We start from the raw sequence: 144,179 nt of genomic DNA, 5'->3' as shown, positions 1-144,179 counted from the left end.
ACTGAAGATCTATAGTAACTTAACATTTTAGGGCATCTTGATTTATGGTCGAAGAATATGTGAACTGTATAGGTGCATGTATGTTTGTACATGAGCGTGTATATGTGTATCGTGCACACCTGTATTGAAATTAAAATGAATCTGAAAGATCTGGCTATGGTTAAATATAACTGGCTAGTTCACACAACGCCAACTAGTAAGGGGAGATGACACTTAGGAAGGGAGGTAATTCAACGATCACTTAGTTGTGCAAATAGCAAAATATTATATCGACATGTTTTTAGAGTTTTAGTTAATTGACTGAAACACCGAATCTCTCCCCCACCCCACTGACCCCTACACCCACTGCAACAAGTAATTGATTTTCATATTATATCCTAAACTAACAAAACTCGATGGACCGTTTGAGCTCCAGTGTTGAATCGATCGCTTATCGGTTGTCCGAAAATTGAAAACGGAAATTTTGAGCCAACAAGTGAGGCCTTAAATGGTTGTTGTACTTGGGGCAGTTATAACCAGAGGGGGGGGGGGGGGGAGAGGGGAGAAGGGAGGGTGATAGAGGGAGGGAGATAAGGAGAAAGAAAGATGAAAGAGGGCAAACGAGCATAGAGGGTGAAAGGGTGATAGTGAGAAGGGGAGTACAAATGCGAAGAAATAGAGGGGAAGATGTAGGAGGGAAGGAGGAAGAGGAAAGATAAGAGAGAAGTAGTGAGATGATGGAGGAGGAGAGGGGGGGGAGTGAAGGGAAGGTGATAAGTACAGAGAGAGGAGATAAGAGTAGGTTGTGGATTGTGATTCCACCAAACGATACTGGTGTTAATGACTTGAGGTCAATGCCCACTGGCCGACCCATGACCCGGTCAAAGACGAATCAGATCCAAGAATTTGTTCCAGACTAGTGATTAGAATCTAAAACCTTCTTAACGGTAATTCCCTAGCAATGAAGTATAGCTAATCTACAGTGTGTGTCTGACTCTACTCATGTACCGTCTGAACCCCATAGTCTGATTGGCTGAATCAGACTGGTGGTGTCGGCGTGGTCGTGTTGGTAAAGCTCATGGTTGCTAAACCCAATAGTACCGAACTGCCTTGTAGTTTGTGTTTAGGTGGGCAAAGGCTTTGGAATCACATTTTTTAAAAGAAAAAGAAAAGCAGCTGAAATCGGAGTCAACACATATATGATGCATAACAAGTTGACACGTAATAATTATGTTGGATAAAATACCGTCCAATATCACAATTTAAGAACGAGGAAGAAGAAGTAGACAGACAGACTTGTGTAAAACAGACTTACACCAGACTGAGACCATAAAGACAGTAGCCGTGTGGATTCAAGTGACGTCAGAAGGGATGTTTGTTTATAAGCTATTGTATTGAAGCTACCAAGACACGAGTACACACATAGATCAAGCATGACCCAACCGTTGATACTATGATACCACTTGTGTAGAACCTGTTTGCTCGAATGAATATCCGCATCACTTTTATGGACAGCGTCTTTATAGAGTTCATCGAGAGATATACGTGGGAGGGACGGGGATGGGAGGTACAGAGGACGGTAAATGGTGAGGTGTGGGGGGTGTATACATGTTTATCTTCAGATGTTTATCTCAGACAGGTTAAAAAAACCAAATGAAGAAGTGTTTTTTATTGACATTCACAAGTCTGGTTATGGGTCAAACCTACGTCTTCAGGTTAGCGAACTTCCCGTAGTGTCAAGGTCGTCACATTTTTATATGGCTGAATGAGAGGCTCACTTGATGATAGCATGCGCCTGTTAATTAGATTATGCAAATAATTAGAGGAATCAGCCACTATAGCTTTCAAATGTGTTTGATTATTTTTTTTCTTTATTTTTACTACGTAGCTTCTAATATCTGTAATTTTGTTTTCCGTGTTTAGTGTGTAGATTGTTATTGTTAATGGTATACGTTCTCTACTCATATAGGCCTACTGTGTTATCTGTACAAACCTTTATAGTGTAAGACAAATAGATCTGTTTTTCCTATCGGCGTAAAGTCAATTTGATTGAATGAGGCAATTAATGGCGCTAATTAATCACCATCCGGGTCAAGCCTAATGAATGTACCATCAACCGCTAGCATCTGATGGCGCCACCTGTACCCACTGATCATGTGATACGGCTCTAGTTCTTCCACTGCAAGCACCATCGATTCTCGTGAGAAACTCTCGCTGATGGCGGACTGTGCCGGTGTGGGGGTAGGGAGGGGGGGGGGCTGACTGTGCCCGAGGGGGAGGGGGCGCGGACTGTGCCAGTGGCTGGGTCTGCCGCGTGGACAGGCGGCAGGCCGTGAACGCCCTCTTTTGTCGTCTGCCATAAGAACGGTTGGGTATGTGGACAATTACAAACATTTCTTTACTCATGTCGGTGAGGTCAGTTGAATCATTCTTTTTGTTGTACAGTTCAATGTAACAAACAGCTATAGGTTATATCTAGCTTTGTTGTATAGTTCAATGTAACAGTTAGTTTTAGGTTATATCTATTTTTTAAATCCATGTATAAGTCAGTTTTAGGTTAATATTTCTAGCTTTCTTTTAAGATCAAGTTATAAGTCAGTTTTAGGTTATATCTATCTTTGTTGTATAGATCAATATATAAGTCAGTTTACGTTTGTTTTACAGAAGAATCTTAAACTCAATTATAAGCCTAATGTATGTTTCTATTAAAGATTAATTTCAAAGCTAAGTGTGTATCTGTGTTGTGAAATTACATCTAAAGTTGTAAGTCAGATTTTTATATTTATAATATATATATATATATTACTGTTGTTAAATAACTGTACGTAAATAGCAAGAAAGTGTTTACATGTTGATGTTGCGTGTTGTATGCTTTATCGGGTTAAACGCGGCTGTATGTGTGAATAAATGCGGGGACATTACTGTTCTAGTCAAGTATGTCTATCATGTAAACTATTCGAACCTTTCACTATAGAGACAAATTTAAAACATTTTCTAAAAATTATTATTAAAAAAAAAACCAGAAAAAAAGTACTACTAAATACTCTTCCGTGTGCTAACGAAACAGTACATTATATTAGAAAACCATAATCGATGTAATCCGGATGATTTTTTTGTGTTGACATGGGCATCTAAATTGTGTCGATTGCATTTTCTAATGAAAGAAACTAATTAAGACTTAATCATACTTAAACAAAGCAAGTAATCGACAAAGTGCTCATATGTTATTAATGAATTTCGGAAGATGAATTGTGTACTTATGTTGTTTATTTCCCAACATTAGTTCATCACTCCCATACGCTTGAGCATTAGTTCATCACTCCCATTCGCTTGAGCATTAGTTCATCACTTCCCAACGGTCGAGCATTAGTTCATCACTCCCATACGCTTGAGCATTAGTTCATCACTTTCATACGGTCGAGAATTAGTTCATCAATTTCATACGGTCGAATATTAGTTCATCACTTTCAGCCTGCAAATGTCGACATGTCAGAATCTAATTAGATTTTTCTTTACTTTAAAAATTAAGACTAAGACACTTAAGTGCTTTGATCACGAGTATATGTAGAGTTCCGTTTTAAAACAAATTAATTTTAGCACAGGATAGGTATAGGAAGAACGTTGTTTTAAAAAAAATAATAATACAGAGTTAACATCTTCTTAAATGGGTTGTTTGTTAGATAATTAAAAAAACGTATGTTGCAAATATTAAAAAAATAGGGGTCACTAAAGTGATTTTATAAATCTATATAAGAAATATTGGCCAATCAGATAGTCACCAAGGGGATTTATTCATTCGATGCTAGATTTGTGTTCATATAATTTTGATTTCTACATATTAGATTCGCGTGAATCACATTTTAAGTAAATCACATCATGTGAAAAACATATTTAACCAAAAACCACGTCTATAAACAAACACATCTGCATAGCACATCTTATTAAAACACATTAGATGTAAACCACATTTCTGTAAATAAACCACATCCCATGTATCTCCCCCCCCCCCCGTGTGTTACATCCCCCGGGGGACCTGACAAACCCACCCGCACATGAAAATCGCTGCAAGCCAAACCCATTAAACAAATGGAGTTTTCTTAATTGCATTTATTTGTGGATATCGTTTAGACATGGTTCGGGTGGCCAGATAAATCTGCATGAAGCTAGCAGTTAAAAAACGTCTTCAAGTTGTGCTTAAGACGTGGGGTGCACCGTTTTACAACACGCGGTGTGGTTTAGGTTTATACAACAATATAGTGTGTTGGTTGCTTATACAACAATATATTGTGTTGGTTGCTTATACAACAATATAGTGTGTTGGTTGCTTATACAACAATATAGTGTGTTGGTTGCTTATACAACAATATAGTGTGTTGGTTGCTTATACAACAATATAGTGTGTTGGTTGCTTATACAACAATATAGTGTGTTGGCTGCTTATATACAATATAGTGTGTTGGTTGCTTATACAACAATGTAGTGTGTGGTTGCTTATACAACAATATAGTGTGTTTGTTGCTTATACAACAATACATTGTGTTGGTTGATTATACGACAATAGATTGTGTTGGTTGCTTATACGACAATATATTGTGTTGGTTGCTTATACAACAGTACATTGTATTGGTTGCTTATACAACAATATAGTGTGTTTGTTGATTATACAACAATATAGTGTGTTGGTTGCTTATACAACAGTACATTGTATTGATTGCTTATACAACAGTATAGTGTGTTTGTTGATTATACAGCAATATAAGGTGTTGGTTGCTTATACAACAATACATTGTGTTGGTTGATTATACGACAATAGATTGTGTTGGTTGCTTATACGACAATATATTGTGTTGGTTGCTTATACAACAGTACATTGTATTGGTTGCTTATACAACAATATAGTGTGTTTGTTGATTATACAACAATATAGTGTGTTGGTTGCTTATACAACAGTACATTGTGTTGGTTGATTATACGACAATAGATTGTGTTGGTTGCTTATACGACAATATATTGTGTTGGTTGCTTATACAACAGTACATTGTATTGGTTGCTTATACAACAATATAGTGTGTTTGTTGATTATACAACAATATAGTGTGTTGGTTGCTTATACAACAGTACATTGTATTGATTGCTTATACAACAGTATAGTGTGTTTGTTGATTATACAGCAATATAAGGTGTTGGTTGCTTATACAACAATACATTGTGTTGGTTGCTTATACAACAATACATTGTGTTGGTTGCTTCTTGCTTCTATTTATTGATTTATGAAAGTATACACCATTGTTATTTGTATCCTTGATACATCAACTTATAAAAACATACTGTATGACAGCTGGTTGCATCAATATTATATGTCTCCTTAATGCATCAACGTATAAAACAATGCCGGGTGTCTACTAGTTGCGTCTACTTATACAACAGCATTGTAAGTCTCTTTGATGTAACTCCTGTTTTAATGGAGCTATTCCTGGCATTAAAAGACACTCTGGTTTAAAAAGTTTTTTTTTACCAACTAGCAGTAAAAATCAGATTAGTGACGACAGCGGTTCGTTGGTTCGGTAGTTAATAGATCACATTTACATTGTTGTTTTGTTGTGAGTGGTGTGTGGATGTGTTGGTGAAGTGAAGTGGCGTGGCGTGGTGTGGTGTGGTTTTGTGGTGCGTGGCGTGTGGTTGTGTGGTTGGTTCATCTGGCAAACACATTAAAATTTAATTTAGATTAGAAGATTTTAAAATCACTTGACATAATTAGTCCAAGTGCTTCTCATATTCAAACAGTAATGAGTAGATGTGCCTTACTGTGATTAGACGTACCACCTCTGCCCAATTTACATTTCGCTCTGTACTTTTTGATGTTCCTTTATAAAGCAGCATCGCCGTTCGTACTTAGACGATTCCTTTTTACTTTCTCGTATATACGAAGTATAGAGAAAGTCTTGTAATCGTGCAAAAAAAAAAATCGAGTTTTTTGCAAATCTCGACGTTTTACATCTCACTGATACGGAAAAACATAATTTTGCAATCTTGTCCGTATGTCTGTGTGTCCGTGTGTGTGTGTGTGTGTGTGTGTGTGTGTGTGTGTGTGTGTCCGTGTGTAAACACGATAACTTGAGTACCGTTACAGCTAGGTTGATGAAATTTCATATACAAGTATTATATCAAAATCGTAGATCCGTATCAACTTTTGAGCGATTTCGGATAACCGGAAGTGGTACTTTTTCTACTTTGAATTTTTCAAAAGCCTATAACTTGAGTACTATTTCAGATAGATAAATGAAATTTTACATGTAAGTAAAAGATCTAATTCTCTACCTTCTGTTAAATTTTGAGTAATTTCCGTTGACCGGAAGTAGTACTTTACGCTACTTCCGATTTCTCAAAAAACTAATGTAAATTTATAAAGTACTAATACTATTGCGCACTATTATACACACCTTTATTAGGCGTTCGCTTGGTGCGCAATTGTTTTTTACTGAGATTCTATTCTATTTTTAAAAGTTTCAGTATTTAAAATGGATTAAAGATCATAACTATATCCCCAGTTACCATCCCCTGTTGTTTTATATAAGAATATTCGAGAAAGTTTAGGGGAGATCACTACCGGTTTATTTAACCAGTCTCGTAAACACTAGTTTCAATTAGACCATAAAGTACTCGTCCCGGAAACCCTCAAGGTATTTGTCTCCAGTCTCCACATCTCCCCTCCCCCCCTATGAATTGTCTCCCCCACCCCATGATTTGTCTCCACTACCCCCCCCCCCCCTGACAGGTTCTCAAATTACAGCTGTAGAACCACTCACTTAACGCGCCCCCAGACAAACTGCACACAACTACTCATTATTCACTAGCATTGATTTTTTCCCCCCACACCTCAAGCATAGAGTCTAGCAGCGTTTGTAAGATACATGTGGGTATCACACAGGTTGTATGTCCAACACTGTTGTAAGATACATGTGGGTATCACACAGGTTGTAGGTCCAGCACTGTTGTAAGATACATGTGGGTATCACACAGGTTTTATGTCCAGCACTGTTGTAAGATACATGTGGGTATCACACAGGTTGTATGTCTAGCACTGTTGTAAGATACATGTGGGTATCACACAGGTTTTATGTCCAGCACTGTTGTAAGATACATGTGGGTATCACACAGGTTGTAGGTCCAGCACTGTTGTAAGATACATGTGGGTATCACACAGGTTGTATGTCCAGCACGGTTGTAAGATACATGTGGGTATCACACAGGTTTTATGTCCAGCACTGTTGTAAGATACATGTGAGTATCACACAGGTTGTAACTTGTAGGTCTAGCACTGTTGTAAGATACATGTGGGTATCACACAGGTTGTATGTCCAGCACTGTTGTAAGATACATGTGGGTATCACACAGGTTTTATGTCCAGCACTGTTGTAAGATACATGTGGGTAACACACAGGTTGTAGGTCTAGCACTGTTGTAAGATACATGTGGGTAACACACAGGTTGTAGGTCTAGCACTGTTGTAAGATACATGTGGGTATCACACAGGTTGTATGTCCAGCACTGTTGTAAGATACATGTGGGTATCACACAGGTTGTATGTCCAGCACGGTTGTAAGATACATGTGGGTATCACACAGGTTTTATGTCCAGCACTGTTGTAAGATACATGTGAGTATCACACAGGTTGTAACTTGTAGGTCTAGCACTGTTGTAAGATACATGTGGGTATCACACAGGTTGTATGTCCAGCACTGTTGTAAGATACATGTGGGTATCACACAGGTTTTATGTCCAGCACTGTTGTAAGATACATGTGGGTAACACACAGGTTGTAGGTCTAGCACTGTTGTAAGATACATGTGGGTATCACACAGGTTGTAGATCCAGCACTGTTGTAAGATACATGTGGGTATCACACAGGTTGTATGTCCAGCACTGTTGTAAGATACATGTGGGTATCACACAGGTTGTAGATCCAGCACTGTTGTAAGATACATGTGGGTATCACACAGGTTGTATGTCCAGCACGGTTGTAAGATACATGTGGGTATCACACAGGTTGTATGTCCAGCACTGTTGTAAGATACATGTGGGTATCACACAGGTTGTAGATCCAGCACTGTTGTAAGATACATGTGGGTATCACACAGGTTGTAGGTCACAGTTGTAACACAACCTGGAGGTTTCGGCTATCCTTGCTCTATCCCAATGTAGCATTATCCTATTTTATACCAATGTAATTTCATATACAACAATGTTGAAGCGTTCCAACCCCAATTTATCAGCTATCCTATCCCTATCAAAATATATCGGTTTTACCATTACTATTCCAATGTACGGCTATCATATCCATATCCAAATATACGGCTATCATATACATATCCAAGTGTACGGCTATCATATACATATCCAAGTTTACGGCTATCATATCCATATCCAAATGTACGGCTATCATATCCATATCCAAATGTACGGCTATCATATACATATCCAAATAAACGGCTTTTATATCCATATCCAAATGTACGGCTATCATATCCATATCCAAATGTAAGGCTATCATATCCATATCCAAATGTACGACTATTATATCCATATCCAAATGTACGGCTATCATATCCATATCCAAATGTACGGCTATCATATCCATATTCAAATGTAAGGCTATCATATCCATATCCAAATGTACGGCTATCATATCCATATCCAAATGTACGGCTATCATATCCATATCCAAATGTACGGCTATTATATCCATATCCAAATGTACGGCTATTATATCCATATCCAAATGTATGGCTATTATATCCTTATCCAAATGTACGGCTATCCTACCACTATCACAAAGTACTGCTATCATATCCCTTTCTGAATGTACGGCTATCATATCCCTGTCTGAATGTACGACTATCCTGCCCCTATGTGTCGGTTATTAAATCCCAATGGTTCAGCTTTCATATCCCATTCTTATCCTCACAAACTATTATTCTTAAATGGTTCAAAACTGTTCGACCACCAGCGATCCGCTCCTTTGAATGTTAGACCAAGGCGTGCTGAATTTATGTTAAATGGCTGCAATCATTTGTGTAAAATGTATTTTATTAGATGAGAGAGGGTCGGGAATGTACCAAGATTTTTGTTTTCAACGGAGACATAGCGACAAAATTTAAGAAACTGCGCTATGATATTTAAACTACAGTTTAGCATTATGCAGTACACAAAAGGGTATGTTACACTCGAATTCGGTTTCCCTTGTTTACTGGAAGCGTTCTCTGAGCCATCTTTTTAAAATGCAGTTGACGTCTTCCCCACCCCAATCCTCCCTTTAAAGCAGGGGTCTCCAAACTTTTCAGTCCGAGGGCCGCATTAACTATCAAATTTCAGTTCGGGGGCCAGTTTCTTCCAGGCATGTCTTTGATTTTTCTGGGCAAAGTTCCTCAGCCATCACCAACAAACGTTTTTTCCGTGGACAAAAATATCTCAGCGGGCCGGATGAGAGGACTTCGCGGGCCGCATCCGGCCCGCGGGCCGTAGTTTGGAGACCCTTGCTTTAAAGCAAAAACAAAGCAAAAAATAAAAAGCAATGGCACACCTATTGTGATAATTAGCGACAACAATACATAAGTCTAGATCTGTTGCCGCATTCCACCTAAAGTAGATTCGCGTAAAAAGTGGATCCGTTTAGATGTTGTACCCCTACCTCAAAAATGGATCCATCCATACTGGTACTCCTCCCACAAAAATGGATTCTCTCTCAACCTTTCGACGCCCCACCCCTTCACACCTCAATGAATAGAACATCCATCTAAACATGTAAAACAAAAAACAGTACATACGTCTAAACATAGGACTACTAGCCAGCGCTAACCTCCATTTAGGATCGACACAATACCTCCGCCAAGAGGCAAAACAAAATTCTTCCGCCTAGAACAAAAACAAAAAACCTCCGCGTAGAACCAAAACAAAAAATCTCCGCCTAGAAATAAAACAAAATTCCTCCGCCTAGAACAAAAACAAAAAACCTCCGCGTAGAACCAAAACAAAAAAAAACCCCGCCTAGAACAACAACAACAAAAAAAAAAACTCCGCGTAGAACCAAAACAAAATACCTCCGCCTCGCAGAGGCGTAGCGACCCTTCCCGGCGCCCGGGGACATACTTTCAATTTGGCGCCCCCTTGGGAGCAAATTTTCGATTTGCATCCCCCCTCGAACTTTTCATTTGCACCCCCCCCCCCCCTCAAACTTTCGATTTGCACCCCCCCCTCGAACTTTTCATTTGCACCCCCCCCCTCAAACTTTCAATTTGGCGCCCCCCCTAAGGTCGGCGCCCGGGGACATATGTCCCCCCCCCGCCCCCCCCCCCTCGCTACGCTACTGCCGCCTCGAGCAAAAAAAAAAACAACCTCCGCCTAGAACCATAACAAATGCTTTCTGTTGTCCCCCAACTATGAGGATAAATTGAACCGGTCAACCCTTCTGGTCTGGCATCTCCACTTTTCTCCTCTTTACAACACGGTCACGTGACCGCATGTTATGTTTCTATTGTTGTCATGTCACGTGCCTTTATCCCAAGTCACGTGGCGGAAGCACAAGAGAAGATGCTGCTGTCTGCCCCACCCCCTACGCCTGTAGATTAAAATCATCTAATCATCCGTGGACCAACACAAGTCATTATTTCTCCGCTAACTTTGAAAGAAATCTCGATTACACCAAGACTATTTTTCTTCGCCTCCGCCCAGCATTCTGTATAAAAACAATGTTAGCCCTCATAGAAGGTCAGGCGATTTTAAGTTTTTGAGTGTGTGTGTGTGTGGGGGGGGGAATGGTAGAGGTCAGTTAATATGACTTTTTCCAACCCACATACACTCCATCTTCCGACCACGTCAGGTTGGAAATAAAATTTAAAATACTTAATAGCTAATTTAATATATTGTTTTCTTTTCGTCTCTTATTGTGGGGCCTAGTTTTCCAGGGGTCGAGTTGTTCAGGAATTAAACCGTTCAGGAGTCGAACCATTCAGGAATTGAACCGTTCAGGGATCGAACCGTTCAAGAATTGAACCGTTCAAGGATCGCACCGTTCATGGATCGAAGCGTTCAGGAATCGAACCGTTTCAAGCCCCCCCCCCCCCTGTCCTCCTGATCGCTATAGCCGGGTGGGTCTTGTTAAAAACACGCCAGTCAACCATTGATCACGCCCACTGGGCCACGTTTACCATGCAAATCCCCTTATAAATTGTAGGCACCACTGCTGTCTATAGGGGAAACAAATTGATTGATTATTGAATGCGGCACATGAATAAATTAAATTACTTAAAATGAATGGGTCTAATAGGCTACCCGGAGATTTATGGCTTTAGATTTATTTTTGAAACACGGAAGATGCGTGGGCAAGGTGGGGGAGAGGGGAGGGGACGAGGGATGGGGATGGGGTAAGGGTAAGGGATGAGAGAAAAAGTTAAAAGCAGTGGTAGGATGTTTCATACGTCTTCTGATTTTTGAGCAAGCAAAAATAAAGGAATATTTGAGTTAACATCTAGGAATAAACTTGAGGATGCTTAATTAATTATGCTTAATTAATAATGAATGTGTGTGTGTGTAGATGTTTGTATGTGTATGTATGTGAGCATGTCTATATGTGTGTATGTTTGCGATTGTGTACAGATGTGTGTATGTGCGTCTGTTGGCGAGTCTAAATGTGTGTGTTGGGGGGGGGGGGGGTGTAGTAGATTCGGGTTTAAAAGACAACCAACAGAACGGCAGCATTGAGCGTGAGGGGTTCAATACGACGGAGAAAATGTTACAGCCGGGATTTGATAGTTTATGACATTACATTTTTGTAATCAATCTACTACGTCACACTGTCCCCCATCTCGCTAATGAGTTGCCAGACAGATATAATGTGCTGTCAAGTGAGATCACGTTTCACGTTATATGATACAGCCACCTTTCACGTACGTGACAAAGGTCGCTTTTCACGGGGCGTGATAGGTTTGTTATCTTGATATCCTTGAGACAATCAAGTAGAAATTGTCAGTGATATTCTCACATTTTATGACGGCATCAAATGGAATCTACACTGTCGAACAACGGACAGTCAGGCAAAAACTTGAAACAAAAACCTCTTTGATCTCAAGCAAAGACAAAACCATACATGCTTGTAGTTAGCCTTAATGATAAGAATCGGAGAAGTCATCTTTCTGTATGGTGAGATATGATGGCCAGGATAGAAAGATGTCTGGTAAGACATGATGGCCAGGATAGAAAGATGTCTGTTTAGACATAATGGCCAAAATTGAGAGACGTTTGTTGAAACGTGATGGCCAGGATTGAGAAATATTTGCTCAACCTTGATGACCATAGACATGATGGCCTTATTGAAAAATATTCACTTAGACATGACAAATTTCGAGACATCGCTTACATACGATGGCCAATATTAAGAGATGTTCGTTTAGGCATAATGGCCAATATTGAGAGATGTTCGCTTAGACATAATGGCCAATATTGAGAGATATTCGCATACACATGATGGCCATGTATTGATTGTGTAAACAAAAATGCCTCCCGTTGCTGAAGAAAATTTATAACTTGTGTTTGGCATTTACTTTTTTGCCCACACCGCCAACTCTTGAAGTTAGCGCTACAAAAACGGCAGGGAAGTCTGAGAAAGCCAAGCCCAACAAAAGCTAGTGCCAAAATATAAAGGTCAGGTGCTTCAATTTTCCTGCTAGAACTGGCACAACATCGTCAGAAATCTGGGAGCTGTTAGAAGAGGTGACACAGGCGGGGTCAAAGGTCGTTTTGGGTACTCGTCAGAAGGATACAGGACAATAGATAGATATTGGCCAAGTTGGACATAGGACACGATATACTGGCCACCAATGGACATTGGCCAACAGACAAAGAATTCTGTCTGTAAATCAAATGACACCCAGACAATAAACAAAAGCTTACACACAAAAATGAAATCTGACACTTCAGATAATTAATTTAGATTATTTTTCTAATATAAAAAGTGTTGAAATTTTGTAACACAAAATGGCTCTTTGATACTTTACCAACTGAACCAGGCCCAGTAGCTAAAATGGTTGGTGAAGGCCTTATACCGAAACAAGAGGAAGAACGGGTCTCTTAATGTCTCTCCGGTTAATAGAATTAATTGGGTTTTAAGGCAAGAGGGAAATTGGGTTTTTTTTTAGGAGGAGGGTTTAAAAGCTAGCAGAAAATTGAAATTGCAACAAAAGAGAATTGGCCAGTGATTGATGGCCAGTGATTGATGTGAGAAATATGGCCAGTGGATTGAACAAAGGCCAGTTTTTGTGGTGCAGCGAGGTCGCGGTGACATTCTGGGTATAAAAATAAAATTCTCGAGTTAAGGGAAGCAGGTTTTAAAATTGAGGGGAGGAAAATACACCGGGATTTCTTTTTTAAATTTCCGGCAGATTTTGTTCACTTTGTTTGCCTTCTAAAGAGCCGGTATTTCTAATACAAATGCCGGCAGTCTCAATATACTGGCCGGAAGTCTAAATACAACTGTCAGTATTCAGAATAGACTTTCCGGCAGTCTCAATTCGCTGGCCGGAAGTCTCACACTACTTTCCGACAACCCTAGTACACTCTTCGTCAGTTTTATGACAAATGACGGCAGTCAAAATATATTTGTTATATTGCTTTAGTCAAAACCTTAATACGCCTCTCCAGAATATACATAGCTCCATGACAAGTACAAACTATAGAGCCCGTCTATCGACTACATCAAATGCTAACCAAAGCCTGCATTGTGGGATGGCTTGGTCGACTAGTAGATCGTTTTATTCTAGTCCCTAGTCCACCCAGCTCTTATGGGTACCTAACTTAAGTTGGGGAAGGTAAAGACGGTTGGGCATAGTACTAACTACACCATCCCTACATGTGACGAAATCAAGAAACATATGAACTCTACTTCATCTGCCATATGGATCGCTAGGTCTCAAGAGGGATCTTTACTTTAAAAAAAAATGTAAAGCCGACATTGAATATAAAATATAATTCCCATCATCAGCCCACATCAACTGCAACCATAATTTCCATTAATGGCATACTTCAAGTACAAACCATAATTTCCATCAATGGTATACTTTAAGTACAAACCATAATTTCCATCAATGGTATACTTTAAGTACAAACCATAATTTCCATCAATGGTATACTTTAAGTACAAACCATAATTTCCATCAATGGTATACTTTAAGTAAAAACCATAATTTCTATCAATGGCATACTTTAAGTACAAACCATAATTTCTATCATTGGCATACGTTAAGTACAAACCATAATTTCTATCAATGGCAAACTTCAAGTACAAACCATAATTTCCATCAATGGCAAACTTCAAGTACAAACCATAATTTCCATCAATGGCAAACTTCAAGTACAAACCATAATTTCCATCAATGGCAAACTTCAAGTACAAACCATAATTTCCATCAATGGCAAACTTCAAGTACAAACCAAAATTTCCATCAATGGCAAACTTCAAGTACAAACCAAAATTTCCATCAATGGCATACTTTAAGTACAAACCATAATTTCCATCAATGGCATACGTTAAGTACAAACCATAATTGCAGTGTCTAATTAGACCGCATCGTTCTGCTCACCAAGACCTCATTCTCTCAAATTATTTCCAGTCACCATAAGTCTTTTACCGTGCTTACAGCCGGCAAGAACAAGCGGCAAGATTGCCGTCATCAACATGTAGCCTAAGGTGACGCGTATGGCAGATTAAAGATCGTCCAGGTCATCCACGTTACGAAATTAGGTCCCGTAATTACGGGACGAGATAAAGGACCTTTAGACCTCTTCACTGTCACAGTCAAGGGGAGAGCAGCGCCATTAGAAAGACGTGATTATCTCCCCTCGTTCCCTGTTTAGCCCCTTTGGCGATGCATGTCCAATTATAGAGTTTGTTTTTTTTACTCAGGCCATCCCCGGTACTTTTTCTTTTTAAACTTTCTCTTCAAGCTGTCATTCAATTACGTTTTTTGCGACACATATTGTGTTGTTTAATGATTTTAATTTTAAAAAATCAATGTAAAAAACGGAATTCGAGGGTCGATAGAAAATTCCGGGATGGGATCTAAGGAAATGAATACGTCAACATTTTTAACCAATTATTTCTGCACAATTTCCAAAGTCTATACGCATACACTCGCCATTTCTTTGCATATGTAGGCCTATATTTACTCATATTCGCAGTTCGTTTGAATGATAATATATATCTATAATAGCCTATATATATTTATTAATTTATTAGTAGATTGTCTCGCTAAATTTTAAATTAAACTTTTTCCTAATTTAGAAATTAAGCGATATAATTACAAAGTATATCCATCGTTAGAAAAAAACCCAAACAAAAGTAGGCTCTAACTTATTTTGGAACTGTTGTAGTCGAATTGTACAAAACCACTTGCCTATCAAGTTGCCAGAAAAAAATTCAATTTTTTTTTGGACGGAATTTGGGGCCCCCTAAAAGGTCAGCTGCCACCACGTATGGAACCTGAGAGGGCCCCACACCAGCTGTACATACACATAACCATCGTTGTAAACGTTAGGTACCAGTTTCGTAAACATATAAAACCATCGCCATTGTCCTTATTTCGTCGTTTGCATCCTTATGCTATATAATATACACATTGTTCAAATATGTGGTTTGCAGTTTTGTGAAATAAAAAATATCTCACACATCTCCTTATATCTGTGTACCAAAAATTTTTGGCACGAATTTAGAATCTACGCATTCAATCATATTTTTTTAAAAATAAATAGATTGAATTTAAATTCGATTGCTTTTAAGATTGATTGCATTCATCTTTTTGAATGAAGCTGAACTTGAGAAGACACATTTTTAAAAAATGAATAATTGGAAAAATTTCCAAACACATTGAACCTCGTAACCCTACCAAAATAACACGAGTCTATTTTTAGCCACACGTTGTGTTGGGAGGTGACGTAGTGGCCAGATAAAACTCCGAGTTGACGGTTTGTGTAGACAAAAATGTTTCAAAGTGTTTGTTTGAATTTTTTGTTGAGCCGGCGAGGAAGGGGATGGGGTGTCTGCGCGTGGCTTCTGCGCGTGGACACATGCTCACTTCCGTCTTCAGTTTACTCTCGACACCAAGAACATGCAAAACGTGTTTTCCCACACACCGTGAGTGTTAACAACGAATTTTTTAAAAAATAGTATCATTGTAATGTTGCACTGCATATAAAGAAAATACCTGTCTAGATTATTTCTGTATTCAACAGATGAAATGTTATCGATGATGCTATTTGATTATATCAATATAAATTAATTAGTTTTAATTATTAATTATTAATTTATAAGATATTTTAATATAATATAATTATTCTTTTGTTATATCAGGAGAAAGCACTGTTTTAGAAAAATATCTAGGGATAGGAAACTTCGGGGAGGGGGGATATGGCAAGTTGTTGTAGGTAATTCGGTAATGGCTGATGCTTAATGTAGGCAATTTACTATATATATATATATATATATATATATATATATATATATATATATATATATATATATATATATATATATAAATATGACTGAACTAGTTATAAAAAAGATCTTCATTATAAATTGATGAGTGAAATTAAAAAGAAATTTCAACAAAGTCAAAAGCGAAGTCATGTAACCGGAACTCGTCGTGTAAGGGGAGGCAACTTTGAAAAAAAACTCAACAGAGAAACTTGACCAGAGAGAAAAGGTTAATTCCGTCCCGGGGGAGGGGCTGGGTGATGGTAAAAAATTTGTTAACGTCAGCCCAAGTCGGAGTCAAGCGATTTTTTTTCTGTGGAGAGGCTCTCTCGCCAGAACTCTGCGATAGCATCACGTCACCGGAAGTGGTGTAAAACGCCTTTAAGACGGACGGATCAGCCGTGTTTTACATGCCCGTAAACTGGCCATAATGTCCGACTAAATGACACTCAGAGTGTGGTACAAGTCGGATTTAGGCCACACAAAGTTAGTTTCTCTGGCCACTTCCTGACTATTCACGAATTTACTTACAAATGACAATTTTCTGGCCATGCAAATTCACTTTTGTGGCTGTTTTCAGTGGCCAATTACACATTTCTTTTTAATTTTTTTTAAACCTAGCGATTCAAAACTTAAAATTAATGAACTAGTTAGCTGTTTTTTTTTTGTTTTTTTTTTTTTCAGTGGGTAGAGTACCTCAATAAAAACCTATGGGTAACGTTATAGATCTATATCAATAACTATTTTATCTATAATCTTCAATTCTTTTGTGTTAAATTCTACACAAATAGAAAATGTTTTTCAAGAAAAAATTTTAGCTTGAATCTACCAATAGTTCTATTTCTAAATATGTTGCTTAGCCTATTTTTGCAAATTACAATTTTATCCCCCCACAAATATAAAAAGTGTTATTTTCTAGCTTTCTTTGTATGCTGTATAATTATAGCACACTCAGAAAACAAGTAAATTAAAAAGTCTAGTGACATTTAAGCGCAATTTCCTTATGTTATCTAAAAATAGCTATGTCGTAGCGTAAATCAAGAGCAGGGTTAGTAAAACCATTGGTTAAAATACATGTTTTATTTACAATAGAGTTACATGACTAAAAACCATTGCACGCCTAGCTACTGAACGTGATGACGCAGCCATTGAACGTGATGGCGCAGCTATTGAACGTGATGACGCGTGTGGTGTGTTTGGATAAAAATGCCTAATAATTCGGTCCAAATTTTAATTAATTCAAAAAAATTTTTGTGACCAAACGAAAGGATATTTTTGAAAACTTTCTTCGGCAATAATGTTCTAAATTATGGCAGGAATCGATTAGTACATGTTTCAAGTCGCTAATTGGTCTGGTTGCCGAGATATGGGCCAAAAACTGCATTTTTTCGAGTTTTTTTGGTCTTACCGGGAAATCCATGAAATAAACCCGGAATTTTTATGGCCTATGTTCATCCTCGTAACTTGCTTAACATATTTGCTTTTGGAACTAGTCCTCGATATTGCTTCGTTGAGGAGGAGATACGACTTAAAGCTGCGGACACACATTCATACATTCATCCATCCATCCATTCATCCATCCAGAAATGACGGGTTAATAAACGCAATTCTCCAGAATGGAAATTGCGCTAAAAACTAGTAACCATCTTAACCCGTCGCACACTAAACACACGTCCATAAACAGCTAAACTTTATTTTCTTAACCACTGGTGCATCATGGGAATATTTATTATTTATTGTATTCATTTCCCACGGTCAACATCCCCCTCTCTCTCCCCCCCCCCCCCCCCCCCAACATCCAGTTTTATTTCATACCAGTTTTATATCGTCCGTACTTTTCTCAACCGGGTCGACACACTGGTCCTAGGTTATGGTCCGGAAACCGTTTGGTTATTTCTAGAACTGGACTGAAACGGCTGCAAGTTTGTTGCCCGGATGTATTACAAGCCGTTCTTTATGTGCGCACTAATCTAGACTTATTACTTATAAGGAATATGGGATCTAATAATAGACTCCCCGGTCGGTACGATTGGATGGAAGTTTACCGGAAGTGACGAGACTCCAAGGAAATGGAGCATGTACGAAAAATGTTTGCATATGATGAATGATGGGACCGTGAACTAGGGCCAGACTAAGATGGCGACCAATTTCTTCCCCCTTTATTTTCTCGTGATATTGACTTGGATTACTAAAAAAATGAATCTCGTTTGCTCAATCTCATCTGTCGTCTGCTGGCCTTTGAGTGACCAGAGGAGTCAACGGGGTATTGTTGACGGTTATAGAAAAAAACGGTACGCGTAAAGAAATAGAGACTTTAAAAAAATTGTCTGCGAAAAAAGTGACTCTAAGGGCGACAGTAGTGATGGATTGATAGCTAGGAGACAGATGAAAACAATGGGAAAATATTTCAGACTGACAAAACAAAGCGAAATAATGTTTTGACTGACAAAACAAAGCAAAAGATATTTTAGACTGACAAAACAAAGCGAAAGATATTTCAGAGTCTGAGAAAAGAATTGGGAAAATATTTAGACTGATAAAGAAATGAAAAGATATTTTAGACAGGCAAATAAATGGAAAGTTATTTCTATTTCAGGAAAAACAAACGGAAAAATATTTCAGACAAAACAAATGGAAAAATATTTTAGACAAAACAAACGGAAAAATATTTCAGACAAAAGAAACGGAAAAATATTTCAGACAAAAGAAACGGAAAAATATTTCAGACAAAAGAAACGGAAAAATATTTCAGACAAAACAAACGGAAAAATATTTCAGACAAAAGAAACGGAAAAATATATTAGACAAAAGAAACGGAAAAAATTGTCATATAGACAAAAGTAACGGAAAAATATTTCAAACATACAAAAGAAACGGAAAGCCATTTCAGAGATAAAAGTAACGGAAAGATTTTTCAGAGACAAAAGTAACAGACAGATATTTCAAAGACAAAAGAAACGGAAAGATATTTCATGCAAAGACGAAAGAAACGGAAAGACAAATTCAGAGACAAAAGAAACGGAAAGATATTTCAAACATACAAAAAAGAAAAGGGAAAATATTTCAAAGGGACATAAGAAACGAAAAACTATTTCAGAAAAAAGAAATGAAAAAAATAGTTCCGACAAAAGAAACAGAACGTTATTTCGGATTTAGACTAGTTTCTGTTGAGTTGTCTGTCAGAAAATCTTCAGTTAAAAGCTTTTTAACTTCAGAACTCTCTGGGGCCTTTGTCTCCTAGTGTCCATTTACAACAGCTCCCACTTCAGTTTTTCTTTAGTCCCTCTCTGCCTCCCCCCCCCCCCCCCCCACCCGGTCTCCCCTTCACAGTCCGTCTTCAGTTTTGGTTGCTATTTCGTGTCTCACACTCTTGTTAATCTTCCACTGCTTTAGATTCAGTACTTGTTTTTTTTTTAGTCTATTCTTCCTGTAATTTTCCATCTTTAACTATGTTAATTTGGTCGCTATCTCTTGCGGGTACCGTAAACACCCTCAATTTTAGACGTTCACACGACGAACTGTGGTAAATTTGCTTTTGTTTCCTCATCCAGGAGTTACAACAACAAAAATTGTATCTTTGCTCTGCTCGAGTCGCCCTAGGTCGCCTTACAAACGTCATCACTTCCTGGGTGGCGTGACATCACGACTCAAAATTCTAAACTTGGAAAAAAAGTTTATGAATCAAAGTTCTTCAACACTCAACTATTTCAAAGAGTCCCCCCTTGCCTTCTCTCCCCTAGTTATTTTATTTTTGTCTCACATCTAAATATGATGCTAGCACGCAAGTTTCACAACTCCCAGTTATCTAAGTTCAAGGTAGTGTTTATGTCTTCTTGGGTAGCTCGCATCTCGCGTTCGCATCATCTCTTCTTGCATATCTCGCGTATTCTTATGTAGCTCGTATCTCATATCTAGAACAAAAGCACTAGTATATTTTAAATCGAAGTGTCTACTCGGAAGAAGAATTTTCTCCCCAACGTCTCCACTTAGTCGGCAAAAGATAGCTCTGCGCATGCGCAGTGACCTATGGCTAGGGTTACGGCTAGAATGAGGGTTAGGGGTAGGGTTAGGGATAGGGTTAGGGTTAGGGATAGGGATAGGGATAGGGATAGGGATAGGGTTAGGGTTAGGGATAGGATTAGTGATAGGGTTAAGGATAGGATTAGGGTTGGTGTTAGGGTTCTGCGGTTGTAAACACACGCATGCGCAGTACCATCGAAAACATCGCCGCTAAGGCAAGTCGTAGTTTCTCTCCATTGCGCATGCGTATCGCATGCGTATCTTATTCCGGCTAGAATCAGCCATTTTAAATTGTATTGGCGATGTGTATTTTCCTTTTAAGTTGGTGATGGAACTTTAAAATAAATAAAATTTTCTCTGCTTCTTCGTTTCTTCTTCTTCGTTCTTAATTATTAGTGTTGAAGGGGATCGAGATTTATCTGCCAGTGGGTTTGAACTCGAGACTTTGTTCGAATTTATCAACCATGAGCTTTTTGCCGACTCGGCCACGCCGCCAACACAATTAAGCGTTACGTGTCAAATGGTTATGCGCCATTGAGGCCATTGACTCCGATTTAAGCCTGCTTTTCTTTTTCGATTTGCTTCCATAGCCTAGAAGAGTGGCTGTCCCCAGCTAACGAGCCTCATCTGCCCGAGGGTTCGAACTCGAGACTTTTCGGTTTAGCAACCATGAGCTGTACCGACTCGACCGCGCCGACCCTCATTTTCTTTGCATTGACGAAAGTTTTAAAATAATTTGAACACATATTCTCTAACAACACCAACCTACTTACCTTCTAAAATACGACAACAGAGTATTTAACAGCAGTTACTTTGTCAGAATGTAGTTTCCAGTTGGTGTTTTATTAGCGATTTCATTTAAACTTTGGCAATTCATGAATGTCAATTATTTTATTTTATTAAATGACTAATTAGTTTATAAAAAAATTAACTAAACTATTTGGAATTGAAGGCGAGATAACAAGATTAAGAACTGGTGATCGCTTGATCGGCTTACTGTCGTCTTTGAACTGTCACAGACGGTTGCTTTCACACCAAAGAAAGGCCAAGGTCGTTGAGAAAGGGCAGATAATCGTCTTTCAAAGATCTCGAGCTACTGATCGTGTTTTAAAGCAAATATTTTTAAATAATGGATCCCTAAAAAGTAGAAAATAAAACAACTTCTCTAAAACAACAACCTTTTAACTGCACTGAGAATAAGAAAATAAATGCGAGTTCCTTTCTTTAATAAAAACATTCCTTGTGTATTTTAAACGTGAAGCATTTAACCAAAACATGACTTGCTGAAGTAAATATATGAATTGAATACAGCTTCTTAAAATACGGAAGAATGTTTGAACTAAATATGGGTTGTGTGGGGAAGCTTCTTGTAATAGTTATGGGTTGTTAGGGAAGTAAATACATTAATAATGGAAGTAAAATGGACAAATAACATGTAGTTGTAGAAAATATTTGGGCTCATTTGTAGATTGTTTTCGTGCAGCGAATACGATTTTTTGTAGTATTTAAATAATTTTGTTTTTTTTATTAGATGTTATTGTACCGATTCTTTGTTTTTACAGTAAATATTTGAACTAATTTAGTGTTGCTTTCAGATGGTATTGTACAGATTATTTGTTTTTAAAGTAATTATTTGAACTAATTATGTGTTTCCATTACATATAATTGTACCGATTATTTGTTTTTACAGTAAATATTTGAACTAATGGTGTGTTACCATTACATATTATTGTACTGATAATTAGTTGTTACAGTAAGTTGTAGTGGCGAAATCTTCAACAGATACTAATTCTAGATTGTAATGAAATTAGATGTACCAATATAAGCCCCTGATTTACTGACGTTCCCTGTGCTATATAACTGTAACTGAAAAAGGAGGGAGCGAGATTTGGAGTAATTCCACAATATCCCCTGGTCATTAAGGCTAATCAGATGGCCAAGTTATTAACTCTTCAGTGCCGCTCCTTCATGGCCCCAGGGCTACACAAACCTGGCCTAGGATGGGGTCGGGCCATCATGGCCCTCGCTCTTACTTTTTGTCAACCCTAATCTTCGTAGTAGTGGGGAGGGGGAGGGATGGACAGAGTTATTGATTGATGAATTGGTTCCAGATCTAAGGATGAACTGACTTTTTAGAGGAAGAAAATACAACAGAGTGGAAATAGACAATGGCTATTTTAATAAATAAATGACGTGTCAATAGAAATAAATGGGGTAGTAGACAATAGAGGTGGAAATAGACAAAAGAGCTGGTAATATAACAAAAGAATTGGCGAAAGTTTTTTTTTCATGCAGATTTGTTGATTTATGTTTCTTGCTTTCTAAACGTACATTTTAAGAAAAATCGTTTTAATATGCGTTTAAAACAAATAAAATAAATAAATAAACGCGCTATTTACACCTTGTTCTTAAAATATTTTTCATAACTTTTCGCTCAAGTCGACTATTGTATTAGTCCAGTTTAAGGTTTGAACGTTAGTTTTCATAATTATTAAAGTTTATTTTTACTTTCTCGTATTCGAAGTAGGCCCTATAGAGGAATTTTTGTAAACATGAAAAAAAATGTCCTTGTATCTGTTTTGAATCAAATTTGTAGTTCTCTATCAACTTTGCATCGATTTCCGGTAGCTGGAAGAAAATATCCTACTTACTCTACTTTCGGTTTCTCAAAAGCCAATGCCTTGATCACCGTTTAAATTAAGTGGAAGAAATTGCACATGTAAGTATTACATTGTATGTGCAGGTAGGATGTCAGTCACATTTCAAACGATTTTCGGTAACCAAAAGTATTATTTTACACTATTTTCGTGGGAAGACGATAACTTAAGTGCAGTTTAATTTGGGTTAAAGAAATGTCATAAAAAAAGTATAAGATCCTATGCTAGACTAAGCTTCAATTTTTGAGTGACCCTCCGATATCCGGAAGTGGTTTTTCTCCATTTCTGGTTTCTAAAATACCGATAACACGAGCACCGTTTCAGATAGGTTGACGAAATGTCATACATAGCTATAAGATCTTATTCACTAGTCTCTATACAAGTTTGAATGATTTTGGGTTACAGAAAGTAGTACTTTACGCTATTTCCGATTTTTCAAAAAAAAAAAAGAATTTATTTATCTTGTTTTCATTTTCATTGTCTATCGTCCGTCATTTGCGGAAACGTCGACCAAAATTCCAACCACTTCTACTGGACCGATTTCTTTCAAAGTTTTCACATAGTTCAAGACTCAATGACAATGCACTGTGACATAAAACACGACTTAATTAGACATTCAATTAAATCATTAAAAGTTAAACAATGTTTCATTTACAAACAATGTTTCTTCCAGACTTTTTTCTCCGGGGTGGGGGGGGGGGGGGGCAATTGCAGCGAAATAATTTAACTCTACCCCCTCGATGAGATGCCTGGAAGAAACTCTCTACTTTAAGTGGAATAACAAGTATTTCCCGCAAATGCCACGATCGTGTAGTTAGAATCTTGGCAACTTAAACTATTTACTCACACCAAATCTCCCAAATACCCAGTGAACTCGAAGCACTTAAAACTACTTTTAGTACAAACAAATTCATCTGGGGATTATCTTTTTCTATCCCGATAAAACTTTTGTCCGAATGAAACTAGATCTATGCTTCCTTTTGTCCGAATAAAACTAGATCTATGCTGCCTTTGACCAAATAAAACTAAATCTTTACTGGCTTTTGTCCGGATAAAACTAGATCTATGCTGGCTTTTGTCCGAATAAAACTAGATCTATGCTGCCTTTGTCCAAATAAAACTAAATCTATACTGGCTTTTGTCCGAATAAAACTAGATCTATGCTGGCTTTTGTCCGAATAAAACTAGATATATGATGCCCTTTGTCCGAATAAAACTAGATCTATGCTGCCTTAGAAAATCGTGTTATTTCGGCCACGAACATCTCGTTCACATGTCATTCTCTCGCCACTCGCAGATTTCGGTAAACCAGCACTTCTCCCACACGTCGCCGTACACCGGAAAATGGAATAAGTGCCCATTGTACAAGGAGCATATGTACAATAAATTCTATTACGTTTGACATCGCCTTCTCCCGGGGGTGGGGGTAGGGGAGGAGGGGATTTTTCACGTGACCTTAAGGACACTCGAAATTTTTTTACATCGACAAGAAAATCTGAGTGCGTTTTTCGTCCAAGGTTACCGAGGAGGATATACATTTCTGTCTTACATATACATAGTTAATTTTTTGTTATCATTCACACACACACACACACATACACACACATACACACACACACACACATGTCTATATATATGTATATGTATGTGTGATATATATATATATGTATATGTATATATATATATATATATATATATATATATATATATATATATATATATATATATATATATATATATGTATGTGTGTGTTTATTGACAAATAAACAGTGTGTTCGTTTTAATCGTTTTATAGTTGTAAATATACCAGCAGCTCTCTAATATGTGTGAAAAGCAAGACGTACGTTGTGTAGCTGTATTTACACCTCGCTTACGTTTTTCTTTAAGGTACGGAGTGGTCTAACGATAGAGAGCGAGACTGCTAACTCGTAAGTCTCACGTTCGAATCCGGGTTCAAATCCCATATACCGTTAGGTTTGGAAGGGAGAACTTTACCTTACATTATGTTTCTGGGAACACATTGCCTTTTGCCTGCGCAAATCTTTTATACAATGATACCCACAAAATTACTAACAAAATAACTGGTTCGGTTATTTGTAAACTTAATAGTGGAGCAATTTTATTTTGAAATTTGTTTTTAATTCTTCTCTAAACAATGCTTCTCTTTTACCTCGGCATTTTTGTGTTTCCGTTTTTAGGATAAATCTCCCTACGATGTTTCATAGTTCCTCTCCTTAGTTCCCTCACTGTTCCCTCACTGTTCCCGACGCTAAGGACACGACAAAGATCAATCCCGGCATAATGCCAGACTGATTGAGATCTCCAATATTTCTTAGTTCGATCTCCTCACGAATAGCCCAGAAGGGGAGGTAATGGGGGCCAGGGACCTTTTATATGATTGCTTTGTGTGGCTTTATGGTCGTAATTTCATCTTCTTTTAATCAAGTCTCGTCCAATTTATTTGTCTGAACCGTATAGAGAAAATATTAATCTTGCATGGAACTAATCATTAAGCAAATAATCATAAATTCAAATTAGAAAAATATATAATTAGTTGTGCGTCGAACTAATCATTATGTAAATAGGCCTACTCATAAATTCCAATTAGAAAAATATAAAATTTAGTACATCGTAAATAATTTATAATTCAAAATTGTAGAGAAAACGTGTCGCCATCTTACAAAGATTTTGGTTTATGGATTATTCCACTACGGTTAGTTTCAGTTTTCATATAATATCCGCGAAGAATTTGTCTCGGTTTTCGCCGGTTGCATCGTATTTGATATCCGGGATAATAAAATCTAGCTAGGTGGTGTCAATAAGATCCGAAACAACCGACGAAAACCGAGACACATTCTTTGCTGAAAGTTCTATGTAAACTCTAATCACACAAGTTCAGCAGATAGTATTTGAACACATTTCTTCAAATGAGAGGGAACTGATCAAAGATAAGGCTTCTTCTTTAGCAAGTTTTCTCCAAGTGGATTTAGATGCTAATGTATAAAGAGAAAACTCACCCAGAAAACACGGTACCATGTCAATGTTTGCAATTTGTTTATTGTCATGCTTCACTTAAAGCAATTCTAAACGGCGAAACAAGATCGTGAGTACCGGTATTTGCTAAAACTAAATTAGTTATCGATCTAGCAAAAAAAAAAAGCGAATCTGAAATAAAAACATGCCTATCAAATAGATGAGGGACGAATGACCGTACTGGTCTGTCCCTTGGTATTTATTGACCAATCAAAATAGCATAAAGGCAGATGCAATCTGTATCCGGTCGATAGACAGACGACACCCTGACCCACCAGGTACATTACGTCACACGATTTGTGACCTTGGCTGACACTAGAAACGGATGAGCGCCATCCCATAATTTTAAGAAAACCTCCAACTCTTTGAAGTCGCAGGTCAGGCGTTGATCGATACAACTTGTTACAGTACAGATGTCAGTTACATAATGTCATAGTCAGGCGTTGATCGATACAACTTGTTACAGTACACATGTCAGTTACATAATGTCATAGTCAGGCGTTGATCGATACAACTTGTTACAGTACAGATGTCAGTTACATAATGTCATAGTCAGGCGTTGATCGATACAACTTGTTACAGTACAGATGTCAGTTACATAATGTCATAGTCAGGCGTTGATCGATACAACTTGTTACAGTACAGATGTCAGTTACATAATGTCATATTCAGGCTCTAGAATCAGAGGATTTGTTTTCAAGATGTTTGTGTATAAAGAATAGCTCAGTGTATAGAAACCTACGCTAAACAGTTGACATAAGACCCTGGGTGTTATAAAGTCATCATGAGGTGGATGACTGATGACGTTGATGACTGCAGTGAGGTGATATATTCAGATGACAATTTAGAACAAAATGGACTATATCCGCCTTAACGATCCAAACACATAATGTTAACACAAGTTCAATTTAGAGGACAATAATAATATAGAAAACAATAGTTCTGCGCAGTGGCGTAGCGAGGTCGGGTGTTACCCCGTGCGGCACTTAATGGTGTCACCCCCCCCCCCCTAGGGGTAGCGACCCTTCCCGGGGACAAACTTTCAAATTTTCGATTTGCACCCCCCTCCCCTCAAACTTTTGATTTGCACCCCCCCCCTTAAGTTTTTCTCTATATATTTTCCTTGGTGTCACCCCCCTAAATGGTGTCACCAGGTGCGGACCGCACCCCCCCCACCCCCGCCCCCCCCCCCACCCACCCTCGCTACGCCTCTGGTTCTGCGTTTACCTATTCATACATTAAATCAATGTAATTAATTGATTCATTTATTCAATTCAATTTATTCAATGACGGTAACAATAGAAGGCACAGAGGCCTTTAACCTGTGCGACCATGCAACTCTAAGACAAGAACATTAATTCTTAACTGTTCAAACTCGTATCTAGTTAGAGAACTTAGAATCAAACAACTTAGAAATATTCATATAACAGCAACTATGTCCTATCTAAGCTACAATAATATTATAGTATGAAGACACCTACAATTAAAATTAAACGATATTTTATCCAGTTCTCTACCCCAAGCTAATCCTAGTTCTAACACTGAGATTGTGACCAACGATTAACGAAAACAAAAACAACAGAGACCAGTTCAAGATTTTTGTTAAGCTATCACCAGCGACCATCTCGCACGCTGAAGACACAAACAATATGCCTGTAAAATTACTAGACGATCCTGCGCACCGTATCTCATGCACGTCATCGCTATAATGACAAACGGAAATTCCCGATAACAGATGTCAAGGGATAAATTTTTTTGTTCTTAAAATAAATTAGTTGAGCCTGGATAAAATGCATTACGTGTGTTTCTGTGTAGTGGTTTTAATTTGAGCGCCATTTTTTATGGCTCCTAAACCAAACGACAAATTTGAGCGTGTTTACACAAACAGAAGAAAATGTCCATGCCAACGGTGATATACAGCGGGTATAAAGCGGGTCGAGGGTAGAAGTGGGTCCCGGGTTGCAGTGGGTCCCGGGTTGCAGTGGGTCCCGGTTTGCAGTGGGTCCCAGGTTGCAGTGGGTCCCTGGTTGCAGTGGGTCCCGGGTTGTAGTGGGTCACGGGTTGCAGTGGGTCCTGGGTTGCAGTGGGTCCGGGGTTGAAGTGGGTCTCGGGTTACAGTGGGTCCGGGGTTGTAGTGGGTCCGGGGTTGAAGTGGGTCTCGGGTTACAGTGGGTCCTGGGTTGTAGTGGGTCCCGGGTTGCAGTGGGTCCCTGGTTGCAGTGGGTCCGGGGTTGTAGTGGGTCCCGGGTTGCAGTGGGTCCTGGGTTACAGTGGGTCCTGGGTTGTAGTGGGTCCTGGGTTGCAGTGGGTCCGGGGTTGTAGTGGGTCCCGGGTTGCAGTGGGTCCCTGGTTGCAGTGGGTCCGGGGTTGTAGTGGGTCCGGGGTTGAAGTGGGTCCCGGGTTGCAGTGTGTCCCGGGTTGCAGTGGGTCCTGGGTTACAGTGTGTCCTGGGTTGTAGTGGGTCCGGGTTGCAGTGGGTCCGGGGTTGTAGTGGGTCCCGGGTTGCAGTGGGTCCGGGGTTGTAGTGGGTCCCGGGTTACAGTGGGTCCTGGTTGCAGTGGGTCCGGGTTGCGGTGGGTCCGGGGTTGAAGTGGGTCCCGGGTTGCAGTGTGTCCCGGGTTGCAGTGTGTCCCGGGTTGCAGTGTGTCCTGGGTAACAATGGTCATGGGTAATAGCGACATTTTGATTAAATTAATTCAAAATCTAAAACATTTTAATTTAATGTGTTCAGAATGTAAAACGACATTTTCATCATATGTGTACCAAATGTAAAACGACACGTGAACACCACTAGAATTGTGATCATTAAGTTAATTGACTTTTATTTTACTCACAAATTCGTTCGTTTGCATTCGTGTTGAGTACCGCCATCTTTCCCCCAATTATCACCAACCGGAAATTGCCGGTCGTCTAGTGGCCGGTAATTTGTTTCTACCACACGATATCGACAGTTTTCTTCTTATGGAACTTTTTTTTTTCTGGAGAAGGTACTAGGTCACCTTTTCCTGATAGACCTTGTCCTTTTTGTACTACATTGATACCCACTAGCCTTTTTGTACTACAATGATACTCATAAGCTTTCTTGTACTACAATGATTCCAAGACTTTGAAGCCTATTTTACTAAAATTGATTCCCCCCCCCCCCACACACACACAAACACATTTGTGTTGGAATGATTCCCATACTCTCAAACACATTTGCATTGCAATGATTCCCATACTCTCAAAACTTTTTACAGGAACATAATAACTTGCAACCGAATTAAATTTAAATAGATTAATTTATTCTTTTAGTGTTTATACTAGTACCGACTTAATTAGTGAAATTAAAACTAATTAGCATTCACCAAATAAATGAAAACTAATGAGCAATTTTTCACGTTTCGACTATAGATACATTTTTGTTTCTGACCCAATTTGCTTTTCTGTATCTGACTCCACCTTTCATTAAGTATCTGCCTCCAGATATCATTAAGTATCTGACTCCTAGATATCATTACGTATCTGACACGAGCTTTCATTATTTGACTCCAGGTCTAATTATGTTTCTGACTATGATTTTCATATAGCTGGTTTTAGATTCTCACATCTTTCTGCTCCAAAGAAATCGAAAATTTGATCTATCTTATCGGCTGTCTTCATGTCCTCATAAGAATGCGTCAGCTGTCCTAAATGTCCCATCGAGACAGCGCCCCCTAACTTGAATGCCTCTATCTCTGAGACCCCACCCAACTCTGAGGTCCCGGGGTCTACACTATTCTGGGACTGAGTGCCACGATCAAGGGGCGATGGAAGGATTAAGTGATATGATGAAGAGGTTGTCTGACGCTACAAGGAAGAAAGGCTTCATAAAAACCAAGAGCTCATTACAAATTTAGATGGATTGAACAAGTCATGGGGAAGGGGGAAAAACTGAACTAGCCAGCTCAAGACAAAACTGTTCGGACATGGAGGAAAGGGGAAGAAACTTTGATGGCTCCTGTGATGGGGAGGGGGGGGGGTAACTGTAGAGGGCGGGGGGGGGAATTGTAGAGGGCGGGGGTGGACAAGATGCTTGACACAAAAGGTCTCATTTCGTCTGATGTAACCCCCAACTTAAAAATCCCACCTTTTAGTGGTATTTTTGGCCAGTACTGTTCGGTCGAAGTGAGAGGTTGACCGATAATACATCGGTTCAATTGATTTCATTCAAACACTTCGCTTCTAGTTGTGTCCCTGTAATGCTATAGATTTTAGATTTTCATCCACTTTAACCCATTTTCTTCTACTGTTGAAAACTGTCAAAGTTTCCCAGCTACAACTTTTAAAAATTATCCCAACCATTTTTTTTACAATCTCCGTTTACTGGAGTGAACATAGTAAATTTTGTTTTTACAACTCACAGCTACTTTATATTAGGTGAAACACAATCACTCACAGCTACTTTATATTAGGTGAAACACAATCACTCACAGCTACTTTATATTAGATCAAACTATCACTCACAGCTACTTTATATTAGGTGAAACACAATCACTCACAGCTACTTTATATTAGGTGAAACACAATCACTCACATCTACTTTATATTAGATCAAGCAATCACTCACAGCTACTTTATATTAGGTGAAACACAATCACTCACAGCTACTTTATATTAGGTGAAACACAATCACTCACATTAACTATCTAGTAGACAAACTACCTCTTAACAGACTCCAGTTCCCAAATGACTGATTCTAATTTATTTAATTAAGATGGAACAAGCTCTACTTTAATAACATAACGGTATTGAGCGCGGTTTAACCGATGTAGGCCCCAGTTTCCCATCCATAATTGGACGTTGAGTAAAAACGAACGAACTTAAAAATAATTTTAAAATTACTGGTCAGAAATCAATCAACTAACGGACGGTGAAATGAATTTTTTAATATGATGGGTTTTTTTTCATAACGAAATGGTATCTCTGTGGATTGATATAGATCGATACACGTGATTCCACATAAAAGGATTCAGGTTTTGATGGACATATTTTCTGAAACTTGAACGCTGGGAATAAATTATTTATTTATTTATTTTACAAGATAAATAATTCTCCCATTCACGACAACACGTCTGTTTTTTAATCTCTCTCCCCCCCCCCCTCCTCCGCCGATTAAAAAAAGGTTATAAATAAAACTGGAAATAAATGTAATTTCAGACTCGGGAGAGCCGGGCAATGTGACGTCAAGATGGACACAGATGTAGACAAGATGGACAGAACTCATCAGCCGGTATCTCGAGCCTCTCGTCACGTGACCCAGCGATGAGCTTCCTGCACGTGCCCATGACTGACATGTTGCTATCTGGGGAATCAGGTCAGACGTCCAGCCTGGCACCGGGGCACCTGGGCCAGCAGCTCCACGTGTCGGGGGTGTTCATTATCCTGCTAGAGCTGGCGCTGGTCGTGGAGAACCTCATGCCCATACTGGTCGTCCTGCTCTGGCTCAAGTCCCGGGGGGTCGGGGACCGGTTGATTGCAGCCTTCAGTCTCACGTGTATCCTTTCTGGTAGGTTCAGTTTTGTATATTGTATGGTAGGTTCAGTCTTGTTACATTGTCTGGTAGGTTCAGTCTCGCATACTTTCTGGTAGGTTCAGTCTTATGTATTGTCTGATAGGTTCTGTCTCGCATACTTTATGTTAGGTTTAGTCTTGTATATTATCCGATAGGTTCAGTCTTGTGTATTGTCTGATAGGTACAGTCCTGTGTATTGTCTGGTAGGTTCAGTCTTGTATATTGTCTGGTAAGTTTACATTCTCATTTTATCCTGTCTTTTCAAGCCTCGCCTCATCTCATCAAATCTCGACTACCACAAACTCTTGCCACATCTCATTAAATCTCGCCACATCTCATAAAATTTCGTCTACCACAAGGTCTCGTCACATCTCATAAAATCTCGTCTAGCAGAAACACTCGCCACATCTCATAAAATTTCAAAAAATCTCGCCATATCTCATAAAATTTCATAAAATCTCGCCACATCTCATATAATCTCGCCACATCTCATCAAATCTCGTCTACCACAAACTCTCGCCACGCCTCATAAACTCTTGCCACATCTCATTAAATCTCGCTACATTCTGAACACATTAAATTAAAATGTTTTAGATTTTGAATTAATTAAATCAAAATGTCGCTATTACCCATGACCATTGTTATCCTGTCTTTTCAAGCCTCGCCACATCTCATCAAATCTCGACTACCAGAAACTCTTGCCACATCTCATTAAATCTCGCCACATCTCATCAAATCTCACCACATCTTATAAAATTTTGTCTACCAAAAGCTCTCGTCACATCTCATAAAATCTCGTCTAGTAGAAACTCTCGGCACATCTCATAAAATTTCATAAAATCTCGCCACATCTCATCAAATCTCGTCTACCACAAACTCTCGCCACACCTCATAAACTCTCGCCACATCTCATCAAATCTCGACTACCACAAACTCTTGCCACATCTCATCAAATCTCGTCACATCTCATTAAATCTCGCTACATCTCATAAACTCTCGTCACATCTCATAAATTCTCGTCTACCACAAACTCTCGCAATCATCTCATTAAATCCCTCACACCACTATTTCCCACTACATGTCATGATATTTTGTCTATCCCCAGCTCTGGTCCCCACCCCCCTGGGGCTGGCGTCCTACTTCTCCGGGGGCTGGTACGGCGGCACGCCCACCTGCACGACCTACCAGGTGACGTCCACCTGGTGCAACATCTCCTCCCTCGCTCTACTCTCCTACATCTGCATCAACTGCCACTTCGCCGTCTCCCGCCTCAAGAGATACAAACCAGACTTGACCCACCGCGTCATCATACCCACCCCCTCACCAACACCATCCTGTTTACACGCGCAACATCCGTCCACGCCACCCATATCCCCTCACGTAGCACAACATCGCCGACATCCATCTGAGACGCAGTTAACCCCAGAAAACTCCCCAAAGGCGACACAGAAGTACAAAGCTACCAAACCAAACGCGATCACGTCATTAGTAGCAGACGTCCCAAGTGAGCAGACGATACAATTTGATAGAGACACCGTGGGCAGCAGCGTGGAGCGGGAACGATTCGTCAACGACCACAACCATCCGTCACCCAAACTCTCAAAGGTATTTTCAAATCTGGCACAGCATGGTACAAATGAGGATAAAACCCTCGTCTGCTCTAGTCTGCGCGCGCACAAATCCACAAGAGACAACTCAGGTGTGAAAACCCAGACACACAACAAGCACCCCCCGGGGACACACAACAAGCACCCCCCGGGGGGAGAGGAAGCCAAAAACACACCAGTACTCAAAGACGGCTCCAACATTTTCCCAAACTCCGACCAGTTTTTGCTCAATCAATACCAAACGAGTTGCGAGGATGACCCCGTGTCCAGACGCGTCTGCTGCCCTGGGTCAGACGAACCAGGCCCCACCCCAGCGGCCAGCGGTGGCTACGTCCAATTAGTCCACGGCCAGGACGAGCCGGACAATAAATCTGGCCAGAAAAATTGTTTGTGTGGGCTCCATTGTCAGGCCCGGGACTACGTCTCTCTGACCCTGTTTTTCCTCTACACCATCACCCTCGCCATCTCCTCCCTGCCCGTGGTCGGGTTTGGCCCCCGCCCAAACATCAGCGAGACGTCTTGTCGATCCTGGCTCGTGCCCATCCCCGCCGCCACAAAGGAAAAGACATTTTTTGTCGTCTTTTTGTCGTTTGTTTATTTTTGTCTCATCACCGGTTGCAGCAGTGGAATAAGCGTGTGTCTGCAGGTAATTCTATGACTGTCTGCAGGTAATTCTATGACTGTCTGCAGGTAATTCTATGACTGTCTGCAGGTAATTCTATGACTGTCTGCAGGTAATTCTATGACTGTCTGCAGGTAATTCTATGACTGTCTGCAGGTAATTCTATGACTGTCTGCAGGTAATTCTATGACTGTCTGCAGGTAATTCTATGACTGTCTGCAGGTAATTCTATGACTGTCTGCAGGTAATTCTATGACTGTCTGCAGGTAATTCTATGACTGTCTGCAGGTAATTCTATGACTGTCTGCAGGTAATTTTATGACTGTCTGCAGGTAATTTTATGACTGTCTGCAGGTAATTCTATGACTGTCTGCAGGTAATTTTATGACTGTCTGCAGGTAATTTTATGACTGTCTGCAGGTAATTCTATGACTGTCTGCAGGTAATTTTATGACTGTCTGCAGGTAATTCTATGACTGTCTGCAGGTAATTCTATGACTGTCTGCAGGTAATTCTAGGTCTGCAGGTAATTCTATCACTGTCTGCGGGTAATTCTATGACTGTCTGCAGGTAATTCTAGGTCTGCAGGTAATTCTATCACTGTCTGCGGGTAATTCTAAGACTTTCTGCATGTAATTCTATGACCGTCTGAGGTAACAATGAGACTAAATTCATGTTATTTGATTATTATTTATCTAACGACTGGGACTGTCACTGTAAATTGTCACACAATGACTTTGACACTCTTTACCTTGAACTTTAATAACGTTTTTCAAATTGATTCGAACATTTAAAAAAAAAATCAAAGTGGGAGGTTTTAAATTACACAGTTGTTATTTCAATCGGCTATACTATCAGATATTTTTTTGTTTAAAAAAATCAATTACTTCTTTTTTTTAAGTAACAAATATTTAAATTTTTCGGAAATTATAAAGAGATGTTACATACAGGCTGAGTTTAGATTTTAATTTCAAATTGGACATTCAAACTTTTAATATATGAATTAACTTAAATTCTTTAGTAATAATTAGTACATCCCCAATAAAAATGGAATAAACTTTTAAAATTTGTCTCCCTTTACCACGGTCTCATATGGTAACAAGAATTTCTGCCTTGCTAGGTTTTGAGAAGTTTTATGGAAAACAGTAACACTTATTAAATGAGAACCAATGAATAAGAATATTTAACCTCACATAAATCTAGCTTTAATTAGTGGTGATTACGTCATCAGGTGAGCAAGCGCATGAAGCAGGAGAGGAAGCGAAGGTCAAGGTTGTACCACGAGGAGGAGAACGTGCCGGATGTGACGGAACTGGCGGTGCTGGAGGACATGAGGCGACACTACAGCCTCACCTGTATAGGTGTGGCCGGCCTGCTCACCTGGATTCCTATCGTTGTAGGTGTAAAGTTGGGTGCTGGTGTATGTTGTGACAGCTGTGGAAGAATATGACAGTTTATTAAACATGACAGTTGAGTCACAATATGAATATTTTGACATAACAATATTATGGAGTTTGTATAAAATGACCGCTGTAATTCAATATGGCAGAGTTTGTATAACATGACATATGTGGTACAATCAGTGGCGTAGCGAGGGGGGGGGTGCGGACCGGACCGGGCGACACCATTTAGGGGGGTGACACCAAGGCAAAAAATAGCAAAATCTAAAGAGAAGGAGGGGGGGGGGGTACAAATCAAAGGGGGTGCAAATCGAAAGTTTGAGGGGGGGGTGCAAATCGAAAATTGAGAGTTTGTCCCCGGGCGCGCTACATTTCTGGGGGGGGGGGGTGACACCCGACCTCGCTACGCCACTGGGTACGATATGACAGTTTGTATAACATATCAGTGCACAATATGACAGTTTTTATAACGTCATATGAATATGAATATTTTTAACATAACATTGTGTCACAATATGATAGAGTTTGTATATCATGACCGCTGTGGTACAATATGACATTTATATAACACGACAGCTGTGTTTTACACTAATAAGTGTTGTATGACAATAACTGTGGGACTGTGGGTCGAGTGGTAGCGCGCTCGACTGCTAGCCCGATAGCCACAAGTTCGATTCTCGGTGAACACTCAGGACTGCAAGACGTCCTTGAGTCAACCCAGCTCTGATGGGTACCTGACTAAAGTTAGGGAAACTAAACGCAACTGGGCATCATGCTTTTCAAATGCCGAGATTAAGAAACATATGAATTATATCTGCCATATGAATTGTAAGGCATAAAAGGGGAGCTTTAATTATTAAATAGCTGGCGCATAACACGCCTGACGATTTACAACTTTCACTGAATCACTGTATCACATGACTCATTTTAGTGATTTGATTTATTTTAAAAATATGACTGATAATATTAGATGTAGCTGATGAACCAAATATCCACTCAAACGCAATTCTCTTCAAAAAGTTTCACCAGAAAACCTTAACATTTTTTGGACAGTTTTTCTTAACGCGCGGTATTTAGAGTGACATTCAATAATAAACCTGAGAAAAATATTTCATCAGCACCTCCCCAGGGGAGGTAATTTAGTGTATTGTATCCTTATCTTGAAACCTCCACTCCATCTTTGTATGGGTCTTTTGACGGGAATTTCAATTTCAAAAATATCAAACTATCCCCTCCCCCCACTCCCTCCCCAGCTGATGATGACGTTGCAGAAGTCTGGCGTGGAGGTGAGTGAGGCCACGCTCATGTACTCCAACATCGCGACGTCACTTCCGGGTCTGCTGAATCCACTGTTGTACAGCCTCGCGTTGGCCAGGTACAGGTCGGGATATAAGGCCATTTTAGAACGATGCTGCTGTAAACAGAGGAAACCTTCCTTCCACTTTCTTAAAGGTAAAACTCATTTTATGTTTCCTGTTGGGGTCATAGGGTGCAGATGATGGGGGGAGTGGGGGGGGGGGGGGGGGTGAAGAAAGGCATTTGTAACACCTCGTTAGGTTTAATATAGAGTGACTGGCAGTCCAGTAAATATCGTTGTAATATTCTAGAAAGGGGTCGTTCAGTGCATCGTTCAGTAATTGAATACAAAGTGACGTGTGAGTGAATGGTGGATGTAGCTTAGCATTGGTTAGTTTAGTGGAGGAGTGTGGGTTAATTTTGTGTGTTTTTGTGGGGCGGGGGTGAGGTTTAGTTAGTTCAATGGTGGAGAGCTAATGTCTCTTTCTCTATGGACACGGGTGTTTTAGACAGTTTTTCTTATAGATATATCTTTAAGATATTTTTAATTTGATTGTTTTTTCTTAACTTCACATTTGGTTTAATATCTAGGTTAGGTTTTTATCTTATTTTTAAACACGAACAGAACAAAATTGAATGAATGTAGTTTCTCATTGTTCTGTTCATGCTCGGTGCTTGGGTAAAAGCAAGGGTTATGGATAGTGTCAAAACCAGCATCAGGACTAGGGGTCGGGTAATGGCTAGAGTTAGTGCTTGTTTAGTTAAGTTTAGTTTCAACGATGAAAAGATTTATCGAATACAGTCGCGGTGGCGTTGTAAATATCGCACCTACATTTAGACAGTTTGAGTTAGGTAATGGTTAAAGACTGACCCCTCTCCTGTGTTGACCCTAACCCGTCCCACCCCCAGAGGTCCACGGCAACATGTGCAACAGCGACCCGGGGGAGGTGCCCGACACCAACATGAACACCACCCTCAACGGCATCGTCTGCTCCCACGGCCGGCCCAACCCCACCTACGACACACAGTGCATCGAGATCATCGACGACGACGACGATGATGAAGACGATGAAGACTACTACCCCGACGACTGCGATAGCGTGGAGCAGAGAGCCGCGCCAGCAAAACTTAGCGAGAAAACACCGCTACAAGCCGTAGCCGTGACCGGTCCTTCTGCCGGCTCCATCAGAACCATCCTGGCCAGTCAGAGCAAGTCGCCATGGCAACGGCATCAGGAAGTGATGACGTGTGGAGACAAAGAATGTCTGCTGGTGTCTAGCGTTGGGTTGGTGGATGATGAAACAGGGTTGTGAAGAGATTTTATTTTTTCTATATTTTAATATTGAACTAATCAAAGAAAAAAAAATGAAATATTGCTTTGCTATATATGTTGTACAATATAACTTTTCTAAAACGATTCTTCTTTTTTTTTAAATTCGTGTTTTGTTCCGTTATCAGAAAATATTGTGTAAAAAAAACTAAACAAGATGAAATTTTTTTAATGAACAAAATAAAAAACTACTCAATGTACAAAGCCTAGAAAAGTCCTATAGCTGAAAAAAAATGTCATACTATTTTCATTAGCCAACGATTGACCAATGAAGACTTATACGTGTTTTTAAAAGTAGTGTTCGGCGTGGTCGAGTCGGTAACGCTTACAGTTGCTAAACCGAAAATTCTTGAGTTCGAACCTCCGTGCAGATGAGATTCGTTAGCTGGGAACAGCCACTCTTTTAGGAGAGACAACTCAAAAATCTAACAACTGCTGCCTTGTAGTTTTTTCTTGGGTGTACAAAGGCTAATAGGAGCAAATCCATATAGAAAAGCAGGCAGAAATCAGAGTCAACGGCCTAAATGATGCATAACCAGTTGACACGTATACTTAATTGTGTTGGGGAGAATCTCTTCCAACACTAGAAATAAACACGAGGAAGAAAAAGTACAATATTTATTTTATAGTTAGTCCCTTTGAAAGTCTAAATAATTTTCTTTTTTAATTTGATAAAAACCTTCGCTTGCAAAAAGATGGAGAAAGTATTGAACTTTTTAATAAAACATTTATGCCATAAATACTTATTAAATATAATTAGAAGCTAGTTAGATAATAAATAACTAAAAAAGTGTATAGCTAGAGACTTAACATCAACAGAAAGTTGTTGGAAACTATTCCAGTGAAATTATTTCAGTAACAAGTAGTTATGAGCCGTTGAGATTAAATTGCAGAAGTAATTAAAAACCATTTAGGTAAACCTTTCTACTAACAAAATTAATTAGAAACCGATTACATGAAATCATTTTATTAGCAAAAGTAATTAGTATTAGTAAACATTTAGATGAAATCTTTGCACTAATAAAATTGATACGAAGCTATTTATATGAAATTATTCCATCAACACAAATAATTAGAAGCCATTTAGACGAAATCTGTGTTTGCAAGAAGAAGGGAATCACGAACGATAACTCGGCTATCAACTTTACAAAACGTCTGATGTTTTTGTAGAGGAGATGTGCCCGACAACTCCATATACATCTGATTCTAGGGGAAATAACTCTAAGCTCAGGAGTAAGACATGCAATTTCGTTTCTGTGGAGCTGGGCTAGAGAAATAAAATCTAAATAGCTGTGAATGTAATTTTGTGTTTACAGCATGTGTGAGTAGATGAAGTAGAGTTTGCTTACATCTTTTCCCCGATTTTTGAATTCCAAATGATTATATGGTACGCACTATACCCGGCTACTATTAGGCCATGTAATAAACAATCATTAACTGTTAATTTAGGATTTTCTCTTTATCGTCCTTGAACACTGTGGAAATAATCAAAGGTCCAATATTAAAAAAAAAAAAAAAAAAAAAAAAAAAAAAAACAAAGGTCCAATATTGGGGCAATTATCCGAGGCAAAAAAGAGGCAATATTCAGCGACCATGCAATAGTCAGAGGCCTACTCCGCTACAAACCAGACAAGGTGAACAGTTATTACATCTAACGTCTCAGCCCCAGGTCCCGTGATCAAATCCAGCTGGAGCCGTACACAAAACACAACGTGTGGCTGATGGGAACAGTTTTGACATTCAAGATTTTCAGCTTTCCCTCGTCTTGGCTGATACTCAATACAAAAATGCCCCCCCCCCCACCCCACCCCACTCCATACACACACTCTCATCTTTTCCTAGCTCAAGGGGTCTTCAAGTTTCAATGGACCTAAACATATTGATTTTTTTTTCTTGTCCCCTGAAACAACAAAACTTTTGACATATTCTCTCCCTTGTGTGGCACGAACGTGTTTAACAATTTTCTCCCCTGTCTTAGCCTTTAGAATTACCTCCCCTACCCGAATTCCAAAAACAAATTCTCTCTCTTCTAAAGCATAATTATTTTGACTCCTATCGCCTTCTCCGAATGTTGAGTTCTCTCAATCTACTTGCCTCTATAACTCTCTTCCACCAGCTTCGTGAGCTCACTCCCTCCATCATCAAGAGTTACTTTCTCTTCTCTCCTCTTCATTCTAAATGTCTTTTCTCTCCCGCCAAAACCTCTAAAATTATTTTCTCTCCTCCAAAACCTTTAGGATTTATTCTTTCCCCCAAAACCTCTAAAATTATTTTCTCTTCTCTAAAACCACTATTCTCTCTTTCAAAACCTCTAAAATCCTTTTTTTCTCCTCTAAAACCACTAGTGTTCTATTCTCTCTTTCAAAACCTCTAAAATTGATTTCTCTTCTCTAAAACCACTAGAATTCTATTCTCTCGCCCAAAACCTCTAAAATTATTTTCTCTCCTCTAAAACCACTAGAATTCTATTCTCTCGCCCAAAACCTCTAAAATTATTTTCTCTCCTCTAAAACTACTAGAATTCTATTCTCTCTTTCAAAACCTCTAAAATTCTCTTTTCCTCCAATCCAATTTCACTCCTCCCAGCAACATGAATTCTAAAGCTACCAAAAAATAACAGGCTTAAAAATTCCATTTTTTAATTTTAGCACCGCCGGCTCAACCGGAAATTGCGTTTACCAACATCCTTCCTGCTCCACTTGCCTGCGTCCTGCTACTGTTATAGTCTTGAGGCCGCCCAACATTGGAATCTTTTGTTGTTTCTTCTGAGTTTGTCGTCCACAGTAAGACATTTCGTCAACGACAGCAACACGGTGTCATAGAAGAAACAAACAACCTTTATATCGTCCAACAAAGGTACTCGACAACTTTCACAACACTAAATGGATACGACAAAAACCTTGACATTTAACGAACTAAACACATTTGGTATCAAAGAATGGACGAAACACCACAGTTCTTTAGAATCAAAAGATAACGTGCCACCAGGGGATTGGAATAAAAGGTATATATATATATATATATATATATATATATATATATATATATATATATATAATATATATATATATATATATATATATATATATATATATATATATATATATATATATATATATATATATGTATAAATATATATATATATATATATATATATATATATATATATATATATATATATATATATATATATATATATATATATATATATATATATATATATAAATTGAAACACTTTAGTCCATAGTCCATGTACATTAACCGGTAGCTGCTTCCAAATTTTTAAAACCTTCTGTTTTATTTCAATATTCTTAGAAAACTAATTTTTTTAAATGTATTCTTTCAAATATGAACGTTTAGAACTACAGAATTATATTCGGATTTTGAGGCTTCATTTTTGTTTACTTATGGTTACATTTTTGTTTACTTATGGTCTTCCGACAATTTTTTTAAGATAATTAAGGCCGAATCATACAAAGATTCATTGGCTGTTTTAAGACCCTCATCACTGTGTGAAACAGGCTCATTCTTTTGAGGGTTAAACGTTTATTAATGATAACGTTTTGTTCAAAGCTTTAACATTTTTGACGCTGAAATAAAACACTAACATTTCCTTTTTGTTATCAATTGATAACGGCGAAAATACTTTTTTCTCTTCAACGGCTGGGCATAGAACTGACCACACTATCACTTTATATGCCGAGGTCACAGTTACAAGTGAACTCAACATCATGTACCCTATTGACCTCCAGTTACAAAAGAGGGACTAGATTTTTTATTCCACAGTTAACAACCATAACTTTCCACACAACGAAGCCCTTGTTTAAGGATTTCCTTGTAGCTAAACGGCAAACACCAAGATAATTGAGTTTTAATACACACTAAATCTACCGCTTAAGCCCTCTTCAATTAATGGTAATCGTCTTCGACTTTAAGACAAGTCGTCTTTGTCCAGAAAAGTGGAGGGTGGGGCGGGGTGTGAGGCAAGAATTAAACACTTAAGAAAATTCTGGTTCACCTTGCTAAAAATCAACCAGCCGAATGAAATTAGAATTTTAAAATTGCTTACATTATCTTATTCTTCGCTGTGGATTTTTTTTTTTACAAAAGTGTAATTTTAATGCAGATTGCAAGCTGCTGAAAACTCATCCTTGCACATGACTTACAAAAATAAAATAAAGAATAGATTTACTGTAATTATAACAATACAAGGGTCACTTTTCATCTTGTTGTCTAAAACTTTTACATTTTCTCAGAAGTTTCAAGCTTTAAATATCAGTCAACCTTTAATCACACTGCAATATGAAATAAACTTTGATGAAATTTGTTGTTTAATTATTCCAAAAAAATATATATTGAAGATTGATAAACATTCTGCGCATTCAATAGACACATATATTTAGCCAAACGACATTCTCGATACTAAATTATTAAATATAAAGTATATATAAATTATTTTCCACGAGTTAATTTCTAGATATATTTATAAATGTGCTGAAACTACGGATGGTTCAGCTTTTATAGCGGGGATTTTTTTTTTACTGGAATCTTTCAAAGTCCATTGTAATAAGAATATCGCGTGTGATTGTATCTCTGATGTGGTGGTTATAAAACTCCTTCGAATTTGCACGGTTGCATAATATTCTGGTGTGATCTTCTTCTAGTTAGACGGCCCCATGTTTTGGGTCGTGGAAATAGATTTCGTATGTAATGGCCCGCACCACGTGGGCGCCTCTATTCAAAAGCAAATAAAACTCTGGCACCATAGATTTCCTGGGCACTCCAGCTGGGCTTTGGGGGCGGGGTGGGGAACGGACTGAGAGGGTCGGGGAGAAGACTGGGGAGTGGGGAATGGACTATTTGTATGAGCGACCTACAGTAGTGCTAATGTTCAGTGGTGGCCGGCCGAACCTAATTAACGGAGGGCTATCGAGGACTGATGGAATTATACGATGAAAGGGAGTTGGGAGGAGAGTGAAAATGAGAAATTCTGGTGGGTTCAAATCAACGTGGATGTTGATGACATGGGGTTGCCAAACAAAGGGAGGGAACTGTTTGTCGTGGCTGACCTTATTAAAGGGAGGTAAGAATTTTTGTTGTTTTCAAAGCTGGTTAAAAAATAAATTTAAAAAAGTTGAGTAATATACAAGGCAAAGATGAAAGCATTTTTTGCACGCTGACGTTTTACTCTATATAAAAATAATCTAATACGTAAGTTTCTCTAATCTACTTGAAAACAGATGGAAACTAGTCCTGGATCATTGTGGGAAAAATCTTAGCGAAATGTGGCGATATTTTTAAAAAGTTGTTGGGATTCACTAAATATAGGGTTCAACGGTTGATCTTACAACTTGGGTAATTATAACCCTTAGACTCGTTATCTGTTGTAAAAATGTCATCAAACTTCATCAAGCGAGTTCAGGAAATTAGTTCCAGACCCCGAACTTAACAACATTAATCATTGAAGGCTGCTGAACACAACAATTGTAGGCGCTAGGAAAGTAGTTCCGGCTGTGAACATAACTACTCAAAATCATTGATGCTAGGAAAAGTAGTTCCAGCCCCTGAAACTAACAAGTAACATCATTGATGTTAGGAAAAGTAGTTCCACTCTCTATACCTAACTACTGACATCATTGATTAAAAAATATTAGGAAAAGTAGTTCTGGTTGCTGAGCCTAACTAATAACGTGCAGTCAGGAAAACAAAACTATAACGCAGCAATTATTTGATTTTGGAGTTATCTCTCCTAGATGTGTTGCTATCCCCAGCTATCGAGCCTCATCTACCCAGAATTCGAACTCTGGACTTTCCGGTTAGCAAGCATGATTTTACCGGCCCGACCACGCCGACCCGTGTATCAATACTATGTGCTGGTACGTGAGAAGTCAAACTGTACCAGGAAGAGATTACATTTCACCCATCAGACTGTACCAGGAAGTGCCATTACACACAAATTACATCAGAGTAATGTCATTAAAGGCAAGAAGCCGTGATAAAAACGTCATCTCGCCGGGGAAGAGAAAAAAATCTACCGGGGGGGGGGGGGGGGGGAATTAAGCTGGGGTCTCCGGCTCAGGTCAGTGATGCGGGGATCGCCACACCCCAGGGATTCCCCGTGGGTCGGCGGGTCACTGTAAATCATTTAGCTCTGTAAAACATTTCCGTCCTGTCCCCTTGTGCTTATAACAACAAAAACACACTTGTCTCGAATTTTGTCTTGCTAGTGAGGCTGTCTCTCCACAACCCTGACCACAACGCTAGTTCTAATCCACACTATACAGAGTTTCTTCCAGGCATCCCCCCCCCCAAAGAAAGTCTACCACCCCCCCACCCCCTCCCGAACGAAATAAAATGTATATAGAAAATATATACTTTAACCATTGTCCACCCTCCCCCCCCCCGGAAAATGTTGACGCCCCCCCCCCCCCCCCAAATATCAAGTGCCCCCCCCCCCCCCCCCCCCGGAGAAAAAAGTCTGGAAGAAACACTGACACTATATTTCTAGCTTTAACGCTTACTCTAACCATAATCTCAACCCTTGCCCTAACGCCAGTTTCAATCGACAATTTATATCGTTAACGTTTACTTACTCTAACCAAAATCACATCCATGACGCTAACGCTAATCTTAATCCCCACTCTATAGCTAATCTTAAACATAGACTTACCCAAACCATAATCCCTACCCTGTCCTAACAACAATGCTAACAAAATTTCCAGACATATTTGAAGCACCAAAACCTTCTAGCATCAGTGAACTGTTCCGTCTATTTGGCGTGTATTTCCTCAACCACCGCGGGTTTGAAAATCTCGACAGCGCATAGCCATCAGACCATTAGAAAATATCTTCAAATCCTGGGGCATTATTAGCCCGAATGTGTCTAAAAATACTCCACAAAATCACGTGAATCTGGAGGCGTAGCGTGAATGCTGACAAGTATCTCTTATCTTTGCTAGACGTCTGTTTGCAGAAAGAAAAGATAACTCTATCTGATTAATGTATGTCATTTCCTTCAGAAAATTTGACTGACAAGTTTCCGGGAACTGAAATGGCTGCTCTTTACGGGCATTTCCGTTCAGATTTTTTTCAAGTTTTTTTTTTTAGTATTGTATAGAAAACTTTTGAGTATTTGAATGTTTTGAGAATGTTCTTTTTACGTAGTTGAAAGAGAAATAAACAGGAAAAGGATGCTGAGATAAACAAAGAGTACCAAACAAAACAAAAAGGAAAATAAATTTAAAAATGAATAAGAAAACAGAATGAGTTAAAATGTTCCTTTTCTTTGTCATTATTTTTAAAATACAAGCTGAAGGTTATTTTCATGTTTCATTCTCCGATAAACATTTCTATAAGCCCGTTCAAGCTTAACAAAAGATGTCCAAAATTTACAAAGTGTGTAACCCGATCGGTCGATTTGAAGCCCGGCTCTGATGTTCTAGAAGGTAAGCCAACATCAGAAGGACAGATCCCGAGATAATTGTGTTACTGGAAACTTCACTGGCTCATGTCAAACTGGATCCGTTTCTCTACGGGGGAGTTTGCTAGTGCTGAAAGATAGTGACGGCAATCATTTTTAAGACCAGTATTTCCAGTGCGCTCATGTGTTAACACAGAAAAAAAACATTGTACAACAACATATTTATGACTCTCAACCAAATGGGTGGGTTTTGTTTTTAGTTTTATTTTTAGATTTTAATGATGGTGAAATGGTGTAGAATTTAAATTTTCCATGAGGGGAGACAACTCCTAAGCTGATTCTTGATCCACGGCGTATCCCAGGATTCTCTCTAGCGCTGTCTGCAGCATTTTCATGGCTTTACTTTTAGATACCATAAATATCTTCACTCCAGAAAAATCTTTCCTTATGCAGTCTGTTGTCACGTGACGTTTGTTAAAACTCTGACGTCACTCTGGTGGACATAATCCTTCGCCCCAGGCTGCATACTCTGACTTCTTCACGTCAATCAACGATTGGGGCTGACGGCAAATAGCTGTACCCTACCCCTCCTCTTGAGGTTACGCCACTGTCCATAAACTTCAACACAGCTCCATTTTTTTCTGTCAAAATACTCTCTCAGTCCGCCTCTGATTAACCGTTAAGTAAGTTTAAATGTATATCAATACATACACAACTAGTTTGAATGAAAACAAAACAATTCGAGCATTTCTATAAATGATTTAATGATAATGATAAAAATTTTACTTATCCGAGGTGGGAAATATCCATACAACTAATTTGATTCTTAAATTAATAATCATTATTTTTTTTTTTTGCAATTATAAAATACAAAGCCAAGTTATTAACGCCAAGTTGATATAACAATTCCAAAATAGTTCTAGATTTTAGTTCACTTGTCTATGTCTATGCTGATATAACTATAATCTGTTGGTTAACTTTTCTGTGGCGTTCTTGACTACCACTGGTGCTAAGTGGGCCCTAAACTTAACAAATTAGGGGCTCTTGAATTAACATTTATTGGGCCCCTAACTTAACAACTTTGGGGGCCCTTGACTTAACGTTTCTTGGGCCCCTAACTTTACAACGTTGGGGGCCCTCTCTAAGCATTTCTTGGTCCCCAGAATTAAAATATTTTGGAACCCCTGAATAATATTTTCGGGGCCTCCGTGCCAATTATTAAATGCTGGGTCCCAAAGATCGCGGGGCCTTAGGCTGAACCCCGGTCAGCCTTCCTCTCAATCCGACATTGGTGAAACTAGGATGCCTAAATGCTATTTATTTTAATTTTTTTTTAAATCATTAGACTGATTAAAGCCATATTTCTGCTATATTTTAAAATTGAAGCCATAAAAGCTTAAATCCACAATGCCAAAATAAAACAAAGATACAACTAATTGGATGACGCAGCCCAACAACAAATCAATAAGAGGACAAAAAAGAACTAACCAAATTAATCATAGAATTTAACACCTAACGTGAGAGTTCCTTCCCTTCGCATGTTTAAAAAACACAACAACGCCGAAACAGACACAATGGAGGAAGCATCCCGCAGAACATGAGCTCAGATAATGAAATTCAGTGCACATAAATTGAGAGCCGAGCCGGGAAAGCTCCTCACACGTGTAACTAACGCGAAGACAATTACAGTTCTCACCGTCTGGGTACAGAACAAAGCCGGTCAATAACATTGCTGTGGATGGAGCGATGTTAAAGGGGTCTGGGGATGGGGGGGGGGGGGGGGGAGAGTACAGCACAAAACTTGATTAAAGGAACAAACCCGATGTATGCTAATTGTTAGGCTCCCTTGAGTGAAATTATATCCCGTTACGTCTGTATAGCAATTGGAATACTGTAGAGTACAAGTTACTAGAAGATAGACAATGTTGAGGAACTGAGTCTAGATGCAAGTGATCGATGGTCTGGAAGATTATTTGAGCTGTACCTTAAACAGAGGCAACAGAAGTTGGATAAACATCTGGACGCTAAAGTGTTTATCTTGTATTCGAGTTTCAACAAGTTTTGCGTGAACAGTTGGAGAAAATAAACTCATATGTTTTGAGTTATGTGAATTATATATATGCTCTTGTATGCCTACACTAAAACTTGCACATGTGTTTGTTAACTTTAATTACTCTTTTAAATTAGAAGCATTTTGTTACCTTAACTGTGAGGGAAACTGACACGCAATACCTAAAAAAAATTATAAAATTTAATTTTGAGTTTTTGCTTTGAAAGCCACTCAATTGCTTCTATAGCCCCAATGTTGTAATTTATTTTTTCAATTGAGAAAACGTGAATCGTGTTTTTTTTTTTTGCTTGAATGTTCTCCAACTTAAGTCTTCCTGGTAGGCAAAATCGTTATTTTATTGTTGTCTAATATCTCTAATAGTGCTTCTAAAATGTTTAAAGCATCTTTTAGTGTAAACAGATTTTAATGGGGAAAACCCAATAGTTAGTTGAGGGCCCATTTAGACCACTAGTGAAGACTTTAATGACTGTTAATTATCTTGACAACATTATCTTTAGTCTAAGAATTAGTGCTTTGACATTTTAAATAGAAAAAAAATACAGAAAATAATGTTAATCCTCATTAAAATTCTATTTCATGAACAGAAAATTGTTGTTGTTTTCAATTAAACCATTACTGGTAAGAAAGATTCGAAGGTTGTTTTTTTTTCGATATAGATCTAATTTTTTTAAAAACCCAAAGATTGAATCATAAATTTGATCAATTTCTGGCGCCTATTTTCTAGAACCTAATTAGATAATGTATGGTAATTATGTGCATGCATTATTGGGCGAGAGTTTGGGGAAAGCTTAAATAGATTTGGATGTATAAAATATGATTTAAAAGCTTGCCAATGACAAGGAAATTAATCTTTTTTTTCGCAATACGTCAGAAGATTGCTACGAGAAGAGGGAATTGTGGGGAATCAATGAACACTCGAAGGTTGGCATTAATTATTTTGGCAGACTTGACAAAAAAAAATCTGGATATTTCAATTCTAGAAGAATAAACTAGTATATTTATTTGGGTGCGCCCGGGTTGGGTAAATAAGAAGCCTGCTAAAAGAACTCGCGAGTCAGTACATTAGAGTTAATATTATATAGGCCGTATTACATGTATTTTTGGCGGCTGGGTATATGTGAAGAAGATGCGTAATTTTTTTATCTTTCTTAAACTAATATTTTTTGCTTGCTTAATTTGAACTTTACTAATTTATTCTTACTATAACATTCCTAGCCCCCCCCCCCCCCCGAACGAAATGGAATATAGAAAATATATACTTTTATCAGTGTCCGACCCCCGGAAAATGTTGTCCGGAAGAAACACTGATAATGTTTAGATCCAAGGCTTATGTTTAATATTTAAAACACAACAATCGCCTACCCGAAAATGGCATCAATATTATAACCCGGATATATACCTATTCAGCTGCTCCAATCTTCAAGGCGAAGTTTCAGGACTGATAACAATCCGTGAGGAAAATAAATGTGTTCTATTTAGGGAATACATTTTAATATTTAAGAAGGATATAATAATCGATAAAGAGAAAATGTTAAGAATTGCGCTGCTGAATTCACACGGGCATTGTCAAGCCAAGAGCGGATGCTCTGGTGAAACACTTTGATGAACTTTCCCAATATATTATCTTGTCTCTATTCTATTGTGTGATGTTATCATTGGTTCTCAATTCACTGTCATTAACTCCACCGCGTTTCTACTAATTATATTCCATTATAAGACAGCATTGTTATCCTCATACGTAGGCTTACAATGTGTTTTTTATCTTGTTAAATATTTTTAAAACTTTGCTGACAATCAAAAAATGTAAGTAGTTATATAAAATAGATCCTACTTAAGTAATTATAATAAGACAATGCGATGCAAGTAAATCATGGCAAGTGTTGGTGTTTACTTTTATGGTTCTAGAATATATAGCGATGACGGAATGACGGAAGTAAGGACTGACACACTACCTGGCCGCTTATATTATAGATTATATAGTTATAGTTTATATTATATTTGTTGTTGTAGTTTGTTATGCTCCTGTTCATAACAATCTTTATTCCTTTTCTTTTTTATGCTCTAAAATAAGCTTACATTGTGTTAGGCATCAATGTAGTTCTACATATTTGTTAGTGTAGTTTGTTATGCATCAATGAAGATCTGCAATTTTAGTTATTTTTGTGTTCTGTTACCGTGTATTCAAACATTGTGTTTCTTTAGCTTGTTGTGTTACAAGATAAGCCAATTTTGTTGTGTATTCTGAGAAAAAAATTTCCAAATGTAAATTGTAAAGCGCTTCATGTGAAATCAGTGTGTGTTACGGAAATTTTTAAAAAAATGATAGTTTTAAAAGACTTTACCAAAAAGATTAACCAGTAGAACAAATTAACGCTTAAGTCCTTTTTACACATTTGTCAGTGTTTCTGTCGGTCATTTTTTAATCGGGGGGGGGGGGAGAGACACTAGATTATTTCGAGAGGATGGAGGTGGCGGGACTAAATTTTTTGAGGCAGAGTTGGACACTGGTAAAAGTATATATTTCTTTAATTAAATTACGTTGGGGAGGTGGAAACAGTGTCTGTCTTTTCTCCCCCCCCCCCCCCCGCTCCCTAGAGTTGCTTGAAAGAAACTCTGGTCTTCTTGTCAGTCGAAAGAAATGTCATCCCCCGTCCACACCAACCAACGCCCCTGTCAATCACAGATTATCTTGCTCAGATGCTATGCCAACCACTGCCCCAGTTAATCAATATCGCTAAGTCAAATGGAGTACAAGCGATAAATCAAACAAGCCAAGCAAAATACTGAGATGGTAGCAGTTTATCTGAACCCTCGTCTCGAATTCATACATAACTAATTATTCAATACCAGAACATCCAACATAATCAACGTCAAAGTACATCTAATCTAAAGTAAGTCTCAAGATAACAATACACAATTTACAGAAAATAATTGGCACCAAAATAACTGAGTGTATATGAAAAAAAAAAGACATTCATATAGAGTCACTGCTAGAAGCGTGGTGTGAAAGACGGGTAGCTGTGTGCGAATGAGGCTTGATTATTGCCTATTGTTTGCTCACTCACAGACGGGTCAGATCTGTCAATATCCAAGGTTTGCCGCGTGTCTGAGGAATGTATTCCTACGCTAAATACCCGCCCCCCACAGTGGACTACTAATGAAGGTTAGCGCAGGGGCGAGTGTGTGTGTACTCCTATGTCAGCCTTCCCTTAACAATATAACCCGAGTTAAAGTTAGGTCGAACTGATGAATTGTTCACTTAGAGATGCTTTGTGTTTCATTGAGATAGAACTTTTCGTAGTCTGGATGACCCTATGAAATATAACAATAACTAGCTTCTAAGACAGACCCCCCCCCCCCCCAACCCCCAGACACACAATTCAGCATTTCAATACCAATAGATGATTTTCTTAAGTACGGCACTTTTAATTAACTCACTTAAGCACATACACTAAAACACATACACACTCACACACATATATAAACATACTTACGTATCACATTAGAACAGAGAGTATATATATATATATATATATATATATATATATATATATATATATATATATATATATATATATATATATATATATATATATATATATATGAGGGAGGGGATATAATGAAACTTTATGTACAAACAAGATTAAATTAGAAGGAAGGAAAATGTTGGGTTGATTACATTTTGAAAAGATTGTTAACAAAAGAACTATTTTTAGCAAATTGTGTAGGCCTACGTAGGCTGACCACAAAAAAAAAGATGATGGGGCTATTATATGAGGAAAGCTGATGTGGCTGAAATCTTCATACACTGAGATGGAAAGTAATTTTAATGTCTAATAGAAGAGATAATTCGGTTAGGTGAAGTCTGGTCGACAACACGTTAATGCTATTAAGGTCGGCATTGTCTGGGTGAATATAAAATTTCAGAAAACAAAAAAATTCTTATTAACGTTAATAACACGACAAGAAAATAAACCTTGAAAAAATGTTTTGTGACAGGATATAGATAAATTTTTTTTATAATTTTAGATGAATTTTGTCTGAGTTTGAAAAAAAAATTATCAGAGAGATGTAAAAAAGAAAAAAGAATCACTCAGAAGACAAATTGTTTCGATAAGGGCTAGATTCTACATCATATTTTTTAGATTGTATAATCCGAAAAAAAATATGTTCATACGGGCATAGCATATTCTTGCTTTGTGTATGTAAAAAAAAAATATAGAATGCGCAAAAACGTTAAAATATTAGAAACAAGAAGAGAAAAAATCGTAATAAACGTGGTGATTAGCAATGTCTTGATGGTCCGTCGGCCGCACATCATCAATGTCTTTGACAGCGGAGCAAGTGATGGCTAATGACAAGGCAGACGACAACAATGGGAATCCCCGGTCTAGCCGGAGCGAGGAGTAAATAGGATTCAGGCCCTTCTTGGACACATTACCACAGGGTGGCGCGTTTGTTCTCGGCCCGAGATCTCACAACGAGGCTTGGAAAATCTATTTGTCCTTTATGTTCTTTGCTGCATCGTGTTGCGTTATCTTCCAATCCATCACTTAGCTAGGCGGATTGGGGCAGATTCACTTGTGGTGAATACAAATCTCACCTCGTTAGGCCAGTTTTCTCATTTAATTTATGTTAGTCGGCAATTATTCTATTGAATTATGTCAGAGAGATAGAGGGATAGAGAAGGATGGAGATTCATTCGGAATTTCTGGGCAAGAGAAATTTTTATTTGTTGATAGATACACGTTTTCCGTGGCGAGTAGTTCGAATGGTCGAAAAGAAATACTAGGGGTTGTTTTGCGTTTAATATCATCTTCCTCGGCGAAACGGCACTGGTTAAAATTGACAACGGTCCGAATGCTAGCTGCTCTTAAATGTATCACTACTACAAACGTCCAGACCAGGACAGCACAAGCAGAGGCGTAGCGATGGGGAGGGGGGGGTGCGGACCGCACCGGGTGACACCATTTAGGGGGGTGACACCAAGGCAAAAAATAGCAAAATATATAGAGAAAAACTTGAGGGGGGGGGGGTGCAAATCGAAAGTTTGAGGGGGGGGGGGTGCAAATCGAAAATTTGAAAGTTCGTCCCCGGGAAGGGTCGCTACGCCTTGGGGGGGGGGGGGGGGTGACACCATTAAGTGCCGCACCGGGTGACACCCGACCTCGCTACGCCACTGAGCACAAGTGATGGGTCGTAATTTAAGCTGTTATGCTTAGCAAATTAATAAAAACATTTAAAATACTCCATATGAAGAGTTGATTTTCAAAATGCAATATATCCAAAATTTGGGTTTCGAGAAAATCGCACTTTTCTCCTACACGAAGCCATTGTACAATATGCTAAAACTGTTTGTCAATTTAGGTTCATAACCCTCATATACATAGGACTAGAATGGTTTTTGAAATGTACCTGCAAAAATAGATGCTTTTTTTTGGTCCCAAAAATTGCGTTTCGTTGCAAAATGAGGTATATCCAGCTTTTGTTAAGCTACAAAACGCAGTATATCCATTTTTTTTCTGAAAATACATCTGATGTCCAATATTTTAGTTTATTATTTTATTAAGACCCACTTATATTCCCAGTGTTATCATCTCACTACAATTGTACCATGTTTTTCTGTTACTTTAAAGTGTTTTTAGTGAGTAATTTCAGTTATTTGAACATTTTTCAAAAATGATGCAAGTCTCTAACGAGAGACTTTAATTTGAAGAGTACAGCTTGTTTTTAGGTTCATAACCCTCATATAAATAGGACTAGAATGGTTTTTGAAATGTACCTGCATAAAAAGATGCTTTTTTTTTGTCCTAAAATGTGCGTTTCGTTGCAAAATGAGGTATATCCAGCTTTTGTTAAGCTACAAAATAGAAATAAAATGAAAATTTTGCGCCGTGAAGATTAAAATTAAGTTTTCCTAATAGTAACTGAGTAGCTTTACAATATGGGCACGTTATCTCATTTTTTTCAAAAATGGCGCTTATCGCGTTTTGAAAATCAACTCTTCATATAGAAACCATACATTGGAGAGGAAATAAAAGCAGTAGGTCTATAGACGAGAGATAGAGAGAAATAAAAGTTTGTTTCCTTGGAAAAGTGTAGATTGGCAGGAATATAGATTAGGAGAAGTGTAGATTGTGAAAAGTTTAGACTGGGGAAAGTGTAGACTGGGGAAAGTGTAGACTGGGGAAAGTTTAGGCTGGGAGAAGTGTAAATTGGGGAAAGTTTAGGTAGGGAAAAGTTTAGGCTGGGAGAAGTGTAAATTGGGGAAAGTTTAGGTAGGGAGAAGTTTAGGCTGGAAGAAGTGTAAATTAGGGAAAGTTTAGGTAGGGAAAGGTTTAGGCTGGGAGAAGTGTAAATTAGGGAAAGTTTAGGTTGGGAGAAGTGAAGATTGGGGAAAGTTTAGGTTGGGAGAAGTGAAGATTGGGGAAAGTTTAGGTTGGGAAAAGTTTAGGTTGGGATAGGCAGGGATATGTGTAAATGGGGTCTTGGTGATGCTGAAACTGAAAGGAATTAGATCAAAATTAAGAAAAAAAATTCTTGCGTCACGTGATCCTTACATCCAGGCCACGGTGGGAACAAATATTTGAAAACATCTGCTCTGAATCCATTTAGTTTGGACGCCATGTTTGGAGATTACGGACACCATGTTTTTATATCCTACCATGTTTAACTGACGATATACGTCTTCTTTAGAACGTAGCTTTTTATATTTAAAATCATACTTCAAATTTGTATGAAAAAATAAATGTGAAAGTCGCGTGGGAGAGGAGGGGGGGGGGGAGTGGAGCGCTAGACTCAGCTATATTGACGAAACCAAAAACCAACTATTGGAACATTCTCTCCCCTTGAAGGCTATTTTTGTTTTCACCCTGTGAACTTTGAGCAGCTAAAAATAGACGAAGATAAAGCTGCGTCCTCAGACACGAACCTCAGATTTTTGTCCAGAAACGGAACTAATCACGTCAGGAGGGGTAAGGGGTAGGGTGTGTGGAGGGGGGGGGGGTGAGAGTGATTGATCAAACAGCCGATAACTGCTGACAAAATCAGCACTTAAATTAAGGGAACCTCTTGATCTTGATTCACAAACACAAAAACTTTCAAGCATTCTTTGACGGCTAATCTAGAATAAAATATTATAAACCAAATCAACAGAAAGAAATAATAAACACATTGGTTTATACAGTTTTATAGTTTAATAAAAAAAAAATTTTTTTTTACCTATTATAAAAAAATCAACACTTTATAAGAAATGTTTACATTGTTAATACGTAGATTCTTAAAGAAGAAAATATTGTCTGAAACAAAACAGATGCATTATGGGAACAATGTTAAGGACCAGAAAAGAATTTGATTTACTTAATTTTTTAAAACAAAAACCCCAGTCAACTGCTGGGTGATGATGTATTTTTGCACGAAATCACATCAACCTACATCAACTCTATTTACAGCAGGTAAGACCAGGTACTTCTAACAAAACAACAATCACATCAATTGGGCAGGTAAACCAGGTACTTCTAACAAAACAACAATAGCATCAATAGGGCAGGTAAAACCAGGTACTTCTAACAAGACAACAATCACATCAATAGGGCAGGTAAAACCAGGTACTTCTAACAAGACAACAATCACATCAATAGGGCAGGTAAAACCAGGTACTTCTAACAAGACAACAATCACATCAATAGGGCAGGTAAAACCAGGTACTTCTAACAAGACAACAATCACATCAATAGGGCAGGTAAAACCAAGTACTTCTAACAAGACAACAATCACATCAATAGGGCAGGTAAAACCAGGTGCTTCTAACAAGACATCACATCAATAGGGCAGGTAAAACCAGGTACTTCTAACAAGACAACAATCACATCAATAGGGCAGGTAAAACCAGGTACTTCTAACAAGACATCACATCAATAGGGCAGGTAAAACCAGGTGCTTCTAACAAGACATCACATCAATAGGGCAGGTAAAACCAGGTACTTCTAACAACAATCACATCAATAGGGCAGGTAAAACCAGGTACTTCTAACAAGACATCACATCAATAGGGCAAATAAAACCAGGTACTTCTAACAAGACAACAATCACATCAATAGGGCAGGTAAAACCAGGTACTTCTAACAATCACATCAATAGGCAGGTAAAACCAGGTACTTCTAACAATCACATCAATAGGGCAGGTAAAACCAGGTACTTATAACAAGACAACAATCACATCAATAGGGCAGGTAAAACCAGGTACTTCTAACAACAATCACATCAATAGGGCAGGTAAACCAGGTACTTCTAACAAGACAACAATCACATCAATAGGGCAGGTAAAACCAGGTACTTCTAACAAGAAAACAATCACATCAATAGGGCAGGTAAAACCAGGTGCTTCTAACAAGACATCACATCAATAGGGCAGGTAAAACCAGGTACTTCTAACAAGAAAACAATCACATCAATAGGGCAGGTAAAACCAGGTACTTCTAACAAGACAACAATCACATCAATGTACATAAACCTTGTTTACAACAGGTAACACCAGGTATTTCTGACAAGATGAACACATGAAAGACAAGAGTATCAGCTGCACTTAAAATACAGGAATGTCAATGTACATAAACAAACAAGTTTTGTAACATTATGTACATAAACCAAACAATCCAGAACAGTAGTTCATCTGTTTTTTTAATCTCAACAATGTGAAGGTATTGTGTGGTCAGCACTATGTGCATCAGTCAAGTCAGCACTAAGTGCACAGTCAAGTCAGCACTAAGTGCATCAGTCAAGTCAGCACTAAGTGCATCAGTCAAGTCAGCACTATGTGCATCAGTCAGGTCAGCACTATGTGCAGCCATCAAGTCAGCACTATGTGCATTAGTCAGGTCAGCACTATGTGCAGCAATCTAGTCAGCACTATGTGCATCAGTCAGGTCAGCACTATGTGCAGCCATCAAGTCAGCACTATGTGCATCAGTCTAGTCAGCACTATGTGCATCAGTCTAGTGAGCACCAAGTGCACAGTCAAGTCGGCACTATGTGCATCAGTCTAGTCAGCACTATGTGCATCAGTCTAGTCAGCACTATGTGCATCAGTCTAGTCAGCACTATGTGCATCAGCCTAGTGAGCACCAAGTGCACAGTCAAGTCAGCACTAAGTGCATCAGTCAAGTGAGCACCAAGTGCACAGTCAAGTCAGCACTATGTGCATCAGTCAAGTTAGCACTAAGTGCATCAGTCTAGTCAGCACTAGGTGCATCAGTCAAGTCAGCACTAAGTGCATCAGTCAAGTCAGCACTAAGTGCAGCAATCAAGTCAGCACTATGTGCTTCAGTCAAGTCGGCACTAAGTGCACAGTCAAGTCAGCACTATGTGCATCTGTCTTTACTTTCACTGATTCAAGTCAGGTACCCATCTAAGATGGGCAGACTTACAGTGAGCATCCTCCGGACCTGAGCATGGCAAATACACAGAAGAAGTTTGAGTAAGGAATCATGTGATCTACAATTGACCAAACCCAATCCTCCACCAGCTGTAGAAAAACACTTTTAAAGTATCTTCTTGCACACACCATCTTAACATATCTTGCATAATCTTTTCTTGCAAACTTTGCAATACAAGAAAACATCTGACTAGTGATCACACCAAATAAAAGATTTTTTCAAAGTTGTTTTTCACTGGGAGTGAGTCAAAGGTGTGTTGTTACACCAGCAGTCTAAAACTTATACTACATACAATAATTGATAAAGTTTACCATCATACCAGTTGAAAGCCAGGCTAGGAAGAACCAGATTTAGAGGTTTTACTCTTTGACTTAAAGCCCACAGTATTATCTGTGTTTAACTGTTTTATTTTACAAAAGACTTTCAATAAAGGGAACTAACTCAATGAATAATTGAACAAAAATATACATGGCTAGTATATGCCTACTCGGCATAGGAAAAAACAAGACAGCATTAGTCTTACCATTTGTTCTTTTTTATTTCTTTAAATTTTACCAAAACAAAACAGTGAATAGAGTTTAAACCTGTCTCAAAAATCATCATCCCAGTCAAACTGCTGGCAAGCTGCGATTTCATCTTGGGACAACAGTGCTTCATTAGTTCCAGCACCACTTAAGTCAATGGTACCTGCAGTAGTACCAAGGTCATCTGTACCTGTACCCTCAGGGTCGTGTGTGGTAATAATGTCACTAGTACCTGCCCCATGTAGGTTAGTCCTACCTGTACATCCAGGTGGCGTAACACTTTCCTCATCTAATCGCAAACTCTTCTTTGGGGGAGTCAAGGGGAAAAATTCTGCTAAGCTTGCCTGGCGTTTGGTTGGGGTAGTGGCCTGAGACCCAGCTGCTGACCTTTTGAACTTGATGGGTGAGTGGCTCTTTTTTGTGGGAGAAACAGTTCGAGCTCGCTTAGACTTGGGGGATTCTAGAGTCACAGAATACATTTGAACAAGTTAATGGTGTAAGTACAGTAAAACATTTTTCAATAACCTGCTCTTAAAATTGTAATCAGAGTTTCTGTTAAAAAATAACAAAAACAAAAATTCAACCTGATGTAAGGGCACTTCCTTGTAGCTTTTCTATTACTGTGTTGTCTCCCTCTAACTTCTCTACACCTGAGTTATCTCCCTGCAACTTCTCTAGACCTGAGTTGTCAATGAAATCTGACATGAACAGGTCCAAGATACTACTCTGGTTTTTGTCCTGTAACAACATTCATATATGGATTAGTTAGATAAGGCTGATAAGATGGCATGGTTGAACAGTAGTGTGTATGACTGCTAACGCAAAAATCTTAAGCTTGGCTCCCTGAACAAAAAAAAACTCAGCCTAGACCTCTCACTGATAGCTGACTTGATTCAGGGAATGTAAAGCTTGCTGGACACAGTGATGACCATACAATCAATGTGTATTTTGAGGTCAAAGAAAACAAGAACACAACTTCTCTGCTTAGTGATGAGTGCTTTACTTTTTTTATACATAAAGTATTTTTTTTTCTTTAAATTTTAATAGAAGTAATAAAAAATTTAGCCAGGTATGAATAAATGGTTATTAAAGATTAGCTGTAATGAGCAACTTACAGCCACATGTGTAGTGTCGGCATCAGAAAAATTATCTTTAGTCAGACCAGCTTTGCTCAAGACGTTAAGCTTTGTCTGGACAAGAGGCCTAAAAGATAAAGTATATTTATACTACACATACATCAGTTAAAATAATCTGCTAAATACTAACATTTAAAATACAATTACATTGTAAGCCAAACTTGGTAAAGTAAATCTAAATTAACTCAGCTAAAGCCTAAAAACAATTTTTTTTTAATATTTTAAATCCAACCATGTTATGGAGAGCAAGGGGTAGTGTAGATTAAAAAGTTAGAAAGATATTTATTTGTTGAGATATTAGTAGTAGAAGCTGATAAATATAATTTGTCAGCTTAAGGAAGGAAGGGCGACATGTAATGACAAAAGAAGTAGGTTAAATAGAAAGGAAAAAATGTAGAAGCTAAGAATTAGCTTGTCATATATAGAGATTGGTCAAGCAGAACCAAAAGAATTGTAGTAGAACGACTGACTGGTCATTTGTGATGGTCAGCTGACCAAGCATCAGGAGTTAGCAGCTGTTAAGAGTTAGAGCAGATGGTTAAAGAGAGCAGAGTTGGTTAGTTAAGTGTTGGAAAGCAGTTGAATATAGATGTTGTTAGGTGTAGGAGATAGTTGGGATAGTAGAAGTAAAGTGTAGGACAGCAGAGTTAGGATTAGGAATAGATGGATTATGTTTGTGTCTATTAACATTTAAATTTGAACTGTGTCAGTTGTGTTATTTATTTATATATTTACCACTGGAGAATTGGGTACAGAATTCCTTTTTATAAGAGTCAATCCCCCCCAAATACACATGATGGTGTAGAGATATATACAATAAAACATCATCATCTCTTCTCCCTCACCCCACCCAACTAATACAAATTTCTCACCAAATGTAGTCATCAGCCGTCCCTTTAGCCAGCAAATATTGTATAGTCACAGAATCTTCCTGCCCTATTCTGTGAGCTCTGTCTTCAGCTTGCACTAATATCTGAAAGATTCAAAACATGTCTTCAGCTTGCACTAATATATGAAAGATTCAAAACATGTCTTCAGCTTGCACTAATATCTGAAAGATTCAAAACATGTCTTCAGCTTGCACTAATATCTGAAAGATTCAAAACATGTCTTCAGCTTGCACTAATATCTGAAAGATTTAAAACATGTCTTCAGCTTGCACTAATATCTGAAAGATACAAAACATGTCCAACGCTGAATAGAGGGTTTAAAAATAGTTTCCAGAAAATATTGGAAAATAAATTTTAAATGTATAAAACAGGATAATTTTGGAAATATTTAATACAATTAAATCAACAGCTTTATATTATTATTGAATTATCTTAAAATACTTTGAGATGTAATTTTATTTTTTTATATATAGGGAATACTTTGTTGGAGTGCACATTTACTTAATTAGTATAAGTTTAGTGAACTAAGTAATAAACAATTCTATTATTAGAAGCAGGAATAACTTCTCCTCTCAATAAAAGAGTTACCCACCCCTGGATTCCAAAACAACTCAAATAAAAGAGTTACCCACCCCTGGATTCCAAAAAAACTCAAATAAAAGAGTTACCCACCCCTGGATTCCAGAACAACTCAGCAAATATCACAAGACTGGCAGCACACAGGTTAAGTCCAGCGTTGGCCGCAGTGATGGACAGTATGGCTACCCTGTAGGAGTCGTTTGTCTGGAACTTTTTACAAAACTCGTGGCGGAGCTCAGATGATGTTCTCCCATCTATTCGGATGTAATTGATGTCTGGAGACTGCAACATTTAGAGGGAGTTAACTTAAGAAATAAGTTTTTTTTAAATAACTATAACCCATATTTTTAATAGATTTCTACTTCTTTAAATTTAGGTAATATGTTTCATTCTTTAACCTATTATTTATATGTTATTTTACATGTCAATTATTAAAATAGAATGTGGGGTTTTCGTATTTTTATAATTTTTTTTATCTCAAACTTACATTTTAACTTATAAAAATACACAGCATAAAAGTCAAGAAATCTTCTTTGGTTTTTGCTAAATGTTTAATTAAGTTTGTCAGTTATTAGTCAATCATGTTTTAACATACCTGAGATTTAATTCCATCCTCTATGCAGTCCAGCATCTCTTTATGATGAGCAAACACTAAAAACTTTTTATCTGACTCTACCAGATCCAACAAGTATTGCCTGAAGGAAAATGTCTTAGGGTCATGTCAAAATTCTTAAAATTTCAATTCTAGAAATAACAAATTTATTTACATAACATTTACTTTAAACTGTGTTAAGACAAAGTAGAAATTATTCTTTTACCTGACAGCATTTAATTTAGCCTTGCAAGTTTCATTAAAATATTGAAGAAGAGCTCCTTGCTTGTCTGAACCCTGTTAAAATATGTTTCGATAAAGATTTAAAGTTTTATTTAGGTATAGCTGCATTTCTGGCTTATTTTAGATGGTGTATTACATACAAAGGTAGCTGAATAATTGTGATTGCTTTCATTTTGCAATATTTACCTTTAACTTCTTGCTGTGCATCAACTTGGAGGCAACATTAAGATCTTTATTTTTCTTTACTAAACTGTGATCCAGGACAAATATTTGTCTGGTTTTGGCAGGAAGCTGAGATAAGACATCTTTCTTTTGCCGTCTGCAAAATGGTTTGTTTTTTTAAAAATCCAAATTAAATTAGTTACACTTCAATTCTACGCATTAAATTATGGTCTATAACTTAAAACCTCAAACCTTTAACTTGCATTCACATTTATTTCTATATAAAATATAAAAACGTCTAAAACAAACTTTCTAAATACTGAACCAAAACATACCTTAACATTATCTTTTTTTCTAACAATAACTGCAGCTCTTGCATGTTAGATGAACCAGTATAGTCCCATCCCCATGGCAACTTATAAATAAAGTTAATTAAAAACATCTCGATAAAAAGTGTCTGATTACACACAACAGTAACAGACTGAGAAAAGTCTCAAAGAAAAGATGAAATTTCTTTGCAATATATTTAACTGGGCGCTTTTACTTTAGTTTAACACAGGGGTCGGCAACCTTTTGAGTCTAAAGAGCCAAAAGTTACGATTTACAACATTACCCGGTTTTTAAAGAGCCACTAACATTTTTATGTCAATAATATATTTGTTTAGGATTATATATATATATATATATATATATGGGAACAGGGCATTTCCCCCCTGTCAATTACCCCCCGGATATTTCCCCCCCGACATTACCCCCCAGAGTAATTACCCCCCCCTGTCAATTACCCCCCTGTCAATTACCCCCCGCCCAGTAGGACATTGCCCCCCCCCGGACAGGGTTAGAGTTAGGGTTAGGGCTAGGTTTAGGGTTAGGTTTAGGGCTAGGGCTAGGGTTAGGGTTAGGGCTAGGGCTAGGGCTAGGGTTAGGGTTAGGGTTAGGTCTAGGGCTAGGGCTAGGGCTAGGGCTAGGGCTAGGGCTAGGGCTAGGGCTAGGGCTAGGGCTAGGGCTAGGGTTAGGGTTAGGATTAGGGTTAGGGTTAGGGTTAGGGTTAGGGTTAGGGTTAGGATTAGGGTTAGGGCTAGGGCTAGGGTTAGGGTTAATATTTGGGTTAGGGTTAGAGCTAGTGTTAGAGTTAGGGTTGTGTCTAGCTTTGGTTTTGGTTTTGTGTGAAGTTTTAGGCTAAGGTGGATGCTTAGGTTTTGGTCTTTTTCTTAAGGTTTGGATTAAAGTAGTATATAGGTATAAAATTCTAGTTAGAGTTAGGATTTTAACTTGAGAGGGGGGGGTAATTCCCCGGGGGGGGGGGGTGGGGTAATTGACAGGGGGGTAATTGCTCCGGGGGGTAAATACGGGGGGGAAATGTCCGGGGGGGAAATATCCAGGGGGGTAATGTCCTGTAGCCATATATATATATATATATATATATATATATATATATATATATATATATATATATATATATATATATATATATATATATATATATATATATATATATATATATATACATAATCCTAAACAAATATCATACTATAATTTAAAATAAATAGCTTTGAATATATGAAATAATCTCATTTGCATTTGTGTTGAGAGGATCTACTATATAAGTCAGAGTTCTTGCATTTGTTTTGAATAGCTCAAATCTCTCAGTGAAAACATCCTTCATTTTGTTTATATTAATGCTGAAGTGATTGAATAGTAGCATTGGTTCCATAACGATATTTTTTCAGATTTTTTCGTAATTAAGTAATTTACCGCACACCCATGTATTCAACAAAAAAGTTATTTTTTTTCGAAACAAACCACTTCTTCAAGCAACACATAGGCTCTGTTTTCCTTTCAGTTTTATACATAGCTGGTTTAGTTTCTTTGTGATATCCACTGTGAAGTTGAATGTTTCGATTCGGAATGGACAATGTAATAGGATGTACATTGAGATAGGGAGTAACTAAATATTCTAATAAAATAGTGCATGTTTATTGTTTATATCTTATGTTATATCGTTTATTACCGAGTGATGCAGACTAATATTTTTATGAGTTTTTAAAATAATATAATTATTAATATTTGTGCATGGAGCTGAAGAGCCGCAACTGGACACCAAAAGAGCCGCATGCGGCTCGCGAGCCGCAGGTTGCCGACCCCTGGTTTAACAGACAAATGTATTGAAATTCATAGATATTTGAACAAATGTGGACATTTACTTTATTATTTAAATGTGAGTCTTTAAATTAAAAATGTCGATGGAAATGTGAGCATATACCTGATTAGCATTGCAGTACCTCAAACCAAAGTCGTGGAACTTGAAGAGATCTGCACAAATGGCTGTAATTTGACAGAATAATTCGTTTGGTCTTGACAGGGCTGGGGTCCCTGATAACAGGAGCACCCGTCTGGCACTCTGAAAAATAAAATGGTGGACTGGATTTTTTTCCAGCTATGCTCATGAACTTAATGAGGCTAAGGATGTTTGTTAAAAATATCTTTTTTGTTTAGATAATAACCATTATTTTGTTTAGTTTATAAGTGGTCAACTGACTGCTAGAAATTAACGTAAGTTCAAAAGTCAAACGATTCCTCGTTAATTACATTCATTAGAGTTGCTATTTGAATTGATGACACATTAGAAATTTTTAAATTTATTATTGCTTAAATGCTAAGCCTAAATTAAGAATCAAAGCGGGGGGAAAATTATTTGTAATTAAACCCCAAAGTTAAATGACTAAAAGGCAGACCAAGGCTAAGATGGATAGACAGTGTGGAGACAGCTTGGAGTACAAACTTTAGAGAAAAAAGATCAGATAGGTCCACATGAAAGGTTGTCATGTATTCTTAAAGCCATCCATGAGCTGAATAGCCACAGTGATGGACAGATAAGCATAAATTATACCAGCTTTACTGATTATTTTCAGTTGATTCTTTGTGTTTTTTAACAATTCAAACAACGATATTCTATATATTCTATATATTTGTTTCCATTTGATATAATTTCAAATAATAATAACAAACATAGAAATGTATAACTCTGATTAATGTGCTCTGATTAATGTAATAACTTATAATATGTGTATTAATGTTAGTTATTAAAGACATCAAATAATGCTAAAGCAAAAACTCACCTTTAACAAAGGGAGAGCAGCTCTGGTCCTCGCAGTTTTAGCATTTTTTAGAAAATGAGATTCATCCTTTTGGTGTAGAAGAAAATAAATCAGATTACACAAAGGCATGTATACATTTTTTAAATATAAATTAGTGAATATTTAATATCTTTTTGTTGAATTAACAAACAAAAATTTAAAACAGAGAAAAGAAAAACAACTAACCATAATTATAACTTTAAAAAAATCTACAGGAATTTCAGAGCCTTTCCTTGAAAGTAGGTCATAGCTAATAATATTGACCAGTCCAGAAGTTGCGCTCATCTTTGTTGTTTCTATTACATTAACATCACAGGCTGCGACACTGGGAAGCCATTTGCATATTTGCTGTGCATAGAAAGTTAATAATTGAATGTAATTTTCAAAGTATTTTTCAAAACATTATTAATAATTAAATATTATTCAAAATATTAGGTAATTTAATATTAGTTCAAATGTTCCTAAAGAAAATTAGTTAATTTAAATAATAATTAAACCAAAATAATTAAATTTTACAATATTTTACAATATTCACCTGCGCCCAATCAAAACGAACTGAAGATGGACAGACAACAAGCAAAGGCCATTCTTTTCTATAGTAGCAAGCTATGCATATAGCTTGAAGAGTTTTTCCAAGCCCCATGTCATCAGCCAATAATAACTTTCCATTGCGATGAATTGCAACACTAAAAAACCAGTTTGTGAATTGTTATCATACAGAATAAACTGTTTTTAATCTATCTTAGATCTATATTTGTGTCATTGTGTACTTCCACCAACAAAAAATCAAAAACTAGATCTATACAAAACTTAGAGACTAGAGTTAAATAATCGCATATTCATAAATTAATAACTTAATATAAAGAATAAGTGGACCCATCAATAGTCATTATAAAGTGTCTTACTTGATCCCATGCCTCTGAAATGGCAGAAGTGTCTGGACTAGACATCCATCTACACTGCTCAGGTCTGCTTCAGGTATAATTTCCTCCTCTTCTATAGGTGAACCAAATGTTTTCAGGATCCATCGTGGAAGTCCTTCTATTTCAATATCAGGCTGGAAATTAGCTGCACCTTTCACTAAAAGAATACAAAACAGTTTCCTGGTTACAATAATAAGTGGCAGAGGTATATTCTGAAATATTGTTTTAAACATGAATATAAAATGTTTTGACAAAAGAAGATAGTATTATTTTGTGCTATCATTAAATAACAAGTAAATATTTTATCATTATATAAATAGGGACTTTAAGTGTTGTACCAGAATAACAAATAAATTAAAATAATAAAGATTTTGTTTATTTTAAAATTACATACTAAATTCACTATACTCCTCTAGCTTGAAAGACCATAACTTGGAAGCATAATCTGGAAAATAAAGGAAAAGTTTAAATTAAGTTTCAAGTTTTATAAATATTCAGTACTAGTCAGTTTATGTATTCTTTACAGTTGATTTTTTGAAATAAGAATTATCATATTTTGAGCTGACTACAAATTTGTGAAATCCCTACCATAGCTTTTGGTTTTCATCTTCTTGAAGTATTCAATGAGAGGTGTGCTGTACCCAACATCAACGCAGAACATGTTTTTGCTGATAAGTACACATTTTCCTTTTAACTTTTGTTGTAGTCCAAAAAATTTTTCTTTAGACATTATTGAATTACCTTTTGTGTTTTGTGGTTTGTGGTTGTTATTTTTGCTATCACCATTTTGAGGTAATTTGTTGAGTAAAGAATTGTTTATTTGTTGACCCTTAAAATTCTTGTATGCATATTGGTTAAAACCAACTTTCTCATGATCATTATTGTTAGGCTGGACATTTTTTAAGCTAAAATTGGTCATAACAGAAGTCTGGGAGAAATTACTTTTACTAATGTTTAAACAATCATTAGAAACTGTTGTAACTTTTGCACTTCGGATTTCCATAGCTTTCTCTCGATTGGTTTCTATTCTTGCTTTTAGAGAATCCACACTTGCTGCAGCATTAGTGGGTTTATTAAAGGCAGATGTGGGATTATTTTTCACTGGGCTTTGCTTCTCTGCTCGTTTTTGTAAGGCTTTCTGTCTGTTTTCTTCTATTCTTTTCTGCTGCTCGAGAGTGAGACCTTGACTGCCGTTAGCACTCATGTTTCTTTTAATGCTTACTTGTAATTGCAGTACAGACTATCTGAAAATGAAAAATGTATATAGGAATAGCTGAACTTTAATCATGTAAATAGTATATTGTATAATCGTATGAAAATACTACTAACTAAAACAAACTAAGAGTTAAATAATAGATTTAAATGTACCATAGGCCATAGATCCATGTCATGTCATTTTCATTATTATAAATAATCATCCAACCAAGTGTTGATGTTTATTATTTAAAAAATAAATCTAGATTTAGGTCTAAATGTAAAATAATAAAATAGGGATTATAAAATCAGATTTTCTTCTAAAAAAAATCATAAATCACAAGTAGTTGTGAAGTAGGACCCTATTCAATAAATAACAAATTATTATTATTTATTATTAAAGTTTTAAAGTATTGAGCTATTCATAGAAATGATAGATTAGATATTAGATAGTGATAGTTTTCTCAGATGAGCATACTGATTCACTGAATACTGGTCAGACACAGTGACAGTGGCCTCAGGTCCTGGTTTATCTGACAATCTGTCATAATTATTAATTAAAATTAAATTAATAAATATCTATATATATAATTCTCCTCTTCGAGCCGTTAGAAAACAAGCTGCAAACGCTCTCCCTACCTCCCCACCCCTACATGGTTTTAGTGAGCTGTGTTCACTCTAAATGTTTACAAGCAGAGCCAACGATTTTAAACGTAGGGGGGGGGGGGTTATGGTCCTTAACGAGCTACTTATATAGTGTTTTAAAGAAATATTTTCAGTGTCAGCGTTGGTACTGTCGAATTCACAAATTATGAATTATTGAAAATTAGAAACAACTAAATAGCGGCGTATGTTATGCCGCGGGCCGGCTCGTTTTGAATATTTTAATTTGGTAATCTATCGTTTTGGGTACGTAAAATCGCCCGCGGCTATTAATGTACGAAAACATTACCTCATTGTCAAGGCTGTAATAGAAGTATAGTGTGATATGTTTGTGTCAAATATTATAGATAAATGAATAATAAACCTAAATCAATGGCTAAATACATCAATATAGGCCAGAAATTAACTTTAAACAGCAGTGTCTGCAAGCAAGATTTGCTATATATATAAACAGCAGCCATTTGTAAAATAGAGTGACTTCCGCCTGAATCTCGCGCTATATGTCTATAAAAATAAAACTTTAACAATATGGCTGCTATAGTAAATGAGCATGGTTGCATCTGTTGGAAACATCGCTGGTGTTCATTTATTACTGAAAAGTTTTAATTCAATTGTTTAAAAACAGGTACATAGATAAATGAAACAAGGAAACAGTTTTGTATTTTTCAAAACATAAATCCTCCTCAAAATGTGAAATAATTATTAAAATGTAAGGAGTCACCTGTTTTTCACATTACTAGTCGCGGGCGATTTTACGTACCTAAAACGATAGATAACCTTTAATTTTTTTAAATAGGTAAAGTTTTGAATTTAAATATTTAATTTAATAAACTGTTGAAGTTAAACAAAGCATAGGCCTAGATGTAGTAATAGCACAAAGTGTAGTCTATATTATATCTAGACTAGATCTAGAATTAAGATCCACTTACTAAACATTCATAACAAAACAGATAGGCCCTCATAAAAATCCAACATTGTATTGTTTTTGTACAGTAGGCCTTCCGTACATAGTTAAGTACTACCAACACTATAAACAAAATAATAACAATCCAAATTTTTAAATAACCAAATCACTTTTACCCTTCTACCTTGAAGAGTAACACGTAATCTTTAGAAGTAAACAGCTGTACTAGTGTACCGTGTACGACTGCGGGTCTTCGTTGTAGAACTTTTAGATTCTAGATTTAGATCTAGCTCTATATTAGAACTAGATCTGACATTAAATATAGATCTAGATATGGCAGATGTAACAAATTTATTCAAAGCCACGGTTAAAGCCTTAAAATCTAGAAATAAAGTGTTAAAAGACCTTATTCCAGAAGATGCTCCTCAGACTCAGAATGATTTGAACAAAAAAAACGAAACTTTGGCCAAAGGTGATTTTGAAACAAAAGCAAAGAACTTGGTAAGCTGATCTAGATTTCTAAATCTATTCCAGATATAGATCTAGATCTAGATTCTCGATTTGGAATCTAGATATAGATATCTAGAAATAGGTTAGGACAGGTTAGGTTTGCCTGTCATCCCTCCTGGATACATAAAATTACATATTCATAATAATAATAATAGCCTAATAATCTAATTAATACATAGATCTATGCATTTTATGCAGTATGCAGCTTATGCTTCCTGAGAGTGTGTGGCCAATCCATTTCCATTTTCTCTGAAGGATCTCTACCTCAACTGGCAGTTTATTTGTCCGTTGCCATAGAACATAATTTCTGATGGTTTTAGGCCATCGAATTCGCAGGATCTTTCTGAAACATGTGTTTATAAATGATTGTATTTTCTTCTTATTTATAGCAGTTATTCTCCATGTCTCAGCTACATAGAGTAAAACAGGTTTTACTAGTGTGTTGAAGATCCGGATTTTTATTCCAAGGGTTAAATCTCCAGAACCCCAAACATTTTTTAGTTGGTTGAAGACTGCTCTTGCCTTGCTCGTCCTAATTTTTATTTCTAGAAATAAGAAAGTAGAAAAAAAAAATTAAAAGAGATAGGCCTACCCTGCATGCAAATTGTGAAATCACAAGTGAAATGCCTTGAATTTCCAAGGCAAAGCAATTGAAAATAGAAATCTAGGCTATGGTGACACGATAGGCACTGATACTCTGATACTGACTGATAGCCCTATAGTACTACACTTATTTTCAATAGGCTTATATAATAATATAGAAACAGTGTTGCGTGTACTACTGTACTGTATCTTTACATTCTGTAGGCCTACTTTAATTCTCACAGTATAAAATATAAATTTCTATAAATTATACAGTATGGTATACACTAGCATACAGTGTAAATGAGTGTATTTATATTATTATTACTAATAGGCATTTGCTTAATTTTTTTAAACTTTTTACTACTACAACAATGAATCTTTCGTTATGTATGAAATATGAATATTTCTATTGTCAATAGTAGACTTAAAACTAGTCTAATTAGAATATAAATTTATTATCTTTGTTTGTTTAAAAATGTTGGCCTAAGAGTAAAGCTCATAAAAATATCATCAAGCTAAAAGTTAAAATATTAACGGCATCACAATAAGAATTAACAAAACTTATCTAGCATAATTTTCATTTATCTCAGAGGTTTTAAACAATAACTTATGTATTTTGAGATATAGTGTATGTGCATATTTTGTAATATGTTGCAGGTGCTTATGATCACAAAGCTAAGAGATTTTTTGTTGGAGAACAGGAAAAATTATGTCAACTCTGGAAGGTAAGGAAATGTGTTATGATTCATTAAGCTACATTGCAAAAAAATTTCGAGTCTTTAATTAAATAGGCCTACAGCAAGAATTATTCCCAATATATGGTTTACGCCATTCATCTTTGAAACATGATATACCATGATAGAAATGAGGTTTTTTTTTTCTAAATACCTACTTGTGTCTGAGTTTTAATAGTTTCTGTCATATATTAACAGATATAATGAAAAAATATGGATACATTTATATTTCAATATTTTCAGTGTGAATAGAGCAATAATAATAAATCAGTGGTTTAAATTTATCTTTTGTTTTTAAACATTGCAATTCTTTTAAATGCTTAGTTTTTTTTTTTTTTTTTTTTTATTTGCAGCCTTTTGTTAAGCAAGGGTCAAGAAATGTCAGAAGCTGACAGAGATAAAATAGATTCTGAAGCTCAAGAAATTATTAAGAAGTGCAAAGAAATGATAATTTTGTTCAGAGTTGAAACAGATCATCAGAAAGTCCACCCTCAAGTGAAAGAACATCGAAATGCTGTTATGATATTAATTGAAGCTTACCTGAAAGGTAAAAGATACAGCTAGCATCTAATATTTGTTAACCACCATATTTGTTAAGTGGAAGAGTAAGCTATCTACTTTTACAAAATATTAAGATTAAACACATTGTGCCAAAATCTCCATTATGTGTCTTGTAATAGGTTTCTAAGTTTGTACTTCCTCTTTTTTAGCTATTTGCAAAATTTACAGTGAACAAAAAGCAGTTAGAGTTAAGCGAGTTGTGGATAGAAAACGAATGTAGGTATTTGATTTTCAAAGCTTTATATAGTTTCTGTAAATTATAAATACCACCAGCATTTACATTTTAAATATAACTAATTAAATCTTCTGTTCTGTTGACATTAATCTTCTAATGCACACTGATATTGTGATATATAACATCATTTTACTGTTCTATTCCCTATTGTTCAAAACATTTTTTTGTATCACGCCAGATCTAAGCTTGAGCCCGAGAGAAAGCACAGGCATTTAACTCGCAACCAGTTAAAAAAAGATCTCAACATAGACCAAAGTCCAGCTAACAGTGATGAGAGACCACAGGGTAAAAATCAAATCCTAAATTTATATTAAAAGATAACTTGACAGTTTTGTAGGAATTCTTTTTTTTTAAAATGTCTATTTATTTCCATTTAGTTGAAAAACAGAAGCCAGATCTTTTCCAGCAAGATATAATTGAAAGACAGTCATATGATAATGAAGATGAAATATCACCAGAAGAAGCTCAAATGGTAAATTTTAAAAGTTATCCTTTTATTTAGTCAGATTTAACCGTACTAATTTTTTCCAGCTATTCATGTAGTATTTTTTCCCCCTAAAACTAGTTTGAACAAGAAAACAAGGTGCTATATGAAGAAATGAACAGTATTATTGAAGAAGTCAAGTAAGTAATAAAATATTCTTAAGTACATACAGCAATTGCAAATGCTTGTTTTAAAATTATATTTGGGTTAAAAGCATCAATGAAGTTTTTTTTTTTTTTTTGCTCATTTTTTTCTTAAAGGTTAAAAGGGAAATATCATCAAGTCTAGATTCCAATTTATAATAGTCTAGATTCCAATTTATAATGGACTTCTAATACTCAACTAATAGCTTATACTGTATCTAATTTCATCTTTATTAACATCAGGGAATGTCTACAGAAAATTTGTTTTCTCTCCATTTTTAATTAATATAAACTGTAAAATGTAACCATTTTTTCTTTTAGACAAATAGAGGGTCAAGTTGTGGAGATTGCCAAATTACAAGAAATTTTTACAGAGAAAATATTAGAGCAGGTAATATAACAGATGTTGATTTTTTTCTCATGAAATAAAAATGACAGCGGTATATTTTATGGTGATATTTTTTTTTGACATGACAATAACTTTTTTTAAATAAATGAATATAATGTTTTGTTTATGTTTATTGATTGCAACCATTATTGTTCTTTTTTAAATCAGGATGTTCAGATAAATACTATAGCAAATACAGTAGTAGGAACCACAGAAAATATTAAAGATGCCAATGAAGAGATTAGAGAGGTAAGACGTTTTTGTGATTACTGTAAGGTACTAAAAAGTTAGCTATTTGTTATGATGGTGGCCAATAAAACAAACAGTAGAGTAAAAAGTATGGTCCTTGTGGCAGATAGAGTTGTTATTGTGACCTCTGCATATGAAGTGACAGAGTGGTCAGCTCTTTGCCCAACCTCAGTTACTCACCCTGACAGGTCTCAGTGTGGCCAGTTAGTCTGTACGAGCCAACCCGCGGCTTATCATATGTTATCATATGCCGCTATTTAGTTGTTTTATTTCCTACATTTGGTGTGTATATTGATTAGATCTACTGTTGTATTTTTGTGCATTCAAAAATTTAGAGCAAAATGTTATATAACTAGTAATGTTTAACTTTTCAAGGTGCTTTTAAATGTATGATTTAATTTGTGAAATTTGTTAGATGATTTAGTTGAACTTTTTTTTCTTTCAGGCCATCAAGAAAAAAGCTGAATTCAGAGTTTACATCTTGTTCTTTTTAGTTGTCTGTTCCCTTTCGTTGTTATTTTTAGATTGGTATAATAATTAACCCATTTTGTATTACCATTTTAGGAAACTACTTTTTTTTTACACTGAATAGAGAAGTGTGATCCAGCATTTAAAATTGGAAATTTGATAATTTTTTGCACAGAAATTGTTCTTCACCTATCCCATTCTAAGGTTGTTTAGAATTATATGATTGTGACTTCATTGTTGTATAACTCGTGTTATATCTTGTTAAAGTTTGCAAGTTTGTAGCTCAGCAGTTTTGTAATTTATAAAATTAAACTGGGATGTGCAATGTGTTTCATGAAACCCATGAAGTAGTATGAGCAGAATAACCCATCTTTCTATGGCTTTACCAGGTGATAGTTTTGAGTTTAACAGTAACACTTCTTGAATTACCCCATGGGTTGTAGTTTTTAGGTAGCCCAACAAATTTTGAACCACCTGATGGATTTTTGGACTTAACATAGTGTTGAGGCATACCTGTGCTAGCACAACATGAGATAGTATATTGGTTCTTGGTCACACCAAATATTTTAGTTTATTAAGCTTTTGTTTACATAGTACTTTTGTATTCATTTTCCGTTTGAAGATGTTTAGATGGTGATGGTTTTTTAAGTGATTAATTTTGTGTAAAGGGGATGGTTCTGTGAATGATAAATATTGTAAATCATAAATTATGTGAATGAGAAATCTTGTGCAAAGGTGATGGTTTAATGGCTTATTATTTTGCAATTTTTTTTTAGGCTTACTTACTACCCTTAGCTGCATGACTTTTTTTTGTAGAGTAGGCTTTAAAGATTGTGTTACTGTAAAACTGCTTGTACAGATTTTAAAATTTATTTCTTTATGTCAGCAAGCAACCTCACAACATTACTGATCCAAAAAGTTGAACTTGACCTTGTTATTGACAAGTGTTCTAGTGATAAATAAAGATTGTTTTTTTTTATATTGCCATAGTTTATAATTAATTTTCTTATATGTTATGTTATTTATAGACAGTCAGGTCAAATTTAACAAGCTGTAAATAATGTGTGTAAAGTTGTGATAGAAACCTTCCAGGTGCATCTTTTGTCTGTTGAATGAGATGTCTGACTCAAACACCAGTCACTATAACCATTGTATGTTTTGTCCTGTCTTATTATGTATGCCACCATCAGTCTCCAACACCATTCATCTCTCCTTTAAGAAAATCTCAGGCATCCATCTCTGGTTCATTCATGCGTGTACTCAACCAAATGTTCATCACATGTCTACATTAGCGAGGTTGTTTTTACTTATAATAATGTATTTTGTTTTTGTTTTCCCCCTCACTGATCTGATGGGTGTGTTTGAGAATGTAAATGGCTTGTGTGTGAGATATGAAACAGGCCCTAATGTCTTCTATGGTTAAATAAACCCCCAGCATGATCATCTTAATAAAACAAGTTATTCATGTCACTTCTAAAATATTTTCTATTTATGAAATAACTTGCACTTTTTATTATGAATTCACTTGAATTTTGAATACCACCTCTCGCCCTGTACATTAATTTAAAAAGTGTAAGTATCCAGTTTAACCTCTTAACAATATAGCTGGCTCAGTGTAACCATCTTTTAATCATTATTTCATAATTACATGAATTAGTAAAACATGCTCATTTAGTGCTCTTTCATGATGCTATGTTAAAATTTGTAAATAAAACTATTTTCATGCCATTTTATGTCTTTTTAAAACTTATTTGTCTTATTTGTTTTGTGTACACTGCTTATAAATATTTCTAGCACATGTACAAGAGTAAGAGGTTTATCCTAAAGATCAAGACATTATCTTATTGCAACTCTTCATCTTCAGAAAATTACAAGAAGCCGAGTCAAAGAAGTTTTTTTAAATGACTCCAGGGTCAGCCAAGATGGTGGCTAAGACTTATGGCAATGGCGTTGCGAGGCGGGGGTGCGGAACAAAAGGAACACACTGGGTGACACCATTTAGGGGGGTGACACCATGACCTAAACATGCAACTCTATAAAAAAACAATGTTACATACAGCTGTCATAATAACCGACTATCGATAAATATCGTTAGTAATAACAGTGAACACTAAAGATATTACCAGGGAGGAGGGATAACACCAAGTGCAAAACAGGTGGATTAAAATAATGTGTGCACAAATTGACAACATTAGGCAAAATCTTAGGTTGTCGAGGTGTCACCAATTGCAATTATATATATATATATATATATATATATATATATATATATATATATATATATATATATATATACCTATATATATATATATATGTAAAGAGTTTCTTCCAGGCATCTCTTCGGGGGGGCAAAACCACCTCCCCCCCCCCCCCCGAAAAAATTCTACAGCCCTCCGAAACGAAATGAAATTTATATAATTTATATGGAAAATATATACTTTTAACACTGTCAGCCCCCCCCCCCCCGCCCCCGAGAAAGTCTACCGCCCCCCCGAAAATTTCAAGTGCCCCCCCACCCCCACGGAGAAAAAAGTCTGGAAAAAACACTGCAAATGTAGGTCTACATATGCATATATATATATATATATATATATATATATATATATATATATATATATATATATATATATATATATATATATATATATATATATACAGCCTATACTTTTTTCCTTTGGTGGTGAGGGGAGGGGACGACACCATGAGGTGCCGCACCGGGTGACACCCAATTTAGTGGCGCCACTGATTCTCGGGGGGTAGGGGGTGAAGATGACACTGTGACACCATTCGGGAAAGGGCTGTCACCAAATTGCATATAGACTATAGTAGGCCTATAGTTCTAGTAAAGGAAGAGGCCGGTGACTGTTGAAGCGAAGGCCAAGCTTCGCTCAGATAGTTATATTTATATGTACATTACTACATGTAGGTCTATTATCAGAAAACCTACCTAAGACTAAGGATACACATTACGTAGGCCTATAGCATTTTTACAAGCACCTTTAATTGTTTTTAAAACAACCCTTACATACAAAATTATAAGACATTTAATTTAAGTCATAGTGACGGTCTTTGCCCAACATCCATATTATGCCAACGTAGATCTGCATATGTATAGGTCTAAAGCCCATAACAATAATTCAACATATACCGTAACTACACAACACCGAAATATTTTTTTTTGTTAGGCCAAAGATACAATACCAATAAATTATAATTTAGTTATTTGTCGCCCGTATTGTTGAAGCCACCACATTCTATTAAGTCATTAAGCAAGAAAAAAATTACTACAAATAAAGCAAAAATCATATGAAATAAGGCATTAAATGTTTAAATAATTTATACGATGAAAAAATTGATATGTACTTGGAGGATGTGATGAGCCATTAGGCTCATAAATGAAATGGGCAGGCTGACCAATTCTTTGTTACTAAACAGTTGCGTTAACATGCTACAATTTATCGTTTATTTCTACTAAAATAAAAAACAAATATTATTTCTACTTTCTGCATAATACATAAAAATAATGTTTTTGTAACAAACAATAGTCAACTTAAATCTTATAAACTGTTATCATTTTTTAAATTGTTGCACCAAATACTAATTATTCTAAACTAGTAACTACCAAAGCGATATCAATATTGGATTTTTAAAGTGACCGTGGCGCAAGTGGCCAGGTAAGAAAAGCTACCCTCAAGTCAAAATGGCAATAACCATAATAATACACATTAAAAAAACCAAACGTTCAGCCTCGTACTAAAAGCTAACCTTATAATAAAATTGCTTTTCTGAATTTGGCAGATTACGAATAATAATTATTACCAGGGAATAATATCTTTTAGACGTCGATTTTACAATCATAACAATATTTAAACCTAGATATTCATAAACAAATATGATAAAATCAGTGGATCTAATCTGGAAGATTCAAGGGGAATAATATAAAGATTTTTGGGAAATTTTATGTTATCGCTTCTCGGCCTTTTGGCTAAGATCAAAGTGTAGTATCTGTTCTTATCAGCTTAATATCTGATACGTGGCTCATTGAGTCACTACGATATTAAACTGATTTTTGGATCTCGGCGGGATGCCCGGGGCTTGCTCCGCTCTCGCCACGGGTCGGCCCGGTATTGCAGTTCTTCCGGGAATGGCCCAATAAATCATAATGTACGATTGGTTCCTCCCTATTCCCATGCTCATTTCTGACCCGTTCATTTCCTTTATTGCCTTCTAATGCTTTTGTATACAACCATTTTCAGAACTGTATCTCTGAAACGTTTATTTTTTTTTTCAAATATAATCAGGATTATAATTGTACATATAATGAACAAGCAGGCATTATCGTTTAGATTTAGGCGTAGCCTACATTAATTATTTTACACTATGTAGGCCTAGGTGTACAATAAATAATACAATTTAGAAATAGTAATTCTCATATGAATACATTGGTGTACTTTGTTAAGTTTAATTAGAAATAGATGATAGAATAGGCCCAAGAAAAATAACGAAATAATGGTGCTACTGTTAACTGTCAGTTATAAGCCTACAAAGGATAATCTAAACTGAAATAGCTAACTATAAAAATGTATTGATTTTAATTTAAATGTTTAATCAGCTGAAAAGCAATTTAAAAGTGTGGTATTTAGATGCAAAATAGTGGCGCCACACGACAGGCCCTCACCTGGAATCCACAAGGCAGGAGGAAGAGAGGCAGACCAAGAAAGACCTGGAGACGTGACCTGGAAGAAGACACCAAGAAGATTGGATACACCTGGGGACAGTTGGAGAGACTAGCCCTGGACAGAGACGTCTGGAAAGCTCTTGTCAGCGGCCTATGTCCCAGTAGGGACGACAGGCAAACATGACATGATGACAGTTTTCTACGCCAATTCGTTACACATCGTTTTAGCCAATATCTTGGCCCTCCCCTCACAACCGTAAGAATGACATATTAATTTTGTGGACGACATTAAAATGAATTATTCATAACGAAATCCCGCAATTTTTTGTCGTTTTAGCATTCCACAACACCCCCCTCCCCTTTTTTTTTTTTGTTTTGTTTTACAGGGATCCTACATTTTACTTTAGTCGACAACTACTCTGTCACCTTTTTAAATATGTGTAAAGGGATATAACCAGTGTATGTTAATTTTAAAAAAAATATTAATTGTGTTATTTCCCTTCGTACAGATATTTGCGAAAATGAAAACTTGAGTAGTCCTAAATCTTGATCGATATCTATAATCCATTTCTGGATGATAGCAACAGCCCCCCCCCCCCCACTTCCATGACGTCACACCTCAGCCTACAAACCTCCTCCCCCCCCCCCCCCCAAAAAAAATTGTAGATGAATTTTTCGATATTTTTCCAAAATCTTGTCTAAACTCTGTCGAAATAGAGTATTTTAATCAATTCCTATTTCAATTTATCAAAACAAGTTTTCTAAAACGCGAAATAACGTCTATGACATTCGGGACTGGAGTCTGGATCAAACTCTCTTTTTGAGACTTACAAAGGACAAGGACTGATGGCAGTATTGCTTATAAATCTGTCAACAACGACACGCGTCCCGTGTTTCTTCCAGACTTTTTTCTCCGGGGGAGGGGGGGTGGACACTGTTAAAAGTATATATTGTCTATATAAATTCCATTTCGTTCGGGGGGGGGGCGGTAGAGATGCCTGGGCCTGGAAGAAACTCTGCACGCGTCCTGTGGTTATACTGACTAGAAAATGCTTGTTTCTATTACTAAAAAAAAAGTATTAATGTTATTGTTAAATATTTCAAATACAAAAATGCGATCGTATTTTTATTTTAAGAGCAAATGGTCTTTTTTTAAATAACATCCGGTTTCGTTTTTAACCGATCAACATCATCAACATGTGAATAACACTACCTACAGTAACCATTAATTAATTAATGTCATTATCATCACAACGATCAACAATCTGACAGCACATCTTCGGAGAATCTTATAGTATACTCAGAGGCAAAAATCTATCTGGTATATTATTAAATAAATCTAACTCTTCTTTTGTCAACTTTTAAGTTTCTTATTCTTTTCTTCGCTATCGCTGTAGCCAGATTTTACGTAAAATCAGCCGAGGCTAGTAATGTGAAAAAAAGGTGTGTCATTAAATTTTAGTAATTATTTCTTTTGAGGAAGATTTAGAACTTTCAAAAATGTTTCAGTTTCATTCATGTACCTGTTTTTAAACAATTGTATTAAAACTTTTCAGTAATAAATATAAATAACGACTAGCGAAGTTTTCATCAGTTGCAACAAAGCTCGTTAACTTCAGCAGCCATCTTGATAAAGTTTTTTTGGTAAACTCATAGCGGGAGATTCAAGCAGTGTTTTTGGGGGGCGGACTAAAATTTTCAGTGGGGAGCGGATACTTCTTCACGAAGGCCCCCCCCCCCCCCCTCCCAAAGAAGAAATACATGGAAGAAACTCTGGATTCAGGGAAAGCCAGTCTATTTTACAAATGGCTGCTGTTTAATTAAAGTTAATTTCTGGCCTATATTCAGTATATTGAAATTTAGCCATTGATTTTGGTTAATTATTCAGTTTGCCTATCTATAATATTTGACACAAATATATCACAATATACTTCTATTAAAGCCTTAACAATGAGGCAACTTTGTCATACATTACTAAACTTGGCCGATTTTACGTACCTAAAACAATACATTACTTCTTATTCTCAGCAATGCTGTGGTTAACTTGTAAACTTGACAGTCACGCCGTCAACTGTCAAGTTAATAAAATAATTTATGGAAGTTAACTCTTTTTTTTTAATACTATAGGCGTCTAGTTCAAGTACAAATTCCAGCTGGCTCTTCACTTCTTTCATACTTAATTTGCATACAAAAATACAAGTACAATTTACAATACAATGTTGATGAATATTGAGTTAAAATTAGTAAATTACACTAACTTAGGCCTTAACTTATTAAATATTAAATAATCTTAAATATTATTAAAAAAAAAAAACTACTATCTAATAGAGCTAGGGCACTATATTTTTCTGTTTCCATTCTTCAAGGTGCACTAAAATGACATTCACATGTCCAGTGTGCAGCAGCAATGACTACGAAGAAGAAAATGGACATTATTTTTGTACAGAGTGTGGAACTCAGAGTCAGGTTAAGTACTTCACTTGTCAGCATCAGCAATTTACAAATTGTTTGTTTCATTTGATTTTTTTGTGAATAGTATTGTGGTAATTCAATTTGGCTTTTGACGAGATTTGTGTATTATTTGCAGCTTTCTTAATTTTTAACTAGGCTACAAAAATTGTAAAAATATTCAGACTTACACCTACAAATTAAAGTTTTACATCAGTTACGTTATTGTTGTATTGATCTATATGGATGTAGGCTACATTGCAACAATTCTTTTTTAGGCAGAATTCGATCACAATGTTCAATAGTCCACTGAGTGACGTTTTTTTTTTTTATTTCAGTTAGAATTTCATGAATGGAAACATTAGTTTTATTGCCAAAGTTTTGCAGACACAAATATTAGATCAGACTAAATTAATAATAGCATATTTACACTTGTAGCAGAGATTTAATTTGGCCTAAGGAAAGAAAACTGAAACTCCTGGTGTTGCATTATTTTCAATAATTTATTATTATTCCATCTAGGAGCTAATAGTTCAGCAAGTTGATGAATCGTCACAAATACACACACGCTATGAAGTCAGAACAGAAAAAGCGACATCAGTTAAACCAAGTGAGTGTACTTATATGATTATATTCCAAAAGATTTGAAGAACAAAGATGCTTTCACGTAAAAATCTATTTGTTAAAAATGTTCATCATCACTAATTACTAATACAGCTAAACTACTTTCATTTTATTAACTATAGTAATTTATCATCACTTATTGCTTTTAATATTTTATATATTTCTTTCATTAGAGTCAGATCTTGGAAGGCCTTGGACAATATATGAAGCTTACCAGTTCATTATTTTAGCTCAGGCTGATTCATTTATAAAACTTGGATTACCTGAAAGTTTTAAGGTTTGTTTCCTAGAATCATGGGGACTGTAGTTTTTATTTTAAGCTGGTTTTTTTATGCCTCAACATCAACTTGTTAGAAATTAAAATAAAATATAATTTTTAATTGTATTTATGATTGGTTGGTATTTAGATAAATAACCTGATGATACATTTTTTTTTTCAGGAAACTGTGTTTATGATTTGGGCAAATTATCTTAGCAAACTTGGCGTTGCTTTTTGTAAGAAAGAAAAGGTTGTGCCTAATATAATTACAAAGATGAGAGTTGGAAGGTTGAGGTTAGAACTACTTTTTTTATGTAGGCTCCATCTAAATTTTAAAATAACTGATAACTTTTTTAAAAGGCATTAGAAACAATTAGTGTGGTAATTAAATTAAAAGATGTTTTATTTATTTTAAAAAGTTTATTTATCTAAAAATGTACAGATTTATCTAAGACTATGCTTTGCTAGCAGTATATCATTTAGAGTATATTGATTTATTTTCTTTAACAGAGAGCTCCACAGAGGAACTATGGATTACCCATTAAACAGACACAAGAGACCGTTTCTTGAGACAGAGAACAAGGTATTTTATTCTACATAATGCTGTTTAAAAAGAAAAAGTGATATTTTTGGACAATGGAAGTGGGTTTCTAAACATTTTCTTGTTTGGCTACATTCAAACTGAATTAATTCTAATTATAATCACACGCACCATTAGCCTTGTTTTTGTTTTGAGAATTTATAAACCTAGCTGTATACAAAGTGCGTATGTACTATATTATGGTTTTATTTAATTTCTGCAATAACATTGTACTATTTAGCCACCGGAAGGAACTGAACTAGGTTTACATGATGAGGAGTTTTATGAAGATGATGTTCCTGTAACCAAGACAACTGATAATATTGTTTTTGTAAATGAAGATGATGACAGTGATGTTGATGTGGTGTATGTAAATTGTAAAAAAAAGCAAAATCATGAATCTAGATATGCTCAGGTACTTGAACATAATAATGCTGTTGATTTTTTAATCTTTCAAGCCATTAATCCATCTACTTGGCAAGATTTATTTAGCTTAAAAATTACTTCCCTTTAATTATTAAAGTTTTGTACTTAACTAAATCTTTATTTTACTATAGGCTAGTCATTCCCCTGAGTGGATGAATATGAAAAAGACCATTGCCATATGTTACATTGGTGTAATGCTCACTAGGCCAGATATCTTACCTTATGATGTTGTAAGGTGAGTCAAATTTATGCAGATCATAACTGGTATATATAGACAATGTTACTTAGGGAAACTGTTACGAATAGGAGTAAAAAAAATAAAAAGTAATCAGTTGTTGAACTTCTTTGGTATTTAATGTAACTTATGTGGTTATAAAAAGACACAGCAAATCTGATCAAACTGTAAACAGTTTAGAAACAAACTATTTTGAAATATTAAAATTGTCAGTTTTTAGTTGTTGTATTAGTATGCTTATTTAATTCAATTATAAACAAAAAACAGTGCAACAAATCTAGCATTATATTCACTTTTGAGTAACTTGAAACTGTTTTGATCATTTCAGATGGGTGTATGAGAGTAAAGTGCCATTTTTATCTTGTACCCACCTACTCCCATCAGATATGGTTCTTTCTGCTGGAGATCAGGCTCTATTTGAGACAGTAAGTTTATCAACCAGTTTATGTTTACTATGTCTGCTAAATGTAGCGCCTATTACTCTCCTATGAGACAGTAAGTTTATCAACCAGTTTATGTTTACTATGTCTGCTAATGTAGTGCCTATTACTCTCCTATGAGACTGTAAGTTTATCAACCAGTTTATGATTACTATGTCTGCTAAATGTAGCTCCTATTAACTCTCCTATGAGACAGTAAGTTTATCAACCAGTTTATATTTACTATGTCTGCTGAATGTAGCGCCTATTACTCTCCTATGAGAAAGTAAGTTTATCAACTTCAGTTTATGTTTACTATGTCTGCTGAATGTAGCTCCTATTGGCATGTCCTGCTCTGTTAATCCTGGTAACAGTAAGGCTGCAAAATTATGGAGGCTCAAACAATATTGGGAGCTGTTAGATACATGAGTTGAGTTTTAGTCAGGGCTTTTGCCTCTTTCCCGTTTGTATTCCACCATCTAGTTTAAATAAATAGGGGGGGGGGGGGGCATTGTGAATTTTTATTTAGCAATCTCACATTCAATTGCTTAGTCATAATTTTCCGAAACTTGTTTACTATATCCATCAACTTAATTCAAATTTACTCTCTGATGTGCTAAAATTTACCTCTGTTTTAAGGCATTACCAATCACTTTATACTATACCAATACAATTTTGTCTGAATGTCTATTCATTCTACTTATATTTTCCAAAGCCCAACTCAGTGGTATATTGTAAATCATTTGCTCTCTCCACCAGGGCCATTTTGACTCCAAGGTTTTTATCAAGGAACTCAACAAAATTTTGGTGTATCTTGATTTAAAGAACCTGCCAACTCCAGAACTCAGATTTCTTATTACTCGCTTTACAAGGGAACTAAATCTTCCTGGTAAAAGCTTTGCACTTTTTTTTGTTTTGTAACTGTATAAACCAAAAGACATGCTATGTTATGTTGCAGAGAAAAAGAAAAGTTTTATTTTCAATTGTTATATCATAATATGTTAATAGCTCTGTTAAAGTTAATTTATGAAATTTTATGCAGTACTTTTAAAAAGACACAGGACTATGCTGATTTTATTATTTTGAAAAACAATTTTTCAGAGGAAATAGCAACTGTCAGTATTCGATTGACTGAAATGATTCCATTTTGTTCTACTGCTAAAAATAAACTTTTCAAGAGGATAGATGTGCCAGCTATGAGCTACATAATCCTGGCAGTGAAATTAGTTTTTGGACTGAACGACTCCTTAGAGTGGTACTTATATGTTTTGTTAGAATATCTCATTTGTTAGAAAATATTGCTTTGGTTTACCAATTATTTTTTTTTACTTATACTTAACTGTTTTAAAATTTATTATATACACTATTTTATACAATAAAAGCTTTTATAGAATGGTTTTTTTAAAGTTCAGTAAGAGCTTTTTTTTTCTAGTTTTTGTAAATTTTTGTCGATGTAAAAGTATTATTTTTAAAACTTTCTCCAGGAAATTATCAGAATACTCATCCGCTGCACAGGAACTCGGATTAGGTAAACATCCTTATAAAATTTGCACAAGTATCTAGTACATTCTCTTTAGTTGTGCTATAAATGTTGTTCTCTGACCAGGGTCTAAGCTCTTCATATGGAGTGAATGGAAAAGGTTCATGATACAGAAATGTGCTAACGAGTTTGTTGCTTACAGAGAGTTGACCAGTAATATGTGAGTATTTGAAAATTTTAGCTGAACTTTGAGTCTAAGGTTAATATGAATATAGATAGAGAAATCACTTTTTATAACTTCTTGGGAAATCACTTTTTATAACTTGTTGCCTTTTTAAAAAAAAATTTTTTATTTCAGAACTCACTCTAGACTGAGTAGACTTGACCAGCTACTAGAATGCTATGCTGCAACTGACCCAGACAAAAAGAGACTGACAACCTGTTTTACCCTGAATGTTAATCAACGGCCAGGTTTGTAAAGCTCATTGCTTGGGCTATACCTTATGTCGTAACAAATACACTGAAATTATATTTTGGCAGTACATTTTTATTTTTAAAAAGTCTGGCCACTACATATTGGTTGACTCAAATTACCAGACCAGATGCACTACAATACTGATGTACAGACTACTGCAAGATTTAGAGTCATGGCTACTGAACTTGTGACTGATAAACTAATTTGTTTAGGAATTGAAGAGAATGTCAGCATTATAAACATTGTGTTGCTGTCAGAATTTATACCAGTTATACGCGTGTATTAAAATGATTAATTACTATGGTAAATCTTTTTTCAGTCCGTTGCTATGAACAGGAGTTTAAGGAGGCGATGAGAAAGCCTCTTGAGATAGCCTTGGATAGATATTATTCTTCTGTTAAGTTTAATGAAGGTTTGTCGGTTTCAAAGATCATATTTAACTTTTATAAATATGTATGTTGATACATAGACCTTTCTAGACTTCTACTTCTTAATTCCTTCAGCAATTAAGAGAACATATCAAAATATTTATGCTGATTTAACTATTCAATTAGGCCTGATTGATGTGTTAAGAATTCCATTACCAAACTTAGTACTCATCCAACTTGAATTACAACAGATACAACACATGCCTGTGATGTTGACTGGTCTAAGCAAGGGGAAAAATTTCAGAAAGCAACCATTTGCCACATAATAAAGTTTCAGGAATTTAAAGAGAAAACTTGTAAGTCAAATTCTTATCTTTCCAAGTGTTGTTTTCTGTTGTTCATAATTTACAAAAGCACATGCTAATAGGACTGGTAAGTAGGTCAACATCCAGTTCTATGGCTCATGCAGGTTTTATTGAGCCATAGAAATGGTTGGTGACCTACTTACCAGCCCTATTCCAATGACAATCTTTAAAAAATAAATCATATGGAGAATTTTTAAAAATTTTAAAAAATATTTATTTACATTTGGCAAATTTTAAACCTGCATTGCTGTCTTTTGGAATTTTAAAAATTGACAATCAACATGGATTTGTTTCTGTTTTTTTTTCAACAGCTAGTGGTGAAACAGACTCTAAATTAAACCAGATACATGCTAAGTATAACCTGCCAGTAAGGGAAATAACTCAGTATGAACGAGTGTCAGACGCGGAGCACTTATCAAGCAATCGGCATGAAAGTTACATGTGGTTCCTAAACCTGGCCAGCCAAACTATTGACTGTTCACCATTAGGACTGGATAAATTAGTTGTGATTTTTGTTAAATACCTGGTGGAAAAGTCTAAAGGACATGACATGGTTGGGATCAAGTGTAGTAATTTTGGTTTCATAGAAGCAAGAGTCTCAAAGTGATTTAAAAGTATACCTTTTAAAAAATTTGTTACACCTGTTATTTGTTTTTAAAATAATTTATTACTAATGTTGAATGTTTTTAAGGAGAAAACTCAAATTTTGTTTCTTTTAGTGTAGCATTCTCTACATGCTACAACTCTTGTATACCTCACATTTCAATAAACAATTTGAAACAATTATGTATACAATAGTTATCTTGTTGTTTTCAATTGTTTTGTTTTTTCTAGTGTTCTTATCAAATTATAATACCTCACTCATTTCAATAAACAATTTGAAACAATTATGTATACAATAGTTATCGTTTTCAATTGTTGTTTTTTTCTAGTGTTCTTCTCAAACTATAATTTTTCTAAAATTGTACAAAAATATTTACTTGAAGCAATTATTTGTAATAGGTGTCATGACAAACTGGAACTATCACCAGCCATCTGACACCTTAAATAGTTATCTGCCCTGTTTCACTTCGTCATTCAAGCTAGCTTATAACTTTTAATATATTTAAAAACAACTGACCCAGTCAGTTAAAATACTTTGTCATCTGTTGGGAAAATTTCTTAGTGGTAATGATCATCTTTCAAATATGATTGAACAGTTTACTCATCTGTTATTAACATTACTACTGTTCTGTTACATACCAGGGGATCTATAAATAGTTCTAAACAATATCTTAAGCAAGCAGTTACATGTAGGCTTTAACTATGTTGTAATAATACTTATGCACACAACCATATTTTGGGTATACTTAAGGTATAAATAAATATTTTTCAAATAACTAAATTTCGTTCGGAGGTTGGGGTGGCGGTAGAAGTACTTCGGGGAGATGTCTGAAAAAAAAAACAATGGGGAGGGGGTTACAATTTGCAAAAAAAAAAACGTGATGGACGACCCCATTTATTTTTCTCAATTTTTTTAAATAAAATAAAACTTCCAAAACACCCCACCACCAGTAAGAAAAACGCTCATAGTTCGATGGCCTATTTTGTTTTGAATGAGGCTACTCGATATAGAAGAGTATGTCATATGTTGAAATCACCGACAGGTCGGCCAAGAGTGGCCTAATTTATAAATCAAAATGTTATAAATAACTAAACCAATTTGCGCAATAATTTTAACCATTATATCTCAATTGCTGCCCTAATTTTTTGACGTCGGCAAAAGTTCTGTACCACACGAATAATGCAATCGTTATATCGATTATTCTATTGATTGATTTTATTGAAAAAACCAGGGCGTTTGTGCTTAGTCTTGGAGGAGAATAAGCAACACGTCTATGCTATAAATAGGATTCTTAACTAGAAAGTATTGACGTAGGTAACAGGTAAATCTTAGTCATGTCTTCGTTACTGAAGTTTGGAGCGAAAGTTTTAGAATCTTCATTTTTAGACGAAGGAAAAAGGAATCACAAAAAAGATAAATCATATAAAGCTCACAAGGTTTGACATTTTAATGCAGTCTGTTTTTATTTTGTTGTTTTTAGTTTAGTTGTTGCCAAAGAACATCATGTTCAATAGGTAGCCTACTTTTATTGAATTTTACCCCCCCCCCCCCCTTTCTATTTTTCGTCAATAATGTGTAGCTCTCTAGCAAAAAGATTCTAGATCTAGACTAGAAAACGAAACAGCAATACCTGTAGTGAAGGTAAACAAAACTGAAATTATTAATCAAGTGCGTGAAGCATAAAAGGCTAGGAAGTAGTAAAAGGAAGCATAGAATTATTTTAAAGGTATGCCCATAGCTTACATTTTAATTAATTAATGATGAAAACTTAGATTTTTATAGTACCTGCTTTAACAGTTTACTATTATTATAATTTATAATATTGTATAAATGAAAGCATTTTTTTTTTGTTTTGTTAATTAAAATTTGTATGCCTTTGCCATTTTACTACACCTTTCATCCTATGATCATGAAACTTGGAGGTTGATGAGAATACTTCAGAATAGGTTTTCGTGGAAAAATAAATTACAATTTCACAGGGGTGGTGCCCCAGCAGGGTGCGTTGTGACTTTTCTCTATATACAATATTAATAAAACAGTATATAAAAATAAAAGTCAGATGCGTTCATCAGATTGCCATGAAACTTTGGGGAGTTGATGATAATACTTCAAGGCAGGTTTCTGCAAAAAAAAAGTATTTTTTAATCTCACAAGGGAGGGTGCTATTTTTCTCTAGATCTATATATGGTATGTAAAAAATAAAAGTTGAAAGCGGTTTGACACAGTTCATCAGAGTGCCATAAAACTTGGGGGATTTTATGAAATTGCACTAGAGATGTTCTGCAAAATGTAATGTAACATTGGCTCAGTGGGGATGTGGTGTAATGATGACCCACTGAGGTGTAGTGTGTTTAAGGTCTGACCCTGAGAGATAACAAAACCAATGATGCTTCTTGCTTCTGGTTCCTTATTTATTGCATACACAGCGTTGCACAGAATAGTACACTTGCAAGTACATAGGTAGATCTAGTACAAGTACATATGGGGTCATCCATAAATGACGTCACGCTTTTTTTGACAATTTTTACCTCCCCACCTCCCCTCAGTCACAAAAAGCCAGCCCTCCCCCCCCCCCCCCCCCCCGCCCTAAAATGACATCACATCTCAGTCTACAACCCCCCTAAAAATTGCTTAAAACATCGATATTTTTCCAAAATCTTGTCTGGACTCTGTCAAAATAGAGTATTTTAATCAATTCCTATTAAAACAGTTTTCTAAAACGCGAAATAACGTCTAAAATTCGTTTTCTAACATTGCTTTTTTATAATGCAAAAGTGTGATATCGCACGATCTAAACCCCCCGCCCCTCCCCCTCATCACACACCGTCACAAAATTACAGACCCCCCCTCCCCCCTACGAGTGTGACGTCATTTATATACAACCCCTATAGCCCTAAAACAAATGTAAACAAACAATAGATTACATATTTGAATACACAACCAACCACACATAAGCTATATCAAATACATGGGTGCAGAGGCTTACCAAACTAGCTGTCTCGTCATAAAATAATTCAGTAGAAAGAGAAAGTTATAGCCAGTATAACAATACTATCAACAAGGATGCAACTTTTGTGAATATATCGAATTAGATGTGTTCGCCATCGACTTGGGCTCACCCATGAGCACAACTGCGCCTATATTTGTTTTAAAGAGTGTGATAGGCTTTGGATTTCATGAGTTGTTATAGTCACTCACTAAAATGAATCAGGCACATTGTCCGGTGCCCAAAGAGGTGCTATTTGGCTCCCCAGGCTATGCCGTGAGGGCAATGGCCCTTAAGTTAATTTTAAAGAGTGCAATAGAATAATGATAAGATGTGGTATTTTGTCGTTCACTAAATCAAATCTGGCACGTCTGACAGTGCCCAGCAGGGTGCTGTTTGGCACCCTGGGCCATCCTGTGAGCACTATGCATTACTGACATGGTGGAACATTCGATGATTAAACCAGGCCAGTGGCTGTACGCTGTCCCAACAGGGCCCCTCTACGTCCCTGACACCTGGGTGGTCGCCAAAGTGTGTTTTAGCTCACTATTACAAAGAGTGATTAACTTACACTCAAGGCCATTGAGCATACTGGGCAGTAGTGGAGGTAAACCCATTCCCCGTCAAGTATGACTAAAGAAATATAGCGCAGGCATTGTTTACATTTAAATAACTCAGTTTTAGAAAAGAGACTTCTTTTTCAGTTAGAACTTATTGAAAAAATTAAAATATAATTTTTTAAACCACTCTCCACAGAAAATGGAGTACTATGGCGATTATCAGCAATATGGTGGTGGGCAGCATATTGCAGGAGGACATAGCTATGCTGGAGGGCAGCATTATGGTGGAGGACACTCATATTCAGGTATGCCACAACAACCCATGTACCAAGGACCACCACCATCACAACAACCATATCAAATGTACCAGCAGCCGAGTCAACATTATGGTAGTTACGGAAGCTACTACACTAACAATGTCTTCAAAGTTAATGCATGGGAGGTAATTTAAAAATATTTTATTTGTAGTGTAAGCCATTTTAATAATAGATACAATTAATGGAAGGTCATTAAAATTCAATAGTTTAGTTCATTTTTAAATAAAATTTTGAATAATTTACACATAAAAATAAATTAAGAACTTAAAAGTTTAGTACATTATTAGAAAAAAGGAGCCAATCATTTATTTTTTTTATCTGAATGTCCCTTTAAACAAAGGCCTATCAATTTCGTCAACCAAGTGACCTTGAGATGGTGTTTGCTCAAGAAATGCAGAAAAATCCAGAAAATGCGGTATTTTGATTTTGTTGTTAGTTATAGATAGAGGAAAATATCCATTATAGCTGCATAACTTTAATTGGGTGTTAATTAAATTAATAATAACTTTACACACTTATTTTAAAATATATAAATTACACACCAATTTTTACAAACTTTGTTATGTTTACAAATATTTTTTAAAAAAATGTATTGATTTCATTTGTTTTGTGGAAACATTTAGATAAGGAATGCTATTCAAGCAGAAGACTTAATGAATGTTTTGAACAACACTCCAAGTATCAGGAATTTTTTCAGAAGTATGGACAGTTTTTTTTTATTACCAAATCAATTTAGGCTCAAAGGCCATAAAAACTTGCTCAGTGTTGGTTTCATTTAATTTTTGTTCCCTAATTTTATATTATTCCTCCTCAGTAAACTGGAGCAGAGAGATGTGTAGGTAAGTACTCTGATACCTGGCTTATAACAAACTATTGTCTACATTATTTTAAAAAAAAATAATTTTGGTTTGTGTCAGAACAATTTTTATGTTTTTAAAAAGATGTTAACCTTATTCAATATTGAATACTATTCAGTGTTTTTCATCATTTTTGTTGAGCACAGTTAAAATTGGACAGTATTTTATACTAGTGTAAAAGATGTATTAAATAGGGCCCACAAATTTTTTTGTTTAATAAAATTTAACTTAACACTTTATTTGTTGCTTCTTTTAACAGTATAATGATTGCAATGCTGGATGTATCCTTATTTAATACCAATCAACATAGCACTAACTATAGTTTAGAGCTGACAGATTAAAATACAGTAAAGATGTTTAAATAGCTTGAAAAATTAAGCATTAGTTTAGTGTGGATTATTAAGTTTTGTGCTAAATGCTATAATCCATTAAAAAAATTGTTATTAGTAAATATAATTGTTTTACTTTCTAAGACAATACATTTAAAATGGTAAAAATAAAAGTAAAATTAGTCCTTTACAAGTTGTAGCGATCCCAAGATGGCTTTATGCAATGGAATGAATTTTTGGAACTGCAGCAGTGTCTTGTTGCCTGGTTTAAAGTTTTTTGCCAATATGATTTTGATCGGTCTGGTTTCATTGATGCTTCGGAACTTACTCGAGTAATAAGACAGTTATTTGGTAAGATTTGAAATTATTTTTTTTTTGGAAACTTCAATGATATTGTGCTAAAAGTTATCACAGAGAAAAATTATTGAAAATTTTACAATTTGTTTATATATTTTCAAATGCAATAGTAGATTGTTTTAAAGGTTATTAAATATTTCAAAACGTTTAAACATACATAACTTTTATAAAAAAATTGCTAAAATAATCCATTTTGTTAGACAAAGTAAAATTACAATGGCCAGTCACTCTATGTTTTCAGGGTACCAAATTCAACCTCACACTCTTGAAACTATATTAAAACGTTATTCTCGAGTTGTCCCCCCTAATGGTCGCTGCATCATTGCCTTTGATGACTTTGTTGCTGTGTCAGTTAGGTTAAGAGCTTATACAGGTTTGTTAAAAAACATTTTTGGGAAAAATATTTAATATAAATTTAAAATAAAGAAGTCCAACTAATTCAACATTAGATGTATAAGTATAATTTAGAATTAGTTGGAATAGTCTGAATAATGTTTAGAATTTTGGATAAGACAATTTATCTTCTTTTAAATAAAACAGATGCATTTAGGAAGAGGGACAGCCTTGCACATGGTGGCAATGAAACAGGCAACTGCACACTTGGATATGACGATGTAAGTTATTTTATAGATCTGTGTGTTGAGAATAATTTAAGTTTAAAATCATTTCTTATTGATGTAAGCAATAAGTATAGGCTTACATAATCTCAAGGAGATGTGGGTAAGCATTAAAACAGCTTTGCATCCTAATAACATTGTTGGATCTCTTCTATAGGACTAGGCTTTTAAAAAAAAAATTAACTTGACAATTTCTGTTTAAAAATTAATACATTTATTTCGCCAGCCTGCAGAGGAACATGTTAAATTATATTTCCACTTAGTAAATAAAAGTGTAGTGTGTAATAAAACTAAAACTGTTTTTAAATTATTCCTATAGTTTCTAAGATGTGTGCTGTGTCTTTAAACTATGATGGAAACAGCAAAAAGTTTGTCCCACAAGAGCTAAAGCCATCCTAAATGACAAGCGCCACTATAAGGATAACTGAGAAATGTTAGTTGTTTTCTACAATTCTTTGTCTCTCGTTTCATCAAATCCTGTTTTTATTAAAGAAATTTAAGATGAGTAAGTGATACAGTTTTTAATAAACTAGTAGTATGTTTAAATAGTTTTTTTTAACTATAAATAACAATTGTTATTTCCAAATGTCATTTCATTCTGAATGAAATAAAAGAGAAAACATTTGAACTAATTAAGTAAATTGTCAACTGATATTCATCAGTGTATAATGTTTTTGTTAAAATGTTAGTTATTTTTATTCAGTTTCTAAGTAATTTAATATCAGGCTATTTTATTTTTACAGTTTTTCAACTATTTTTATATACGTTTACCTTTTAAATGATACTAATTGAGCAAACTGTAGACAGCATTTTATGCACATCATTAAGTTAAATATAGCTATAATTACAACAAGTTATGAAATTTCTCAACTGTTTCAAAATAAATTTTATAAATTGAAAATAATTGTATTTGGATGTTTATATAATGGCTAAAAATAACAAATAAAAAAAAATTTATTGCAACATTTCCATTCCAATGTTTTAGAATTAGTGCAATGAGAATAATTTTCAATAAAAAAGATGCTTTATTTTATATTAAATTACTAGGCAACCTAGTTTTATAATAAATGAGCCTTTTTTCACCATTATTGTACAAGAGAGTCATAAAGTAGGCTATGCAATAATACTTGTGTTTTTATTATCCTATTCAAAGTCTGTGATTAAAATTTTACTTGGCTATTCTATTACAATTTTTACTGTAAATAATTTACGTTTTGATGGTGATTTTATTTTCAAATAATAAACTTTTATACTAATATACAAAACCTTGTGAGTTTTGGTAATTGTTGTATATAAATGTACTGCACTCTTAATTTTTTACAAATGTATGAAAACATATATATAAATTTATAAAATATTTAAAGTTTTGTTTAACCAATTTTATTATTTTTAAAAATTGGGCATATTTCACTTTGATATTTTGTAAACCAAATTTCATGAACACATTGTTTACATATTTCATTTTTTTCATACTGTTTTGTCTCTTCACATTTACTCAATCCATTACTTTCAACTGTGAGGGATTACAAATATTTAGTTTTAGTCCTATCCTGTTGACTGTTTTGATTTTTAAAAAAGTATGTACATATTTATGTCTGTATGGAATGATAGCAAATTTGTTTTTGTTTTTATTGAATTAAGATAAATAAAAGTTGCAAAATTAATAGCTATTACTTATTTTTTAGAAGCTAGGCCTACACTTTAATTTACAGGACTGAGTAATTCTTCTTTCTTCTTCGTTCTTAATTCTAGTGTTGGAAGGGATCCCCTCCAACTCAACTTGTTATGAGCCATATAGCGTTGACTTAGTTTTCAGCCTCCTGTTTTTGGATTTGTTTCCATAGACTTTGTCCAACCAAGGACAAACTACAAGGCAGCAGTTGTTTGATTTTGTAGTTGTCTCTTCAACATGAGTGGCTGTCCCCTGTTATTGAGCCTCATCTGCCTGGGGGTTCAAACCTGGGACTTTTGGGTTGAGCAGCCATGAGCTTAACCAACCCACCCAGTTTGACTTCACTAAGTAATTCCATACCACACAATTTAGTTATCTTTTCAAACCTAAAGGTCTTTGTGGCAGATGAAGTAGAGTTCACATGTTTCTGTGACCTCTGCATATGAAGGGATAATGTGGTCAGCATTATGCCCATTTTTCTACTTTCCCTAACTTGAGTCAGGTACCTATCAGAGCTTGGTTGGCTCTTGTATATTCTACAAACTTAAGTCGGGATCTTAAACTTGAAAGAAGTCATATGCTCTCTATCATACAACACTGTCCCGTATGCATATCATTTATACAGACACAAAAAACATACTATTAAAAAAACAAGCTGTGTAAAATCACTACTATTGTTTATTTTAGACCGGGTTATTTACACAAAAATAGTGTGTATTATGTAAGCCAGCACAGATGTTAATTCTTTTCTGATAACTTACAAACAAAAATTCAAAAAGAATAAAAAATGTTATGGACTACTATATAATGTAATTGTCCACTTACACGTTTCAAAACATTTCAGACTAGAACTATTCTCAGTGGGGCTAAAACAAAAAGCAGGAATGAGTATCTTTTTACTATGAAATTAACTCAATTTACCTTGACAACCAACATATAAATTCAAGTTTACTTACCCTAACCTGATGGTTAAATAAGTTGATATATATATATATATATATATATATATATATATATATATATATATATATATATATATATATATATATATATATATATATATATATATATATATATATATATATAAATTTGTTTTTCTTTCTATATTTTTGGAGTATTGTAATAATTAATTGTTTAATGTAAAAGTAAAACTCTCCCAATAGGGGCATATGTGATATGAAAATTGCTATTCTACTTTTTTTTTATTGCAACCTACTTAAAATAAACAAATGTAAATACAGAGTTACCAGCCCTGAAAATAGTTCTAGTACATAAGAATACTTGTCAATACATAGTTATATAATGTTAGCTGAAGGGAGTTACAGAAAATTAAATATAACCGGAAAAAATGGAACAAAGTAGCTGATAACATTAACAACTCCCAGACATCAAACAATAAAATGGTAGGTGATACAGAGGCAAATATTGGTGGCTAATTTTCTCAAGAAAAAAACTCTTTGCACATTTTTTTAGTTTCAACACAACTGATTGATATGTTAATTACAATGAAGTATTTACAAAAAAAATATTTTCAACTGGACATCTACAGCATTACACCAAGCAATTTAAAATTGTCAAGAGAATTTTTCTTTTAAAAAAAAGTTACATGAGCAAGCAGATAATGCAAGCAAACAAAAACCACTATGTGTGTGGTAAATATTCCACCAAAGCATCCTCTTCTCCTCTAGCTGCCTGAATCATACTTCACTCTATACATACATAAAACATAAGGTCAACTAGCAAATCAAACACTTGACCAAACGAAATAAACCTCCATTCCATTATACCCAGATTTACTAGGTCAATTATAAGGCACAGCCCTACAGTATTTCTTTTATAGATTAGTTCATTAGTATTCTTAGTCATTTTAAACAACATTAGGTACATGCCTATACATAATGCATGGGATCAATTTTTTGTAACAGTAATGTAATGTGTTTACAGAATCAGAAGATATGTGGCTGATTCTAATTTCAACACTAAACATCTGCAGATGTTCCAAGGTTACTTTATTTAATTTGTGTCTCATGTAATATCAAAGTAAATGAAGTTTCTGTACATAAATTGGAAATATGCATAACAAAACACACGTTCAATGAATTGCCCTAACCATAGCATACATTAAAACAACTCAAGCAAGAAATCAATGCAAAATTACTTTCAATTTCAAGCATGTAACAAATATATATTTACAATTACAAGGTTTAAATAAAATATTATAGTGTCTATGTACCAAAAGTGGTTAGAAAGCGTTTTTATTATTATTTAATTTTGAACAATATTAAATAGATTTTAGTGCATTTTAAAGAAATTTGCAGCGAATATTTTCTAATTAGAAGATGGTTGTCAATAGATAACTTGGCTAGCCATTTTAAAATGTGTATTTGAAGATGTCTGAGAATACAAAGCCCTTAATTTTGCCAAAGGATAGTTCTTGATAAACTTGTCATTCTCTAAACTTATTGCACTATCTCTAAGTACATGAGCTATGCTTTTATCTTCTGAGAAACTAATTGAACTTTCAACTCATCATTACATAGTTAAGTACAAGTTACATATCAACACACATACAGTATAAGAAGTAATCACTAGCCAACACACTATCCAAAACACTAAGTCAATGTTCCTTTATTTTCCTATCTCTACTCCAAAAGTAAGAGACTAGTTGAAGATAAGAGAGCATAGGTTTAACAAACATTTGGTCTTTGTTGCTTGCCTAGTTTCAGACAAGGCTTCAAATAAAGGCACAGGAAAAAAAAAAAATTAACAGAATAATATTTCACAATTGAATGTTTTAAGATTCTATACATTGAAATAAGATAAGACATACTAAAAATAATTGGTTAAATATGCAAATATTCTACAACCTTCAAGAATTTTTAGTACTAGATTAAGCTTATAAAACACGTGTTTAACTTTCAAACTTTGTGGTCCTCCATTGATAACATCACATTCCTAGGGGTGGAGTTATGTGATTGGGGTTTGACATCACTTTTAATTTAAAAATCAATCTTAGCAGTTCAGTCAGTTATTTTGCAATTTTAAAGCCTTTTTTGTAAATTGCAACAAAAATTGATTAATTTACTTTATCTTGACCCAGCTAAATTAATATTTTAGAAGAAAATTTCTGTTTCAAAACAGAAAAAACAACAATTGTGGAGGAAGTAGGCTAACTTGTGACATTCAAGGGAGGTGGAAGTGGGGTAAGGGTCAGACTTTTTGTTAGGATGTGAGACAATTAAGATTGCAAGCAAATAATGGACGACCACTTTGTCAGTGTAGAGAGCGAAGATAATTTTCAAAATTTCCACAACAAACAATTACACATTATATAAGAAATAAAATAATTTTTTTCTTAGAGAAAAACCCCCATTTCTAACTGCAATGTAAAAAAAAAAATATTAGCTGCCACATTTGTACACCCAAAAAATGTTTGAAAAAAAAAAGTTTGATGACAGCCCTGTTACAGTGTTTATGTCAAGTAATGTCATCTGCTGACAGATGGGTAAACATTCTAGCTGGTTCAAGCAATTAGAACATCCTAAAAACTAATGTTGGATGATGTGGACTGACAGGTGTTTAAACCTGATTCTAGTTGGTTCAACCTATGTGATTTAGCTTTGACAATTATCAATGCTGGGAAAAACCTAGATCTAAGTAAAATTCATAAGAACAAGTCACTAATCATACAAGCAAAAATATAATTAATTACTGTTATAGAGGTATTTATTTCTTGTTTCATAAACTAAATGCTGCAATACAAATTTTAAAACAAGAAAACAATTACTTTAGCTGTTACTCAAATTATGGTAAATATTTTACTAAAACTAATGTATATTTTTTTTTTATATTTAAGTTTTAATAACATAATACCTGGCCACTTCTAACATTAACTGCACTGTTGTTAATTGTAAATCTAAGGCACATTTTTGTAACAAAAAATCAGGTAATTAGAATATCTATTTGTAGGTGAAACCACAGGTGGGAACTGGTCTGCCCCAACACCACCAGTTGCCACTTTGTTCATTAACAATTTACTTGAATAACATAGGCTGTTGTCATTGAATTTAAATAACTGCACTTTGAAATCAACTTCTGAAAGAAACCAGGTGTAAAGGTAAACTTATGTTGTGCATAATCCTGTTTTTCCACCACTATATATTTACTTGTTAACCAACTCAAAGTTTAGCCCTGAAATTAAAACAGATCTACTTTGTTTTTTCTCTTACGTTAACTGGAATGTTTGAAAGCATTGTGCTAGTTGTATTGAACACAAAAAGCTACCATTTCACTTTTCAGTCTTGTGGGCTAAAGTAATTTTTGCATGCTGTAAATTGGAAAAATGAGAGGAAGCAGAAGTTAAGCAATGGCATGCACAAATACACTAATTTCATTCATACTTGTCTAGTGTAAGTTGAACAACATTATATTGTCTATATACAGATCAAATGTCTCAGCATGTTAGTGAAGCTAAGGTTGAACATTTTAAAAATCAATACAAGTACACAATACAACTCAATTAATAGCAAGTGAACACTAACAAAACACATCCATTGTTTATAAACAGAATAGGTTAGCAAATGTTGAATTCTCATTCATGTTAATCACAATTGTTGACACTATCACATAGTCATTTTCCTTTATTACAATCATAAAGAATAATGAAAAACCACATAGGTGTGAACAAAAACATGGAGTATGTAGTTTAAAAACTTGAACCAATCATGTGCTATTAACAGAACAATTTGCAAGGAGTCCCAGCATAACTAAGTAATAGCATTTGAATAATGAACAAGAGTGAGAGCTGAATTTGCCACAAGGCAAACTCAAGGCAACTGTATTGACAACACATCAAATATTTCATAAGTCAATAAAAATAGATGAATATTTATTTATGCAAGGTAGCCTTCCATTGTATGGACGATGAGGACAACAAAATAAAAATAACAACTTTAAAAAAGAAAACAATATTCATATTGAGCAAGCAGTGTAGTAACAAACTGTAGACACACAAACTATTTATATATATATATTTACATATAGAATTATATATGCTTCATTACCTGAGTTTTGACACCGTATGAAACACAAAACATGATTACCAACAGTTGCAGTGGTGACCACAACCTTAGTAGGTTGGGATAACCACAACCTAAGTAGGTTGGGATAACCACAACCTTAGTAGGTTGGGATAACCACAACCTTGGTAGGTTGGGATAATCACAACTTTAGTAGGTTGGGATAGCCACAACCTAAGTAGGTTGGGATAACCACAACCTTAGTAGGTTGGGATAACCACAACCTCGGTAGGTTGGGATAACCACAACCTTGGTAGGTTGGGATAACCAACTTAAGCAAAAAGAAAACATTTTCAAGAATATTTTTAGTATACTTGCTGCATTTGTATGGTTTTTAAAACTAAGCATGTTTGTGTATTTGAACTAAACTAAATCCAATTTAAAGTCATGCTAATAATGTGCAAGGTGAAGGACGTCCCAAATCTACAACTCTGATGGCAACAATGGAGATAGAAGCTCTATGTGTGAGAGAATATTAACTAGATCTACCCAAATACCAAAACTCGATTTGCACTATTGTGAAAGTCAAATGAAATAACTGTAATGGTCCTGTAATTGAGTAAACAAGCTTGTGTAGGGCAGAAGCATATTTGTTTAAATAAACTATTGACTGAAAGTTCAAAAAGTAATTTAAAAATTTGAAACTATTTTATAATTTTTAAAAAGATGGTAACAATTAAAAGATATATATGTATATATGTAAACAAAAATTTAAAATTGATTTCAAAGATGATAAAAATTTAAATTCTCAGAATTTTTTAAACAGCCTGATAGTTGTTTTCTCAAAAGATTTTTTTTTAAATCATTAATTTAAAAATATTTTAGTACTCAAAATATAAAAATCATACCTATACGAATAAAAATTATACTATCTTAAATTGTAAAATTAAATGTAATTTTCACAGCCAAACTACTACTTTAGAATGGTAAATTTAATTTAAAAAACATTCAGATTCATTTTTAAAAGGCCCTACATGAAAGAGGTTGCCATTTATAGTCTGCAAATAGAAAAGTAAAGCTTTAAAAAAACCAACAAGTTTGCTAGAAGTTGGTGAACTTCACACTTAAAAAAAGGAAAAGTACAAGTTGTTAACATTATTAAAATAAATTTGCTAGAAAAATTTAATTCAATGAAGCTATTTTAAGTCTTGAAGCACTATAAATATGAAATGCCTCAAAAGTGTTGATGATTTCAACTGATGAGCTTGGCATAAAGCAGACAATCTCCCAACTGATAACAAGGGGAAATGAGGTCAGCATAATGCCTGTGTCATGTTTGTCTGTTTGACCTACTTAAAAGGTCAAGGTTTTGAAGCTAGTATAGTATAACATGCATTCAGAAACAGACTACTAAAACACATTTCAAAGGTACAGCAATGTAATAGCTTTATAGCAGCAGGTACACTAAATACAGCTCAAAGTAAAATCTAAAACTTAATGGTTTTTAGAATGATAATTTCAATGAAATATTACATTTTAAAAATGAAAATGTGAGTTAAAAAGGAATATAGCTAATTAAAAAATGTGCTTTCTCAAATTTAAAAATTCTAAATAGTACAATATTTTTAAAAAATATCAATACTATAGAGCAAAATGTTTGCTAATTAATACCATAAAATTAAATGGAAAACTAACTAATTAAAAATTGACAACTATTTATATTTACTCTATATGATTCAATATAATTATATTAATAAACATTTTTTTTACCTTCACAAAGAAATTATGCATTTACTCACTTCAATGTGGTAAAATGTAAGCTGCTATTTGAATAATCAAAACAATATTTTTGCATAAAGCAAAACTTTTTTTTAGGCACACAAATAATCTGCCACTGACATGAAGGTTACCCAAAAAAACCACTTGAAGCAAAAGCAAGCACTGGTCTCACTGTGGTTATATAATCCTCACAAGAAAAACTATGAGAACTGAATGATGACAAGGCTGGAGACTAAGTCCCAATATCAGTTCTTCAAAGTAGAGTAGAAACAACGAGTCCTCAAAGATTTACCTTAAGATACTCTTCACCTTCTACACAACCACTTCTTAGCATAGAATCCTTTCTCTAAAAGATAAATCCAAGACACTATATTTTTTATTACAAACTGTACTAGGTCATGGTAGTATAAAACAGTTTTCATTACCTGTAACTGAGTTCAACAGCAGTCTTATTTCAATCTAAGCACTCCCGGCTACAATATCCATTATGTTGAAACAAGTCACACAACCTCCTACTCTTTTAGAGTACTTGTGAAACAAATCCAAACATTCCAAAAAGAATCAAACCATATTTCCAGCACGTAGGGTAAACAGCACTTGTTTTTTTTATATGATCTTACAGTGCTTATTTGTTTATAAACAATGGTAGGCTTCTGGTTCTGAGAGTACCAAAATGGCCAGCGTCATGATGACAATGGTGGGTTTCTAGCTTGAGAGTACCACATTGGTCTGATTCATATTGAAGAATTATTGCACACACTATTCCAATTTTACACTGAAGAATACATTCACTCAAACTGTTTACAAATTTATCCAAAGCATTGAGCATTATCTGAAGAAGTCAAATTCAAGTCACAGTTTCTTTTCACCAGCTTTTTTCAAAAGATATCTTCCAGTTTGAACTGTCATTTTTTACAATATTATAACAAGAAATGGAACAACCCACAGTAACATGTCAGTTTAAATATCCAGGAGAATAACCAACAACATGTCTTAGTTTCCCTCAGGAGGCAACAGAAGAATGTCCTTAATGATGGAAGGAACATCCGGTCCATCTTTTTTAACATCCCACTCCACCAAAACTTTGGAGTGCTCTACACTGATTGTTCTCAAATCTGACAAGCGGGTGAGGAACCGGGCCAGGGCGTTTCCTCCTCTGCCCCGCTTGGCTGTCTCATATGCCTGCAACAGTTCCACATATGTCCCTTGGATCTTCTCCACCTTTTCTTTATCTTCTAGGCCAGGTCGTTCTGGAAGCAGACATAATATTCAATCACCAACCAGAAAAACAATGGCTGGATAAATAACATAAAAACCATACATATGTTGTGTATGTCAATAAACCATTTTAACAATAAACTTAATACAGATATGTAAATTAATAAGGAAAACCTTAAGGAAATTAATTATAAATGAGAAATAACCTACATATGTGGGCACAAATAAATAAATTGAATTTTAAAAAAAATAACCTAAAATCTATCTATGTAAATTATAAAATCCCACATATGAGTCTCTATAAATGGATAAGTTGGTAACCTACCTGAGAAGATACATATAGCAGTAAACAAGGCGTATTCAGCATTATCTGTTCTGTATGATGCCAAGTTGTGGCACAGCTCAAACAAGAGCTCAGCATAATGGCCAAACCCAGCAGCTTTCATGTTGTCCACCACACAAGGCTGACCATTAGCAAAGACAATGGCTCGAGACTCTATGTCATAACACCGGGCTGCTCTGATGGACATCACCTCCGTAGATGATGACTGCCAGACACATTTTCATTTAGTTAAGCATAAAAAAGTTATAAAGATAAAATTACAGAATCTTAAGTATATTACAAGCTAAAATAAAATAAAATTTCTGTGTTTAAATATTAAAGATTTTAAACCAGCATTTTTTTTTTAACTTGTAAACTAATTCGATGTGAATCAACAAACCTTTAGCAAAGTTATTTGATCTTCTTTCCGTAAGGTGAGAAAGCCAGGGAGTCCTTTAGCAAACTCTACAATCAGCTGAGTGATTATGATAAAAGTTGATGCCATGGAGTTGACAAAACTGTTGGGGTCTATTGTATCAGTTTTGGTGGAATCAAAATCTTTCTGGAAATTATTTAGATCACACAAATTGTTATAGTGAAGTAAAGACCATCGAGAACTATTATAATAGTTTATCTTAAGTTATTTTGAAGATTTATTTCAAATATAATATCAAATTACAAAAATATATTGGCACTGAATGTTATTTTAAAAATAATTCATAATAGTAAAGTAAGATCTCAATTAAAAGCAAAGATTGTGTTAGAAAAATAAATCAAGCGCTAACTTACCAGGGCTTCGTCATATTTTTCCTCATCAGCAAATTCATACTTGTCTTGTAATGCAACCAGTTTCTCTATAGCTTCCCGCTGCTCTGTGGTAAGTTTCCTCATCGGGTCAACGGATTCATCAGTAAAAGAACACGGGGAGCCTGCACCTGATGAGGTGGAAGCTGTGGAAGGAAAGGACAGCAGAACTGGCTTGATGTCCAGCTGTGGCATCATGGGCATGGTGTCCATATCTGAACTGGCGCCATAGCTGTCTGGACTGTGGACCTCTTTTTTTGGGACAAAACGCTTGGCTTTGCGCCTGGCATCTCTAGCTTTACACTGGTCTTCTGAGAGTAAACCTATTACACAAGAAAAATATAAATTGTTTAATTTTGAATGACAAAGGAATAAGTAAACTAACCGTAATACAAAAAAAACCCAAAGAAAATAAACAGTTTAATAGGTTACGAATAATATGTCCAAGAACAATACATTCAAGAAACTGAGATGCAGAAGACTTACATTCTTCCTTCATCCCCACCTCCCTACATCGACGTAATCTACAGGCTTGACATTTGCGGCGCATCCACATGTCCATTTCACAATTTCCCCCATACTTGCAGATGTATGCAGCTGTTTTTGTAATGCTTCTGCGAAAGAATCCTGCAATAAGAAAAAAAAAAATGTAATAAACCACTAATTCATGTATGAATCACACAATGGAACAAGGTAACATTAGCAAATCTGTTGTAAGACATCAAATGTATCAAAGACATGGTATGTATCAAAGACATGGCATGTATCAATCGAAGACATAACCTGTATCTAAGACACAAGATGTATCATGTAAGTTTTGATTGTATAAAAGTGATTGAGATATCAACTCATCTATTGTAAGACATAACATATGGGCCTATAAGCTGAAGTGCAAAAATGTATTAGTACTTATTATATTTAACATTTTAGGCAACAACAAAAAACAAAAAAGACAACAAAAAAAAAGACCCTCTTTTGTGAACGTGAGCTTATAAACTTTTGTAGTTTTATACATTAAACCTGTGTATTTGTTAAAGAAATTTAGTCTGTATAAAATTTGCTAATGTCATTTTACAATTTAAAAAAGACAATGATCAATAATCATAAGACTAAAGCATGGGATGTTGATCATATGGCACTTTTCAGAAACTTATCGTCTACAAGTTAATTCTGATTTCTATATAGCTGTTCTGGCAACATTATTCTTTGTTCTGGCAACATTATTCTTTGTTCTGGCAACATCATTCTTTGATCTGGCAACATCATTCATTGATCTGTCAACATCATTCTTTGATCTGGCAACATCATTCTTTGATCTGGCAACATCATTCATTGATCTGTCAACATCATTCTTTGATCTGGCAACATCATTCTATGTTCTGGCAACATCATTCTTTGATCTGGCAACATTATTCTATGTTCTGGCAACATCATTCTTTGATCTGGTAACATTATTGTATGTTCTGGCAACATCATTCTTTGATCTGGCAACACTATTCTTATAACCAGAGAGTACAAAAAAAACTGTTTTAACTGTCTGGCTTTAATCAAGTTTTATGGTTAAAGTATTTTTTTAAACGCTTAAGTGGTAGATGAGATGAATTTTTTCTTGCCGGGTAATAGACTTATTTTTGGCTTTTTAGGAATAGTCAGCAGATAGTCTTGTTACTATTTAAGATACTAAGTCAAGCCAGGTATTTAGGAGAGCTGAGTGGACTCAGAGAACTCAACTAAAATATGCAAAACATTAGCTTATAACATTTTTTAATAGTAGCCCACTATATTGCAGATAGACCTTCAAGCAACCATCTCACAAAAAGAAGAGTTAAAATCTACTTTCCAGCTAAAAGAGCTGTGTACATGATAGCAGCTACGTTGTGAAACCAGACAATATTTTGGCCTTGACTGGTATATCATCTTGTTTATTAATGTCAAATCAACCTTATGACTGCATGTATCAGTCTTGAGTAGTCCTCAGTATAGGGTGGATAGAACCTTTGTTAAGCTCACCTTTACAGCCCTCACAGCTGAGGGCATTGTAGTGGTACCCTGAGGCCCGGTCCCCACAGATTCGGCACAGCTCCTCCTCTATACTCTTGCCCTCCACTCCATTTCCTTTCTTCCTCTTGGGGTCTGAGGCTCCCCCCACCTCCCCAGCAGCGTCCAATGGATGGTAAGCACTGCTGCCTTGACCAGGACTAAAATTCATCCGATCCGCTAAAGATAACTGATACTGGCTGCTGTCTGGGGGCATCTCACCCTCAGGAAGGACTGCAAATAAAGAAACTTGATATCACAAGAAATAAAATACAAGGAAAGCCTGTAAATGAGGAAACTTGATATCACAGGGTGAAAAATACTGATTATTCTTATAAGACAGAATCGTGTCTAGACAAAGCTGTCACAAAATTAGTATGTTGAAAAACAAAAAGATATTTTTTAAAATTTCAATTAAAATTTTCTAAAAGCAAACACTTTGCTCCATTAGTTTTGAAATGTCAACACTAATCTTATATCCCATTTCAATCAGTTACAACTTTTTTTACTGGCTTTTACTGGGTAGTTAAAATAACCCATGATGAATTAGATTTGTAATCCAGGGACATAACTCATACTTTAAAAACTAAAATAACAGAGCAATAAAACAAAGCAAAATTTAGAACTGAAGCCACTAGTTTGGAGCAGGCAAATTTTTTAATGTCATTTGAACTTAGAAAGTTGTGGAGAAGAAGCACTATAAGGTAGCCCCACTAGAAGCAGTTAGGCTACAACTGGAGCTGGCTAACTGGTTAATGGGTTTATGAAAGTCATTTATTGTCTGGATTAATTATAAAGATAAATAGTTGGTTAAATGAGGAAGAGATAGATTTATACATAGAGCGAACAAGTTAAAAAATGAATCAATATACATTAAGCAGTATGGGAACCAACATGGTTTTATGGGACCCAACATAACGTTACCTGGTTAAATGGGACCAGACTATAGAGACTGATTAAATGGGGATAAATATTAAAGAGACTGGTTAAATTTTGAATAGGACAGCCATTACCAGATTGGTTAAATATGGGACAGAGTAAATATTAGAAGACGTCTTTCACCCAGACACTGTGGGAATTTCAAAAGCAATAAATGGCCTGATTAGTTAAGTGTGGGAAAATGTGCGTGTTGTGTGTGCTATTCAGCAGATAACCGCCACTGGTATTGCAATGTGGGCCATCCACGCTTCACCTACAACATACACGTGACCATGACAAGAAGCCACTCCCAGGTCGCTCCTGTTGCATGAATCTCAGAGGCAGACAGATCTAGGTGCCAACACATCTTTGATAAGTATAAACGATAGCATGATCGACGATAGACAATTTTATACCCGTAAAATATGAGATTCGTTGCATAAAGATATACAATTTTACACCCGTAAAATATGAGATTAATTGCATGACGATATACAATTTAACACCCGTAAAGTATGAGATTAGTTGCATGACGATATACAATTTAACACCCGTAAAGTATGAGACTAGTTGCATGACGATATACAATTTTACACCCGGAAGTCTGTGTGTTGACAATTGTAAAAAAAAAAGCAATTTTAAACCAATTATGGCTAATTATACTTTCTCTTTGGCCCAGAAAACAACAAAGTGCTGGCTACAGCAGTCGATTTCTCATCATACCCTCAACTATTTTTGCTCCCATATCAAATCAATCGTTCACAATTTTTATCGATTTCTTAAAGGCTTCCCTTTGGACAGCTGGTACACACACACACACACACAGACACAAACACACTCGCTGCTATTTTCGTCATAGTCACACACACACGCTCCGCGTAGTGCTCACGCATACGGCCACCTGATCCCACCCCCGCCCCGCCCCGTCCACCAACACACATCCGCTTGGTCAGTAAAGTCTACGGAATCCTTAAAAATACCACAGCTCACGTCAAAAACGTATACATACAATAGACATGCCGATTCACACAAACAGCAAACAGGCCTAGACAAACGCCAGTTATGCTTAGACACACACACACACGCCAGTTACGCCTAGACACACACATACGCATGCACAAACACACATACACACGCCAAATAGTCCTAGAGGCATTTCTAGACACACACACACACACACACACAAACAGCTCAAGAGACGAATACATCCTGCATGAGTCCCTATGCCGACTGCTAAATGCTATCAACGAGTGAACCGTGTCACTGGTCCCATAATTAGACGAACTTGTGTAACCATACACAACAGCAAACACAGGTGACGTGTACACATATTCATGCTTGTAACTTTACTGCCGCATTCAGGGACGGCTGCATTACAAACACAGGTCACGTGGTCACACAGCCGATGTCACTTGTGGTTACACAAATCATGTACTAGTCCATTCAAGAGATGGCTGGACCAAACTATGGGAGCATTTACTGAAAAAGTACGACTGCCTCACAAGACTACATCAGCACCTTCTTCAACCACTACAAATTTAGAATTACTTTATTACTAACATCTTTAATCAGTACCAATTTATAATTACGTTATTACTAACATCTTTGATCACTACACATTTATAATTACGTTATTAGTAACATCTTCAATCACTTCACTACAAATATATAATTACGTTATTAATAAGATCTTCAATCACAACAAATTTATAATTACGTTATCCAATCAATTTAAATAAAAAAAATAACGCTGTTTTCTTAAGTACAACTGAAAAACTGCATGTTTTTGTCAGCTTGTATTTGTGTTGTTTGATTGCAGACTGGCCAGAGGTGACAGGGTCAAGACAATGGCCACAAATGACGGGTCAAGACGATGACCACAAATGACATTATTAGACGATCACTTAGACGGAAATGTTATTGCTAAGACTATGAGTATGAAAGATTAGAAATTGAAGAAACAAACAGCTGTTTATCCATTTGTTTGTTCTAAAAGCGAAGTCCAGAATTGTATTAGCAGTTTCTAACAGCTATCGCGATTCCTTGAGCAATGTGTAGCGCATCATGATGTAGAAACATTTACATTGAATCAAAGCAGTATAGGAAAAAATCACGTGACTTCGACACATTAATGTATCAGGTGTGTCGCAAATACAACAAACACGTCTACGCCGACTAGACTACTAAAAAACAAAACAAGTAAGACCTAACACCAGGAAAAAAAAACAATTTAAAAATAGAGTAGGCTGTGTTCAGTTCAATGTCGACCTACTAGTTACAGGGGAGGTGACGATATTAAGCTTGCTATAAATGAATTAGGTCAGAACTAGAGTTATCGGTCGTAGCTCTCATTCCCTGTTCAAAACGTTCCTTAATGTTTTATACGACTAGTCTCGATTTCTAATGGACCACAGATCGAAACAATGTTTTAATATCTATACATTTAATTGGGTTGGTTAACACTAATTAGAACAAGCTGATTCCACTCGACAACTTTGTTAAAGGATGAGTACAAGCTAAACAGCGCGTTGTTGGGTCTCTTAGTCCTAATGGCGTTTGTGCTGTTCTCTTAATTTAACATGTTTTTCTTTGTAACAAGTCATTTGGTCTCTTAACTGAAGATAATGTGTTTCTTTATAGAAAGTCATATGATATTAATAATCTGTCGTTTCCTCATATTTTAACAACCTAAAAATAACAATTCTCTACAGCACGCCACTTTCATGTTTTCGCCAGTGAAAATAGCGTGTTTCTCTTCTAACGCGGAAAACCGTTAAGCATTACATCTTGCGTCATTCCCAGTGTGACGTAGAGATCAAAATATTAAGGTCAAAGTACAGCGCGTCTTATCTATCGAATGTTCGATCTCCCCTCGTTCCCCACACTTCCCTGTTGTTTTTCTTCTTACAGACTCCAGTCCGTGGGGTTGTGTCCTTGTTGTTTGTCTCAGTTTTACACATGAAGATACACTTTCAGCAAGATATCTTTTAATACAACTTAGTATACCTAATTTAGGTTATTAATTACAATTTTAAAAATCAATATAAATTAAGGCCATGTAACAATAGCATTATTCTAGGTTACACTGAGCCAACACACAGCCTACAGGTAAAAATACTTTGAGCGTCTGGACGTTAACACCGGCAGGCCTTTGGGTGTCACAAGATTGTATCTTAATGCAAGCTTAGATTTATGTGCTCTTACACAACCTTTAGTTTGTCCTGTAGGTAAGAAGACGGGATGGGTCTTCTTTTTTACTATGGGAGCAGTTTGGCTGAGATGATGTCTACCAGCAGTATAACATTTTTATATGTACCAGTAGAGTACCTAATCACTTGTATGACATATGGCTTGTAGTACCAGTAGAGTACCTCATCACTTGTATGACATATGGCTTGTAGTACCAGCAGAGTAGTATGACATATGGCTTGTTGTACCAGTAGAATACCTCATCACTTGTGTGACATATGGCTTGTAGTACCAGTAGAGTACCTCATCACTTGTATGACATATGGCTTGTAGTACCAGTAGAATACCTCATCATTTGTGTGACATATGGCTTGTAGTACCAGTAGAGTACCTCATCACTTGTGGGACATATGGCTTGTAATACCAGTAGAGTACCTCATCACTTGTGTGACATATGGCTTGTAGTACCAGTAGAATACCTCATCACTTGTGTGACATATGGCTTATAGTACCAGTAGAGTACCTCATCACTTGTATGACATATGGCTTGTAGTACCAGTAGAATACCTCATCACTTGTGTGACATATGTCTTGTAGTACCAGTAGAATACCTCATCACTTGTGTGACATATGGCTTATAGTACCAGTAGAGTACCTCATCACTTGTATGACATATGGCTTGTAGTATCAGTAGAGTACCTCATCACTTGTATGACATATGGCTTGTAGTACCAGTAGAGTACCTCATCACTTGTGTGACATATGGCTTGTAGTACCAGTAGAGTACCTCATCACTTGTATGACATATGGCTTGTAGTACCAGTAGAGTACCTCATCACTTGTATGACATATGGCTTGTAGTACCAGTAGAGTACCTCATCACTTCTACGCCAGCACCAGTAGTCAACCCTATCACTTCTATGACATATGACATGTACTAAAATAACAGAGAACTAAAATATACCGTCAAAAGACAATTCTTAAATTAAAAACAGCAATTAGGCTGAATTCATTATTGGATTAAGATTTCAAAGCAATAACCAGTCAGATTTGTGGATGTCCTCAACATTTACGTGAATATTTAATACCCGCCATTAAAAAGAAAGCTTTTAACAAGATGATCAAATGACAAAAAAGTGATGTATTACAAAAATAGCATTTGAAACAGCTAAAAATATTTTAAGTTGTAATTTTTAGTTGCTAAAAAACTGTAAGGTATCTCTAATATCTTTGTTATTATATTATCAATTAAGCATATGCTTAGTGTAGCCATCAGTCAACACTATAACGTGAAGCCATTCCATGCAGTTTTTACTATTTTCACTGCTGGATAATCAAGACAGAAAAAACTGACCACATCTGGATAATATAATCAAGACAGAAAAAAACTGACCATGTCTGGATAATCAGGACAGAAAAACTGACCACGTCTGGATAATCAGGACAGAAAAAACTGACCACGACTGGATAATCAGGACAGAAAAAACTGACCACGTCTGGATAATCGGGACAGAAAAAACTGACCAGGACTGGATAATCAGGACAGAAAAAACTGACACGTCTGGATAATCAGGACAGAAAAAACTGACCACGTCTGGATAATCGGAACAGAAAAAAACTGACCACGTCTGGATAATCGGGACAGAAAAAACTGACCAGGACTGGATAATCAGGACAGAAAAAACTATCACGTCTGGATAATCAGGACAGAAAAAACTGACCACGTCTGGATAATCGGAACAGAAAAAACTGACCACGTCTGGATAATCAGGACAGAAAAAACTGACCACGTCTGGATAATCAGGACAGAAAAAACTGACCACGTCTGGATAATCGGGACAGAAAAAACTGACCAGGACTGGATAATCGGGACAGAAAAAACTGACCAGGACTGGATAATCAGGACAGAAAAAACTGACCACGTCTGGATAATCGGAACAGAAAAAACTGACCACATCTGGATAATCGGAACAGAAAAAACTGACCACGTCTGGATAATCGGGACAGAAAAAACTGACCACGTCTGGATAATCAGGACAGAAAAAACTGACCACGTCTGGATAATCAGGACAGAAAAAACTGACTACGTCTGGATAATCAGGACAGAAAAAAACTGACCAGGACTGGTTAAACCGGGACAGAAAAAAACTGACCAGGACTGGTTAAACCGGGACAAACCAACCGCCAGTGTAAGCGTGAACTGGCCGCCATCCCAACAGTACAAGGCCGCAGGAAATCAATGCTGGCTGTAATGAAGATAAAAACGTTGCTAGACGGTAAGCTGCAGTGTGGATGTAAACCAGCGATGGCGCACTGATCAAGTCTACCGACATTCACATTCAGTTCACGTTTAGTATGACGGTACCAGTCTTGTTATGTGCATTTTTTAGGACATGAGACACATAAGCTTGATAATAATTTTACACTTGATATACTACAAACATATTTTTTTAATTCTTTGCTTTTTACAACGCACTCAAACTAGTATACACGTTTGCAGTAGGCCCTATACCAAATACTTATTTGAGGTACAATCAATTCAATCATCACCGCCAATATTTCCCGCAATGTTATATTGCAACAATCAACATCGCCATTATTATTATTCCCCACACCACGACATTTCAACAATCATCACCGCCATTATTTCTCACACCAAGACATTTCAACAATCAACACCGCCATTATTTCTCACACCAAGACATTTCAACAATCAACACCGCCATTATTTCTCACACCAAGACATTTCAACAATCAACACCGCCATTATTATTATTCCCCACACCAAGATATTTCAACAATCAACACCGCCATTATTCCCCACACCAAGACATTTCAACAATCAACACTGCCATTATTTCTCACACCAAGATATTTCAACAATCAACACCGCCATTACTCTCCACACTAAGACATTTCAACAATCATCACCGCCATTATTTCTCACACCAAGATATTTCAACAATCAACACCGCCATTATTACCCACACCAAGATATTTCAACAATCAACACGCCATTATTTCCCATCTGAAGATTATTTAACGATCCACTTGGATTTATCCAAGAAAAAAAAACATGGCAAAAAAAAAAAAGTTCTGGCCCAGATTGTGAGAGGTCAGTGCGACATGATATGGGCGCTAACTAGATCAACAAGATGCTGCAAGTAGCTATCACAAACAGGAGGACGGGACCTGCTCATACATCATGCTAGAACTAGAAAGAAGATGGGACATTTTTTGTCAAGGAATAACATTTTTAAGGCCAGCCGAATGGTTTTTTTTTTAAAGGCGTATCAGTTCTTTGTTTAGTGTTAAGGATCAATATCGATTAGGAAGCTTGCCAAGAAAAACAAGTATTGGATATTGTAATCTTGCCACCAAACATCTTCCATGATTCAAGTTTTCTAGTCATCATCGTTCTGTACAACCGGACAAGGCTAGAGACAAAACAAGACTACCTACGGCTTGCTTGTGCCTCAGGACTGACTCATACAGTAATAAACGAGGTGATGTATTATTTACTTGCACTTTACTAGCGTCTACACGGCGCACCGGAAAGCATTTTAATTAAAGAAATATCATGTCATGCGTTAACTTCCTTCACTGAGATTGTTTTTTTTTCTTTCTCATTACAATATTCTTTACCATAAAAAAACGTTCGTTTTTTTTGTTTTATTTTTGACATTGTTTTTAAAGAATGTTTAACATTGTAATAAAGGTATTTTTAATACTGATATAAAAACATCTAAAACTAGTACCTTGAGAGAAGCTTTGAGACAAATGAGAACACCTATGAAACAGTGCCAAAAGTCACCTTATAACCAAGAGGACGAAGCTTGGGGACCATAGCAAAGACTAGATTATCCGCTGCTGGGTGATAGTGGTGCCTACTAGTTGTGTTTCTGATGAACAAATCTATTGCATATTGAGGAAATATGTCAAGCCCTTAGACGAGAACCAACAATACTACAAAGTCAATCATTCACGCAAGATATAGAAGTATAAGGAAAAATGGGAGTAAGTCAAAGGGCTCAGTTGTTATTACACATTTAAGGGAGTATTAATTACATCTAGTTGATATATTTAGTTTGTAACGTAGGCCTACAGCTGTATGGTTGTGTGTACTGACTAACACCTCTGTAAAAGAAAGCCTCGCTGGTGTGTACTGGGTAAGCGGTGTAGAACATGTTTTACAGATGATTTGTTAGAGACAGGGCATGACAATAGGATCAGGAGCTAACCCACACATTAATAAAAATCTATAGTTAATTTGCCTCATGTGGCTTTATCTTTTAGATAAAGACTCCTATAACTTTCAGCTATTTTAATCTCAATGTTGAGCAATGTTTTATAACATTATGAAGAGAATGGCGTCAAGATAAGCGACACTAAGACAAAGCTAATTAAAGAGAGAAATGTTAACTATCCTATTCGCCTTGTTTATGTGGTATTTTTCTGTGGACAGAGGCAATAAGTCTTTTCAGCTACATGTCACAACATAACACTTGAACTAAGTAATGTTTCTTTTGTCTTTATTAATCTACAGACGTGTCTAAATATTTAATATGCCGCCCGTCACCAAAAAGCTATTTCCGTTCTACCTCGTCTCCAGCTTTTCAAGTTTGGATACAAAATAAACAAGGTACGCTGTTGCATAACTGTTGTGTATATTCAGCCTGTTCCAGTTTTTATGAATCTACCCCTCATAATTAACCTAGTTTAACTTAAGTGAACATTGTCCATCTAAATATTTGACGATGTAATTAGATATAATTCTTAATGTGGCCAAACAAATTAAATGTAAGTGGTTTTTTTTTTAAACTCAGCGTCAAATTAGAGTTGATGAAATTTAATGTAGCATAATAGAATACAAGACGTGACGAAACTTGCTGAGAAATCAAACGTAGATCATAAGGTAGGAAAATGCTAAATATGCAGAGGAAAAAAACTAGATCCAAGTAGAAAAGCCCTAGAAATGTACTTTAGAGGGAAAAAACCTAGACTAGATCCTAAAGTAGAAAAGCCCTAGAGTAGTACTTTAGAGGTAAGGAAACTAGATTAGATCCTAAAGTAGAAAAGCCCTAGAGATGTACTTTAGCCCAGATCCCCTCACGGTCTCATGTCACGTGTGAAATGAATGATCTCACGCGGATAGCTCGAGTAAAAAAAAAACGTCAGCTACAGGTGGCACCATAGGGTTAGATCTGCGTCAGACAAAGTTTTAGGGTCAACCAACCAACGTGCTCTGACCAGTGCAGGAGATGTAGCCTACATTTTTATATCGGTTGTAGGGAGGTCAGCCCACTGATTAGTGCAGGAGGTGTAAGTGTAATTACATGGGCTGTCAGTTGGTCAGCCCACTGACCAGTGCAATACATGTAATCGTGTTTACATAGGTTATCGTGGTTTGCATTACGTAAAGAAAGCACTACGACAGCCCATACATTCTCCATCAAGTTCACTTGTCTGTCCTCAGGCCTAGAACCCATGTCATGTCCTTATGCTCGAGGAAGCGATGTGAGTCACGACTGTTGCTGGCTTACACAAGACAACGCTGTGACAAGGCAAACGGAAACAACATATGTATAACAAGCATACTTTTATTGCCACGAGTGACGCGAGATATTTGTTTCATTTTTACAGCTCAAAAACACGTTTAACAATTTCAACAAAAAATATCTTTTAAACGTTTTCTTCAACTGAGAGATGAATCAATAGAAATGCAATTCAGATGCATGCAGCAGATTACTGAAGGAAGGAGGTGGCAACTTGTCTGATATGATTTAAAAACTAGCGACCTCTACGTGTCAAAGTCCGCAAGACGACCAGCGAGTTGTCTTCAGGTTGAGTGCAGAAAGTTAAATTGACTATATGAAACTGATTACAGAAAGTTTATGGCTGCAGCAATGTAAGAAAACTTAACAGCTGCAGATATTACGGGATGAGATTCATTTGAGTACAAAAACTGTGTAGCTGCAGCTATGTGAAAAAGTTAATGGCTAAAGCAATAATATGACGACACGAGCTTGAGAAAAGGAAGTTAATGGCTGTGGTAATGTGAGAAAAAGAATGGCTGCAGCTACCCTGTGAGGACACCTATGAACAAGAAACACGAGCTTTCCGCGTTATGTTGGACAAAAAAGTGAAAATAGTTTAACGAATCAAAGTTCTAATTACAGAATTTTTTTCTCTTCAAACAAAGAATGTGTTGTTTTTAAACCTGAAGCAGGTCTATTTTCAGTTCCAACCACAGCAAATAAAATGCAGACGCCTAATTAAAAACAACGTTAAAAGTTGGACGGGCTAGCAGTGGGACGTGCAATTAATTATTCAGGGTCGTTAGTTTTCAGGTTAATGCATTTTCGTGACGGCAGAGTATGATAGCTCTTATCGTTAGCACCGCTATTATATACGTAACGTATTAGCATCCTGTTAATCCACGTGTACAATCTGTTATCCCGATTGGGTACTACATTAGTTAACTTGTAAAGTTACCCCACAGATCAAGTGGTCAACTACTCATACAATTTCTATTCTGTTACTGAGTTTTGGGTTGCCAGTCAAGCTGTCTTGCATGCGACCACGCCGTCCCATTTTAACACAATACAAATCTCTTGGTCACATTACATCATAAACCCGATGACGTTAACCAACACAAATGAACTGAACATCCGAAAGCATCAAACAACATGCCTTCTCATGTGTTATCCCGACTACAAGCAGACATTCATAGCATACAGACAACCTAAACATACAGACAGACTGAAGATACACAGAGCCTACAATTACAGACATTCTGAACATACAGATAGACTGAAGATACAGAGAGCCTACAATTACAGACATTCTGAACATACAGATTGACTGAAGATACAGAGAGCCTAAAATTACAGACATTCTGAACATACAGACAGACTGAAGATACACAGAGCCTACAATTACAGACATTCTGAACATACAGATAGACTGAAGATACAGAGAGCCTACAATTACAGACATTCTGAACATACAGACAGCCTGAAGATACACAGAGCCTACAATTACAGACATTATGAACATACAGATAGACTGAAGATACAGAGAGCCTACAATTACAGACATTCTGAACATACAGACAGCCTGAAGATAAAGAGAGCCTAAAATTAAAGACATTCTGAACATACAACCTAAACATACAGACATATTCAATATATCAGAACATACAAGTTGTTATAATATTTAAAAACGTAATGCCAGTGATCTTGTGACGGTCCATGGTATAAAACTGGTCAACATTGCTTTTAAAAGATCAAGGTATGAACTGGATGCATGCCAATTTGTCATTTCACCTCTGATCCATTAACGAGTCGTGTGGACGCTGACCAAAGTTGTCGTGATTGAATAGTATCAATCAGTTGCATCACGTGGGATTTGCACTCTTTTCAATTCCCTTGTTAGTCAACTCACTTTCCCCATGTTAAAACCTCATTAGTCCCGCCGCTGACTAGCAGTGTTTTAAGCACACATTAAAATATCATCTAATAGGGCTATCATCGTGCTGACGTCAAGGCCAATTTTTCTGGCCACAATTTGCGTAGATTAACCAAGTACGTCATAGCAGGATCCAATCCAAGGGGGAAGAGCTTTCTAAACTAATCATCTGACACTAGAGAAGCCTACAGGGCAACTAACTATTATCACAACTGCTTAAATGTTATTTTAAATTGGTCGTGTATTCAAGGCAAACAACTGATAAATTCAAGCATGGAACAATAACTCAAATATCAAAGATGTTACAGTCATCTAATATGTGACTGAAAAAAGCCACAGAAAGTAAGTCACGGAGAGAGTCCCACATCTTTATAATAGAGAGATGATCACGTATGTATGCATGGTTGCGCCACAAGTAAATGATTACATGTTAATTTACCATGAGTTAATTACAGAACCGTGCATTAGTTACCTAGCTGATTCAAGCCCCAGCAACTGTGTAATCAACTGAATAAACGCAAACACAAGGTTTGTTTAATGCAGCCGTGTAGTTTTAGCAACATTGAATTGAAAACATTTACAGCCGGTGACACTGTATGGGTCTAGATCAGGGGTCGGCAACCTTTTGAAGCGGAAGAGCCAAAAGTTACAATTTTCAAAATTTCCTTGGTTTTAAAGAGCCACTAACATTTTTTTATTTCAAATATTTTATTTTTTTATTAAGATTATTAGTATTTGTGCAAGGAGCTGGAGAGCCGCATCTTGATATCAAAAGAGCCGCATGCGGCTCGCGAGCCGCAGGTTGCCGACCCCTGGTCTAGATGTTGGCCTATTGTCCTCATGTCAGATAACCTTGGCCTACACGCTATGTATAATCACATTTTTTGGTCATGTCTTTTGTCCTGATCCTCTTTTAGTTAGTAATGGGAGTATTAAATGTGGGTAGTAGGCCTAGACATTCACATGTTGCTTTACATGGGTGGGTAGATCAGATGCAGAAAAATGTATGTAACCACACTGCCAGTTCGTGCTAACATTCACGTTTGTAAAAAAATACCAAATACACGCTAAAAGATCAGAATTTACACAATAAAATGTATGAAATAGCTTTGGTTATTGTTTTATTTTTCCGGGTTACTTTTATTCATATGATTATTTTCCACTCAATCAAGGAAGGTCTCTAGTTTCTGTAAACCTTCAAGACACACAGCCTCGTGGCCAACGCCCATTTGCATATGGGAAATTCGTAGGATAATTTGCTGTCTGCTAGAATCTACGCCTTGTAACGTTACAATATTAGTCTGGGTCACAGTACTGATTTCCATACTCCCCCCCCCCACACACACATACGCACACGACACAAACACACACATCAACACTGGCAGACCAAAAAATTAAAATAAACAGTTGGTGGGGGTCAAACATAATTAGAACTAAAAATTTCACTGCCCCAAATTAAGAACACTAGATATAGTTGAGTGGTGTATCGGCGCTATCTACCTGCATCTATTGTGAGAGAGCTCACTAAGGCGCCAATTTGTTTACTGGCCTGATATACACCAGCTGCTTGTTTACCTGCTTTACCTGTCTGCTGACGACCAGGTTACTCACGCTCACCTGGCTACACGCTCATGTAAATACCGCCAGCTCACACACAGCTGGACAAGTCTATTGGAAGGAGGCTATTCTATTGTCATTCTATTGGGAAGAGAATATTCACTATTATCATTCTATTGGAAGGAGGCTATTCTCTATTGTCATTCTATTGTGATGAGACTATTCTCTATTGTTATTTTATTGAGAGATTGCTAAATAGTCATTCGATAGGGGGATGCTAATGCTATTCTCTATTGTCGTTCTATTGGGGATGATATATATGTGTGTGTGCAAGTGCAAGTGCAATGCCGCCACCATCAAGTTACGTAAGGACTACAGTAATTAAAACCAGCAGATGTTCTAAGGCAGATGCTGCGCTGTTTTAAAATGAGGCGAGATAAGAATTTATTAGTAGAATGGCTTACTTTCATGTCCTGTGGTTTTCAGTCAACGATAAGCCATCGTTTGGGAAAGTGATGTTCTATCATTGGGCTACCGTGTGTGAACGTGGTGTTCTGAGGGCTACCTTGTGTGAAAGTGATGTTCTATCAGTGGGCTATCTTGTGTGAAAGTGATGTTCTGATGGCTACCTCGGGTGAAAGTGATGTTCTATCATTAGGCTACCTTGTGTGGAAAGTGATGTTCTATCATTGGGCTACCGTGTGTGAAAGTTGTGTTCTATCAGTGGGCTACTGTGTGTGAAAGTGATGTTCTATCATTGGGCTACCGTGTGTGAAAGTTGTGTTCTATCAGTGGGCTACTGTGTGTGAAAGTGATGTTCTATCATTGGGCTACCCTGTGTGAAAGTGATGTTCTATCATTGGGCTACCTTGTGTGAAAGTTGTGTTCTATCAGTGGGCTACCGTGTGTGAAAGTTGTGTTCAATCAGTGGGCTACTGTGTGTGAAAGTGATGTTCTATCATTGGGCTACCCTGTGTGAAAATGATGTTCTGTTCTGAGGGCTACCTAGGGTGAAAGTGATGTTCTATCAGTGGGCTACCTTGTGTGAAAGTTGTGTTCTATCATTGGGCTACCGTGTGTGAAAGTGATGTTCTGAGGGCTACCTAGGGTGAAAGTGATGTTCTATCAGTGGGCCTCTTGTGTGAAAGTTGTGTTCTATCAGTGGGCTACCTTGTGTGAAAGTTGTGTTCTATCAGTGGGCTACCTTGTGTAAAAGTGATGTTCTATCATTAGGCTACCTTGTGTGAAAGTTGTGTTCTATCATTGGGCTACCTTGTGTGAAAATGATGTTCTGAGGGCTACCTCGAATGAAAGTGATATTCTATCATTGGGCTACCGTGTGTGAAAATGATGTTCTGAGGGCTACCTCGAATGAAAGTGATATTCTATCATTGGGCTACCGTGTGTGAAAGTTGTGTTCTATCATTGGGCTACCTTGTGTGAAAGTTGTGTTCTATCATTGGGCTACCGTGTGTGAAAGTTGTGTTCTATCATTGGGCTACCGTGTGTGAAAATGATGTTCTGAGGGCTACCTCGAATGAAAGTGATATTCTATCATTGGGCTACCGTGTGTGAAAATGATGTTCTGAGGGCTACCTCGAATAAAAGTGATGTTCTATCATTGGGCTACCGTGTGTGAAAGTTGTGTTCTGAGGGCTACCTTGTGTGAAAGTGATGTTCTATCAGTGGGCTATCTCGTATAAAAGTGACTGGACCAGCATCTAGAACATAGGTGTTCTATCTGTATGCAAAATCTTACAATAAATGTGGTTTGCCCGTGTGTTATCAACGAGGTTTATGTTCTTTCACTTGTTCAACAAATAGCTGAATGGTTTATTAAATTATTGTTGGGTCATCAACTAGACTAATGTTGTAGCAACTAACATACCATGTTAGGCTAACAAGCCACCACAAGTCTGGGTTACACAACCGCTGGGAATGCCTTATTAAAGTTTTGTTTACATAATTAAACCACATTCATCGTCAGTTCACAGATAAGTACTATCACACCTACATTCCTATACAGCCATTCATTACAGAGGAGCCGACAGGAATTTAAACAGGCCACCATCAGATTCAGTCAAGAAAAGAAGCAGATGGGTTCGGTTTATTTTAAAACAGTCACCCATCTCCTGTTATCTTGGACACCCTACTCAGAGAGTACTTTAAAGTGCCAGAGAGCACTGTGTCAGTGCGAATGGGGATCTGGCATTCTTCTATAGAACAAAATTACAAGACCACTTCCTAATTTCCATACAAGTGCTTCATCACTTTAATTCAAAGGCTTCCTTTGACGACATTAGTCTATTTTTAAATGAAACATTGAAATATATGTATGGGTTCGGATTTTTTAAAAACACGATCAATACTATGTTAATGTTTAGTAGGCCTATCTTTAAATGAAATATTATTTTAAGGTACATCAATTTGTTGCTAATGTTCTCTAAATTTTGTTGAAACAATTACAACAAAATGTTATTGTTCAGAATGACTCCATATCTATAGCCTTCCCCATCCCCAACTCTCACTCTGTGTGTGAATGTGTATATATATATATATATATATATATATATATATATATATATATATATATATATATATATATATATAGGCCTATATAATTATACATATGACTATATTCTATAGCAATATAATATTGATTAGACTAAAACGCAATTAGTGAAACAAATTATAAACTATCAGCATTACGGAAAGCTAGAGCCTATGCAATAATTCTGTAACAGATGTACATCAAAGCGCTGCACTCTAAACCATGTCAACTAGAGAAGCACATTCTTTCACTAGCTTACAATTTAGCCTAGCCTACAACTCTCATTCACGGATATTTAACAAAACAAAGAGCGTTTCTAATGAGCCTACTCACGGCCTAGTGAGTTGTTCAAAAATATATACCAAGTGTATTTTTTTTTACACAGACGAAGAGAATGGATAACACAATTAACGTGACGAAGCAAGTGTTTATTGATATTATAATTAGTGCAATTAAAGATTATTTTAGCAGCTGGTTTCCTAATTAAGTTAACATATATTTCATTGGTCAAAAAAAATGAACGAAACAAATGTTATATTTCACAGTAATAAGTTTAGATGGGGAACGGGTGGTCGGATATTACAAAATAGGACAAAATAAACTTACTCAACATGTCCTACATCAAGTATCCCATTGTATTCCTGAGGTGATTAAGAACGGTCAATTAACACTACGGTGTATCCAAAAAGTAGGCCTAAAGTTCGAGGTCTAACCATTGCTCGTGCACACAACGTTGAGCCTACAGGCCGGAAGGTGTGAACACTCAATGGAGACCAGAGAGCGATGGTCCCGCCAAAACTGCATGTGTACAAAGACAGGCGAACAATATGGACGTTTTCTGGAGAAATTCTAACGTACCTTTTTTTCCCCTGTCACACAAAGGTCAGTTTTCAAAAACAAAGCACTGGTGTGGTCATCGCGACTAGAAACACAAAGAAATGTTAACAATAGGAAGGCCCTCCGTACATCCGGAATAACAGCAAGGCTATCGGGTATCGGGTCAAAACGCAGGAAAAAGAGCCTGAATGAGCCTGGCTTTCAATGCCTTTAGTCCCACCCTGACCATTTTTAACTCTCCCACTACGGGCCATTCTTCCGCACACATACCCTTCTCCCAGCAGCCGACCAAACGATACTGCTGGCCCGCTGTTTGACCCCCGCATAACCCCTTAACCCATACCTTGCATAGTGCATTAGAATGCTATCTTGACTGTGTAGGAGTGGTGGTCAGCACAGGACGAACTAACGTGTAGGCCGCGGGAAAGGGGGGGGGGGGGGAGGAGAGAACTGAAAAAAGCTAGTCAATTTCAGTTTTACATTTAAAGGAGAAAGGAATGAGATTATATTCACAAGTGACAAACAATGTTTTAACACAGGCGACCTGTCTATGGCGTGACCTACGAACTCGTCAGCTATTCTGGTGGTGACCTAACACTAAAGTACACAACCTACCTTTGTATCAGTAGTTTCAGTAGGTCACGCATGACCTTACCACTAAAGTACAAATCCTACCGTTTCACCACTGAATTACACATGTGACGCCAATGTAAAAAATAACCGACACCAGAAATAATCCAGGTCAAAAAGCTGACAGTATCCCAACCAACTAGGAACGCATTACACGCTCAAATAAAACAACGCCAGTTTAGCAGTACGTCAATATATATCACGTACTTGTTATTTGTAGACACAAAGTTAGACAAGTAAAGACAAGAATGTATAAACATAACTATCGCGAGCCATAAAACGGGAAAAAAATCTATAAATAACAACATACGTACAGTTCCTTTCATCGTGTCATTTAGTCAATACACAGTACAGACTGAATGTTTACTTCCTTATTCTATCATCACGTACAAGTTGAACCGCTACACTTAACTGATAAGTAAAAAGAAAGATATTTTTTTATCATTTGAAAGAAAACACCATGTGATCTAGTCATGTGTCACACTGACCGACGGTGTTGGTTTTTTTCCGTAATTAGTTTTACATCATCGTTATCCATTTTGTTTTCATTAGTACTGAATCAAGTGACAGCACTTATTCAACATCATGTCAGCGGCAAATAATACTAAATAAACAATGCCCAACCGTTGTGCTAAGTACAATTACTGCGACCAGAATTCTCTCTTTAAATAGTGTTTATGAAAATTACAGAATGAAACTTGATGATATTGCACAAATAGACACAGGGGGGAAAGTGCTGACGCTAAGTATAAATGATTTGAAATCGTTCAGTGTTTAAATATGGAAACAAAAATATGAACCTGATATGTCTAATTTGAAGGAGTCAGACTAGCAGTAGGCAGCAACAACAACAACCAAGGCTGTCTACCGCCTACGCCTGGCTATGCGATGCGTGAATAAGATAGCCGGTCAAGGCTAGCCTAGCGGGGGGATGGGGGGACAAGCAGGGAAATGTGGAGAGGATGTGTTTTCTCCCGACAGTAACCCGTGAGTTGTACATGAATGCCACATGCTTATGTTATGCCAACATACCAGACTACGTACAGCTCATCCACGTATAATGGAAATAATGAATCAGAAAAGTTTGGTGCGTTTTTCCTTTATGTCCCGAAACCAGATTGGCATTAACGTTACATAATATGAGATACTTCATTCAAATCTACCAAATTGTGAATTTTTGTATACACCATGCCATAGCATGACACATATAAGCTTTTATGTCTGGGTGTTGGGAAAACGTTAGTACTTTAACACATCTGGGTTAAATCTTCAGGTCTTTAAATTTTAGTTCAATTTTTTAAATTACCACTTTCCACTTCTCTTTGAGATTAACACCACTAATTCTATTATTTATTTCTATATTTTGAAGTATATGTTTCAAATGCTTTATTTTTATTTAAAAATGATAATCATCATAAAATATTAAAACGCGTTTTCTAGATGTTGCTTAATTTTTAAAACATACAGATCTACTAGATCTACCATAACTATACATTTTTTAAAAGTAATTTTAAATCTGGAGTCGATTTTTTTTTAATTTGGAAAAAAGTAATGAAATGTTTTTATTTGGTTTATTAATTTTTCTGTTGTGTTGTATTTTTGGAACGCAGCCCACACAGTAAGAATGTCATCTCTACCGAGTTTGTCTGGTCAACTTTTTTACACAAGAAAATATACAATTTGTAAGAAACTACTCAATTGTGGTGGGAATGTGATCCTGTTGTTGTACACAACGTGACCATGTACCCACCCCCACCACACAACAAGTACTCGCTAAGTTGGAGAGTGTGATCCTGTTGCACACAACGTGACTATGGAAGAAACCCAACTCAGAAAATAACCCATGTTTTCACCAGCTCGACATTTCAAATATTTCTCTTTTAACAGATCACATGTCTTCATTAGTGACAGTCAAACAAGCCGAGACTTGTTCTATTTCTGGAACCAACCTTCTGCCACACCGTTATCTTTAACGGTCAGACTGTATTTACCGGCAATTAGACCCGTTAGAATTGTGAAGGCGGTACTGGACGTGAAAAAAGGTGACTGATATAGGCCTAGTTAAGAAATCATTGCCGAGCCCAAAACAACTATTTAATCATACATTAATGATCATTTGAAATACGAATAGTTAGGCCTATAGGCCTTCATCTTTTATTGAAATATGTGCAATTTGAGCAGTTGTACAACCTAGCCTAGTCTTATTCAGAAGCATAGACTACCCGGGACGACCCGCTGGGGGGGATCATATTATGATTTCAATGATAAAAGCAGCGGAGATCCTTGTGACAAAATGTGTGAAGCAAAACGCCGCCTAGGTTAATCACAGCGCGGGTCTATTGCAGCCAAGATTCAATACAGCGCGTCATGTGGCAGTAAATATCAGGTGTCGCCATGTGGATCTCGTTAGATACAAGATTCCTCAAGATTTGCGGGCCGTCAAGATTTCATTTCAACAGTGGTTCTTAACCTAGGTTTGATCGAACCCAAGTGGTTCGGTTAGTCAGTCCCAGTGGTTCGGCGGAGGTCAAGACATATACTCGACTCATATGTCAGTGCAGACGATAGAACTATTAAGAAGCGTTAGGCGAATGCGCATATGAAACTGCTGGGATTCTGCCCTTCCAAAAAGATTGAAGACCACTGCATTAGACGCTATGTTAGCTGCTAAAGCACCAGGAATCAAGACAATTTAGCTCTGCTTAGCTACACCAAGGCGATGTGCTTTGAGTTTAAACATTGATGTATTTAGAGCTTAAACACAATGCGGTGTGTTTAGAGCCTAAACACAATGCAATGTGTTTAGGCTTAAACACAATGTGATGTGATTAGATCTTAAACACCGAGACGGTGTGTCTGTACGTGTACAGTACATAGGGTACACGCTGAGGTCAATGACACGGGTTTTCCGAGTGAGAAACTGCACACGGACCGTGCAGGTGGGAAGTGACCAACGTCACGTGTCCTCGCTTTGACCCTATGTTACGGTCCACTGGTCGCGCCTAGATGACCGTCACGGGCCTGTGCTTGCCGTTTTGATGGCTGTGAAGAGAGTGGGCACCCAGCATTGCTGCAAGAGGTGACAAATACACTCATGATAGGAAAAAAAACGTCGAGAAACGACACCAGAAATTTATTAGAATTTAAGTCTAAGGTTGACGCGTTCAGTCTCAGGCCCATGAGGCTATTGAAGCAACATACATTTAACTAAATAAAAGTGTACTCAGTCCAATAAAACAACGCTTGACGATGCATTTTAAATTATTATAATTAAATAACACTCTGTTCTCGCTGGGTATAAGTTCTACATATAAAATTACATTATACTTTCATCGCAATCTCGTTCATACCTAGATGAACTTTAAATGTGTCAAAAGCATGGCGCTGTGGGGTAGACATTAATATTTAAACGACCAAGGAGATATTGATTGCATTCTTATATTAACTTAACTTTGAAAATCTACAAATGGATAATAAATTGTTCAAGCTTTAAAGAGGAAACACGTACCGATTTTTAAAAAAAATGTTCCAAATAACCTTACAAATATGTACCCATCCAATCTGATTAAACATCTGGAAATTGGGTGAATGTGTAAAGCTTACGTGTTATGTACACATCAAATATGATGGACTAGCTAGGCTGGGTGATCTTGTTGTGACTATAAATGTGTGTACACATCAAGAAACTGGGTGAATGAGTAAAGCTTACGTGTTATGTACACATCAAATATGATGGACTAGCTAGGCTGGATGATCGTGTTGTGACTACAAACGTGTGTACACATCCAGAAATTGGGTGACTGTACGATCATGTGTACGCAAGTAAATCACTGCTTGGTTAGTGCTAGGTAAAGCTTGCTGCAGAGTCGGATAATTATTAATTTATCTAGCTAAATCAGTGGTTCCCAACCTTTTTCGAGTGGCGACCCCCTTTTATAAAAATTAAGTGACCCGCGACCCCCATAGAATTAAAAAGCCGAAATTAGTATGAAAATTAATAAGCACTAAAATAAGATTTTCTATTAGACTTTCAATATGAACTACTCTTGATAACTATTTTAAAAGCATGAGTAAAATTGCATACTATTCACTAAACCTTCGTGGTTAAGTTTTTAATTAACAACCATTTTTGTTAACGCCAACCTATGTCATTATAATTATCTTAATTTTGTTTTTAATCAAAGAATAGTGTTGAAAATATATTCTCGAAAAGTCAATCAATTTTACGTTTGGGTATGAATGGTGAATATTACACCGAAATTGTGTATACAGTTTTTCATTTTACGCGGAATCATTCTGTAAATCAGATAATAATAATCTTGTAATTCATCGGGAATGCTGGCAACATCAAGGGAAGAAGAGAATGGGTAATGCGTCAATGTAGATTCTTCTTTTTTCAGCTCAGAGAAATAGCGATGCTGTTCGTTTTCAAGAGATTCAAGATGCCCAGAAATCGCTTCTTTCAAAATTTTAATTATCTCACAATCAGATTCATCTACCACACCGCAGAGTTTCTCAAATTTACAATATTTCCAAGATTTATTTTCTTTACCGATTTTACAGCTTTGATAAAAATGCCCCGAGATTATCATGGAAAGTTATAATATTCGTTCATTTTTCCTAAAGCTTCAGGTTAAGCTTATCTTGATGTTCGAACACATCTGCTAGGTATGAAACTCTCTCCAATCACTCTATGTCGTTTTAAGTATACCAAAAAGTCTTGTTTCCTTTGCACTTCCAAGAACAATTTGATTTCAGATTTCGTTTGACAGCCAGCGTACTGCAGTGTAGAATAGCAGAACCTCGTGATCTATATCAATGTTTTTGCTCAGTTCTTTGAAGGCTCCAGATTTTATATAATTTACGACTTATACTAGCAATGGACTATTTGTGTCGATTGGTTAGGGCAGTGGTTAGGGAGCTAAATCTTTTCTGCTTTCTAAAAGCCCGATTTTGAGCTAAACATAGATGGCGCACCATCCGTACAAACCCACATAGCCGTTTTAACCCATTTTAATCATCCAGTTTCAAAAATGGTATTTATTTTCTCCATGCTATCTTCACAAAAGAGCAACTCTTCTTTGCTATCATCCGCATGAATATAGACATAGACCAGCAACTGCGAACACGAACTCACGTCTGTTGATTTATCAACTTGAAAAGCAAACAATGGTGAAAGCTTAATTTCGATAAAAATGTGTTATTTAACATTTACGTACATGCAGCGTTTGATGAGATTTTCCCTTATTGTTTTTTTTTTGCTTGGCATTTTCTATCGCGACTTCATTTGATGCTTGCACTAATGTTGGTGAAAACTTCCAGTTCGATCAAGTCTCTGGCGTTTGCAACTAGCTTCTTGCCGACGAAAGAACTCCATATGTTTTTGGTGTGTTCCGAATGACTCGTCTCAAATGGAGTTTTAGTTTTGAAGATTTCATAGATTCGTGACTGAGAACAACTTTGTACAGTGCGCTTTGTTTCTTCTCTATTACATTTCCAGTGATGTTAATGAAGCCGAATTTTAAAAAATCTTCTAAATATTTATGTTTTGTTTCAAATTACTAAGGTTTAGTATACCAGTTGGCGACCCCCCAGAAAGACCTTCGCGACCCCCAGGGGGGTCGCGACCCCCAGGTTGGGAACCCGTGAGCTAAATAGATGAGTCTCAACTCCACGTAGTGGCCTAGTTTCACAGCTGTGTTAAACTGGCTTAAGATGTAAAAATGTTCAAACTGGATGACGCTAAGTTAAGCGGTTATGTGTATTTGAATCCGCGTGCTTAAGTACCGACTACATCCAGAGCTAGATTTATTTTTAATACCAGGATTCATAAAGAAAACTCAATCGTTATTTTCATTCAAACAAAGGAGAACAAAATAAATCGTCTCATTAAACTACATTTTTACCACTGGATCAATGAGGGGGTGTAATCAATAGGGATTCAGGTAAAGTTATCTCCCTTAGAAATCAATGCATGTTAGTCTCCCTGTGACAGAAGGTTGTTGTCGTTTCTTTTGTGTCGTCATACAATCGTCGTGAAGCAGCCACCCTAAGTGGGCGGATTCATAGTTCAGACCAAGGTACTGTCACGAGATTTAGCCAGGCTCAAACTTATGTCAAGTGGAAGTTTCCTTGGTTACAGTAGAGCGGTGTAAAGGTTGGTTCTGTCTAGGACCAGTAAAACAGACCAACTAGCTATGTCTGACAGGAAACATTTTTGCAAATTATTCACAAACCTATTTGTTCTTATTAATAAAAACGATAAATGTATTCGCCACATTCGATCTCAAGTAATTTAACATACACATACCAAAAAAAAATAAAGAAACAAAGCACTTAGGGTAATAGACGGGTCGGGTCGCTAGACACACAAAAAAAACGGGCCGATAAACAAGAAGACAGACATGTCACTAGACAGGTCGCAAGAAAAAAAAAACAGCATAGAAAAGACAGACCGCATAGACAGAAGGCAAGATCTGATGCACTAAATGGACATAAGACTTACAGGCATCCAAACAAAAATATCTACGCCAATGTTCAACTTACATTGCGCAAACTAAATAAATAGCATATAATTTGACCAAATTTTGATTAATACCTCCCGGGCAACGCTGGGTACACATATAAGTTATGAGTAATGTCAATTCATTCAAGAGAAATTAATGTTTAGAATAGGAAAATGTGGATATCAAAAGCAGCACAGCAAGAGATCACATGTTGCGAGGTCGAAAAAAAAATGCGATGGTATGTTTTTGCTGTGGTATGGATGTTCAAATCAATATGTAGACGGTCACGTGTTTTCTATCGCCACAGAAATCACAAACTACATAGATTTTCTTATATGTCAAACATCTATACTGTGACATCTAAGTGGGTGGGCAAAGAAGCAAAGGGTTAGCCTCACATTGCAGTTTAAAGATGTACAGACGACACATACTTTAAAACCTCGCGATGGCTGAGCATGGAGAGAGTGCTAATGTAAATGATGACATACCTTCAAAAGCTTTGCCGCCGTCATCGTAGTACTGCAGGATGTCCTGGTCCCATTCAGCCGGCCACATTTTCATCGCCACACCGTGCTCCAGTCGACGGCCTTGGAGTTTGGTGCCCCAGAACAGTCTCACTACATCACTTGGAGCTCCATGCTCCAAGCAACTATTACTTCTTCACTTGAAGGTTCATCACCCAAACAGTCTTACGGTATCATAGGGATTTGATTTTGATGATTCAGAAAAGTCTTAAAGTACCACTTCAAATTCGATGCTCCAAAAGTCTTACCGTATCTTGGATTTGATGATTCAGAAAAATCTTACTGTATCATTTGTAGTGTGGCAATCCAAACAAGCATGACATGGAGATAGGCGTCCAGTCTTGTAGCACAATTTGCAACCAGTTTTGATGTATGATTTCAGGACACTCAATGAACTTTCACGATTGCGAGTCAATTCACGAATAACTATTTTTTTATCGTACACTAGATTATCCTTCACTGATTCACGAATCTAAATTTTAATGCAATAGGTATACAATTCAATACGAGGAAAATCCACACCATTTTTTTGAAATCAAAAAAAAAGCTTTTTCATTTTTTACTACATCTTTAAATAGCATATTTAAAAAAGATAAAGTAGCAGTTAAAAATATCAAGCTCAGTTAATGCACAGAGCAGGTCAAGCCAAAATACAAAGCCAGATATTTGCCACTATGAATAATGAATATATTAGGACTAATCATATTACAAAACAGCAGCTGGACGCTTCCAGTATCGCGTACTTTAAGCTAATGGAAAACATCGGATATTCTACAAGCTCTGGCATAACGAGGGGAGGAGAAACGCCAAGAAATATCAACCAATCTGTGTGTGAATACAAAGTGGGTAAGATATTGACTCAACTGTCCATATCCAGATCTCCCATACAAAGAGGGATCTGTGATTATTGGAGAAACGGTTTTCATGTAAACGATCTGCCGACAAGAGACCGTGTTGTTGAGACTAAAATCACCATCTTTCTGCTGGAGCCTACACGCGCTACTCTCGTTAGTGGTCGATACCCTTTTTACACAGATCGTATCCTTCAACAGGTCAATGATTCTTATTTTTTCCAATCAAAGTTACAGCAAGTTTGTATTTAATTATCCATCAAACTACCAAGTGATTACTTCAATGAAAAACAAACTTACATTACGTTGTTCAATAATCCAGAGCACCGAAACAAAAAATATATCAATATTAAAATTTGAAATGCATTATCCCACAGCGCCTATGATTGTATTACATCCAGAGATAATTGCTTATGTTGTGAGTAATCCATATTGAACATAAAGGATGCGTGGCTCACAGTACGATGCTACCAGCTATTGTACCTACCATTATCTCGACGCTTGCAACAGAAAAAGGACACTTGTTACGTGTATCGGCGAACAAGGCTGATTCAAATACCGCGTGTACAGGTCGATGGTAGATAAGATAATTCTGAATGCCTAGGTCGATAAAATACGAACTTTGTCCCGAACGATTAGCATTGTCATCAACAGCACCGTCTCCTTAGCACCCATTGGCTGGGCTTTATTGATAAATCTATCAATTACAAGGAAAGCAAAACAATCCTATGAAGACACAACAACGTGTATAATGAACCAATCAATTGTGTGTTTCGATACAAAATCGTGGTGACACCCACGTGTCAAGGCAACCAATCATGCTAATATGATGAGGACAGAAATAGAAATCAAACAACGTTAATTACAGACGATGAGAGACAATACTTGAAACCCCAGTCTCAGACTTCTTTAATTATCAACATTGTGCACCGATCATTCATTTGTTAAACCTCGTTTTTCATTTTGATTCTAGACTTGCCATTCAACGATACACAGGTCATATAATTGTGTCCGTCTCAAAATAACAATTAATTAGCCTACTTTGTTTTTTACTTATTTTGTAACGGATACACACTAAGCCTTCAAGATTTTTTAGACCGTGCTTTACAATATACACATTTTTTAGACTAAAGGTAATGATTTGTTAACTATACATGTTAGAGAAACTGCAAACAGAATAGCATTTTTTAAAACCTCTTTAAGAGTTATTATTCCAGATTTGTGCCACGGGGAGCTGGCCACACAAACAACAACATAAAAGCCAAATAAAGCTGGATAAGATTAGAGGTGGCTCCCTCTTGATTCACGCTGCTGGTACAGACGACTAGGATTGAGTGTTTTATTGATGTGGCAGCCAGACACATTTACATAATAATCTGTCAAGGACCCGTTCAAGTTTGTCATCTCTAAACTTTAAGGCTATAAAACTGGTAGCTACTTTTAATGCTTTATTACATTCAGTTTACTTGCATTTTAATGGCGAAGCTTCCTGTTTAAGATAGATGAGTTTTTTTTTTAAAACAATGTGCACGCATATTGCAAATGCGATATTAGAGCCAGTGATATTGGGTTTTTTTTTACACACAACACAGGAGCTGGTAAAATATTTATATTCCCCGAAGGCAACCACTAAAAACGCCTACAATAGGCTCTACAACCAACGGGCCAGCTAAAAGTACATTCCTAGAGGTCAAACACGCTGACACATACAGGGTTGTTACACTCGTGTCTATAGCCCAGCAAGTTGCGGACTCATCCGGTTTCATGGGGTCATTTATACATATACTATCATAAACATACTGTCTTTCATTAACTGGCTAGATCAGTGTTATGTAAGACTAATAAATAAGATAATAAGTAATATTAAACACCCGTAGTTTTGCTTACCGCAGCAAGAAAACTAAAACCTAGCTGAGAGTAATTAAGTTACCTGCTTAGATCAACGTAAACAAAAAAAAGTGTTGCTAGTTAAATGCACCTTAAGGTAAACATCCAGGAAATAAAGAACGTGACCCCCACACTTTTTGACTGGTCACTAGTAGTACACCTACACTATCAGTATCACTGGCGCTATCCTAGCGAATGAAATATGAAATGAAAACAAGCTGAAATGTAAAACTGTGGCTAAAGACGCTAGCTTAAGCCTGTAGAGCGTTCAGCCGTATGGCGCGCCTACCAGCCAACCAGTGGAAGGTGCTGAATAATAATAATTTCCCGTTCAACAAACCGCTTACATAACTGCGAGGTTACTGACACCGCTAGTATTGGTCAGCGCTATCAACTGGGTGAAGACCGATACATTACATTCAGCTGCTGGTTACAGGGGGAGGAGGGGGATAGGGAGGGGGTCCCTAGGTGAGAAAATAAATAAATAACTGAAGGCTTTGTACTTTCACAGTTCACCACCGTTTGACCTGACGGCCTACATGTACGCTGGGCGGACCGTAACATTAGTTTTAGCAGCCTTATGACCTGGTCAACATTTTAGCAGCCGTATGACCAGGTCAACATTTTTAGCAGCCTTATGACCTGGTCAACATTTTTAGCAGCCTTATGACCTGGTCAACATTTTTAGCAGCCTTATGACCTGGTCAACATTTTTAGCAGCCTTATGGCCAGGTCAACATTTTTAGCAGCCTTATGGCCAGGTCAACATTTTTAGCAGCCTTATGGCCAGGTCAACATTTTTAGCAGCCTTATGACCAACCACCGTTTTTATCTGCCTCTGGCTAAGCTATTATTTTGTTTGCTTCAACTTGTGGAGTTGGCTGCGATAAATAATTAAACACTTCGTTCAAACTAGTAACGCTTTATTTTATTAGTTTTTTTTCCACGAGAAACCTTTTTGGTTGTTTTTTTTTTTAAGTTAATTTTTAAAAATATGTGTGTCACCAACTGTAAGACCACATTAATGATGGCATAAATATTATGGTGGATGGGATGTATAGAATACATGTCTAAAGTAGTGGCGGGGGTGGAGGTATGAGGTAATGCATTAAAATCAGTGTATTCTTCAATGGCGGTCACTCAGTGTACGAGTGACCGGCCGGTACAGATATCACGCAGGACACAAGCTGTTTGGACGATTGGAAGTTGGGCGTGGGGGGGGGGGGGGGGGAAGACGACAAACAACCGGGGGAGAATAACTGCCAATAACGAGGTCCAGAAAGTTAAAGAAGCCGGCATTAAAGAATTCAAAGGTCATGTTTAACTAAACGTTAAGAAATTCTGGAATTAAATAATTACTTCTCCGGTTGGACACTTCCATAATGCTTGCAGTAGATAAAATAAACAGGCATTCGAGACTTGCTGAACGAATCACTTAAAGGGGGAGCTGTTTAGTATATGAACTAAGGGTTTCGCGGTGGGGGGGGGAGGGGCTTTGAAACGTCCTGTGATTAAAGTATATATTTCATATATAAATTTAATAGTTTTTTTTGTATTTTGTTCGAGAGTACGCTAGGTGTAACACCCCCCCCCCCAACCCCATAAAAACCCAACAAGAAAATAAACACAGAAAAGACAGATGTACTTGTGACTTTAGAAACCCATGTACTGTTACAACAGGGCTGATATTAATTAATATGGAACGTAATCTTTTATTCCTTTGCAGTTTTGATGAATGGGGTCAGTAACCACAAGTGTGGGTGGAGAAGACGAATGATGCAACAAACAAATAATGTCCACATGGGGGTGGGGGGTCAGTAACCACTAGAGTGAGTGGAGAAGACAAATGGTGTAACAAACAAATAGTCCACATTAGGGGGGGGGGTCAGTAACCACTAGAGTGAGTAGAAAAGACAAATGGTGCAACAAACTTTATGTCCGTTTGGGTGGGGGTGGGGGGAATCAGCCGGACCTTCTGTATAACTAACAAAAATAAAACAGTATACCCGGTCGATAGTTTTAAAAAGTTCACTTCTCCCAGTGGGCCCTTTATTTGGTGGTAAATGACTTTTCTCCACATTACATGCTGGGGGTGTAAGAGGTTTTTTTTTTTTTTAAGTTGACTAGGTTATGTAGCGACAATGTAAAATATTTAAAGTCTTAGAAACATTATTTCTGACCAGCAGATGGGCCCAGCTTTAGTTTAAGTCTGCGAATGTAGCAACTGAATACCCTATATACATTTAACTATCCCATACCATCTTCTATAACCATTTTAGTTACCAGTACAATATAACCTGTCAGTTTAGCAACCATTTTATCTCTCCGCCTATGGATACGGACACAAACTATCCGCAACTTGTATCAGTCTCGAGTGTTTTGTATTACCTTTCGGTCGCCCTTCTAACTTCTAGTGTCAAGCTCCTATTTTTAAAAATAACTTTTTTTTTCATCAGAAACTCATCAAACGTTTAAAAAGGCAACGTTTAAAGTTTAAATGAACGCAACTCAATCCTTAGAGCAGACATAAAAACAATGAATTTGGAACCTGATTATCTAAATGTCAAGGATGCGCCAGTTTAGTAAACTAAAAAGTTAATTCACAGTATTTCTTTTTTGGAAATGTATTGTGAAATGTAGCTAGCATTTTTATTTCATTAAACAGGAACGATTAGAAAAACATGATAAAAACTTAATGCATTTATCGATTAGGAATTAAAGTTAGGGTTAATATCCTGTCCGCTAAGTGATTAAAGGTGAAAAGATATGTATAATAAACAGAAGGCTATACCCAAAGGTAGCTTCAGTAGACTTAATTAACCGAACAAGAAAAATCAGGACAGAATTGAGGAAGGATATTTTTACAACTTGTTGTATATAGCTATACACACATAATTCTATAATGTACTACTAAAAGTAGCGCTATAACTGTCACTTTTTACTACACTGTATTTACACAACATGCCTCACTCAACTTAAATGCGCAGAAATACTTCTTTTCTTTTTACTACTAAGACTTTTTTTTACCTTTTTTTTTTTACTGCTAAGACATTTTTTAAAAGCTGCAATGTCTTTGTCCATGAGTGGAACAATTTTTTCACTTGTTTGTGCGGCGAAGGATAAGAAACAAGCGAGAATGTGTAGAATTATTCAATTCTTTACGCACGATATGAAACCATGCTGGAAGCGAGACACGACGTGGGGAAAGACAAAGTAATTTACTGGGCTTCTTCATGGACGTCTTCCATTTAAAGGGCAGTGATCTTTTAAAATGTATTGTATAGAACAAAAAAGGTAAATAGAAAAACCATTTACTGTCATGAAATAATAGTATTGGAAGAAATGTGTTGACACTAGTGCAAAGGGACTTGAGCGATCATCGTAATATGTGTTAAACATTTCTACACTAGTCCTTGTTGGTTTCTATAGCAGGACCCAGTTATTTTATAACGTTTATTTATAACATTGTTTTTCAAGTTCAGCCATCCAGTAATTTCTTCCCTATTCCCGCCTCTCATTCCTGACGGGTTTATCGGCTAGTGCGATTACATTTTCTCAGCAATGTCACATAGTTTCGTATGTTTTTTAACGTAGAGGTCAAAAAAGAAAAGCAGCATAAACTGTGCAACATTTAGCAAGCGGATGAATACTTAATAACATTTGGATCTGCACTACTAAACACAACACATCAAATAGATAGAAGGGTAAATTCTTTAACAGAAAGATTTAATAAAATGCTAGATGATTCTAGAAACCAAAGACTTCTCGGGATCCAATACACAATGTCGGTTAAACAAAATATTTGCACCAGTATTTTTGGACCAGTAATAGATAGAAGAGATAAATACAACTATTCACAAAACTAGGTTACAGGTGGAGGGTATAGCATCAGTAGATTTGTATTTTAGCACTGATGAATGCAAAACAGGCTGTCCGTATTCAGGAACAATACAGTGTCCTAGTAGCTACAGTCAAACTTCATGGGGTATCAGTGACGACTAAGGAGACGAGTTGCCAAGCGTACTATTTTAACAGCTTGGCGGAGAACACGCTTCAAAGATGTAGCTTTAATGGCTGCTTAATTCTGGAGTCTAGCGTATCTAATGACCCACCTTCCTTTCATCAAAGAAAACCAAATTGATCACAATCTACATTATCTCTCATGACACTCTCTGCTTTTCTCTACATAATATATATATATATATATATATATATATATATATATATATATATATATATATATATATATATATATATAGTCACTCAAATATAACGTTAGTTGTAGTATATACTTTTTTTCAAGTTACCCGTTAAATGCATTGGCAAAATGATTTTCCTGCAATAATAACATTACAGAGTCAGTAAAGACGTAACAAAAATCTGCTTTTCAAATTCTAACACGAATACATTCCTTATTGCAACAAAATGCAGCAAGCAATGCAATGAATACCTTGCAAGAGTTTCTGCACGAGATGTAGTCTAGTTTACTACAGCAAGGAGCTGGTAGCCAACAAAACTAGGACAAGTTGTCTCCCTTAATCCTCTAAGAATGTAAACCTTCAAGACAAGAAATGCATATTTTTTCTCTCGTCTGCCTCTCTAATTAACAAGTCTGCGATTCATCCGTATTAGAACAAAAACTGACGTCCAGGAAGCGCTGGAGAAAAATTGCGCTGTGTCTCTGGGGACGGGGATCACAAGAGACTGGGCAGGGAATTCACTCATAATGCCGACACATTGTTTTATTTAATCGAACTCACTTCTCGCACTCCATTAATTCATAGAATCGATGTTTGGAATGACGTGGAAAGTGGAAGCACAGTTTATTTAAACACAGTGTGCAATAATTTTCTGTTTTTTTTTTGTCGCCAAAAAGAAGATGCATGAGAGATGACTGAAAGTATGGAAGAAGACGCAGGCCGCATAGTTATGTACGATAGTTTTGAGACCTACGTCATAATCAAAATTCAAATCGATTCTCGTTCGGTGTTGGCAGCCTGCTTTAAAGTCCATTAGTAAGCAGGATGTGTCTATTTTTAGTAATCCGTGAGAAAAGTGTTCCCTTCAGTGCACACAATGTAAGATGCTGACGGACAAAAACCAATACAAATACTGTGCCGATTTTTTATTATTAAAATATATTCCCGTTCATTTTTATTTTTACTTTGCACGTATATTAAAAAATGATTATATTTGAAGAGAAAATACAATGTTCTTTGAATAAGTATTTAAGTACAATGCATTAAATCTACATATGCAACATTGTAGTCTAAAATTGTGTTACGCACCCCAGAGATCTAGTAAGAGATAAATATGATAAGTGTGTGTCTGTGTCCTATCTTCCGCAACAAGCAGTAGCTTATACATAACTTATACACAAAGAGACTTTAGTATCCATGATATATGAAATACGATCACTCTTTTAAACAAAGAGATCACTTATTTTCGCAATCTTATTATCTATCAATCTTAGAATCAAGTTGAATCACGTGTTGTAGTAGACATTCTAGAACAGTAAAACAGTTCATTATAAAAGACCTACTCTCAGCCTTTCAAACATGTCCTCTCATCCCTAACATACCATACAAGTGAAAATAAAACCATATCATGACTTAATACCTAGGGATAAGTAAAAGAAGCTTGTGAGAATTGCGTGTGACTGTTTGAGGGTAAACACAATATGTTACTTCACACAGCATCGTTCAAACAATGTAAACACAAGCACAGCCGCACAGTATCGTTAATTTTTTTTCAACGATAATCCATTTAATCAATTTAAAACAAACAAAGCTAAACAGTGTATTATGTTACAATTATCAAACAGCGAAACCGTTTTAATAGAAGTAGAAACAGTGTAATGAAAATAGCTGTAGATGTGAATCGTGTATGTGATGCTTCGTGTTTGCTTTCCCTATATTAAAACGACCTGTACATCAAAGTAGGCCCATTAATAACAGGTTAAAAAACACTTGCTGTGGTACCACACCCGAAACTAGCCTATATGAGGATCTATGTTTAGGTGTCGAACTTTAGTCCACTTTCCTACAACACGAAAAAAAATTCTGCAGGAAAAAAACGTTCCGCCTATCGAGTAGTTCGGTCTTAGGAGTATCGGGTTTTGCATTCATACAAGTTCTTTCAAGCGGCTATAAAGTAGGCCAGTAATAAGGGCGCACCAAGGTCGAAGTTTTTAAAAATATAATTGCGGCTATGACATTTCACACACACGCCGACTTCCAAAAACGTAACCATGTTACTTACACGTGACCTTGCGGGTTAGCCAAATAAAATTGTTACACGTTGACCTCCTTAGGAGATATCGTATTACAAAGTACGCATGTATTGCACTGTATTGATAATTAAAAATAATGCGTTCACGTGATCGTTGGTGTGATTTATGTAAATTTTCTTTAGTTAAAACTAAGGCTTTATAAAACATAAACTATACACATCTATAGTTCTTTTTTTTTTTTTAATAGCTGATCAAACTAGCTGACAGCACACTGAGCTATGTACAAGGCATTCAATGCGGATGGCGGGATGTAAATGAATTTATAGATGGTGGGAGACTGAAGAGAAGGGGCGTTATTACGATACAAACTAATCCAAACATATAAAAACAAATTAAATCTGAGGTGTTAGAAAAGCAAACCAATTTAGCATTTGCCTATGACTAGGTAAAGAGTATTTGGAAAATTGTTTTAATTACTTCAAAACTGTTCAATTGGACCAATTTCAAAAATTCTTTTATTAGGTAAAATAGGTCAAATCTTTAATTAGACCTAGAATCTATATCAATTCCAGCATTGACAATAGATTAAAAAATATAAATGGGGGGGGGGGGGGAGATATAATGGATGTAATAGTTGCTTGAAAAAGAAAAATGTAGACTACTCACCCTTGCCCATAGTCTGATGAACTCTACTGATGCTCAGTGTCAACTTAGCGATTAGGTCTGAATGCTTTCTGTGCATACCTTTCTAGCAAGTCTGTAAGATGAGGCATTGCAAACATAGTCCATAGGAAAGGATCCATCAAGTTAATCCAAACTCAAGTTTTTTAATCCCTCACACATATGCAGTGGTTGATACATTTGGTAGTGAACAACTAGTCTGTGTAAGTTGAACTGTCACAGTGTTGTGGCTGACAACAAGAAATATTCACAACTTCGCATTGAATTTTCTGAGAAATATATTCAAACACAATGTAAGATAAAAGCTAAGTTCTATCAAATCTCTATTAAATTAGTGTAATTCACAAAACAACAAAATGTATAAGGAATATAATCGACTGGTGGTTTAGCCATAATACAGCAAAGTTTGTTTTTAGTTTAGAATTGATTTCTGGAGCAATACAAAATTATTATGTGGTTAAGTGACTAAATAAAGCTCTATATGTACTTCAATAATAAACTTTAATGTATTTAAATAATAAACTAGATGAACCCAAACAATATAATGTAATTTTTTTTTTAAATAAGGTACAGAATTTGATATTAAAACTTATAAAATAATAGTAGGCCTAATTACTTCTAAAATAAATAAATTGGTTTCCCCTGAACAAAATAAACCATTAACTCAAAACGTATGTAATCGGCTAATTGCTGTTTTAGATTTTTAAAAATTTAGTTTAAAAAACTAATACACTCATGACAAAATTGTATACTGAATACTCATACAAATATAATAGTAGTCTATAGGGCCTATCAAAGTTATAACTAACATTTCTGTTAACCTGTCTTAACATTAACAAATATAAGACTAAAAATATCTAAGCCTACTAAAACTAAATCTATATTGTTTGGGCACTGATTAACATAACTATCAACTTATTATTATGTAGCAAACTAAAGGCTATTTTTTTTTGTATATTCGTATTTTTAATTGTTATAAAAAAATTGCTTCACTTGTCTATTAACTATAATATGGCTACTGTCTGACTCGATCTACATCACTTAAATTTATTTTTTACAATCATTTTTCATTTAATGTTTAAGTAAAAATCAGCTTGCTACTTCGTTTGGAATAGATTTTTAGACTGATACTACAGATGAGATAGGCATCCACTACCATATGAGTACACAGTACACCTCACTTCACAATCTTCAATACAAAATCATTTTATAATGTCCAATCATATTTGTGATCTAGATCTAGATCTAGATATGGAGCTAGATTCTCTTGAGTCCTAGTATAGACCTAGGCAAGATCTAGAATCTACTAGATCTAGTCTTTTTTAGTTTTAGTAGAATCTAGTCATCTAGTCTAGTAATTAAATTAATTTAGAATTAAAGGTAGAATCTAGATCTAGAATAGATTAAGTAAGACTTAAGATAAGACTTAACTTTATGACTTTATGAAGAAAATACATCAGCTGCGTTTAGATTTTAGATGGTAGATTAGTAAGAAATTGATAAAGAAATTTATTTAGCCAACACTTTGGCTTAAGCCTAACATTGAACATGGTACACATTAACAACTAACTAATAAAAAACACTTAAAATTCTTAGAATCGCAACTGCTCGGCCTAGTTACCTTCTCTTCTGCAGCAGTCGAGTCACAGCCATACAGCAAACTAGCGAAATGTGTTTAAAATTTTATTTCTGTTGTGGTTAAAAGAAATAACATTGTTGATTTAAAGCCTATAAACAATTGTGATAAAACCTTTTTCATAAACTCACTATTACACCGCAAAAAGTCCTAAACCTAGAGCCATTAGTTCAGTAAAAATATTGTTAGTGTGGGCTAACTAGAACAGTAAGAACACACAACACGTCTTTCCTGCTAATGGCTGCCACGAAGACCTTGAACTTTTGAGGTCACATATTAAGCCGAATTCGCTCTGAGCGACTAGTGATGTTCAAGCAGTCGGGCTGTGCGCCTACTCGTCATTAACGGAAGCCTGTTGTTTTTATAACCATTTTAAAAAAACTTGGTGACGCAACTTTGATTTTTGAAATAGTGTTTATTCTCACGAAGCCATAGCCGAAAGGTTTATTATTATTTTTTATGTAAAAGCTTCGGCTTCTTTTAAAAAATGAAATATCTTTCTATACTTTTTATTTATTCCAAATGATAGGCTTAAAAGTAAGTGTAATAATTGAAAGGTAGATTCTTCATCCTATCTATAGATATTTTAACATAAGTATGATATAATAATAATAGGGGCATACTGAAAAGGGTTGGGTAAACCTAAAAGAGGGTTCAAGGGTTGTCCATAATAGATGAGGGACCTTTCCTAGAAATGTAACGTGGCATTTATTTTGCATCATTTTAAAGATAAAAAAAATATTTAAAAGACAACACATTTTAATTTAAACAAGTTATGATGATTTTATAGAAGGGTAAGAGGATAGAATTTGTTGACGTTAAGTAAATGGGGGGGGGGGGGGTTCTAGCTTGTTGGGACGACGTGTGACAAAAAGGAAAAAACGACTTGTGTCGAAAGGAAAAATAAGGAGGGGGGGGGGGGGGGTCGGCTAAAAAAAAAGACCAGCGTCCTTTATACGTTTATAGCCAGTCCCTTTAGGGTTTACGTTTCAATATTGCAGTGCAGTACCTGGCTGACCTAATCTCATACTCAGGGCCGGCGCTACCTATAAGGCGAACTAGGCGGTCGCCAAGGGAAGGAGTAAGGAGCAGTCACTAAGGGGACGCAAAAGGTTCAATCGCTATTATCAAAAAGTACCTAATAATTAATAACTTTTATAAAGGAGTAGCGATCTATTACAGCAGCCAGGACGAACTATCAATTTTGCAACCCCACCCAAAAATTAGGTCTATATAGGTCTATATTTATTCGTGATGGTGAAAATGCAACCCCACATCCCTAATTTGGAAAGGTCGGGGCGCTTTTTAACAGTCACTTTGCCTTTTTTATTTGGTGTCACATAATTGATGTAGAAAACGATTAAATAAGTTCGTTATTTAAATTTCGAACATTTCAAACGGTTATTTAATTTTAATAGGGCTTGTATGTCTCGTTTTATCTGACTTTGAATTAGAAATCTGTCCTGGTGTACAGAGTTTTGTATGACGGGGTGTTCAAAGTATTGTACTTGTTTGGTAAGTTTTGATGAATCGTTTAGATTTGGGAGTAACGGCGGAAGGCTGTTGCTGATATGGTTTCGTAGGTATAAAGTATCGAAGTGTTAAAGTGTCATAATTTTTATTCGGCTGTTTTGTAGTTGAAGATCTAGTGGAATCTGGTTGGTAATAGAGAAATGAGAATGCAGGCGATGACGTATCGTAGTTCTGGAGTTCGGGAGTATTGATTCTAGTTAAATCGTTGTGGATTGGGAGTACCGTTTGTAGAGCTTGGTTAAGTTAAACGAGTTGGTGTCGTAGTTCTGGAGGATCGAGTCTAGTTATGTTTGATATGTGTTGTAAATGTGTTAGAGCAGGGGTCGGCAACCTTTCGAAGCGGAAGAGCCAAAAGTTACAATTTTCAAAATTTCCCTGGTTTTAAAGAGCCACTGACAATTTTTTTATTCAAGTATTTTATTTTTTTATTAAGATTATTAGCATTTGTTCAAGGAGCTGGAGAGACGCATCTTGCCGACCCCTGGTCTAGGCTAGGACAGTTACCCGTGTTTGATTTTTTGAAAGTGTCCCTTTATTTGGGGGATAACATTTTTTGTTAAATGCGAATACATTAGAACGTGGTTGAATGTTTGTCATCGAACTTGAATAGAAGTATGTTATAATAAAGCTACCGTTTTTTCGACATTCAAACAAAAACTACAGTTAAGTATTCAATAGGTAAAATATATTGTTTTCATAAGATTGCATAGATAATACAAAAAATTTATTATAATTATTACGTAATGAATTTTAGATTGTTTTTTTTTTGTGTTTTTCAAGCATGTCTTAGTTACAGCTGGTTATTTGGCGATTCTTGGGAAAATTATTTCCCTTGAATAAAATTTTGGTAACGGCATTTTCAAATGGGAGATAATTCGTTGCTTATCTTTACATTCATTTCAAATTCCTGCACCTTAGTTTGACCGCTTACATATAAATACAAATTTAAGTTATTATTTGCTATTGTAAAAATTATATAGATCTAGAGCTTAAGTTCTAAACAAAATAGTTTGGTTGGTTTCTTTTAGCATTATCAAGTTGAAAAACAAATATATCAGAAGCCGTTACAGATTGCAATACTTAATGTAGTAGACATACAGTCTTATTCGTAAATTAAACATCTAATAATTTGTCTTTTCATATTTTTCACCCTCTCCTAAAGGTTTCATACATAACAATTTTAGGCTGTAATCTATATTATTTATAACCTTTTATTTTTCAAAAACCGAAAAATTGTTACATAATCACACAATACAGCAGAGGCGTAGCGAGGGGGGGGGGGGGTGGGGGGGGGGGGGCGGGGGGAGGACATATTTCCCCGGGCGCCGACCATAGGAGGGGGCGCTAAATTGAAAGTTTGAGGGGGGGTGCAAATGAAAAGTTCGAAGGGGGGGGGGGGTGCAAATCGAAAGTTTGTCCCCGGGCGCCGGGAAGGGTCGCTACGCTTCTGCAATATAGACATTTTACAATTATAACTAAAGACAGTCAAGCTTAAAACAGGTAAGTTCCGTCTTGGAACTCACCTTGGGAGGACTGCATAAAGCCCAACACTACAAGAACTTTTTTGATTCAGTGTTTTTTTTCCAGATTTTTTTTCTCCCGGAAGGGGGGAAGGGAAGCACTTACAATTTTCTAAGCGGGGGGGGGGGGGGGGGAGAGGGGGGGGGGGGGGAGGGGGGGGGGCTATGTTGTAAAGTACAAAGTAGACTCGTGCACTTAGCAACAATTTTAATAAAATTTGATTAAGCTTGCAAACTGGAATTGAAAGAATTTAGAAGGCAAGTAAAATTAGATTTTGATGTCTACTTATAACGTGTATGCAATTGATAATAAATTAATATGTCACTTTTATTTAATTGTTTTCTTATGCATATGTTTTAGTAATTAATTTGTGTGAAAGGTGGCGTCTTAATAAGTTTTTGCCTAGGGCTCGAGACAACCTGGCGCCGGCACTGCTCATACTATTATAAATAGTTCATCCACACTTTTCGCTTTATTTCGAAAGTAGGCTCCTGACTACTGCATAAGATCACCCCCCGTACCCGGATAGGCTATTTATCCTCGCGGGTTGAAATAGGCCTCTAGTCTAATTCAATAATGACATTAGCTAGAGAAGGCCAACGTAAGGATATGGTCATGGATACGGACAGAGGCGTAGCGAGGGGGGGGGGTGCGGACCGCACCGGGTGACACCATTTAGGGGGGTGACACCAAAGCAAAAAATAGCAAAATATATAGAGAAAAACTTGAGGGGAGGGGGTGCAAATCGAAAACTTGAGTGGGGGGGTGCTAATCGAAAGTTTGAGGGGGGGGGGTGCTACGCCTCTAAGGGGTGACACCATTAACTGCTGCACCGGGTGACACCCGACCTCGCTACGCCACTGGATACGGGTATGAGATAAAATATAATTCAATGTAAACGTGATTTTCTAAATAATTAAGCAAATATTCTATCGGTATTTAGAAAGGATAATTAAATTATAGATGAAAAACAGTCTTGTTTTCATGCGTTTTATTTCTTTCTTCTATACAGAGCATAGAGAAAGTATTATAATCGTGTACAAAAATAACATGAAATTTTGACAGTTTTCACCGATTTACACCTCAGTCCTTCTTCACATCTAGAGAATAGAGGACTTATTATAATCGGGCAAAAATTATAAATCCAGATATATCAAAATGTTGGCGTTAAATGCGTTATCAAGTAGGAAAAAACTGGACTTTGCAATTCCGTCCTTGTGTGTGTGTGTGTGTGTGTGTGTGTGTGTGTGTGTGTGTGTGTGTGTGTGTGTGTGTGTGTGTATGTGTATGTGTATGTGTATGTGTATGTGTATGTGTATGTGTATGTGTATGTGTATGTGTATGTGTATGTGTATGTGTATGTGTATGTGTATGTGTATGTGTATGTGTATGTGTATGTGTATGTGTATGTGTGTGTGTGTGTGTGTGTGCGTGTGTGTGTGTGTGTAAACACGATAACGTGAGTACCGTTACAGCTAGGTAGATGAAATTATATATATAAGTATTATATCAAATTTGTAGATCCGTATCAACTTTTCAGCGATTTCCGATAATCGGAAGTGGAACTTATTCTACTTTCGATTTTTCAAAAGCCTAT

The 144,179-nt window shown here is 36.2% G+C and overlaps 6 protein-coding genes and 1 non-coding gene across 17 annotated transcripts; 5 read left to right on the top strand and 2 right to left on the bottom strand.

The window, feature by feature from the left end:
• Positions 1–2,311: 2,311 nt before the first annotated feature.
• Positions 2,312–38,056, top strand: LOC131938472 (uncharacterized). Of its 2 annotated transcripts, none has more exons than XM_059296525.1 (6): positions 2,312–2,394; positions 31,387–31,735; positions 32,847–33,994; positions 35,202–35,366; positions 36,624–36,822; positions 37,576–38,056. In XM_059296525.1, exons 2-6 carry the CDS (start codon positions 31,492–31,494, stop codon positions 37,977–37,979), a joined length of 2,160 nt encoding a protein of 719 aa, XP_059152508.1. In that variant the 5' UTR covers positions 2,312–2,394; positions 31,387–31,491; the 3' UTR covers positions 37,980–38,056. The 2 variants fall into 2 exon arrangements, with proteins under 2 accessions (XP_059152508.1, XP_059152509.1); XM_059296526.1 differs by having other exon boundaries at positions 2,338–2,389.
• Positions 38,057–56,417: 18,361 nt separating this feature from the next.
• On the bottom strand, positions 56,418–67,993 carry LOC131938465 (SWI/SNF-related matrix-associated actin-dependent regulator of chromatin subfamily A-like protein 1). 3 transcript variants are annotated; one of them, XM_059296503.1, is made up of 18 exons: positions 67,894–67,974; positions 66,780–66,842; positions 65,696–66,351; positions 65,502–65,552; positions 65,090–65,264; positions 64,720–64,870; positions 64,371–64,532; positions 64,167–64,232; positions 63,311–63,448; positions 61,383–61,462; positions 61,072–61,204; positions 60,869–60,939; positions 60,646–60,745; positions 60,144–60,332; positions 59,454–59,554; positions 58,561–58,648; positions 58,030–58,183; positions 56,418–57,905 (listed from the first exon to the last, which is right to left on the bottom strand). In XM_059296503.1, the coding sequence occupies exons 3-18, from the start codon at positions 66,309–66,311 to the stop codon at positions 57,511–57,513; spliced, it is 2,670 nt and encodes an 889-aa protein (XP_059152486.1). In that variant the 5' UTR covers positions 66,312–66,351; positions 66,780–66,842; positions 67,894–67,974; the 3' UTR covers positions 56,418–57,510. The 3 variants fall into 3 exon arrangements, with proteins under 3 accessions (XP_059152486.1, XP_059152488.1, XP_059152489.1); XM_059296505.1 differs by lacking the exon at positions 66,780–66,842 and having other exon boundaries at positions 67,894–67,993; XM_059296506.1 differs by lacking the exons at positions 66,780–66,842; positions 67,894–67,974 and adding an exon at positions 66,476–66,533.
• Positions 67,451–92,873, top strand: LOC131938469 (sorcin). 3 transcript variants are annotated; one of them, XM_059296511.1, is made up of 10 exons: positions 67,451–67,589; positions 88,929–89,174; positions 89,390–89,464; positions 89,673–89,748; positions 89,864–89,888; positions 90,166–90,187; positions 90,436–90,586; positions 90,834–90,965; positions 91,133–91,206; positions 91,529–92,873. In XM_059296511.1, the coding sequence occupies exons 2-10, from the start codon at positions 88,932–88,934 to the stop codon at positions 91,553–91,555; spliced, it is 825 nt and encodes a 274-aa protein (XP_059152494.1). In that variant the 5' UTR covers positions 67,451–67,589; positions 88,929–88,931; the 3' UTR covers positions 91,556–92,873. The 3 variants fall into 3 exon arrangements, with proteins under 3 accessions (XP_059152494.1, XP_059152492.1, XP_059152493.1); XM_059296509.1 differs by lacking the exon at positions 67,451–67,589 and adding an exon at positions 86,453–86,622; XM_059296510.1 differs by lacking the exon at positions 67,451–67,589 and adding an exon at positions 86,798–86,912.
• Positions 68,076–73,953, top strand: LOC131938467 (syntaxin-18). Its single transcript, XM_059296508.1, has 10 exons — positions 68,076–68,369; positions 69,621–69,688; positions 70,051–70,244; positions 70,408–70,474; positions 70,672–70,778; positions 70,871–70,965; positions 71,059–71,117; positions 71,442–71,511; positions 71,677–71,757; positions 72,203–73,953. Exons 1-10 carry the CDS (start codon positions 68,202–68,204, stop codon positions 72,296–72,298), a joined length of 1,005 nt encoding a protein of 334 aa, XP_059152491.1. The 5' UTR covers positions 68,076–68,201; the 3' UTR covers positions 72,299–73,953.
• Positions 76,191–76,383, top strand: LOC131938485 (U2 spliceosomal RNA). The gene has a single exon (XR_009386303.1). It is a non-coding gene; the product is annotated as a U2 spliceosomal RNA (small nuclear RNA).
• LOC131938466 (TATA box-binding protein-associated factor RNA polymerase I subunit B) lies at positions 78,132–85,335 on the top strand. Its single transcript, XM_059296507.1, has 17 exons — positions 78,132–78,224; positions 79,270–79,369; positions 79,874–79,961; positions 80,149–80,252; positions 80,416–80,528; positions 80,745–80,817; positions 81,056–81,229; positions 81,372–81,475; positions 81,804–81,900; positions 82,654–82,783; positions 82,996–83,149; positions 83,379–83,422; positions 83,501–83,594; positions 83,733–83,845; positions 84,169–84,261; positions 84,469–84,573; positions 84,894–85,335. The coding sequence occupies exons 2-17, from the start codon at positions 79,280–79,282 to the stop codon at positions 85,187–85,189; spliced, it is 1,872 nt and encodes a 623-aa protein (XP_059152490.1). The 5' UTR covers positions 78,132–78,224; positions 79,270–79,279; the 3' UTR covers positions 85,190–85,335.
• A 675-nt stretch (positions 92,874–93,548) lies between the features above and the next one.
• LOC131938464 (ecdysone receptor) lies at positions 93,549–139,762 on the bottom strand. 6 transcript variants are annotated; one of them, XM_059296496.1, is made up of 8 exons: positions 139,514–139,762; positions 137,878–138,161; positions 104,033–104,293; positions 102,509–102,649; positions 102,008–102,345; positions 101,619–101,780; positions 101,222–101,444; positions 93,549–100,928 (listed from the first exon to the last, which is right to left on the bottom strand). In XM_059296496.1, exons 2-8 carry the CDS (start codon positions 137,951–137,953, stop codon positions 100,672–100,674), a joined length of 1,458 nt encoding a protein of 485 aa, XP_059152479.1. In that variant the 5' UTR covers positions 137,954–138,161; positions 139,514–139,762; the 3' UTR covers positions 93,549–100,671. The 6 variants fall into 6 exon arrangements, with proteins under 6 accessions (XP_059152479.1, XP_059152480.1, XP_059152482.1 ...); XM_059296497.1 differs by having other exon boundaries at positions 139,660–139,762; XM_059296499.1 differs by lacking the exons at positions 137,878–138,161; positions 139,514–139,762 and adding an exon at positions 128,206–128,536.
• Between the last annotated feature and the right edge of the window lie 4,417 nt (positions 139,763–144,179).

Source organism: Physella acuta, unplaced genomic scaffold, assembly GCF_028476545.2.
Source record: "Physella acuta isolate Inbredline_101_S28 unplaced genomic scaffold, ASM2847654v3 ptg000245l, whole genome shotgun sequence".
NCBI lineage: Eukaryota > Metazoa > Mollusca > Gastropoda > Physidae > Physella > Physella acuta.
This window is presented reverse-complemented; position numbering and strand designations above follow the sequence as displayed.

What these genes read in the sequence shown, in the direction of transcription:
- LOC131938464 (XM_059296496.1), bottom strand. Translation starts at nt 137,953, where the DNA reads ATGCACAGAAAGCATTCAGACCTAATCGCTAAGTTGACACTGAGCATC. An exon ending in TCATCAGACTATGGGCAAGG is followed by an intron (nt 104,294 to 137,877) that starts GTGAGTAGTCTA and finishes CTTTATTTGCAG; the next exon opens with TCCTTCCTGAGGGTGAGATG. An exon ending in AAAAATATGACGAAGCCCTG is followed by an intron (nt 101,781 to 102,007) that starts GTAAGTTAGCGC and finishes AATAATTTCCAG; the next exon opens with AAAGATTTTGATTCCACCAA.
- LOC131938465 (XM_059296505.1), bottom strand. Translation starts at nt 66,311, where the DNA reads ATGAGTGCTAACGGCAGTCAAGGTCTCACTCTCGAGCAGCAGAAAAGA. An exon ending in TTTTTAAAGTTATAATTATG is followed by an intron (nt 64,233 to 64,370) that starts GTTAGTTGTTTT and finishes CTACACCAAAAG; the next exon opens with GATGAATCTCATTTTCTAAA. An exon ending in GGTACTGCAATGCTAATCAG is followed by an intron (nt 61,463 to 63,310) that starts GTATATGCTCAC and finishes TTTATTTATAAG; the next exon opens with TTGCCATGGGGATGGGACTA.
- LOC131938466 (XM_059296507.1), top strand. Translation starts at nt 79,280, where the DNA reads ATGACATTCACATGTCCAGTGTGCAGCAGCAATGACTACGAAGAAGAA. An exon ending in ATGAGAGTTGGAAGGTTGAG is followed by an intron (nt 80,529 to 80,744) that starts GTTAGAACTACT and finishes TTTCTTTAACAG; the next exon opens with AGAGCTCCACAGAGGAACTA. An exon ending in AAGGGAACTAAATCTTCCTG is followed by an intron (nt 82,784 to 82,995) that starts GTAAAAGCTTTG and finishes ACAATTTTTCAG; the next exon opens with AGGAAATAGCAACTGTCAGT.
- LOC131938472 (XM_059296525.1), top strand. Translation starts at nt 31,492, where the DNA reads ATGAGCTTCCTGCACGTGCCCATGACTGACATGTTGCTATCTGGGGAA. An exon ending in TCTCACGTGTATCCTTTCTG is followed by an intron (nt 31,736 to 32,846) that starts GTAGGTTCAGTT and finishes GTCTATCCCCAG; the next exon opens with CTCTGGTCCCCACCCCCCTG. An exon ending in TCACCTGGATTCCTATCGTT is followed by an intron (nt 35,367 to 36,623) that starts GTAGGTGTAAAG and finishes CTCCCTCCCCAG; the next exon opens with CTGATGATGACGTTGCAGAA.
- LOC131938469 (XM_059296509.1), top strand. Translation starts at nt 86,521, where the DNA reads ATGTCTTCGTTACTGAAGTTTGGAGCGAAAGTTTTAGAATCTTCATTT. An exon ending in AGTAATAAGACAGTTATTTG is followed by an intron (nt 90,587 to 90,833) that starts GTAAGATTTGAA and finishes CTATGTTTTCAG; the next exon opens with GGTACCAAATTCAACCTCAC. An exon ending in GCACACTTGGATATGACGAT is followed by an intron (nt 91,207 to 91,528) that starts GTAAGTTATTTT and finishes TTATTCCTATAG; the next exon opens with TTTCTAAGATGTGTGCTGTG.
- LOC131938467 (XM_059296508.1), top strand. Translation starts at nt 68,202, where the DNA reads ATGGCAGATGTAACAAATTTATTCAAAGCCACGGTTAAAGCCTTAAAA. An exon ending in CACCAGAAGAAGCTCAAATG is followed by an intron (nt 70,966 to 71,058) that starts GTAAATTTTAAA and finishes CCCTAAAACTAG; the next exon opens with TTTGAACAAGAAAACAAGGT. An exon ending in CAGAGAAAATATTAGAGCAG is followed by an intron (nt 71,512 to 71,676) that starts GTAATATAACAG and finishes TTTTTAAATCAG; the next exon opens with GATGTTCAGATAAATACTAT.